Genomic DNA, 101,460 nt, shown 5'->3' with positions numbered 1-101,460 from the left:
CAGAAGAATTAGTGCAGAGGCATGTATTGCAATGTGATCTTCCTCGGTTTCTGGTCATCTGTCTCCGTTCTCCACCTGCAGGCTCCTTGCCTGCTTTCCTCCTCTGAGTCACTTGCCACGTGCCCCAGCCTGCAGGGTCTCAAGTCCTAATTTTCCTCCTCTCACCATTCTTAGAGCCAAAGCTGCTTGACAGGGCTGTTACCTCTTTCATATTCCTCGCATCTCTAACTTTTTGTGCCAGTCTTCCCTCTTATTTTCCCTCTGACTTGAGCTATTCTGTTTCCTTCTCCAGTAACGCCACCACCTATCCCCAGTAACCCCACCATCTTTTCTTTCTTTTCATATTTCTCAGGTCCGTGTCCTTGACTATCTAGTCCCAGTTTCCAGTGATCGCTCTTAACATAGTGTCATTTTGTCTCATGTTTCTCTCCTGCTGCAAACTCCTTGACCCATTCCCACTTGCATTCTTCCCACCAACGCATGTCTTGCTCTGGTCCAAATCAGGCAATCTGATTGAGGTTGACATTTTCTGAACTTCCGAGGAGGAAAAGACAAGGCTCCCCTGCTTCCATTTGCAGTGCTGAGACCAGACAGGATACAGCCCAGACTGACAGCTGCAGGTCAAATCTAAAGAAGACAAAACTTTGAAGAATTTAAAGCACTAGCAAATCCTAACAGAGCACAGACAATGACTGGGTTGGTTTTTTTTCCCTCACAGAGGCTAGCAGAACCAGGTTGCATTTTGGGCTGCTTTTTGTAAGTTCAGCAAAATGCACATTCTTGACATGAAATCATTGTCTTCCCGCAAATAAGAAATCCAGGGTTCCAGAGCTTAGGATGTCATCATCTTTTAAAAAAAGGGTTGCAAAAAATGTGGTGGGGGATATTCTGTATCTTCTGCAGGACTCATTTCCAGACGTGACTCAATTTTTCTAGCTTATATTCTTTCCTTCTGTACTCTTTCCTTCTCTTACCCAAAATGAACCCGAGACAGAAAATGTCTATGAAAACACTCAAGGGCTGGCAAATTTATAAACAACAAAAAGTAAGGTCTCACATAGAAAAGGCTAGGCAACCCTAGAGAAGTTTCCAGTCCTCTTTATATTTGTCACTTGTCATAATAAACGAATACAAACTGCACACACTATAAAGAAAAACTTATACACACAGTAAGCCCTATGCCACATCCACATGCCGCTCCCGTGATGCACATCTGAAGGACACAGCCTGCTCTGTAGTACATACCTGTACAAGATACACGCTGCAAGCAGTTAACATAAAACCTACTCACAACTTGCTCATTCAGCCTGAAGTACAGCCACTGTTTTTCATTTAATAGCAATTGCTGCGTGTGTCCCGTGCTTTTCAAGGGAGTGGCTAGTGCATATTATTTGGAACAGAAGGCCTCTGTGCCTCCATTTTGCTGCTCTTAAAGCCTCCACAAACACAATGCAACAAATGCTGAAGTACAATTGTCCTGTGTTTTTCCATATCTCTTGATACGCTGAAGAAGAAAGTTCCTTTGGCCTTCCTCTAGCTTGGAGGGCAATTGTTGGAATACAGATGTTGTCCTTTCTTCCTGCTTTTCCTCCCTTCCCCAGCAATAGGGCTTAATGCTATACTTTGACCTTGTAAGTGTATAATGCATATATACTGGCATCTATTCCTTTTGGGGCTGACTCAAGAAGATCTATTTCATGGGTTCCACAGCATTGTCAGGTGAGGCTGGGCCTCAGTTTAGACAGTTGTGCAATGACATTAATTGTTGTGTCTCTGTAGTGCCTACGCCAGCTGTATCTTTCCCTTCCTGCTATGATATACTGTCCAAAGAAGAAGCCAGGAAGTGTTCTGGCATTTACAGCCGTTCTTTCTAAAAACTGCCCAGGCACGTCTGACATTCTCACTGGAGCAAGTTCTTGCCCCAAGAAGGAAAGCACACCTAACACATTTGTTAATGGCTGCCCTTAGGTTTTATACAGCTGCTACTCCTGCACCTAGTAGACCACATAGTCAAAGCAAGGAAGAGGCTCCAGGAAAGCTCACATTGCAGAGCACAGTTGGTACCAGACTGCTTGTACACCTGAGCGAGAAAACTACAGCATGGATAGCAATCGTAGAATCACTTAGGTTGGAAAAGACCCTTAAGATCATTAAGTCCAACCATTAAGCTATCACTGCCAACTCCACCACTAAACCATGTCCCTCAGCACTACATCTACACATCTTTTAAATACCTCCAGGGATAGTGACTCAGCCACTTCCCTGGGCAGCCTGTTCCAGTGCTTGACAACCCTTTCAGTGAAGAAATTTTTCCTAATATCCAATCTAAAACTCCCCTGGCACAACTTGAGGACGTTTCCTCTCATCCTGTTGCTTGTTATTTGGGAGAAGAGACTGACCCCCACTTCTTTACAACCTCCTTTCAGGTAGTTGTGGAGAGCGATAAGGTCTTCGAGACCGATAATGCTGAGGCCCTTTGTAGGAAGGCAGGGAGAGTGCAAATGCAGAGCTCTGCCTTCCTCTGCAGCTGCTGGCAGAGGAAGAGTATTTGTTACAAGGGAACACATGCTGTTTCTCCAACCAAGTGAAGAAAGCCATTCTGTGCGGGATTGCTACCTTCTTCCTAATATTCTGAAAGGTTCAACAAAGGCAAGTGCTCCTAGCAATCTTTCTGCTTACCCCAGAGAAACATCTGAGACCTCCCTTTATACTCTAAACTGTAAAACTGGAAGTCTCTTTCATGGATTAGGAAGTAGAACCTGCATACACAACCAGAAGTAAGCAAGGGGGTGGTGACTCAGCAGTATCAAGACCCAACACTTTTCAAATATATAGGAGAACCTATATTGTCTGTACACTAAAGAAGTTGCCACAAACAAAACAAAGACCAGAAAACAATTCTCCTTCCCTTCCAGAAAGCAGCTTATCTAAATGTGAGCATTCAGTTTTTAAGCAGTGTTTTTTTACAGACTTTGCCCTATTTATTCTTTAAGAAATCAGGCCCCATCCTCAGAAAAAAGAGTGTGCATCCCAGAAAAAAAGTGAAGCTAGAGTTCAACTCCATAGTCATCATGCATTCTATCCTCAAGCCTGTTCTGTTTGAAAAAAATTAACTACCAGGTACCCCTTCAAATCTGGGGTTCACTAGACCTATTGAATGAGCAAATAACCATTCAATGTGTGACAAAGAGCTTCACTAGGAAAAAAAGGAAAAGGCAGGCCAGGTTAGATCACATGTAGGCTATAGAGAAGCTGTCCTAGGATTCCTACTACAGCTGCTGCTGAGTACTACTGGAATGATACCTTCTCAAGCTCCTGACCTTGTCACTGGATGGTGCATGGAGCTTTCTGGTTTATTTTTTAAAGTAACCTGACCTGTCAAACCGGTTCTCCTTGGTCAGAGCAGCATATTTCTAAAAATCATTAATTTTGAGTAGAAGATTATCATAATTTGATCAAGAGAGAGGATAGTCAGAAAGACTACACTTTATTAACAACTGGCAATGCTTCCACAAATGTTCCTTGTTCCTCCTATGCTCTCTCCTATAACTCCCCTAAATCCTTCTCACATCTCCCCCAGTTGTCTGCTCAGCCTGTCAGTGCGCCAAAAAGCAATACACCCTGTGGCAGACCTGAGGCAATAACACACATGGCAGTTGGCCAGCCAGCAATCCAGGAAGATACACATCTTTACCTACTTTCTTTGCTTCTGGGCAGACAGGACAAACATCTTTAGAGGCCATTTGTTGCACAGACCATTGCGTTCCTAGGTCTGTATTGTTACCCTTTGGAATTCCAGCTTGCTCTGCATGAAGAAATTGTGAGATTACAGTGAATAACAAGCTTAACATGGGTCAACAATGTCACAATATTGCAATAAAGGCAATCGACTTTTGGACTGCATAAACAACAATATAGTCTGCAAGACATATGAAGCAATCCTTCAGCATACTCAGCACTGGTAGGGTTCTCTGGTGGAGTACTGCCACGTTTTTGGAACAATATTTCATGAAAGAGAGGCCACAAGAAGGATCCAAGGCTTAGGACACACAACCTCGGAGGAAATGGTTTATTTAGCTTAATGAAAGCTCAATTCTAGTAACAGTCTACAAATATATATAACAGTTCTGTGAAGGAGCAGAAGGGAATAAACTGATGTCCATATTGAAGGGCTTACCTCCATTATGCAAAGGATTATGAAGAGCACAGGAAGAGATTGCTTTGGAAGATTGATGTGCTTTTATCTTCCGTTTGTTTGTTTTTCATAACTAGTGGAAGATATATTTTTATAAATATTGATAGCTATATTTAAGTTTGTCTTGGAACAGGAGACAGACTGCATTAACTACCAAGGTCTCCTGAAGTCCAGATTTTCTATATGAGCACAACAGAAAAGATATGGGGCTGCCAAGAATACAACACACTCAGCTTGATACAAGATGCATAGAGAGAGGATCTTAAATCAGATTTTGTGCATTGTATATGGATTTTCTAAATCATTATAGGCATTGACAGAAAATAAAAGGTCAAGATTATGTGTGACCTGTGTGCAGGTCTGGAGCCCTCAATATAGAAAGGACATGGACCTGATGGAGCGGGTCCAGAGGAGGGCCACTGAAATGATCAGGGGGCTGGAGCACCTCTCCTATGAGGACAGGCTGAGGGAGCTGGGGTTGTTCAGCTTGGAGAAAAGGAGGCTCCGGGGAGACCTCATAGTGGCCTTCCAGTACCTGAGGGGGGCCTACAGGAAGGCTGGGGAGGGTCTGTTTACAAAGGCCTGCAGTGACAGGACGAGGGGCGATGGTTTTAAGTTGGAGAAGGGGAGATTTAGATTGGATATTAGGAAAAAGTTCTTTACCATGAGGGTGGTGGAACACTGGAACAGGTTGCCCAGGGAGGTGGTTGAGGCCCCTTCCCTTGAGATATTCAAGGTGAAGCTTGACGAGGCCCTGAGCAACCTGGTCTAGTTGGGGGTGTCCCTGCTGACTGCGGGGAGGTCGGACTAGATGACCTTTGGAGGTCCCTTCCGGCCTGGACCAATCTATGAATCTATGAATCTTTGTAAAAGTTGTATCAATAACCTTTCCTTTTCCCAACAACTCTTCAAGACAGCAGATTTGGACCAGCAGAGAGTAATAATTGTCCACTCCCCAATCAGAAGACCATCTGTTTTTAAGATACTGATTTTTGCTGGTCAGTTGAATGTTTGCTAAGACAGATTGTAAAGTACCGATTTATGATTGTAATAGTAATAATAAAATATGAGCAGCATTTGATGTAGGAGGGGGGCGTTATTCTTGTTTCAGACCAAATTTTCACTTGGCCTGTATTAAAATGATTATCTTTGTCAGGTATTGTCAATAATGGCAGAGAAGGAGCCATTTTCTCAGCAAAAGAAAGCAGATTATTGAAACTTGCCATCAAAGCTGTTCTGCATGGGGGAATTAGAAAGGCCATTCTAAACCCATTGACAGGCAGGTGGGGCTGCTGTCTCTAGTACAAAAAGAGCACCCACCAGTGCTGTTTCTCCAAAACCTAGCATGAAATAGAACTGCAAACTAGCAAGGTTGACATGCTGTCAGCTTTGGTGAAAAAACAGCCTGCAGAAAAATTGTTGGACTTCAATCCATATTGACTCCACTAGCGATTATAGCGCAGAGAACAGTACGCATAATGCCCTGACTTCTTTAAAGAGAATGGAAACAGTCCTCATAATAAATGTGGTACCTGTAATTCTGTACTTCACATCCAATCATGCAACCTGCTGGGTGCGCCCTTCTCTTACGGCCTCTGAAACCTGCAGAACAAGGGCCTTTACAATCTTTCCCACCCTCCAGAGTAGCCTGGCGTGGTAGCCATTTAGAAAAAAATATGTAATTTAATATATTAAGAGATTACATGATCAGAAGAGTAACGCTGGGCTATCTTTTCTCTTATACCTCTGACTCAAACCTGTTTTCTGTCAGTAACTTGCCAAAGCTCCATATATTCTAAGCATTTTTCCAAAATGGGTTCTCAGGGTGGAGTTCATGCAACAAGTCAGCCTCCGTTGAGGCTGTCAGGCCTCAATGTCAGGCCCGGTCTTGCAATCTTCACGTCAATTGTTTTATTGAAGTAAATGGAACTGCTCCTATAAAAAACACGCAAAGGGCCAGGTGTCAAGCTGAGAGACAGGCCAGCGATAACAAAGTTCTTTTTGAAATGCTGTATCACTGTCACAAGTTATCACAGTTGAACAGCGCTGTATGGCATGGCATTCTTGATCCTCATCTTCTTCAGAAACCTAAAAATACTCCTCTTTTTAAAACAATGCAAGACCCCTCTGCTGTGAAATTCTAAGCAGAAACACCCGTTATATGAGTACAATTCCCAGTAACTGGACACCAATAGTTTAGTTGGTGCTGGTGTCTGTACATTTTGGTTCCTGAGTCCATTTAAACGAAATGGTTGAAGTTAATGAAAAGGAAGCAGAAGGCCTCCTTTGGTTGGCTAAGGCAGCTACAGTGCAGTTTTGTCCGGAACGCTCATGCTTACGCCCTCAGGATCCAGTCCTATGGCACTTAATATCTCCTACCTAGTACTGGGGAAAAGTAACTCATTATTATCAGGAGCTTAATCCCAGTTACCCCTTTTTGTCCTTGAATAACCATTCACTAGCATTAAAGAGGTAGCAGATTAAGTGCACGTACCTCTTCACCAACCAAGGTATTTCTAGCAGCAGACGAAACCCCTGCTCTGGCAAGCAAAGAGGTAGGAGATGCAAGCAGTTACGGTGTAATACAGAACAGTGTGGCATGTGGCCATGATAACTGCTTTAGAGAAATGCATACAGGTGTTTTCAGTTTGCTTTTGCTTAATTTTTAAGGTACTTGGGGGGAAAGAGGGAAGAAACTGGTGCTATTTCATTGCTTTTAATATTTTGATTTTGCAGGCACATCTGCACCTAGTTTTTAATATTTAACCATGAGAATTGTTTGATACAGATTCTGGATCCGAAATGCCACACTACGTGTATTTGTTTTTCAAGACACGGTAACAGCTGGAAAAGAACAAGGCCTTTCCTGGCAGCGGGAATAAACCTCTCAGTCATGAACTGCATCTCTCAGCAGTTTGTCCTGCGCGTGTCTTGCATCACATGCTGTCGTCTTGCAGTCATGAGTCACTTGCTTCAGCTCCCACTGCTCGGGGATATCGGCTTGGCAAAGCTACGTCGCTACACAGCTTATTCCCTGAGGAAATGTGCACACAAAGCAGTGGGAAGTCAGGCCACCGCTGTGCTCAAAGCAGAACAGATTTGCATTTGAGTTCAAGCTGCAGGGAGTACATGCTAAGTTGAATAATACCATGTCTATTTCTAGTCCTGTTACCTGGGTAGTGGTAATTTCATTTTGTTCTTTTCCTTCAGTGGTTACAAAAAGATTTTTTACTTTAAATTAACCTTTAAAAATCTGAATGGAATTCAGTAAATTTAGAAATAAACTATGTAATTTTTCCATTTAGTGTCATTTCACTAAATAGCAAGATAGTAGTAACAGAGGACAGATTTTAGGAGTCTGAGATATGTTAGTTCTGTTCCAGGCTGGAAATTCCTTTTTACTTTGCTCCTAATTTTGCCTGTGCTGTTAGGGGACAATTCTGCGCACTACTGTACCTTTGACCATTGTGAATAGCAGCAGCTGCTAACCTAGGTAGTTCTGAAAGTCTCCTGGTTTTTCTTCTTAGTACAAAAATACAATGGTAGGACAAAATTAGCAGAGATTAGTAGGGCCAGGATTTCATACCACGCTTTCATCAGGAGTATCAGAATGAACCTAGGTTTGCTAGATTCAGCACTTACTAGTGAAGTACATTGTTGGTTAGCACCCACAGGTATCTAAAAAAGGAAAAAAAAAAAAGAAAAAAGAGAAGCCTATGCCCTTCATACACTTCTCCAGAACTGCAATTCACACACATAGCCAAAGTTACAAAAACGAAGAGAATATTAATCATTAGCTTCCATTCTTGGAACATGAATAAAGAACAATTCTTTTCTGGAACCCAGCTTAAGATCCTCTCAGCGAACAACAGCAATTCTAAGGCTGTCCCCCAAAACTCTATCAAAAGTAAAAGGGATAAAATGAGAGTTTGAGACTACAGAACATTAGCATGACATGAGCAGCACAATTGTGTGCAGGCCAGAGAATCTGGGCTTGGGCTTCTGGAAAGGGAAGGCCAGAAAACAACATTGGTTTGGGCTCATTTCAGCCTCTCACCTACGTGAAAGCAAGATGCCTCACACAAGTTTATTTCTTATAAGGACCTTACTTCTTCTCAGATTTGGTATCCTGGGACTGAAGAAGAGAAAACTTCTTACATAAATTATCAAAACAACATAGTGAAAACCATCCAGCAAGATAGCGGTAGGTTTGATAGCAAAATTTTTCTCCAGGGCAACTAACAATTTCTATATCTAAATAAGCTAAACCGATACAGAAAAGATATGAAGATTGCATGAGATAAATGAGCAAAAACTAAAAGTTGCCATCTGGTCCTGGCAGATACACAAACCGCCTATCATTATCAGCAGCAACGGTAGGCTCCTTGGCCAGTTAACATCACTGGCCACTGCTGGTTAGAAATAATCAGCAAAAACATCTGTATCATGTGCAAGCCCTAAATGTGCCAGTGGTCAACTGCAGATTCCTGTGCCTGGCTTTACAATCCAATACGATACTTCCTATTCTTGGCAAACAAATATGTTGCGGGAGTTCAGGCCCTCAGTGGCCAATTCTGCAGCCTGTGTACATCAAAAGGCAATTTCTTCCCTTCTCGCTGTAAAGGGCTCCCGAGTGAATTTCTAAGGAAGAAACAGTAGGCACTCTCTCCTTTCTGTCAGTCTGTTTGAAGGCAGTGCAGATCTCATGAATGATTCCCGTTCTTCCTTTCAAAGGGATTAATGATGGGGAAAGACTCGAGGGCTTTCTTTTCAGAAACAAAATTACTCCGTGGCAATACTCAGCAGAAACAAGTACACATTATTGGATTATACAAGTATTTAAAGTTTCAGCCTTCATTTTATGGCAGATGTCTCCCAGATGTTTACCATAGTGGCAAAGCCTGTGAAAATGTGTCTCGAGACTGGAATGAGATCTGCTTCCTAAAAAATCAGGAGTGTGGAATTCACTTCCCTGGAGAGCCTAACTTGGCACTTCCACTTTTTTTACAAACCTGTGTCAAAGACGTATGATTTAGTCAGGGATGCTCTCCACATACCCACTAGTTCCAAAAGAGCAAGAATTTCCTCACTGAGCACTATTTTAGTATTGTATCCTCTGAGCAGTATCACAGAGAATGGTCCAGGCTGGAGCCCGACCAAGCCTTGATTAAACTAAAGCTTTCAATGGCAGAAAAATTGTAAGAAATTGTGCACTCGGAAATCTTAATGGACTTCAGGGAGAAGTCGGGCTTTTCTGTTACTCAGGTCTTGAACTCCAGTTTCATTCTTTTTCCCTTCTGTTTTAATTCTTTGTCTTTCTGACCTTGTATGCATATTTTTGTGCTGAGTATTACATTCACCATCATGTTAGCCCTGTTAGTCTTCAGGGAAGGTGGACCATAGAAACAGCAACAGCAGCTTTTCAGCAACAATCATTGCAGGAATGCAAACGGGAGATAGTTTCCAAGACTGCAGAACTTGTACCCACACTCAAAACCACACAGCGAGCAGAATTCAAACCTCCCAGGGCTTTACTTTGATTATGCAAGACAAACATCTGAAAGAGAAATGTAAATAAGGAACGGTTTAGCCTAGGAACTGTGTAATTGCACTGGGTTACATGTTCTGTGTGGAGCATTGTAAAATTGTTGTGCTGAAGCCATTGGAGATTTTTTTTTAAAAAAAAAAAAACAAACCAAAAAAACCCCTCTGAAATTGGCTAGTATCTGCTGGTGTTGAATCCAGAATGTCGTGATATTTCAAAAAGAATGCCATACAAATCCTGAAGGAATGATGTTACTAATAAGTGCTCTTCTCTATTTAACTCCCCCAGAGGAGTCAACTCACAGCTGATTACAGGAAGGATTTTAAGCCTATACCTTAAAGCTCTTCTCCAAGAAGAAATGTTCCAAAGACTTCTTACGTAGGAAAGAATCTCACAAATGCCTCCTTTAACATTTGTGTATTTTTTTCTGGTGTGGGGCCAATACGAGAAAGACAGTGTGGAGGCGCTAAAACCTGGAGCCTACCTCTCAGAAATAAGGAACATCAGCAGCTCTACAGAACACAGTTAACCCTATCTTTTTGGAAAGTCAATTTCTGTAAAATAATTCATCTTCCAAGATGAAATTAATGCAAACAGGCTTCTAAAAACAGGTTTTGGAGCTTTCTTAAACCGCCTTTTAGAAGGCTTCCTAAAGAACCAAAGATTTTTCCGTGTCTAATAAGAAGACATGCCAATAAAGTGGCTATCTTAAGAAAACCATTGTGCAAATTTGTGTTAAGAGTATTTTGTCTGTCTTCTGGATTTTATTTACAGTAATTAACTGTATTATTTGCAACATGTTGTAACGCTTTTTGCAGATTAAATATTTGTTTTTCCTCCTCAAACTGGTTTGTGTTCTTACACATAAAAAATTGCTTGTTTGGGCCCTACAACAGAGAATACTCTCTCCACCCCTGTCATGGATAAGAGGAAAAAAAATTCTTGCAACTCCTTGAGTTAGAATTGGTATAATCTGGGATGCTGCCATTACAGATGCCTGACTGCAGCAGACTGGTCAAATACACTGAAGTTATTTTAAAGATAACAGAATTATCATGTTTATAATTCTATCTGTCCAAAATATCATATAACAACTGTTGCAGTGTTGTGTTGAAGTAACAAAATCCATACGCCTTTTCTTTTTTTTAAAGAAGTTTTTCCCCAGGAAGGGCTGTTTGTATGGGTCAACTTCTAGTTCTGCAACAGACTGTATTAATCTTGAAGGAGGCACTATGTTTCTCCTTGATTTACATGGTGGGAGTAAAACCTGCCGGGATGAGTCACTGAAATGCCAGTCCAGGTCCAACCTGCTCGCATGGATCCCGTGAGGAACCACGAGGGGCACCGAATCTTACAACAACCCCTTGGAGTGTGTTCAGGGCAGGCATCACAAATTTTGCTGTACAGCACTCCACCAGAGTCACTAAGATCCTCCATGGTGTGAAGGTGGCATGAGGTACTGCAGTTAAGTCATATCTTGGCCCCACAGCTAAACTACAAATGGGGATTTCCACCTGACATGTATAATAAAAACACAGGCAGCACTTAATTTACTTTAATTTAATATGCTACCACTATGGTCTTCAACACTGTCAATGCATACTACCATCTAGAAACTTAGATGTGTGAATTATTTTGAACATGTAAGAAGAATGCCACTTTTACAGAACGTTGTTCTGAAGGAAATCTGTTTTCATTTTACCTGAGGATTTATATTTTAATTTTACTAGTGCCACTGCTGCGGATAGGTCACTTCCCTTTGTCAGAATAAAGTGTTTTGCATTTCTGAAAATTCTGTGCCTGTCAAGAGAGCATGATTAATTTTTTTTAGTTGACCCTGCGCAGTTACAGGGCCTGTCAGTACCTGAGGCGCAGCACTCCGTGTGGGATTCCTGTGTGTACGGAACTCCATATGGCGTGCTGCTGCTAACAGATAAGGGAACAGCTTTCACAGTGTCCACCTCATACCTACTTTGGCATCTGCACAACGATACAACCTTTGAAATACACATCTCGCCATGTTATCACTTCAATTAACAATTTTAATTGTCAAGGAATGACAGCCTGTGATCTACTTGTTTCTCCTGAGCAATCTTTCAGCTGCTGGTATCTACTCTGTGGCCCAATTAGAAAGGTCAGAAGCTCAAGCTGTATGAATGGGTGTATCCTATCACAACCCTACTCATTTCTGACAGGTGTCTCAGTCTTCATCAGGTTTGGCTATTTATACAATAAAAATAAAATACATTAAAAGGAGAGAGAGCACATGCACACATGCAAGCAGTTTGTACTTTCAAGTGTTCCCCCAGGTGCTACCCTCCCATCTCCCACTCCCCAAATTTACAGATTTTCCCAAAATACAATGTCCACAAAAAAAAGATGGTTTATTGGACCAGACTAAATGATGTAATGCTTAGACACTGTACTTGTATTAACAATGCTGTTGCAGAGGTACATAAAATGACAGATGGGTTGTTTTTTTTCTGCCTGTAATTAAGTCTAAGCACAGGAAATAAATGACAAAAAGGGTATTTGATGCTTTCCAAGTCACATAGCTTTGATAGACTATAAAAGATCTTGTATACCAAATAATGTAAATATAATTTCAACTTTTTGCCTTGCTGAATTCATTTTGTGCTTTTGAATTCTCCTGAAGCTATAAAGAATTATAAACTATTAGAGCTTGAGAAGTACAAAGTTGATCAGATTTATAACAAAAATGTAGAGACAATGATTACAAAATACTGTCCTTTAAAAGGTATGCCACATTAACTTTGACTCACAGCATGACTGGCAGCTGCAGAGCTGGAATAACACTATGAAAAAACCTATGAAGCGATATCAAGCAAGTCAGATCAGTTTTTCTTTTCTCTTTTCCTATCAATACATCTCTCCTTACAGTACCATTGTGTCTGTGCAGTGGATATCCCAGATGTCACATTTATTTCTCCTTTTTCTATCTTCAACATTTATCGGAATTGTCACTATCCAAATATCATCCAAGACGATCAGAGGGATGGAGCACCTCTCATATGAAGACAGGCTGAGAGAGCTGGGGTTGTTCAGCCTGGAGAAGAGAAGGGTCCAGGGAGACCTCATAGCAGCCTTCCAATATCTGAAGGGAGCCTACAGGAGAGCTGGAGAGGGTCAGGAGATGTAGTGACAGGACAAGGGGTAACGGTTTTAAATTGGAAGAGGGGAGATTTAGATTAGATATTAGGAAGAAATTATTTCCTGTGAGGGTGGTGAGGCACTGGAACAGGTTGCCCAGGGAGGTTGTGGATGCCCCATCCCTGGAAGTGTTCAAGGCCAGGCTGGATGGGGCTTTGAGCAACCTGCTCTAGTGGAGGTGTCCCTGCCCATGGCAAGGGGGTTGGAACTGGATGATCTTTAAGGTCCCTTCCAACTGTAACCATTCTATGATTCTATGATTTTGGGTAATGTATTCAATTTAACCCAACAATGCTGATTAAACTGCATTGACAGCGGTTGGCTTATGTTTGTAAAGTCCTGAATGAAATTCCAGACACCACTGAAGACAATACACATGCCGTATGCATATTTACAAAACATTCCACCGGTTTCATGGCACAGATGGATTATGCGTGAATCCCAACAAGCAATCACATCACTAAATTATTTGATAAAAAAACGACTGCCATTTTTGCCCTCTCCATTTAGCACTGTGGGCAAACAATATATTTGGACAAGCAACAGGTTCAATGGATCCGCAACCAATAGAAAAAGATCCAGACAACCATTTAAATACATTTCCGTAATAGGTTATATGTATTAAAACCAAACAAAACCAAACCTCAATGCATCCTGATCCTGGATTTTTCTGTGCACACCAGATCCACCTACTGATTGTTTGCATCTATATCCCTGGAGGAATATGGCATCTTCAACCTAATGCATTAACAACCATGCACATACAAATGCTTTTATGCATATTCCACAAGAGACTTCTCACCCACAGTACAAGATAAACAGTACAACATATCAAACAGCCTTTCTTAAATCCTACTTACCATCATTTTGTCAAAAAAATGCATTATGCTAATATACAATGAGATTTTTTTTGAAATATAAATGAACAACAGTTGCTCAAACAGCAAGTTAACAGATGTATTCTCCAGAGTTCTTTACTGATCAGCCAAACAAATACAAATTAAAACAAAACCAAATAAAATGCAGTCCTTTATTTTAAATGAGAAAAGATGAGCAAAATGACTTTCTGGCAGTACCACAAGCCATGGACTGTCACAAACTTAGTGCAAGAACTGGCACAGATTAGAATTGAGCAACTGAGACCAACCAGCAATCTACAAGGACACAAGTATTTTGAAGAAATTCTAGATGAGCCATGAAAGAGCAGTTTCACTCCAGTTGCTTATGGGGAGTGATCTGGCAGAGGTCAGCATCAAGACTGGAAAAAAGTAGTATTGAATTATGCAAATATATTATATCACAAAATGTACTTTTGCTGGCTGAATTAGCCAAATGTTTACCAGTTACCATAAGACAAGGTAATGAAGCAGACCCACCCTCTCTTCTATAGGATCACAGAAGTAACTGGTGGGAAGCTTCATGAATAGCTTTGCTTTGGCACCAGGTTGTGCTTTGAAGCTGAGCTCTAATGTAAGCAAAACTTTCAAAGAAAGATTTAAAATCTTCCAACCATATCAAAAACGTTTTTATTTTCATTTGCTCTCCCCTTCCTCACAGTTTCCCCTCAGAATACATTAATGGTCTCTCACAGCAGTACACCGCATTCTTTACCAAAGCAGCAAAGAAAAAACAAGACATGCATAGTAGTAATAAAATATCCAAATAAAAACTTAACACAAGGAAATGCTGCGGAAAGAATTCTTCTGGTTCTACATCAAAACCAAAACCAAGCTGTCTGGGCTGTGCAGTTTTACCGTGTATTGAGAGGCACCAAAGCTTTTAGAGAGATGTGTGTCCTAACCAAAGACACACTACACCGATCAAGCTCTCTTTAGGACAATCCGAGGTTCATTCACTGAATGAGATCCGAGTTCTGGTAAAATGTGGTGACACTGGCTGCTAAAGTAGAAAACGAGGAGTCTTGTCAGACCTTCAGGAAAGACAGCAGTGGGGGCTGGGGAGAAGACCTGCAAACATCAAAGGTTTCTCCTGTGTGAGAGCATTAGTTCGCTTACATTAAATAGAAGGAGCCAGCTTACGATATGACAAGCGTAAGCCAGCTTTGGCACTTGTGTTACTGAAAATAATGTGGCGACTGTTCCCAACTCAGCAGGCAACCAGCTGTGAAGGTTTATTTGTAACAGTGACCACTTGAGCAGCTAGGCATTTCTTATCCCAGGGAAAGCTTGCTTCCTACCTGTAAAGCTACCCAAGTCCAGCTGTTATTAGAGATGTGAGGTAATCGTTATTTCCAGAAGAAGAATTAACAGGATGCCAAGGGTGACACACAAAAAATGATGGGGTAAAATTTTAAAATACATGAACTAGGAGGTTTAAAATCTACATTGTCTTTTTCCATTTTAAGCCCAATGAAAGACAGTTTAATAGCATGAAGTACAAGTATTCTTAAACTGGCTCAAGAAAAAAAAAAACATCACCGGAACAATCAAACCCTGAACATTCCTTAATTAAACCAACAAGTCTCTCGGGAATGACATGGGCAGAGACCATACTTTTTGGAGACCAAACCTGAGCAGAGATTGGATTTTGTTTCTTTTCTGTAAATACAAAAAACAAGTATTTCAAGATACAGCTGAAGCGGTGTCAAAATAGCAATGACCCAGGTCACAATCAGAATTTTGTATATACAATTTGTATTAACTTAAAAAAATACAGAAGTTCAAAATACCTCCAGAGAACATTCTAGGGTAGCAAAATGTCCTGTACAAAAGTAGGCCACATCTGTTGGTTTAAAAGAAGCCCATAGCAGTTGGTCTTTTCTTTGCCGCTATAGTAAATGGTTTCTTTGTTTGAGGCTGTCCTGCTGGGGTACCTGTGGGTGACTTCAGCACCCCGTGGCGGGGTTTCTGTTCAGGATTGAAAGCCACACGGGAGGGTCCTTCTGGGCTCACTAATATACTTTTGTCGGTCTTCTTAAACTCTGTTGAAAAACAAGCAAACAAGTTAAAAGAAATACAACTCCTGGAATAACAGGGTCTATCAATCAACTGTGGAATTGCCCAGCCCTGGAAGTCTGCCTTAGATCTTTAAGTCTATCACTAAGGACCTAAGAAGCCTAAGACTGCAGAAAAAATGGAGATATGGTGGTGGAACTCTTAGCAGAGTCCCTTTGAGAATGGGGTCTGTTGCACAGGGAGGCTGTGAAACCCCCATGGTTTCACAGGTCACTGGAGACTCTGGGCCTACTCCTCAGAAACAAGTGTTCCAGCTATCCTGAAGAACACCAGACTTCAGTTTAAAAGATGACAAGGGGCAAGAAGTGGGTCTACTCTGACTGTTAAACAGCACTGCTCTAGAGACTTATCGTTATCCCTTCTGCTGACAGGTAGGCATTTATTTCTCTTTGTGCAGCCATGTTATATTAACACAGAGATATATATATATATATCTAAACCCACTATTCTCCATTTGAACTTGGCCTATAGCACATCTCAGAGAGTTAAAAAAAAATGCAAAATTAATACATGGAATAAGCTTTTATGCTATGGAGCAAGACATTTATTTAACAGGGAAAACACTCTCTGCTTACAAATGGGATCCAGAAGGGAACTGACATTTATCTACTCATTACCATTAATAAACCACAGGCAGCCAAGGTGAAACTGAAACTCTGCTATTAAACAGCCCGAGCTCATCAGCATATCAGCACCTTTGTCCTAGGAAACAGAAGTGAGTAATGAAGACTCTGAAATGCATATGTTTCCCTTAGAGGTGCCCTACAGAATAGGCAGTTCCGAAGGGAGAGCCCATCACTCTGCTGCACTATTTTCTATCCATAAGGTTCCTTCTGCAAGCCAGTAATGCAGCACCCTGGAATCAGGCAAGTCTAGCTGTTGGGATGAACGTCCTAAACTTTATCATCTCCTCTGGACAGGAACTTGAGGATGGTTTATAAACTATATGCAAATATTGAGACAAGAAAGGGATCAGAATTATCCTGTTTCAGAGAGTTGAAGAGTTTAGGTGTTTATCAGTGTGTACAGCTTCCCCTTTTCTCAGCTACAAGAGAGATTGTAGAAACACACAGATGCATTAGACTCACCAGCAGTCATGTTTTTATTCAAGCCAAATGTGACTTTTTTGGAGCTGGACGACTGCAGCTTGTTCAGCTATAAAGTAAAATAAAGACATGAAATAAACTAAGATTTCTGAGGCAATGCTGTAAGTTCTTTTACCTACATTCCATCAAAACAAAGGCAAAGCAGCCTGCGTCCTTCATTTGATTTAGAACTTCCCCAATCCTCTATCAGTGACCCCTGCTAAGACAGCACTGTTTTTCTAGCCAAAAGCAAACAATATTCCATTTATAGAGAAATCACATATTCTCGTTAACCTCATTACATAATTCAATAAACAGGAAGATATTTGTGTATTATATACACTGGCCACACTGCACTCAGGCCTCAAAGTGCAAAAAGGGCTTGAAAAGATATTATATGTTAAAAAGGTTTAGAAAAGAGGGCAGTCTTTTGAAGCCCTGTACTGTTGCCTGCCTCCACAAGCTGCAAGAAACAGAGGCTCAACATCCCTTAGCAAGACTGAAAGGCAGTTTATGCTTTTGCTTTCTTGCAAAACGAGCAGGTTCAGAATGGTGTCCTTTCAACAAAAAGGTATTTTTGAAAGCAGGGGGGACAAAGAGATTTTAAAGATGCCTACAACTCATTTTCTGAAACTCTGGAGCCACGTGTGACTCTGTCTACAAGGAAATGCAACAGCATTTTCAGTTTTATCTGCCCATGTTAGGAGAGTAAAGCAGACTGGAAAAGACAGCATGAGACAGGTCATGTCCTTTGCTAGGGCAGTTAGATTGGGATGAGACCTGCGCCCAGACTTGCCATCTGTGAGATCACATTACCTGCATGGATGACCTGGTGGAAGAGATGGTGCTTCTGGCTTTCCTGAAGAATACTCCCTTTGGTACAGTTGGTTTTTCAAATTTTACAAAATCACTTCCTGGTTTTCCCTTCTTTTTCTTTAATGGTGATAGAGCAGCGCTGCTTTCCTATAAAGAAGGGAAAGGAAAAAGCTCTCAGTACATAAAGTCTGTAGTTAACTATACCTAGTACAGTGATCAGTGCTCAGAGCTTACCACACACAGCTTCTGTAAATATTGGCACACCTGAGACAGTTTGTTCGTACTCACATAAGCTAATCATCATGGTTAACTCTCAGGAGTTAGTTTTGCAGTTAGCATGACTGAAAAAAGAAGTTTAAGTAGGCTCTGCACTGAACTAGGAAGGCCATTGCAAAGCAAAGAAAGAAGAACATGTAATACATTTGCCCAGCCTGTCAGAGTGCAAAGAAAGATGTTTTCTTCATGTGCATGAGGCTGCCTTACAATTGACCCACCTCTCCTGCACGTGTTTATTTTTTTTTTTCCGTTGCCCTTAAGCAAAATCTCCTCTGTGGTATCTCTAGATGCATAAGATACGCAACTAATGAACAAATCCAGCTTTAGGCTAAGACGGAGACTTTGGAGAAAAGAAAGTGGAGTGTGAAGTCTGTCTATATTCTCAGAAATCCAGCTACTGTGTATTGCTACTAGTTTGCTGCTTCAGATTCATACTGAGGATTGCCATTTAAATCAATCCTTCTCTCCAGCACAAGGCAATTCTTAGGATGTGTACTGGCAGTGCTACTAATGAGGTGCACCGCTCCAGAGCTTTCCAACTTGTTGTCTATGGGCCCCAGATATCTGTGAGGGGAAGCTCAGCTGCGCTTCACAGCAACCTACAAATGTGAAATTCCAAAAGCAGTTCGCAGCCATGCTGTGGAAAATGTCCAGGGGATATGGGGGATATGGCCTCTTTCAATTTGATAATCACTTCTGCTTTACATAAAGTAAAAAAGCCCAAGTCTTTTAGCTTTCTGAATTCTGGAGAAAAGTGTGAAATAATGCTGAATTTGTCTGACTTTTCCCCTTCTCCCCCTCCTCCTCCCTCTTGATATTTGAAGCTAATTCTTTGGAGGTGTGTGTTGTCTTTGGAATCAAGAATCAAAACACACCCCTCCTGATTTCTGGGCACAAGACCAGTATTACATAACTAAAACCAGGAAATAAAACAACATGTTATTTCTCAAGCAATGAAAACAAAATTAGCAAAGCCTAATCTCCTCCACATTTGTGCATTTTAGCTTTACCCTGCCCTCTTCTTTCTTATACCTATACTCTTATTCTCCTCCTGACTCAACTTCCAAATTTCTCTCCTTGTATCTGCCCCCCTGGTCTCACTCAACACACACATACACACACGGCTACCTGCACTGGGCAAGAAACAGCAAATGCTATAGTTTCTTTGGAATTACGCATGGGAAGAGTGGCCCGCTAGCCCGTGCGCTGACTGGCCAGCCAGCCAACAGACAGATGCTGGCGTCATGCTGCTGCCTTTCCCTCAGTGGTTATGCTATTTTCTGCCAACAACTAATTGCCATTAAGCTTGCAGGAACATCATCTTGAATCTGCCATGCATCTTTGAACCTGTTGGTCAGATGCAGCAAAGTTTTACAAACAGAGATGGGGGTGGCATAATCATATTTTCTGAGAAACTAAACTTTCACAGAGAAAGAAGGAAGAGGTATGCAACACAGTATTTAGGCAACAGAAGAAAAAGCAAGAAATGAGCAGTTAAAAGGATATCAGTGGCAGGAGAGGGAAGAACCCCTGCACTCTCTCTTCTAGCCATGCCACCAAAAATGTATAGTGCAAAATGCTTCTTGACTCTCAAACTGCTGAGCAAAATTAATCCTATTCTTCTTATTGCCAAAAAGAAAATGGGGGTAAGAGGTAGAGGGAAAAAAAAAAAGCTTGTTCCCAAACTGCAAGACATAAATTTTTGAAGAAGACTACAATCAGACCTTCCTAGTGAAAAAACAGTATTGTCTTTATAAGAAACTGGACCATTCTTAAATGTGATCTTACAGCTATTGATGACATTGGAGGTCACAGCGTCATATTCTCTGTTCACTCTTTCCCCAAATACTTTCCCCACACAGCACTAACAATTTGTTTAAGATTTAAAAGAAGTGAGCTAGCAAAAGAAGCCACTATTGGAATTCCTGTGGGCAAATTCACAAGGAGCTTCTATTTATCTAAGTGTGGCGGCTGCTGCTGCTGCAAAAGGGATGTTCCATCTTCCTGTTCTACTATGCTCATCCTTTTGCCAAAATACGCCCTTTGTGAAGCTCAACCAGAGATCCAATGCAAAATAATAATTAACCCAGAGACCAAATAAAAAGAAAAAAAAAGAAGAAAAAAAGACTACCCCATACCCTAACAACCCAAGTTTCAGCTAGATTAGTTCTTTCAGCTGAGTAACTGGCACAGGCTTTAATGTCGTTGCACAGGAGGGTGTAACACCATGGTGATGGGTGTGGATTTCTGGGGAAGTGAGTTCTTTTTGGTGACAGTGCATGATGACATCAGCACACAGCCTGCCCATAAAACCTCACACTCAGAAAGGTAAATATAAATTTGAAAATGAGCCCGTCAGTTCTTCTGAAGAAGGCAGAAAAAAGAATGAGATACACGTACCACCTTCCTGCTTTTTTTGCATGCAGTCTCCAGAACTCCATTGGCTTCGACAGAGTTTAGCACCTCTTTTACTTTTCTCTTCTTTTTCAAGGTTGCTGCTTTCTGGCTGGAGACTTTCATCCCTTCCAAACCAACTAGCTTTGTCTTTGTCTTCAATGTGACCTTTCTGGAGGGTGCAGATTCAGAGCCTGCATCTTCTGACAGGGTCCCCTTGTTGGATTTCATATCAGTTTGCTGCAAAGGGGTATCCCCATTCACTAAGACAGCCCCTGCTTTCTGTTTCTTTCTCATGCCCTTAGGAGTTAACGCTGTGACAGATGGGCTGACATCCTCTGCCTCACTGGCATTAGCTGGTCCATTCCGACACGTTGGTTTTACAGGAACATTTTGCACTTTTGGATTCATTTTCTTCAACTGACTCTTTTTACCCTGTTCTGCGTCTGTTTGACTGTTCTGCGCAGAGATACCGTGGTTTTCTCTGGTGTCAGTTACTATGTTTGTGGTCTCATTTGCCTCATTTACTAGCAATCTCTTTTTCTTCCTTTCCTTGTTATTTTCTGGCACCTTTCCCTGGCTAGAAACATTAGATCCAGATGTTTCAGCTATTCCCTCCTCACAATTTCCATCAGCGGTTCCAGAATCAGCACTTGGGCTGCCCCTCTTCCTTTTTTTCCTCTTCTTCTGGGAAACTGATGCCTCTTTCGCACTTGACATCTCTTGTTCATCCTCTAAATCCACCCCAAAAAGAATGCCATAGAAACACAGATGTGAAACACAAAGGTACTTACAACAACTGAATTATATTCTACTTTTTTTCTTTCCTTTTTTCTTTTTTTTTTTCTTTAAATAGGTGTACTGTTTCCCTGCTATCAGCAAGCACAACAGTTTTACTATTACAGCTGGTCAGGACATTGCATTCCTCTGATGCCTGGTCTAATTAATATTTTGCTGATCTTGCCTTGTCACAGCTAACATCTAAGCCATTCCCTGTGGTAACCCTGTTTTGTATAGCAATATTGCTAGAAAAAGTTGTTATTACACAATAATGACAACTCAAGGGTTCAGTAGTTAGGTGAGATATTTCTGGGTATGATTGGGTTTGTGCCACGTCAATATAAGCCACGATGCTAGAGATACTTGCACCTGGTTCTCAGTAACTCTCTACACCTTTCCAGAAACACCCCTAAATTCCTGTATTTTAACAGTCATGCTATTTTAAGAAGACTGACATGTTACTGTTTTCCTACAGTAGATGGAACTGCTCAGTGGAGCAATGCAAACAACTGCTTTCAGTTTTGCTTTTGATTGAAATTTTTTAGGTGATGCTTGCCTCAAAATTGGTAACAAAATTCCCACCACTATCAGAGAGACCTTAATTTCACATTTAACCTTCATCGCAACATGATACAAATCAGCACATCCTGAACAACAGGTTTGCCGCCTTCAGAACAGTATCTGATACTTTGCCAAGTTACACAAGTGACTGCAGATTGTCGTCTTCCAAAGGTTGATCTTGCCTTACCTTTTACTTTTTCCAACTTGTTTTTCTCCCAAGGCTTGACAGCTTTTTTCTTTCGCCTTCCCCTGCTGAATTCATCATCATCTTCATCTGTAGAAACATCTTCGGGAAAATCCTGGGGGAAGATTCCTGTTGAGGAGGAAGGATAAGGTATCTGAAAACTAATAGTTCTATTAACAGTTATGCTGTTCATATACAGCATAACTCCCACAGAAAGAAAATCAACTCCTTGTTCCCCGCTCAACCCAAAAGAAAATAATATGAGAGATTCCTAGTTAAGTAAAAATAATCCTCTGTCATTTAAGGACAAAGTACAGGGTTGCTCAAATTGTGAAGGGGATTTGGCCATTTCACCAAAAACATGTAATGTGTCTTAATGAGATTTAAAAAAATGCCACAAAACGGTATGCTTGAAATAAACATTAAAAAAAAAAAAATTTCCAGTACACATTGTATGGGAATATTATATATCCTTTAATGGAAAGAAACTACTGTGTCTGTATGCTGCTCAGTCCTTACCTTCTGCTAAATCCTGGAACCTGGAGGTGGGGAGGAAGGGAGAGAAGGAAAAACAAAACAGTATTACTGGTTTAGTACCGATAATAACACTAGCAGCACAGTACTTGGTTCTGTCAAAACAAGAGCAACATAATTTGCACAGGAAGTTACAAACAGCTCATTCCGGAAGAGATCTGCCTCAGAAATTCAAAAAATCAAACCAAATCACTGAAAGTACTGAGAAGAGAGCAATTTAACGCTTCTCCGTTTTCTGTAACTTGCATCACACAAAATCTGATGTCACATCCTGCAGTACAAATCCACCCAGTGCAGATACACCTCAGCTAGCTGCAGTTGTCTAGTACCAACGAGTAACAGTAGCACAGGCTTCAAAAGCACCTCATGCACATTATCCAGGACTGTGAGACATGCCTCCTCTTGTGACATTGTCACCAGGACAAGTGAAGGTGGTGAGAAAGCAAAGTAAAAGCTGTTTAGGACAAGGAGGCACATGCAAGGTGTATTTCAACAGAACTCACTTTTTGACCAGCTTGTACAGACGCTTTCTGTTACGGGAAGGAGTATTTTTCTTGCTCGCCAATTCAAAGAGTTTGTCAGCAACAGCCTTATAATCAAACTGTTGGAGGAAAGTATGATACAGCTTTTCTTAGTTAGCTTATTCATGCAAGATAACCCAATGCGACTCCTGTTATCAACACTTCAAGTAGCACACATATCCTTTAAACAGTCACTTCCTTTAAACCCAAAGTATTTTTTCTCTGTTGAAATATACACCCCCTTCACACATGTATACTGACTTTTACAGATCATAGAATGGTTTACATTGGAAAGGACCTTAAAGATCATCTAGTTCCAACCTCCCTGCCATGGGCAGGGACACCTCCCACTAGACCAGGTTGCTCAAAGCCCCATCCAGCCTGGTCTTGAACACCTCCAGGGATGGGGCACCCACAGCTTCTTTGGACAACCTGTTCCAGTGCCTCACCACCCTCAGAGCGAAAAATTTATTCCTGGTATCTAATCTAAATCTACCCTCTTTCAGTTTAAAACCATTACCCCTTGCCCTATCACTCCACTCCCTCATAGAGTCCCCCACATCTCTCCTGTAGGCCCCCTTTAGGTATTGGAAGGCCACTGTAAGGTGTCCCCAGAGCCTCCTCTTCTACAGGCTGAACAACCCCAACAGCCTCAGCCTGTTTTGATAGAAGAGGTGCTCCAGCCCTCTGATCATCTTTGTGGCCCTCCTCTGGACTCGCTCTAACTGGTCCATGTCCTTCTTATGTTGGGGGGCCCAGAGCTGGACGCAGTACTCCCGATGGGGTCTCATAAGAGAGGAGTAGAGGGGCAGAATCACTTCCCTGGACCTGCTGGTCATGCTTCTTTTGATGCAGCCCAGGATGCAGTTGACTTTCTGGGCTGCCAGTGCACATTGCCGGCTCATATTGAGCTTCTCATCCACCAATACCCCCAAGTCCTTCTCCTCAGGGCTGCTCTCAATCCATTCTCTCTCAGCCTACGTTTGTGCTTGAGATTGCCTCAACCCATGTGCAGGACCTTGTACTTGGCCTAGTTGAACTTCATGAGGTTCACATGGGCCCACCTCTCAAGCCTGTCCAGGTCCCTCTGGATGGCATTCCCCACCTCCAGCACATCAATTAACAGAACTGCTGAACTCCGTATCACTTTCTCAAACATTCTTAATTCTTACTCAAGAGAGAAGCCAACCAACTTCAAAACACATGCAAATATTTAGCTAAGTATCAGATTTAAAGTGTATCATGTCCAAATTCTTGCTTAAAAGCCACAGATGCGTGAAGCGTATCTACGTGCATGTGTGTTTGATGGGTGGATCTGTCGAAGGCACCACACTGCACTGGAAGTGGGTCTAAAAACAACCTAAATTGCAACATTTCCCTCTCACCTATGTATCCCATCATCCATTACTTTTGCTCTTATTGTCAATGAAACTTATGCTGACTGCTTTACCACCCACAGTGACCTGGCTTTTACCATACATTTTTGAACTCTTAAAACAGAAAGGGAGGAGCAGAAAAAAGAAGGCATGGGAAAGAGGAAAGAAGAATTCAGACAGGGATTTATTTTTTTATAAACTACTCACAGAGTACACACTACATAAATACCACCTTGTATTAGAGGAGAAGGAGATTAAAATTTCCTAACATGTTTATCTCATTAACACCCTTTACTTCTGTACCTCTTGAAAGGGTTGGGAAAAAAGAAAACAGAGGGTGAGTATCAGTAAGAGCAAGTAAGCTACAAACCTGCAGAACCGTCCCGATACCGTCATCAGCATTTTCGTCATCATCCTCTGTTTTTTCAGAGCTCTTTGCTGATTTTCTTGACAAACACCTGTCTGCTATTATAAAAAAAAAAGACTGAATATTAATGTTTAATTTGTGCAAACTGAGATAGCACACACTACTCCGATAGACAGAAGATCAGATGCATTTTTCTTCATACTATCTTGTGAGCCTGCTCTGATTTAACTACTTTATGTCACTGTTATGCAATACACAACTGCAGCATTATCAGCACCTTTTAAAAAATTGCCTCTGTATCAGAATATATCTGGATTGAAAACCTTCCTGTTCAGCTTTTTTTTAATATTTTTTTTTTTAACTTAAAACTCCCACAGAATGCCAAAACCTCATCTTCCTCAAAAATGCTATGGACTTCCAAGAGCCAAAGCCAGACTGGGTTATCATCTAGCACTGTTGCAGAAAGCTGATACTGCCTGGTTTTATAGAGACCACTGATTTTTGTGACACGCTCTTTTGGAGTCACTTTGTTTAAGCACATCTGAAGGGAAGAGAGGAAAACACAATTATCCTTGGAATACCTTGAACATGTGTTTGACTGGTTCAGAGCAGAAATGTATTTTTAAAAAAAACAGATTTTTAAATCCTAGCAACTGTTACCAGGGCCATTTAGAACTTCCACCTCACCTGTGGTATTAAGCACCTCTTCATTTTCCTGTTTGTCTTCTTCAGACGCATCCTCATCGCTGTTGCTACCCAGTTCTTTCATTAGGTCCTCGATGGCGTAGGGGGACTGATCCACAATGAGCTCAAAAATACCAGTGGCTACAGCATGCAGCGTACCTCGACTGTGTTACAAGAGAGCACAGATGAGAGCTGAAAGGCAGAAGCATACACACCCTCCCCATCTCATTATAAAAACAGAAATTTGAGGGGAACAGGGAGAAATGGGTAAGAAAGAAGAAAACGGATGAGTATCTAGCTCTCCAGATGAGGAAAGTGAACCTGCTACTTCGTAAACACAAATCCTTTAATTCAGTGTCCTGCCAATGTTACCCTCTTAAATTTCACTATGTTTATATGCTGCTCTATATTACACTGCAACAACAAAGAATCTAACCAGCTCAGCTGTTCTATGCATGTTTGGAAAAAAAAAAAAAGACAAACCCAACCAACAGAGGTTGATATAATTATTACAAATCTATGAAGACTCTCTATAGCTTTGATAAACACAAGTTATCTTCAAATGACTGTGCATATTGTTAGTAAAATATCCTTCTTTCTCTACATTCTGAAGTTATACTATGACTCTTTTTCAATCCATTTATTACCATGTGGAGTGGTATATGCAGAATTTCTTAATTCTTAAAAACTATTTATCCTTTCATAAAACTTACTCCTTTGATGTGGCAGCAATTTTGCAGAAAGGCTCAATGAACTTGAGATTCTGGTCTGCTGTGAGCTGTATGATTAGAAAGAAAAAAATGAGTACAGTAAATATTGTATGTGTACACTCAAATTTCTTGGTTATTTTGTGTAGGGGGATCTTCTTTAAGAACTTAAGGCAAAGTCTTTCACTATACTATCTAATTCCAAATGACAGGAGTATCCAGCAACTTTTTGTTACCACTAAATTCCAGATATTCCCTAGAATCATTATAAGAATGTTGACTGTTTTGCAGGCTTTAATCTACTGAGTATAGATACACAACAAAGCTTCTTATTTTACATATAGAAATGCAAGGCAGAAAAAACTTAAATAATTTTGTGCACTTTCACAAAGAAGGTCCGTAGCAGACATGAATAAGATCTGGGTTTCTCTTAACTGGACTGCCAGCTACAGTACTACTCACACTCCACAATCCAGAACCACAAAAGCTGCAGGCAGGATTGCTTTCAATACTGACTGCAAAGAATACAAATGGAAGACTGTTAACAGCTTCCTCCATTGCAAGGAGATGTATTACATGCCAGAAGCAAGAGGAGGTAAATTAGCAGGAGCCTGGAAGGAAGTGTGGGGCAGCAGGCAGCTCGCCCTACTGGAGTAGCAGGAGAAATACTCTGGAAGAAGTTCAGCAGCACCAGCTGCAGTAACAGACTTTCAGATGCTGCAAAACTCTGCATCACTGTACCGCCCACCAAAATGAAGGGCAACTGAAACAGCAATATACAGCAGAGAAACACAGATGTCACCAACAAAATGAACTGGTTGTAGAGAGTAAATTGCTCAACGTAAGAGCAACAACGTTTGAAGCCAACAATAGGCAAATAATCGACAACTTTGAAAGCTCACGTTCTTCCTCTATTTAGGTGTATTACATAATCAGCAAAGAGCAGGCTTTATGACAGTTTTTGCAAAAGCAAAGACTGTCAAACACGTTTACACAAGGGAAAAGATGTTAAGTCCCTTCTGTTGAAACAAATGAAAACAGTATAACTTTTCTATCATTATTTCCAACCTCAATTTGGAGCAGTATTCCAGTACTCAGGAACTTGACAGAAACTACTATATGAAGTAAAAGCAAAACTTGCAATAACTCACTTCCTCCATGCTTATTCAATGTTGCTATGTTACATTTAAAGTTGTTTAAACATACATAGTCTAAAAATTATTTGTTCTAAAATGCTGCATGCCACAGTTAACATTAACCAGGAAGAAAATGACAACATATTTTCTAACCTCCTTTGCACCAACTTTAGCCAATTCATCCAGATAGATATCAATGAAATGTAACTTTATCCCAGTGGGAGCATTGCTTTCTGGGTCCATAACTTCCTTCATTAGTAGTGGCAGCAGTAGTTCAATTAGACTGAAAAAAAAAAAAAAAAAAGAGAAAAAAAAGAGCACAAGATATTCATATTTAATTCCTCATGTTCTATTTGCTTTGAAAACAAACTAGTCATTCACAGTTTTACCAGTTCTTTAAGATGGCTGTTCAACACTTGTAAGAAATGATCAATTTTCACATCTTTAAACAAATTTTAAAAAATCCATCCATAATCAGAACTCCTTACAGTCTAGGTGATTTTGTAGCATCAGACAATCCACTCAACGCAATTTGCTACGGTGAAAATCACTGTTTTAAACTTCAGTCCAAATTAAGGTGTGAATTTTATTATGCCATATCACTGATGTGTAGGAGGAGGGATTCTGCCACCTGAGCAGGGCATTCCAAAGATACAGCTGTCGCATTCATCCACCCCTGGAGGGAAACACTTCATACCCTTCCATTTTATGAGATGATTTTCATGTTGGTGCACACCCAAGGATTAAACTTAATACTGCTCCTTCTCAAACTCCTTTCAACTGTGCAGACTTTGCTTTTGTTAAAGCATGTTATTCACTTGGAGCAAAACAATTACACTGAAGAACAGATCCAGGGCTAAGCTAGGCATAAAAAAATCACCATCCCAATAGCTCAAGCCAGAAGTGAATGAGCTGTGTACAAGTAGGACTGTGGCTCTGTTCAGTTAGTGACTTCTGGAGGACTAACAAATACTGCTGGAGTGACATGGCTCAAAAAGACATGCTGTCACTGCTTCATCTAAGCAGCACATGGGACTTTCTTTTCTTTTTTTTTTTTTCTGAGGCCTATCCTTGCTATCTTTCAGGAAAGTGAAGCTTTGTATATTCCGTGCTTTCTCCCCATGCGTTCTGTGGGACGTCCTGAATTTTTGCCCAGAACAAACGTTTCCAGTTCCAAAGAGAATTTAAAGCATTCCAAAACAATAAAGATTATTTTGGTTTACTTTAAAACTCCTTTCTTCAAAAGCATTTTAAAAGAAAAGAGAAATGGGAGACATGCTAGGCAGCTTCTAGGCTCCACCTGGGAGGGAAAGGCTCCCTCACTCCGAGCTCCCTCACTCTGCAAAGAAAGGAATTATGATCTTTTCCCACACTGCCACCTCTAGTGGTGAAGCACCTCTAGGCCATCCTTCCACTGAAGCTGGAAAAAGGCAGGCCAAAGTTGTAAGAAACCTTGTCAGAGATCAGTTTGGGTGACCATGTCTCTGCCATGGGAATGTGTGTGGGGAAGAAGGGCTTCGGCTTTATCAAACCTCCTCCCATGCTTTCTGTTCTGTCAAGGAGCATTTTCATCTCTTCAACCTGTGGTTATTTACCCAATGCAAAATTAAGGTAGAACAGAGGGAATGGGGTATACTTTAGCTTTGCATTCCTTTCTATTTCCACAAAAACATGCCTATATGCATTCTACATTTCAGAAGGCAAGAGAGAGAAAGGATAACCTTAACACTAGGTCATCAAGCGCTTTTAATTAAGAGACCTAAAGCTCTTCATCAGTTTAAACACAGAGCAAGCTTAGAAGTGGCACAAGAGCTCTAGCCAGAGCAAGATGACTGCAATTACTTGCAGTTTTATAGAATATGGAAGAAATATAAACACAACTGCCAAAAAAATTCCTTTTCTGTATTTTTTGGGATGCAAGTTGCCTGTCTAATCTCTCCACAGGTGATATTCCATTGATAGGTCTCCTGGCTAAATCAGTCAGATCTAGCAAACTCCCATTAAAAATTTGGAGCCCTTAGATTTCACGACTGCTTGGAATAACACGACAGGCTGCTACATTCAGATTTTGCATAAGCATACATGGATTACTTTCTCAAATGCCTTTCTGTGGAACAGGCACTAAATGCCCTCAGTGAATGTGAGAGTAATCGACTGCAGTAGGTATTTTACTTAAGGCGTAACACCCAACTTTGCTTCTGAACTACATATTGTAAGTGATCTGGAGAACAAATAAGCCTTAGTGTTAAGATAACAGCGCCATCTATGGAGAAAAAGGATCTATTAAATGAAAATGCGTTTGATACAGGTAAATTGGGCAACTTCTTTATGATGCAACTACATTCAGAAATCTGCTTACCTTTCATCCCATTCATTTCTTTTCAGCACTTCAAAGGACTGCCTCAAAATCCTACGCATGAGCTGCAAAGTACAAAATTTGTTATACATGTTGTTCATGAAAACTGATAAAGGAGTTACGGTGACTGTAATATGAATAGATTTCTTAGTCAACCTCTTCATAGCACAACAAAGTGGAAAGCTTCCTCACATGAACATTTTGACAGACTTGTCTATCATGCCAAGCAACAGAAGGATGCTGTGAAGCTCAAAAGACAATAAACTATTTTCACACCCTAAGCCCAGAGAAATCCATGACCACATTTACTACACAGCTTTCTCTTGCTCCATCACCCTGATATCTTCATTAAGTGCTGCCAAGTCTGAAAAACCCCACAGCTTAAACTGGAGACAACAATATGGGGCATATGATAACAATAATTTAATTTACTTGAAACTTGCACCAAGAGACAGCCATATGTAAAATGGCTACATTAAACTGGCTCAAAACACTTCACTTACTGAAATACCTGGTTTCTGCTAACACTGAGAAACAAAAAGCAGCAGGGAATGTGACTGCAATTAACTGCTTTCAAAGAAGAAGATTAGCATGATCTTGTTCTTTACAAAAGGTAAAAAAGGCAGGTCTTTTAAGATTCTACTTTCTCTGATTTTACTATTTGTTCTAATGTAGTGTTTCCTGTAGAATGAATTCTGATAGCTGAATGCACTACAGTGGATACTTTAGTGGTGGAAAGTTGGGGGCCTAGTGACAATTACTTTATACAGAGTCATAAAAAAGTCTTTAAACAGTCTGATCTAAATAACTGATGTTGATGCAGTGTCCTCTGAGACAGTATTTATATTCCGCAGAGAAATCAATGAGAAACATCACTACATTATAAAAGAAGGCAAACAAGAAACCACTTGCAACCTGACATAAGCTGGTGATGGCTTTTAGATTTGCAGTGAAAGCCTTTAAAACAAGTATCTCTTGCAATGCGTCAAGAAGATCGTCACTTGCCTTTTCTTACAATATACATAAATGCATGTGCAGACAAAGCTGCCTTCCAGCACACCATCACCACATCTTTTCTTGCGGAAAAGACTTACAAGAGAGTTAGTATTACCATATAGTACTTATCAAGACGCAGATTGTCTATCCCAATCCATTCACGGTTCATAGTTTGCCAAAATGTCTGAATGAACAGGTGTCCTGTAAGAGATAAGAAAAAATATCTGCATGTCTGGCACAAAGGTTTATTTTGCTATATCTCAAGAAATCACTTCAATGTGAGAAATCAATGTGAGAAAGGGATGCATTTCCCTAGGGATTCGCCTAGTGATAGGGAAAGAGCTATGGGAAGACACATTTAAGAAAGAGTTAGAAGGCCAACTCAATTAAACTTCAGAACACCACAAGAAAAGGCACATGGTTACTTTTAAAGACAAGTGTAATTACAGGGACAGCTTAGATATCTATTTCGTGTTATATACACAAAAGTTAGAGCAAAATATCCATTCTCCACTCATTTCTACCCATGCAAGTTTTGGCATTGACTGAGCACTCTATTTCAAGTGCTAGGTGCTTAACAGCTCATGAAACAAGGTTGGGTTTGAGGAGGAAATACACAGAACAACTAACTCTGTGCAGAATGGCAAAGCGAGGGGACAGGTTTACTTTGCTACCCACCCTGCAAAGTCTCACCTTTTTCACATTGGAGATACAACTCTTCCCCTGCAACAACCAAAACCAAACTGCATTTCATGCTTCCCTTAATGCAATCACACACACCACTTGGACAAAAATCAAAGAAGAAAAACAAAGCAGCAGCTCTATCTGGCTTCCTCTATTCTGGCACTATGATAGTGGCCTCAAAAATCACCAAAGATGAAAGTACCTTACAAAGAATTAGATAATGAAATATTACTTACGAGCCTCTGTATTCTGAATGACATGGATAAGCTGTGAGATATTGTCTGCAAGTTCCTCCTAGAAGTAAATAAATAGTTAGTGTAGCATGTTTCAGAGCTTGGTATTCTCACTAAACATGCAACCAGAAAACAGCAAGTAGTATAAATATCATGTAACATCCCTCAAAATGAAAAATATTTTCTTAATAGCTGCTTTAGTACTGCACTTATCCCTCCACTGGGATTAGGTCAGTTGAAGAAGATTCAAGGGTATCAAGTCCTGTTCACTTCATCAGATCTCTACACAAATCATTTTTTTGACAGCAGACAAAATTAAACTAGGAGGAGAAAAATCCCATTTATTTAAATTAACCAATGATGTAAAACTTTAGGGGTACTGTTTTCATATAGCTTAACTGTAGGCGGAGCTCACTGTGCTATGTGTGAGATAGGGCTTGTTCATGCAATCAGACAAGCAGGGAGTAGGGTAAGATTTGGAAGTAGGGAGACAAACTGGTAGTAGTCGACAGAAGTCAGCAGTAGAGACGAAGTTGGTAGTGGAAGTGCCACTGAACTAGAAAGAAAAGGAAGTGTGAAACTTTGAAGCAAGGCTAACTAATGGTTGCAGGTATGTTGAGTTGTAGTTAAGGGCAGACAGCTGTTAGTGCTCTAGTTCCACCAGATCAATACACTTCATAATAGTATATATTTCAGTTCCATTTTTGGAAGGTAAACAGCTATCCCTGCCACTCGGAGAGTGATTCCAAACATGATACCGTTTAAGTTTCTGCTCATGTGTTTCTGCTCAGAGTTAGTCACCTCTCCTGCACCTGCCACATATGCGCAGCAAGGGAAGGAAAAAAAAAGGCGTGAGCAAAACTCACTAAGGTCATCTTCACTATTCCAAATTAATATGTCCCTGTAGTGTATTTTAGAAGAGACTCACTCAAGCAAATATAAAAAACAGTTACTCTACCTGTAGCAGAGGTTTATCCTGCATCCACATACAATAGAACAGGCCCTTCCATACTTTTAGCAGTTCATCCTGGCTGAAGCCACCTACGGTACATAAGAAGTCTGAATGAAAAAATCCCACATTTCTACCAAAATGTTTTCATGCAGTTCCCTCTGTTCCCTGCTTTTTTCTTTGTTTTTGTTATATTCTCTTGAGCACATCTTGGTTCCTACCGTAAGCATGCTAATTGGAAGGCAACTTAGCATAGGTCAGTAATTCCATGACAGTAAGCTTCTGTCTTGTATCACAGTAACTGAGCTTTCAAAGAAATCACAGATGAGATGAATTCTGATAAATCCCTCTGGCATATTTCTAGCACCAAGTCTGAGAGGTATTTTAAAAGAGGGCATCATGTCTAATTTTGCAACAGAGGTGATGTGCAAATCCGCAAACATAACTGACAAGGATTTTGGGGTGGTTTTTGTTTTGTTTTGTTTTTTAAATAAAGCCTCGGTTTACCAATAGGTTTTTTCCTCACTAGGGGCTTATTTTGATAGAATAAGCATCTAGCAGTCAACATATTTATTTTGATATTAAAATTCATAATCAAAAAGTCTGAGCAACTGTAATGAAAATACTTTCCTTATAGTTAGTCTAGAGGCGCAGTATCATCTGAATTTTAACAGCAAAGAGTATTTTCTCTATTAACACTACAAAAATTCACATTCTAGTCAAAATCACACATTACAGAAGGGAATACTACACGGAAAAGAAAATTTTACTATAAATAATAGTTGTTCAAGAATGTTTTAAAAACTGGATTACTCATGACATCAAACACATTTCGGGGAAGTAGAATTATAATGGCATACCGTTACAAGGTAGCTACAGTAACCTACCTACAGCTATTTTCAAACTATGGCCTATTAAGTACTCTCAAGTAATTTAAAAAAAAATCACATTAAAAGAGTAATCATCTTCAGTAAGTTCAAATTTTCTCCAAAAAGATCACTGTCACTTTTGAAAAATTTTCAGGGGTCTGCCCATCAAAAAGCCTGGGACCTAGTGCTAGGTCTAAATTAAGCACCTCCTCCAGGGGTCAAATAATTTGAAAGCAATTATCACTACTGCACCGTTCTCCACGCAGACAAAAAACTGTAAACATGTTAATTAAATCACCTGCTTGGTTAAAAAGAAAGGAAGTAGAGCTGAGCAAAGGAAATATGCAAAAATGATACGTAGGAAGCAATATGTCTAGTAATATTCAGCATTAATTATGAATTTAACTTAGACTTGCCAGTAATATTAAATATGAAAGTTTGATTCACTGATTTAATATTCATTGAGATATTAAAATTAATAACATTTATTAACAGAATTATATGCTATATATGTAGTGGTCAGAAGCAGGCTTAACCTCACACGCAGCGCTACCTCTACGGAGAGATCAGACGTTAGGCTACGTCCAGGGCATGTCATCTCCTACCTATAAAGTTGGCTCAGGAGTTCTTCCCTCTCTAGGGAACACAGACTTCCGTGGGGTTGCTTTTCATACATAGAGAGCTTTTTCCGGTGTCCTAGGCCTCGTCCATTTGACAAAGGACCCTGATCAAAACGTTCTAGAGCTAGTTTCTTATGCTAGTCACTCAAAGAGAACTTTCAAGGTTGGGTTTTCCACTGTATGTGCCCTGCTGTCACCATCCACACCTGGCAAACAATAATAATTCAAGCAAGGTATTCTAAAACCTGAATCTATTGTATTAGCAACCACACTGTGCAAAACTGAAGGCCTTTACCTTAAAGCTACCTGGAGAAATATTTTGGTTTTACAGCTTGGATTGTAACTCTGTCCCTATGTACAGCACGGCAGCTTGGATTAGTAATGTTACAACCACTCACTGAAGACATGCTACTTTAACGCAATCCTTGTTGGCATTTCTGTTTGGGAGTTATGCTGTTTTGACATTGCTCTCACTAAAACTGTTGCAATTTTTCCTGTTCTAGGTAATCTCCAAGAACCAGATCCACACGGGCTCATTTCGCTGAAAATGACATAAACCCATTATACATCTGGGCCCAAGTAAGTGCAGCTCTGTCAGATAGGAAACCATTCTGCAATCTTTCCTCTTTTACTAAAAGTTGCTTTTATTTACTATTATTTCACCACTTCATTTACTGATTGTCACCATAAATATATCCTCCTATTATAAGTCTAGCACAGCATGTTCTTCTTCTCTTTCAAGGTAAGGATTTCAAAAAGATTGAGTTAGTAAGAAAAAGAAGGTCCCTTTCCAAGGAATTATGTGCTCATCCAAGTTCATCTGCACCAATGACGACTTCAGAGCTTCAGTAGTTCTGTGCCTTCTGTAGAGTTTAACTTCTTGTTGAAAATTAAAAGCTCTAGTTTTTCCAAGAAGTTTCCCCAGCATGACTTTGAATTCAGCCTTAGCATAGACCACACTGAGCCATCCTGTCCTACCTATGAAACATGTGACCGAGGTGAGTGTCAGGTGAAGTCCACCACCTCTTTCAAAAGTTAGCATGTTCTCAATTGTTCAAGTTAAGAGTATCTAGCTGGGTTCTCTAACGAATGAGCCTCATCTCTCTCAGAACACTGGATGGATATAAAATGGCTAATTAATAAATAACTTTAAAAAATCTCTCTCCTGAACATAATGCTTTCTCTCCAAGTACAAAGAAGTTAATCTTTGTTTAAATATTTCTAGGTTGACTAGCACATAACAGTAAGTCAATCTAAGAGCTCTGGAAATTAGTCACCCTTGTTTCCTACTCATTTGCATTTCATGGTGGGCTGACTTTAACATGCAGAAGGTTCACATACCAACTGACAATTTCCCTGTGGTGGTTTCCTAGTATCCTAAGGCATTAGCTCAACTTGCAGCCTTTTCCCTCAGTTAGAGTGCTCCTGTCCATCTGGCAGACTACTTCCACAAACTTAAATGAATCTTTGCACTTTGCAATGAGACGCACAGAGCACTACTGAATGCAGAGAAACCACGTCCAGCTTAGGAAGTCTCCAGAGCTGAAAATAGCTGAAGGCTCAGAAAGTACTTGAGCAGAATATAATGTACACTTGCTTGCTCTTACTAGTCCCGAGGCAACCCCTAGATCTACGGTAACTGTCAGAAATTGGATAATGGGCTATCTGGCTCTCTGGCCTGACCCTGTAAGGCTGTTCTTGTGCGCTCTTCCCCATGTCAAATGTGGCTAAAGGATCAAATACTATTTGGAACGGGAAGAGGGTAAAGGGAAGAAACAACATATATCTCTCAGTGTCTTTTCAAGTTCTCAGGTTCAACCAGCATTCCAGTTTCAGGTTAGCTCTTGGGGTGCCAGGTGTAGGCTGGCTTCCTGAAAGCCAAAGGAGTGTGTATGCATAAACCTCTGTACAGGTTTCCCAAATGCTGCGGGAAGGTTTACTAGGTCAGACACAGTGCTCTGCAAATGCTCATGACCACCTTCCCTCCCATGTTGTGTCCAACTTGTAACACAGCGTGCCGGAAAAAGCAGTCCAGAAACATCACAGAATCTCTTGGACACTCTGTGCTTCTTATCACTCCAACGGGAAAGTTGACTGAACTGGATTCGTGCATTCACACAATGCTATGACTGACCTCCCATAACCTGCATCCGTGGGGAGAGGGTGTGCAGGAGGCACCTTCAGGTGCAGACAGCTTCAGACTGGCATTACTAGACACAAGTTGCCTCCAGGGTCATCACTTAAGTACCCATTCACTGGACTCTTAGTTCTAAGGTGGCAGTATATAGCTCCAAGTAGGATAATAAACCTTGTTGGAAAAAAGCTTTTGATACCATGAATGTGGAGGTAACAGGTAACCCAGATAACCTGAATGAGTAACAGAGAATCGACTGCAATTGCACAAGTGGTGAAACACTCCTGAGCTTTCCTCAATTCCCTCCAATGCTCCTGAATATCAGTCATGGAAACAGGCAGCCACCACCTCACCAGACAGCATAGCAGAAAATACAATTATATGTTTGTCCTGTTTTCAGCTGGGATAGAGTTAATTTTCTTTCTAGAAACTGCTGTGTTTTGGATTTAGTATGAGAACAATGTTGGTTTAGCTGTTGCTAAGTGACGTCCACAAGACTTTTTCAGCTTCCCATAGATGGAGCATAGACAGGACATGCTGGCCAAAGGAATATTCCATACCATAGATATCATGCTCAGTATATACATGGGGGTTGGCCAGGGGAGAAGGGATTGCTGGGTAACTGGTCATCAGGTGGTGAGAGTGACTTGTGTTGTATCACTTTATTTTGTATATTCTTTTACCCATATTATTATTCCTTTTCAGTTGCTGTTCTATTAAACTGCCTTTACCTTAACCCACGAGGCTTTTTTCCTTTCCCCTTCTTTTCTCCCTGCCCTACTGGGGGGAAGAGTGAGCGAGCGGCTGCATGGACCTACTTGCTGGCTGGGGTTAAACCGTGACAACGCTCCATATACTGGCATGGGTTCAGTCTGGGTCGGCTCAGCGCCTTTACGTCCTGTTCCTGGGAATGAGCACATGGGCTACACCGCTCCCATCCCGGCAACCTCAACGCTGCCAGCAAGACCCTCTCCCCCCCCCGGCCCCAGGACCATGCAGATCCTCCCTCCAGCCCCCCGAGCCGGTGCCCTGCCCAGCCGGTGCCCTGGCCTGGCCTGCCCGCGGGGAAACTTCACAGGCGAGGATCCGAAAGGCCCTCCGCTGCGCTAAGGGCTGCTGGCGCCCTGTGGTGAAATAGATGCCTAAAAGTAAAAAATTAAAAGCAACCAAAAAGAGAAAAGAAAAAAAAAAAACAAACAAACAAAACCCAAACCAACCCCAAACCATAAAACAACCCCAAAGCTCCCGCAGGTGGCGGCCCCGCGGTAACGGCCGGGGCCGGGGCACAGGACCCGGGTCGCGGCTCCCCGCCACACGTGCCTCCCCACACACACCCTGCCGCGGCCGCCGCTTCCCCCGCAACGCTAACGGCCCCGGCCCCGGCCCCAGCCGCCGGTCCGATCTCGGTCCCCGCCGCTATAGCCCCGCCAACCCCACCGCCCCCTGGCGGCGCCGGGCCGGGCCATGCCATGCCATGCCATGCCATGCTAGGCCGGGCCGGGCCGGGCCGCCCCGCTGTGCCGGGCCCTACCGGCGGGGCGCTGGGTCCGGACGCTGATGTAGCCCCGCAGCTTTTTGAGGGCGCGGTCGCGGATGCGCTTCTCGTTAGCGGCCAGACGCTGCGCGAACTGGATCTCGGGCGGCTGCACGGCGGCGGGAGCCATGGCCCGTCCCCGGCCCCGGCCCGGCCGCGCCGCGCAAAGCAGAACCGGGCGCCCTCCGCTGGCGTCACCAACGCCCCCGTCGCCCGCCTATGCCGTCATCAGAGGGCGGGCACCGCGGCGGCGGCGCGGAGGTGGCTCCGCGCCCCACACGCGGGAGCAGGAGGGGGCTATCGCGAGGGGCGGGGTCAGTGACGCGACGTGACGTGACGCCGGCGGCGCGCACTTCCCGCCCTTTCTCCTTCCCGCCAGGCCGTTAGCGCCATGTGGCGCCGCCCTGGCCTCGCCGGCGACGCGCAGGTAGCGCGCGCGGCCTGCCCGGGCCTCGGGCCGCCCCTGCCCGCCCTGGGGTCGAGTCGTGCGGGGACCCCGCTGCGGAGATCGGCTCCCCGGGGGAGGAAGAGGAGGGGAAGGAGAAGGAGGAAGGGAAGGAAAAGAAAAGGAGAGGGAGGAATAGGAAGCGGCAAAGGAGGAGGCAGTGGTCGGCGCTGCTCGCTGGGCCTCTGAGGGCCTTGAGGGGGTGATGGCGGGGCCTTGTGCTGCGGGGTGACAGGCAGTGCCGGGCAGGGCTAGTGGTGGGATAGTGGGTTGTGTGGGGCTGGTGGGACCTCGACCCCTCTGTGTGGGGCTGTGGTGGCGGCTCAGGTGGGCTCCTTCCCACAGCGTTGCTCGGTAGTTTGCGGGCAAGGGTGAGGGACCCTCCGGCTTGTTCTCCGTTGCCTGTACTTGCTCTAGCATTCTGTTTTAGTGGGGGGAGATACTGAGTAGCAGCTTAAGCAGAGAAAATAAAACTTGTCTGTTGGAACTGCAGAGATGTGTGTCTGCCGTGGGGACTGCGACTTGAGAATTTTCTCCTTACCGTATATTTCATATCTCGATCCCAGTACTTCAGTAGTGTATTTTACTTGAATTCAGCTTCTGCCAAGTGAACAGAGCTATCTTTATGCCTGTACCAAATTGTGCTCCACAGATTGGGCAATACTGAATTGTCTCTCTGTCCTTCCTGTTTGCTGATACGCAGATGGTATTCTTCTATAGAGTCCTTTTGCCATATGTTTATTCCATACTTTCCCAAGACCTAAATGAGCTGTATTTTTCTTGAATCGTGTAACGTGGTGGCACTTGGCCATACTAACTTCGCACGAGCACTTCCTAAATGTAGCTTAGGGCATACAGTTCAAGTTAAAATATTTCTTCTATACCACTTATTGCGGCTCTGGTGCTTGTGAACCGTGAAGGCTGGAACTGGCGTGTTCTGTCCTTACAACTGTCTGGGTTTGAAAGACAGCAAATAAGAGTAGGAAGCAAAACTGAAAGGAAATGTTTAAGCTGAGGAAGTAGGGAAGCATAAAGAGAATTTCACTGAATCTCACTGAATTTTTTTTAGAGATGGAAGGGACCATAGAGATCATCTAGTCCAACTCCCCTGCTGAAGCAGGATTGTAGGAATTGTAGGAAACAGTTGGAAAGGATAGAAATTCCAGGGTAGCGTTGTCTGGATCAGTGATAATGACCTCCATTTGTCTTGTGCAGCTGGACTCCAGGGACTGTGGGGATGGCAGGTTTTGTACCTGTAGGAAATAGTTTCTTGTGTTCTGTAATACCCTCTTCCTTCTGAAATAGGATGTGGTACCTAAAGGATCTCATCTCATTTTTTCTACACCTTTCTCAATGCAGTGCAAAACAGTACTAAGATATGTTAGAATTTTGCTTTGTGAAAGCATATTAGTGGATTAATGTTTTATGCAAAGGACGTTAAACCTTTTTTATGTCTGTGTGTATACAGTAGCCTTTTTAAGATGCAGCAGTGCGCACATGTACATACAGCAGAAATTGGAGTTTAGGAGTTTTTTGGTACAGAAATTTGTCTATAATTTTAAAATTAATGCACATTCTCTTGGACTGTGGAATTATTTTATAACATTAGCTTAATGGCAGAAGAGGAAACTAGTAAAAATTTTGTCTTAATTTGGGATTAAATTGCTTTTATGTGGGATTGGGTGGCAAATAGTTGCAAATATTTTTTTGCTCCTCACAAAAGATGAATTCTTTTGGAAAAATACGTATGTCTCTAAAAGAGCTGTTGTAATTTAGCAAGATGACTGAGGATCTTGCAAATACTTGCGTTAAGTAAAAAAGTGAGTTATTGTATCTTTTACGACAGTCTTGAAACAATAGCTTGTTGTATGCATACCTGCTCTCATTATTAAAATGTGAGTGTTAATTTTTACAGCGTTCTGAGGTACATTGCACACATCTCAGGTGAAGAAACAGATGCAGAGAGGTCATATGATTTCCTTTAGGCCAGATTGGCAAAAATTAGATTACAGTCAAAGAGTCCATCTTGGAGACTTCTGGGTTTAGTTATTACTGGATAGTTCTCTTTTAAAAGGTTATGAATTTCTGAAACAATGTAATACTGTGGAATATTTTTGTCTGAGAGAGGAATTCATACAGAAAAACACTGGAAGGCTGTAGCAGTGTCTTTGGTTGGTTGTTCGTTTGTTTTTTGTTTGTTTGTTTTTATTTCAGAAGGCTGAGACCAAAGAAGAATTTGTTAAAGTGAGAAGGAAGGATTTGGAAAGGCTGACAACGGAGGTTATGCAGTTGCGGGATTTCTTACCCAAAATAATACATGGGGATATCCTGGGGACATTCCAGAAACTGGATGCTATTGAATCAAGTGAGTAGTACCACGTTACAAGCTCTTACAGTTTCTGCCAAACTACTTAGAACAAACAGTCATGCCCCTACGAATAGTTGTAGAGTTTATGGAGGTATTCCAGATTAAACGTTGACATTCAATGAATGCTTCAATAAATTAATGTGTTTGTAATGAAGAAAATTACAAACTGCATTAGAAATAATTAGACGTCAAATGAATCTTTAAAAATATTTTACTGTGGATAAAAACATACTTAGTTCAGGCAGTAAGGGAAGCTGTATCAGGAAAAAAGTGATTCCTCTGAGAAAAACCAAAAGTGTTTTGTTTTTCAAAATGTCACTTTAGATGCACAGCAAAAACCATGGCAAATAGGTGTGGATAAAAAGTTAAATTTGAAGGAAGAGATAATATCATTGTATTTAGCCTCTCTTGTTTTTTTAGCTTGTATGCTTTTATTGCCATAATTATTCATAATAATAATAATAATGATACGAGAAAAAAGTTGAAGACTCTCTGTTGTAAGGGTCTTTTTACTGCTGTCTCCAAAGTCCAGTTTTTCAGTGTTAGGATTCTCTGTGCGTTATTTTTTTACCAATTGCACCACTCCCAAAATGCCATCAGGACCAAATCTGAGTCGGCTCCATCCCCAGCCTGTAGTTTATGTGCAACAGTAACACTCACCTGTTCTGCTAGGAATTGGCTTTGTCTGAAAAGACAAAAAAAACAAGCACTGAGACAGATTACAGAGAGTGTATCTCTTCTAGATATGTCTAGATTAATCAAGTGATTAATTGAAAATTAATTTGCAACAGCTAGCTAAGAGTAAGATAGAGCCTCAAGGCCTGTCTCCAATACCAAGTAATATATCGGGGCAGAGCTTCCAGCTGCCTCAACGATCCACTCTTTGGAAAGATTCTTCTATGCCATCAAATCCTAACAGAGATGAGAAGACTGTACCACCTCTACTGCTGCCAGTTGAGGTGTCATCCGTGTCACAAGAAGTGATGTGTGGGAGCTGGAAATGCTCTCTTTATGCTATCAAGGACTGTTTCCAGTTGCATTCAATGTTCAAGATCCTCAACTAGTCAGATTCTTGTACTTTTATCAATCCTTAGTCTCCAGATTTCTTGTACTGATCCTCCTTAAGCTCCTTGTGCCAGGCATCAAGGAGACACTGTCAGGGCCTTCCAGCAGCAGATTTGTGACATCAATGTGGGGATTTTAAGACTTCCCTTCAAATGTTCTGCTGGCTGGCCAGTATTCTCTGGGTCCTTTGGAGGAGTACCTGAAGCTGTGTAAGCCTTTGAGCTCTCTTGAGTATATCCCTGCAATGGAGACTTCTCTTGCCTTTAATGAGGTCATTTGAACGCTTACTCAGACTCTTGCCACTACAGCTGGACAAGTCAAGTGGTGATTTTTGCTACTCCAATCTGCTCCTACCTCCGCGGCATGCAATAAGGCAGACTGAAAGGAGGCTTTGGAGCATATGGTTCACAAAACATTGGACATCACAGGGGCACAAGCAGCCTTCAGTCTCAGAATGGTGAGCTTCCTGGTGCTGTTCACTAAATGCGGTCTCTTGGTGTTGGCATATGAAGCTTACAGGAGTCCTGGCAGTTACTAGGGATGTTTTTTTTTCATGTTGTTCTTACAGAAGCCTAATGAGTGACTAGTTCATCTCTCTATACTTTCATCAGCTATTGCAGTTTTCTAAGAATTGTAAACATGAAGTGGTTAGCAGGTTCTCCTGCTCCTCAAGAAGTGCAGATGGTGGTCAGAGACTTTTAATGCTTCTGGCCCATTCTGTTGTGAGACTGATGGAATCTTGAATAGTTTTGGGAAACCTTGAGTGAGATCTTTGCGTGTTTCACTTGTATATCTGGGTCAATAGGATACCCATTTGCAATAGGAGCATCCCATAGGTGGTATCTGAGTTCTGAGCTGGCAATGGTCAGTGCAGCCAACATCTACTTTTTGGGCTGGCATCAGGGTCTTCACTAAGGCTTTTGCCAGGGTAGTGGTTCATTTCAAAAAGAAAGGTCCATTTTATTCTCACTATCCTCCTCAGGAAGAGTGTTTGGCTCCAGGAATCTTAGAAAAATAGCTCCAACAAATTTTCTCTACTGTTATGCATACGTTTAGTGGAACTCGCTCCATGGTGGAAATGTTAAAAATTGCATTTAACATTGATCTAGCATTTGGATCAGTAGAATTGGAATTCCATCACTTGTTGGCATTCATCATAATTGTACTAATTTCTCCACCTCCCAGAGCTTTGAGATTAGGTCTCCATTTCAGAAAATCTCCTGGTGTGACCTACGGCACAGATGAGAATGAGCCCGCCTGAAATGCAGGCCTCCTCTTCTTCCATTGTGCTCATTGCCTTGTTCTGCTTTTGAGTCACTGTCTCTCCTGGGGGCAAATAGCACCTCTTCCCAGAGTCTGGTTCACCACTCCAGGGGTAAAGTTATATATTTCCTGTTTATGTAAGGATGCCATTTCATATTTCTTGCTCATGCAAGTTGATAGCAAAAGCTGCTTCTTCACTTGGTGGAGGCAGACAGTCTGAGTCTCAAGATTTTAATGTCAAGAGGTGAGAAACTTTATTACTGGGGGTTGGAACTTGAGCCAGTGGGAGAACCTGTTGGGCTTCGCTATGTTCTGGTGTGTGGGATCATGGTGTGCGGGAGTCAGGGGCACAGCTGCTGTCTTCAGTGTCAGCAAAATGTCTGCCACTGTCTCAGGAGGCTGTCCAGTGTCAGGACTGGTGCATGCAGCCTTGAATTTGCTTTCAGAGCAAGGGTGTGCACAGCTGGGAGAGCTGACTGGGGATAATAGAGAGCGTTTCCAGAAATGAGATCCAGCTAGATCATCTCTCTTCATCAGCTTCCACTATTACCTGTTTGTTTCCGTTGGCATAAAATGTGATACCTTACAGGAGGCTGGCACATCTGTCTTTTATCTGGACAACTTCAAAAGATACAGGTAGCATCGTATTAACACTCAGTAAATACTATTCCCCCTTCTCCTGGCTTAGTTTTGCTTCCAAGAGCTTTGAAGTCTGCCAGGGAAGGATTTGGCATCTTTGTGTGTCTGCTGGCTGTGCTGATACTGGATTTGGAGTGGCTCCATCCTCTCAAGGGCTGGAAGTGATTCTTCTCATTCAGGAGAGCTTGTTTCCTTGCAGCAAGAGAGATTTTCACTGGGAGTTGCGTTCCACTGGATGTACTTACCTGGCAAAGATAAACAGGTTCTTGGTCTCCCACTGATAAGCAGAGCATGCGCTAGACTCACTAAAGACATCTTTCTGTCAAGGACTTAAGTCTAACACCTACGTAGTAATAGGTCCATGGGACAGAATTTTCTTTACTTGATGGAAGGAAAGAAAGTTTCCTACCACTGACCAGAGTTATTCTCAAAAACCTCAATGAATCCATTCTGCACTTTCATTTCATCCATTCTTTTCCTTTGGATTGCAGGTTAAAAAGAATTGAGTGCTCAGAGAGAATGCCCTGGCATGTATTTGTTTCCTAGGAGTGGACCCTTGACTGGCCTCTTTGGTTTCTGTTAAAAAGTCTTGGTGTTGATGGCTTAGAATCACGCAAGGGCTGAGTGGAAATATTTTCCACCTCTTTAGAAAAGCTGTTAGTAGCCACATCATCTTCTTTCATACCTGCTACTCAAAGCAATGTATATATATTTGAAATGATAACATTTTTGTCAATTAGGACCAAAACAGAAAGGAAATTACTTCCAAACAATATAGAATTACTAAATAAAATGCCGGAATCCAAGCTCTTTAGATAATAAGGACTGTTTCTTTCAATGATGTTATCTTTTTTTGATTGAATTTGATATGCTTTTTGGTAAATACGTTCAAAATTATTGACCACGTGTAAGGGGAAGTATCTGAAGCGTGTTAAGCTGTAGACCATACTCTTATGATCAAGGGTATGGTGCTCAAAGTGGGGTGCAACTTCTTTTTCAAGCTAACCAAAATTGCAGTAGATGTTGTTTGGACATTACTCTTTGGAATTACTTAAATGTGTTTCTTGGTTTTTTTGGGTTTTTTTTCAGTATAAATACTAAGCATCCAGAACTGTGGTTTTTAAAGTAAAATACAATACACAACAATTGTTAAAAATTTCCTTCAAAGTGAATTTTTAAAAACAGACATCATGATTGTGCAATACAATACTTCTAATTTCATTTCCATTCACTAAAATAAAGCATCTAAATAGAAATGTGTTTCTGATAACATCAGGGTTTAATTTTTTGAAGAGTTCCTAAAATTTGCTTGTCACTGATATAATGTTAACTCTTAAAATACTTTATAAGCATTATTTTAAAGTGTTTGGAGTAGTTGCATTTCATTCTTAGTATTCATATAATTTGTCCATTCTATATTGAAACACTCACTTTTGACTGATCTTGGTATTCTTTTTCTTAGATTTTCACTATACTCACTGACTTTCAAAGATAGCAGGCATGAAAACCATCATGAAAACAAACAAACAAAAAATGTAGGAAATTGAGTAAACTTTTAAAAATCCCTGAGGAGCTCAGTTTCAAAATAATATCTTATCGACACACAGTATTTAACAGCTAGATGTAATTCTTTTGGTCTTTTACTGTTTTAAATCAGAAACATCATGTTCCTTTAGTTACTTAGAAGAGCTGTTGAAATGTGGCGATATTCTGGCGACATACCAGTTTAGCCACTAGGAGGTGATCTAATACAAGCAAATAGTTAAAGTACCTCATTATATTTGCCCTTGGTGGATTCTTTTTTCTTGAATGCAGGCCCATTGGTCATAACTTAATACTTCATTTATCTGATTTATTCTGTCACAGGCATGGAGAAAAAGGAGGAGGAAATAGAGCAGCTGAAAATGGATTGTGAACACTTCAGAGCCCGTCTGGATACAGCCCAGGCAGATTGCATGAGAGAGAAGAAGGTAGATTTTCTGTCAGAGTATTCATATCTGTATGCTTGAGTTTTAATAACAAAGGCAGTAATGATCAGTTTTTCATGTTCATGTCACAAAATGCATCCTCAGCCTGAAAAGCAGTCTGACATTTCTGTTCATATAGTCAGGTGATGGGTAAATTACTTACCTATAAGTTCATAATGGATGTGGTTTTCCCCTTGATATTTCCAGAGCAAAAGGGTCGATATTACAACTAGAAAAAATATAATAAGATGCAGTACAAAAAAAGTATTCAAGGTGTACAAATGGAGGTACCAACTGATAGTCAGTCTCCCACTTACGTACCTAAGTCTTGTGTAACTGCATATAGCTCTCTTAACTTCCATACTGTGTGAGAAGCAGTTGTATGGGGTTGCGTTACAGGCTTCTTGGCAGGGTTCATTTTGGTGTATGTAAAGTTAAAAACAAACCATTAGTATTTTGGTTATATTAATGTGCTGAAGTAAAACATTGGGTATTCAGGAAGATTGTGATGTGGCTGGCGTCAAAAAGTCCTTTGTGGAATCAGTTCCTTTGAATTTAATGTAACTATAACGTATTTTCAAAGACGACAACAGAAGATAATGTAAGCAACGCAATGTACAAAATTAAACTGGCCTCTCTTTTGGCTTGCTGAAAGCTGTGTACCTTTGTTTAGTTTTAATAGTCTTCCTCAGTGCACCTATTGATCCAATTCCCATGTACAGCTGTGCGTCAAAGAACAATTACAGGGCTCCTTTTGCTCTGTCAATATTGCATTTAGTGATTATGAGAGGAGAGATTCTTAACAATCTGAGGTGTTCTTAGCAAAGACCTTAAACTTCTCAGACTGTGGGTCTTCTGTGAAGCCATTGGAGTTCAAATAGGCTCATAAAGACTAGTGGCTTAATTTCTCAGAGGTGTGAGAATTGGTTGTGATTATTTACTGCAAAAGTTAATTTCCTTGGAGCTGATAGCTATCTTCAGTAGTGAGCAGAAGCTCACTTTGTTGGGGTTCTAGAGTTAGCATCTGCCAGCCTTGGGATTGCACAGAGACAGGCGAATCCCCAGAAACTATTTTGTTTTTGAAAAGGAATAAATGAAGAGTTCAGAGCTACAGTTTTAGGACATATCTGCGTTTACGAGTCATTCTGGAATGGGGTTTGATAGGAATGTAAAGTATTATGGAGTAGCTGTTTATTTGGATATTCCTTACTTCAAAATAAGTATATTCTGGGATAGCTATTGCAGTTTGGCAATAGGTACTCATTAATTTTGCTGTGCACCCAGGTCTTTAATTGTGCAAACATCTAGGATGAAATTTCTGTAAGATTTAATGGTGCTGCGTTAGATATTAACGAAATCGGCCCCACTCTTTATTCTTATTAATATTACAAAATAAATGGCAGGTGGTTTAGGTTTGTGGTTTCTTTTGGATGAAAGTTTTACTTAAAGCATGGATAGTTTACTAAGAGTAGTTGTTGGTGTTCCTGCTCAAAGCTCTTTTTTTCGTATCTTTGCTGTTGTGCAGTATACACTGGTTTTCTAAATGGCTTCTGTTACACGCCACAAAGGTGTATTTGTCTGAGTGGATTGTGGTTATGTACATTGTGAAATCCTTTAGCTCTTTGGGATAAAAGAAGATGGGGTATGTGTATGTGTGATTTTTTTTTTTTTCCTGTTAATCACTTTGTGTGGTGTTTTTCATTTGATTGCTGTTCTGCTATAGGCATCCTTGCATGTAGTTTCTAAATTATTTTCTACTTACTTATTTTCTGAAGGAAAAGGAAATGATTCACTGAAATACACACACAATAAATGTGTTTTCTGGTTGAGCAGTGCCCTTTTAGGGGATCATAAGTCAATGTTTTGCATTTCAAAATTTCTGCGCAGTGCTGTTTCACTGATTAGGGAATTGCCATGCTTTCTGAACCTGAGCAAAACTTAAAGTGCACATTATTCTTAGCTAATGCCTTCTTTGTCTGTCTTTTCATAGTTATGTACTTAAGCACTGCTGTGTTCTCATGCCTTGACCCTTTCCTGAAGATGGTGGTGTTGCACAGCGTAGTGATTGCTTTGTGATGTGAACTCTCAGGAGTGTTGCTTCCAGCTAGGTTATTTGCTTTTGCAGGCTCCGTTTATTTTCCTGGCTCTTGAATGTACTATTTTGTTTTCCTTGCTTCGTACCTTTGTTCTGATGTTGCTTTTGATCTGTTAAAAATTCCGGCATTTCTTGTGCTGGCTTTGCATCCTTGCTGGGGAATCTAGCTTTGGTATTAGAGTTTTATGTCTTACTATTATGTATTAGCATCCAAATGCAAAATGCAAATAAAATGTATTAAAAGACACATTTCCTAAGACAAGGACAGTGCAGAAAAGAAAAGCAGGGACAATACAGGTGTTAGACAAGGAAGATGCCTGATACGCATGGTGGCAGAAAAGCTGATAGGTCTGGCAGTGAGTTATTTAAAAGATAAAATTTGGCTAACGTGCTTTAAAATGATCAAAGTATTAAGTAGTAAGAGACTTCTATGCCTAGGGAATCAGTAGCAAGTGTCAGTGTTTTGCATATATTAAACGATAGGGTGAAAGAGACTTCAGAGACTAAATATGCACAGAAATCTGCTTGATAAATTTAATTTGAATTTTACAAATCCTAGCCTGTGTGTTCCATCAGCAGCATGATAAAGCAATGCAAATCAGGCTGTCAGGTGTGATACAGAAGGCTAGGTAGGTTATTGATGACAAACAAGTAGCTTCATAGTGCATAATAATACTACCATGTTACATAAATTTTCAGATGAGTTTATGTTTCTGTTCCTTCCAAATCCTCAACACAAAACATTGAGGTGAGCCCCTAAAATGACAAGATACTTATTTTAAAATCTTGATGGGAGTACATGGTCGAAAGTTCTATTCTGTTTACTTGCTTTCAAAATTGACGTAGAAGATTCCTTCTCATTTCCCTGGACTTCATCCTGATAGCTGAAGACGCAGGGGAGGTTGGGCTGAGGAGGGTGCTTTCTGCGGTGAATTTGAAAATCCCATGCCCACAAAATGGGCAGAGCAAGATCCTTCTCTTCTTTTGACACTGTGTGATCTGTGATTCTCTTTCTCTTCTAATACTTGAGTTAGCATCATTTTTCTTGTGTCTTTCCCTGCAGCGCTGTCTAATACCACCCCACACTTAGCAGGGAGCCCTCATCAACCCTGAGAGACCACAGACTGTGGTATCCCTGCCGTCATCTCACTGTCCGCACTAGCTCTATAGCTGAGAAGTGCAGCAGCTTCACTATCTCTGTGGCAGTTGGTAGCAAGCCAGTGAGACCTAGTATCATACCTAATCTCATGGTATTCTTCTGGCCAGCTTTCCATGCGAGTTGAAAAAAATACTGCCAAATTGAACTTGGGTCCTGGTTGTGTTGGACTGCTCTGTTCTCTCTTTATGCCTTGTGGCAAGGAGCACTGAGCAGCTTGCTTAGGTGATGGATGTGTGGTGGTGCATGGGCTTTCTTGGTACGAACTTCAAACTTCAAACCTTAGATGTGTTTTTCCAGGGACTCCATCTTACTTTGCCACTGCTGGTCAAAAATATGCCAATGGAAAAAAGTTAGAAGAGACAACAGTATTTATCTTAGATATCCAGCAACACTACCACATTGGCTAAGGCAGAAGTCTGTTTTGGAAAACAAAACAACCCTCCCTTCCTAAAAGATGTTTCCAGTATCTTTTGTAAGGTGTCTGGAAAGGCTGACTTCTGATGCTGAAATCCCTTCTCTCTCGAAGAGATGTGTAGCTATTTGCTTAGGAGGAGTAGCGTCTCTTATCAGACTTCTCTAGGTGCCGCTCAGTCTCAGTGGGTCACTTGGTCTGACCTTGTGGACAGGCTTCTGGTTACTGTCAGCCTCCACGATGTACTTACTACTTAGATATAGCTCAGGAGGGAAGGTATGTGTCTGCAACTGCTGTGAGTTTGCCACCCCACCCCCTCTATTCCCTTCTCCCCATTTCATATATGGCCATGATGTTGTTTCTTGTTGTGTCCCTTAGCCTAGAAACGTGATTTGGCTGACATGAGGTGCAACCAAAATTTCCTTATGCTATTTCAGGAGAAACTAGACCTCCGCCAGCAGCTGAATGAGGCCAAACAGCAGCTCCTGCAGCAAGCAGAGTATTGCACAGAAATGGGTGCAGCGGTGTGCACGTTGTTGTGGGGTGTATCTAGCAATGAGGAAGCTGTTAAAACCCTTCTAGGAGGAGTAAGTATGGCAGGTGAATACTTATTGGTGGTAACGCTGTTAGGCCCTTAAAATGAGGACCTTGATCAGTAAAACACTTTAATGTAAGGATTTATTTCAGAAAACTAATTGGACTGTGAAAATGTTTTCTGAATTGTATATTCTTTGGGAACCATCCATTCTCATTTAAGAAGTGTTAGAACTATAAAGTGTTATGAACCAGTCTGGGAATAAATGCAGTGATTAATTGATAACCAACAAGGATTGTCTGTTTTCCACCACACACAGTTAAACTGGAAGCAAGGCTACAGCTAGAAGAATTTAAGTATCTTTGCAAGGTAACAGAAGAAGAAAATAATTCTTTGGCACATGGAGCAGTTCCCATGCCTGTAGAGAGCTTGGAGGAGCTGTTTCCATGGAAGGAAGACATCCATCAGTTCTCAACTTCTTTAAATCTTTGTGCTGCCTTAATTCTTGCATGAGTCTTGGAAATTTAGAGAGCCTAGCTGCTTTGAGTCTAGTGAATCTTACTAAATCTTCAGCGTTAAACGTGGGCAGGTAGCTTATTTGAAAAAGCCATCACAGGAACAGTTAAAGACAATAGTAATATTACAACTAACACAGTTTCACTGCCGAGTGCAGCTGATGGAATTAGGAGGGATCAGAGGAGCAGGCCTGATGAAAATATGATTTTCAGTCTTGTCACAGCCAACATGAGGAAAAAATTGTTGTATTCAATCTGAGTGAACTGATGCCACAGTTTCATCTGACTTGATTTTTCAGCAGCGTGATGAACAGCTGAGTTAATGGGATTAGTTTATTATAATAAGTGGAAACTAGTGTGTTTGTAAGAGGTTTTTCAGTTTGGGTGCACCAAAATACAATTGTAATTTTATATTGGATATTAGAAAGCTGTACAGTGATACATTTTGGTGATAATTTCTGATGATTCAAGATCCAAGCAGCAACAACTACTAAGAAAAAAAGTCCGCAAAAACACTGTATAAAGCAGTTTAAAAAAAAAAAAAGGCAGGTGGATACTACAGAGCCCCCATATAGCAACAAAACTAGTATAAAATTACATTCCCTATTTTCAGAACATTTTATAGCTGTAAGACTCGACAATATTTAGTGAGTAGCCGTTGTTATTTGACTTGTGAAATGGTATTGAAATGGTATGTTTCCCACAAAGAAAACACTAGCAGTGATGGAAATGACCTTATTTCTATAAGATGAGAGTAAAATTAATAGAAGCCTTGTTGAAAGCAGTCTTAAGTATAAAAATTAAGTAGAATTAGGTAAATCCAAAACTGTTACCTGATGATTTCTATAAGGGTAAATAGCCCAATTGTGAAGATGCAATACTTCTCTTCCTAGGTTTGTTTGAAATGCAAAATAGAATTGTAGAATAGTTAGAGTTCGAAGGGACCTTAAAAATCATCTAGTTCTAACCTTTCAATCCCCCTGCGCTGGGCAGGGACACCTCCCACTAGACCAGGTTGCTCAAAGCCCCATCCAACCTGTCCTTGAACACCTCCAGGGATGGGGCATCCACAACTTTTCTGGGCAGCCTGTTCCAGTGTCTCACCATCTTCACAGTAAAGAACTTCTTCCTAATACCTAATCTAAATCTACCCTCTTTCAGTTTAAAACCATCATCCCTTGTCCTATCACTCCACTCCCTGATAAAGAGTCCCTCCCCAGGAGCCTGTAGGCTCCTTTTAGGTACTAGAAGGCCAGAATACTTCTTCTGTAGTCATTCCCAGCAATCATTAGAGCCCATTGAACTGTTATACTTCTGGTGAAGGTCATAGCAACATTTTTGATCATTGTTTTCTTGTGATGGTGTACATAACATGGTAAGAAAGATGCCTGGGTTTGCAACAAGACTACTAGGAAAAACATGAACGGATTGTGTGGCATTGCGTCAACCACAGATTACAACTGGCAATGAGTCAGGTTATTAAAAGATGAAGGAGATTTGTCATATGCAGTTTTTTGGTTTGGGTTATTTTTGGACAAGTCACACAACATCTTCCTCCCTCCCCTGAGAAGGTGTTATGGACTTTGAAACTTGCTCATATTTAAGCATATGGGGAGGGTGGCATCAATTCAAAATCATTTCATGCCTTAGAGAGCAGCACTCAAGCTTTTTTCAGTCTTTGCACAGGTATGGAAATAGGTGTTTCATACAGTCCTATAATGCAGATCGACTGAAATGATGTTTGGGACCAATATAATTTGTGTCCGTATGGGCTGGGAAAGTCAAAATTCAAGCAGCAAATTTGAAATGTAACACAAGTAGTTTTCAAGGCAATGGGGGAGAGATGTCTACTGTTTCTGCCCGTGCATAGTGTTTCTAGAGAGCACTTGAAGAGACATCCAGAGAAGCAGCATGAGGGAGAGTTTGCAAGGATGCCTACCTGCATGTGCCAAAAAAAGAAGTAAATTAATTCCCATCAGATTGTTTTAGATGCCTTTCAAACAACTTCAGCCAGATATCCACATGACAGGGCTCTCGCGTGGAAATGCAAACTGAAGGTTTGATTTCTGAACAGCATCCAGGCTTGCTTCAACTTGAGACATTTTGGATCCTACAAGGTGGTCTGCTGCTTCAGTTATCTGCTATGGTGACAAGCAGCTTTATATTTTATAGCAACAATTTTGCACATTAACTGATGTTTTCACATAGGAGTTACTTGGACAGCAAAGGGTTCATTGCACCATCTGAGCTCAAGCACCTTAATGGCTGCTCTCAGAGCTGTCCTTATCTCAGTGTCAGTGGGTAAGACATTCTTCAGTCCCATGAAAATACTGTCAAGCTAAGAGACTGCACTGAGTACGTAATGTTTGCTATTTATAAACCCAATTGGTCTCTGCTGCAGCTCCTCAGACCTCACCGCTATTAATTAATGGCTATTTGGAAAGAAGGTTCAGCAGAGGGGACACCAGCAGCACGCCAAGAGACTGGCAAATAGAAGATTTTGCATGTTTTCTGTGCAACATACCAACTACTTGGTTCGATTAGTACTCTATTATGTTCCCTTGTGAATGCCTATTTTCGTAATAGCTTATACTAGTCTGCTGTAGTAGGCTCTCTTAATTTCCTCTCACGCCCTCTGCTTCTTGAAGTATAGTCACTGCTTAAGTTAAAATTGCCATCTTGGAGGTGTGACGTCTGTGTAAGTATAAAAAGTACATCCAGCATGTGCAGAAGTGCACGTTTTTCCATTCTCTTTCCCCACGATCCCTTCATTCCTGTTATTCTGGGACCACGGTATCATTTGTGAAGATACTCCGGTTGCTGGAGTCACCTGACAGGAACTGTACATCTTTGATGTGGTGAGTGTGCAGCAGTGGAGGAATACACAAATATTAGCAGTAGCTTTGCACATATTGTGAAAGCAGTAGTTTAAACAAAATACTAAAATTTTCAGTCACTTTGCAAAAAAAGTTCTAGCATTTTTTGGGCTGTCCCATTGGGTCGCTGCCAGGAATGACTAAAAGTTTCAGCTGCTTCATAAAACAACTGGCAAAATTATTAAAGGCACTGGGAAACCTGGGATTATGGGCTTTCTGCTAGGCTATTTCTGTTATGAAAACCAGCATCCTGTGTTGGAATGCTATTTCACGCAATGTTTTACAGGTCAGAATTACTAATAAACAGAAATGTTTCTCTCCATTCTTCTTTGTGAGCTCTCTCTACACCTCTGACCAGGCTCTTTGACCTGCCCTGAGCTGTGTACTTTTGAGGTGGCTGCTTGCTCAACCAAGATACCCTAAAATGGAGGAGTATTCCAGCTGAGGGGAGAAGACTGCATAACATAATTACAGGCTGTACTCCTGTTTATATGCTCTGGCGTGATGATTGCCTTTCTCATGTGACATTGCTGATGTAAATTCAACCCGTGACCCAGGGGAGACCTCCATTTCCTTTTCTAAAGAGCTTCTACCTAGCCCATTGTTCTTCATCCTGTACTGAGCAATTAATGAATCCTGTTAGGATCCAATTGAATTTTGCTTTTTTTCTGGGTATTTCATTGATTTTCTTAGGAAATCCATGGCAAGTCACTACATCAGGCTGCTCTCCAGTCTTCAGCTGGGTAGGGTTTTCACAAAAGCTGCTGTAGTAGCCCAGGTAAACGGGAAACACCTGGTGCAGCTATTGCGAAGCAAAGAGATGATATCCTCACTTTTGAAAATAAGCTTTAATTCTACTGTTTGATATATATTATTGTGGGTTTAGGAGATAAATATGTAATGGTTTATTTTTATAAATGAATGTAGCATTGAGTAGTTTCCCATTTTATTCTGAGGTAATGGTTTCAAATATTAGGGGATCAAATGTGTCATTTAGCGCATACCTGCTATTTTCTGTTGTTTTTTGAAGTAACTGGATGTTTTAGTGGTTTTGAAGATGGTCCAGTTTTGCTGTAGCATCTAATAATCATAGTTTGTATGTAGTGTGTATAATCTTTTTTTCTCCTCCGTGCTTGCAGAGTAAAGCAGTGAAGTTTTTCACAATCACTGCACAGACCATGGAGAGCTTTGTGAAGTCATTAAGTGAAGACATGAAACAGCAGGATTTGGATTCTGATGAAAACCAGTTTGTATTAGCTTTGGCAGGGATTGTAACAAGTAAGTTAATGTTATCTCTCAGAATAGCATTCCACATGTACTGGGAATTTCTATATTGCCTTATACGTGCCGCGTAAATACAGGTTTTCAAAGTCAGGTATTTAGTCAATGTTGACTAAATATTGACTTCCTAGTCAATATTTAGGGTGACTTCCTAGTCTTCTGAAGTTATAGCAGATTTTGTGATGTCTGTGACCCAGTTAAGGATTAGACAGGTGAGAGCCATTGAGTTCTGAAATTCCCTAACGTGTTCAATCTGAAGTAAAACAAGGACCATTCTACTAGTCTTGTATGCTCACCTTAGTTTGTAAATGTCAAGCAATTTACTTTCTGAATTTCCAATAAAGCTAACATCTTCAAGATGTATGAATTAGGGATGATGTGAGTAGATCAGCCCCATCTTAAGGTGTGTGTGTGTGTGTGTGTGTTCAGAATTTTTAAACTGCTTAGGAATGTTGTTGCTGCCAGATGGACCCCACCTGCACTGTCCATAGTTCTAAGGGAAAGAAAAGGCAATAAACCTGTCTTCCATACTAAATGTTTCTTATTAGGGTCAAAAAATAAGTAGAAAGCCACAGCTCTAGCTTAGTATGACTGCCTCTGGCTTGGAAGGCTGTGAGAAATGGGGTTGATATGTCATTTGCATGTTTGTGAAACTGTACAACTGTCAAAATGGTGCTAATGACATGGTGCAAAATGGATGAAACCTACAAATAAGAGAATTTGGCATTAACAGCCTTTTTGAATGTGTGATTTTTAGGTGTTGTGGTACCATTAAACACGGTAATACAAAACAGTATGTGATGCATTATGCCACTGTACTAAGGCGGAATCCAGTTCTCCAGTTGCTTCATTTAAAAAAAAAAACAAACAACGAAAAAAGCATAGCAAAAGGAAAGTTTGGACAAAGAGAATGTTTAAAGGTGGAGGGTGAAGGGTGTTGGGGTTCTGCCTGTGGAGGAATCAGGATGATGGAACAAAATCTTGCTTCACTGAAACTGATACAAATTTTTCGAGTGGAGTCACTATTACCGAGATTTCTCTCTTTGTCTCTGTAATTTGGGAGGTTGCTGAAACTCATGTGATAAAGGTTAGAGTCAGATGGTTGATGTAGAAGGTACCAGTGTAATCCTCCTAGTTATGCTGTAAAGTAGTATTCCACTAGAAAGCGTTATTAAAAGAACACTGTGGAGGTGGTCATGAAGTGCCAAGTATTCAGAAGTTAGAAAAGACCAGAACAGTAGTTCTCAGTGCAGTCTTAACCCATTCCAGTGTGTACAAACACTGCAATAACAGTCTTTAATTATAAGCTGTGTCCAGGCTAGTACTTCTCCTTATTCTGAGGTTAAAAAAGGCATCATGGTGTACGTGCATAGGAGAGAGAACCTGAGGCTGCATGGAAGTGGAAGAACTGTATTGTGCAGCAGATTCCCAAACTTGCCCTGAACGGGAGGCCAGGGAACCAGGTTCTCTCACTAGCTACATACACCGCACTTCACGCATTTGGAGGAGGCTTGGCCAGACGCAGCGTATGAAGAAGCTCGGTTTGATGGAAGATACCCCTTGCACATGAGGATAAATAAGGGAAAATACTGAAGGAAAGTCTGCTTTCGAGCAGCAGTCTTTAGAAATCTTTGCCTTTTGGTTTGTGCATGAGTAATGCAGTGCTTGCAGAAAGGTAGGAAAAGAGCCTTTGAGCAGATGTCCGCAAGAGTTTTGGTTGTGTAATGTGCCAGGTATATTGGATTGAGTAATTGTAAAACAATCTGCAATCTCTTTTCTTTGAAGTGGGACCTATAATAGTCAGCTTTGCTTCAGTCCCACGTTATTTGTGGATGAATCCAACCTTTTGTTTCGTAATTCACTGTGTTAATATTAGGACACTGGCCACTGAATAAACATTTTAATTACCAAAGTAGAATTATGAAGGAGTTTGACCAGTATAATTTGCTGCTTCAGTATTTGCTCTGTAGATGAATATATTTTGAAGTTTATATAGATGCCATAATTCATTCTTCACAGCTGACATATCTTTTTAGTGGTCCTGATAATTAGCATAAACTTTTGTTTCAAACATGATTTTTATTTTGATGTTTTGTGTTCTCTCACAGATGTGGCTGCTCTGGCATGTGGCCGTGAGTTCTTGATTAGTTCAAGTCGTGAACTACTGGACACAATGATGCACCTCCTGGGAGACATGAAGCCAGGACTCTGTACCAAATTTAAAGTGTATGATGACTTTTTTTTTTTTTTTTTCCTTTTAAATGAAATGCACTGTCTTGTAATGTAGGTCACAGTGATGACAGTAGTTTTCACACTCTCCCATTATTTCCTGTTCTGGAGAGGAAACATAATTTTTGGAAATGTATTTCACAGTAGCATTCCTTGCAGATATATTGAGCTTGGCTACAAGGCTGGCTTTATCCAGGTTCTGTGTCTTTGGAAGTCTCTCAAGCACCATAATACTTGTAGAGATGAGCAGGGATGCACTCTTCTACTTTAGGAGGGGCTTGTGAGTTGAGGGTCAGATAAGGAAGGTGTGAGGTCAAGTTTTAAAACAGAGGATGTGGGAAATGTGGACTCCTATTTATTCCCTTCCAGTATGAAGACTGTAAAATACTAGGTCTGCTTAGTGAAGAAAGTGAGCTAAGAGCAAAAATTAAATTAGTTTATGCTACTTAGTAGCCAGAAGCACCATGTGCTTGTATTTGTAAAAGGTAATGCCTATAAAGGGACCTTGTGATACGGCATTGTAAAGAAAAGGCCATGTTACATAGTTCAGATGCTGGAAGAGTTGTGCTTTCTAGCTGATCAAGAGATTAAATAAACTATTGTCTTTGCCTTTTTCTCAGAGCTGTTACAAGCTGAGGATATATGGCCTTGACCAAGGAAATTACTGTGGCTTAATGAGTACTTGCTCATCTGCTAAGCTGTGGGCACTTGCCCCCATACATCTGGTTAGTTTGTTCATGAAAATGGCTTAAACCAGTGCGGTGGGTTTTTGTTTTGTTTTTTTCATAAATGGGACACACACACACACAAAAAGAATTCATACCCAAGCTGGCTGTCACAGCTCAGCTGACAAACAGCAACCCTGTCAGCTACCATAACTTAACTGTGTCCATGCACACTTTTAGGCAGGTTGTACGTGATAGGCATGAAATCAGGCTCCGTCTTAACTCTGGATAGGTTTTATCTCGCCTAACCTCAGCTATCAGAAAGCAAGATGTCAAGTATCTGCTAACTGTCTGGGCTCCTTCCCACAGCCCGTGGAAGGAGATGATGCTGTCTGATGATTGCGCTCTCAGCCTGTGTCAGGGGGAGCAAGTTGCCCTCTGAAGATGCTTGCCTTTCCCCGTTGGGTGGCGAGGGGCAAGCTGAGTAGCCTGTGCTGCTGGTAGTTGTTCGATGCTTTTGATGTCAATCATTTACTGCGTTTCCCAAGTGTTGGTGTTGAAGGTCAGCACTGAAAAACAGGGTAGTTAACTCTTGCAAACAGTGGGGTGTTTTTTTGTAAAGCCCCAACTAAAAGATTTTTATGAGAATCTTAGCTTAAGAATGAAAGGATAATTTTTGCCTTCATGTATATAACAAAAAAAAAACCACAACCCCAAACAGGAAAAGAGGACCTATACTGTTTAAAAATCTGTACAGAAAAAAAGAAAAAGAACAAGAGAGCACTTTATTTTGAGAGAAGGAGGGAGAGGAAAGTGTTCCTGAACACACACTCTGAACTTCAAGCGAATGTGTGTCTATGGGTCCAGATAGATTATTTTTTTGATCATGTCAGATTGCATTAATGTAATTAGACTGTGTAATTGGATTTGAGACCTTTCTTTTGAATTGATGTTTTGGGTGGTTTTTTTTACTTATATTTGAAAATCTGACTGCTTTGCAGAAGAATTACACATGGTGATATAAACTTGGCTGCCATACAGCAATACTGATAAAATATACATAAAACAATCCCATGAAGTGGCTAGGGATTCAGGGACCAGCCTCTTAGGCTAACAAATTGAGTGAAGCCTAAAAAAAAGAGGTTGCACAAGGTATTTGATAAGTGAGAAATGTTAAGTATATGTTACAATAGCTTGAATTCAGTGCAGTGATAATGTTTTCTGATGTTGCACAGAACCAACATTTTTTTTTTCTTATTTTGAACTTTCCACTTGATAAAGCAATTGCTGTATTATGACAGTAGAGCAAATGCCAGAACAGAGATTTCTTCATGGCCTTGTCATGGAACGAGGGATCCTAATTTGCTCAAATGTTGTAGTGCAAAATGTTTCCCCTGTGTTTGTCTTTCATGTCCGTGGTCGGGTTTCCTTTTTATCTATGAGCTCCCTACGTGTCTTGTCACTATTCAGTTCTTAAAACCTGTTACTAACACTGGATCTCTTTCCTGTCCTTTTTGGGGATTTCCCACTCTCCCAGCCCAGCAAAGGAGGAGTTTAGGGGTGGGTTGGTTTGTTTGTTTTTCAAAAAATTATCCTTTGCGTGTAAGGTTTTTTAGCTGCTTGTTAATCTTAAATAATCAATGTTTTCATAAGCAGATGTATCAGAAGAACTCCCTTTTCTCCCTACTGTAAGGAACATAAGGCAGTACAAAATGAAAGACAATTGTGAGATAAGGATATGATAGTTAACAGAAATTGTAGTGAAATTTCAAAGTTATGTATAGACGGACTCTGGAGTCATTGTAAATAACGTTTACACGCACACTTACATACATGCATACAGACACATTTTTAAAACTGTACCTCATGGATGAAAATGTACCTTATTTTGGAAATCAAATGTGTTTTTTCTCAAAACATCACAATGGTATTACATGGAAGGACATCATCAACTTAAAATTTAAGCAGCTAAATAAAAAATTTGGCTTACTATTTTTGAGGATATGTTTGTCCTTTGCTCAGTTTTGAGGTTTTACAATTCTTTTGTAGCTTTTATTTTCAAAAATATTTTTCTTTACTGTGTGACAGATCAGGGAAAACTATGGGTCTAATTCTACACACAGTGGTATCAAACAAAGTAAGCTGATAAAGTGAGGAGTTCTTTTTCATCTTCTAGTTCCAGCAATCCTGTGTTTTACTTGTACTGGTATATAAATACAAATTTTACAGGGAAAAGCTGTCATTTATTCCAGCACTGCTACAATATCCATTGTAGTCCCTGAGTATGTAATAAGTATATCCAAGGCATTCTAAGTGAGTGCTGGTACTGAAATCTCATGGGTGTCTGCCTTTCTGAAATAGCAGTGGTGTGAAAGACTTGAGGGTTTGTTCTTGTTGGTATAGGGTTTGTTCAACATTTGTAATTGTTAGGCAGTCAATAAACATTTACACAATTGTTCATAGCTATAATTAAATTGTTAGGAATCTTCAACTTTGCTTATGTTGCAGTTGAAAGTAGCCAGTAAAAATACATACTTTAGTAGATATTAGCACATTTTATGTACTAATCTCATGTATTAAGCAGACAAGAAGGGGCTTTAGCTGTGCTTTTAGTTCTAGATTTTAAAGAAAGCCTTGACAGATACAGTAGTATAAGATGTTAATTAAATTTGACTTGCCTAAATAGGAAGACTATGAAGTGCTTAATTAAAAAGCCCTCCACATTAAAAAAACCCAGAAAGTGTTGTTTGTTAAGTAATTGTGTGTGTCAGGTTTGCTTCAATAAGCATTTCCGCAATAATTATTGCAAAAAAAATTACTAGAATGTGCAAGTACTAGAGGTTAAGGTGATATAAAGGGCTTGGAAATGCTTTGATGTTGTACTCAGCTGAGAGTGTTTAATTAGTAATAACATTCTACTACATTGGCTTGTGGGGTGTGTTATATCTTCTTCTGACACTCCAAAACCACAGCACTTTCCTGGATTACCATCACCAGGCCCTTTTTTCTGCACAAAGCAAACAGGTGAAATAAAAATACAAACATAGCAGTATCTTTTTACATTACTTTATTTCTAACTGCAAATGTCAAACAGATTAAGGATGGAAGACGTTGTCAAGAAATGTTAACACTTTCCATTAGAAGATACTGTTTTATTGATAGTTTTCATGCTGGGGCTTTGGGCTTGGGTTCTGGAAGCCAAGTAAGAGTTGCAGAGGCTGCACGAAAAGAAGCGTGTGGGCTTTACAAGCTGCACTTTCAGTTCTGCAACTTAAGCCATGACAACTCGTTTGAGAATAGGATGTGAGGTGTGAAGTCCATTTGGAATAACATTATTTCCCTTTGGTTTGGAAATGGTGGCAGTGCAGTGCCATGCAGGTTTATCGCAGTCATGCAAGGTAGCAGTTGCCAAGCTGGCCCCAGAATGGAGGAGAACATTCCAGCCTGCTCCTGTTTCTATGTAGTTGTTTCGTATGAAACCCAGCACCCTACTGTGAGTCGGTATGATGACGTGTTCCATAAATGTTACAGGAGCCCTGCTCATTCATCTTCCCATTTCGTTGTCCAGAGAATTGACTTGCATGTTACCATCTTTGGAAAGAAATAAAATAAAAAGTAATAGCATCCATCACAGCACATCATAAAGTGCACTGATGCCCTCTCCCTGCAGCTGCTCCACAGCTGTAAAGATGATCTGCATAAAAGCCAGGATAGGAGAAGATTACTAGAAGGGTGAAAGAATTTGTTTGTAAGACAACTTTTGACTCTGGAGTATGGTATGGGTCTTTTTCCAGGCACATCAGGGATCTCTTGGGTTGAAGTTCATAGTACAGCAGTGATCTGATTTTCTAAGAGGCAGAGCATTTGTTTGTCTTGCTAATGTCCGTGGGGCTTTTTTTTCTGGATGTTTTCTGCTTTTGAGCATCAGGTCCCATTCCTACTGCAAGTTAGATGGAAATTGAAATAATTTGCGCTAAGCCCACTGAGACTCTGCTGAGCTGAAAAAGAGTTTTATCCACTAAACTCATAAAAACTTGTATCAGCAACGTGGAAGATGGTGTAACATCAAATGCTTGAAAGCAGAACTTGGTTCAGCAGAGACTGCAGAAGATTTAATCCCAACAAAATGCTCTGGATAGCTTTGGAAGGGAGACTCGTTTTGAGCCCCAAGTTACCATACTTGTCTGACAGTCAAAAGCAGCTAAAAGTAAATTTTGACCCAGGCACTAGGCAAAAGCTGCCGTTTCCCGTACCTTACAACATGACCTCAGCTCTGTCATGGCTAAGGCTGAGGAGTTACCTCTAGTTAAACCCACTTGCCCTGGTGGGGAATCAGATTTTGCAAGGTACTGATTATAGTGAAGCTTTTCATGTTCGCAGTGACTTCAGTGTGAGCCACCATGGGAGAAGCTGCTGGGATGGGCAGGCTAGAATAGTCCCTTTTCAAATGTATAGCCTTCTTCAACCTACCTGGTTTTCTCTCTAGGAAAGTTGAGACATTGGTTTAATTTATAACCTGTGATGTATGCAGCCCCAAAATGACTAATGAACTTTATTTTAGGAGGTCGATAAATGAGGAAATCCTGGGTTTGGAAGCTTCTGAAAATGTGGCTGAGATGAACGTATACTTAGTATGTGTATTTTATTTTGTTGTTTACACGCTGACATGCAAGGGAGAGTCTTGGTTTTGGTTTGTCAGAGATGTCACCTTAGTTTTTTTTCAATGTCAATTAAGGAAGTGTTTTCTAGCTGCCAGGTCATAAACCCTCTCTGTTACCTGGAAGACAGGATATAGGTTCTGTCCTCCTTCAACATCGACGACCATAATAAAAGACCTAAAGAAATCAACTTCCGGAAAAATAAAATAAAATATGGCTTTGAGTGGGCACAAATTTTGTTTTGAACAGTTTTGAAGAGGTGTGGGTGAGACTGTCATTTGGTCTATGTGATGCTGGTGTTGACCTATGCTAAGACAAGAGCACAGATTGCAGCCAAATTGAATTCCAGTATTACTGACTTAAAAAAAAAAATAATTCCACATGTACATTGAACATAATCAATCTGGGTTCCTGAAGGCGGAGTAAATAGGAAAGTCCATGACGTTATTTTAGGAGACAAGCAGTCATTTTTTCCCACAGCAGGGTCTCACTCGATAGCCCAGGTGGCATGGCCCTGCCTGACTGCGGGGGGCTGGAGAGCAGGCAGAGCAGGCTGGTTCTCTGCCTTGCACCCACGGCAGAAGGGACAAGTCTAGCTTAAGAGGGAGTGTGTAAGCTGAGCTGGGACTACTAATACTTTCCTTTTCCCTTCTTCAGGCCTGTCCCCTTCTTCCAAATGCTTCTGTAATAAGTTCCCCTGCCAGCGGAGAGAGACTGTATTAGTGTTTACTGTACGCTGGCTGTATGTTGCGTGTGTTCCCGTTTGCAGGCGGAACAGGAGGATACACGAAAGAAGATGGCACAGGCAATGTGTCTGTGTTTCAGCTGACTGGAGGGTCAGCTGTACAGAAAGTCTGGTGTTGCACAACCGATGGAGCAGAGACTTCCTTTGGCATGTCTAGTACTCGGAATACAAGTCTTGCTTTCTGTGTTTCCAAGCAGCCCTATTATTTGTCAGGGCAAACAGCTTAGTTGAGATGATCGTCTGCCCAGTGGGGGATTGTCACCATGAAAGCTCGATTTTATGGGTTGTGTGGTCACGTAAAGCCAAGTCCTGGTTTTGCACATCTCATGTAATGAATCTCATGGAGTTTGATGAGACTTTCTTACTCTCACATGGGATATTTTTCAGGTATATTTCACATATTTGAAATACGTGATTTAGCAGTAGAAACAAGGTTTTGCACAACATTGCTTATATATAATTTGAGACTTGTCTCTTTTATCCAAATATGAATTATTAGAATAGGCTTCTGTATCAGTACATGCTTGGCATAAATAGCAAAAGGTGCTAAAACATGCAAAGAAATCAAAGGAGATCATATCCTCTATGATATCATCTACCGTATTAGCGGCCTTCCCATACCTAATGGGGGCCTACAGGAGAGATGGGGAGGGACTCCTTGTCAGGGAATGGAGTGACAGGACAAGGGGTAATGGTTTTAAACTGAAAGAGGGGAGATTTAGATTAGATATTAGGAAGAAATTATTTCCTGTGAGGGTGGTGAGGCACTGGAACAGATTGCCCAGAGAAGCTGTGGATGCCCCATCCCTGGAAATGTTCAAGGCCAGGCTGGACGGGGCTTTGAGCAACCTGCTCTAGTGGGAGGTGTCCCTGCCCATGGCAGGGGGGGTTGGAACAAGGTGATCTTTAAGGGGCCTTCCAACCTAAACCATTCTGTGATCTTTTTTTATTTCAATTCTAGGCTAATGCTAATGTCACTTTACAACGTGAGTATCAACTTGAAAGGCTTGAAGTACATCAGTGAAAATCCAGGGTTTTTTCCTTTACTTTGGTGGCTATTGAATGGTAAGTTGCTCTAAGAACCTTGTAAATTGTGACTTTGGGGATTGTAGATTGGCAATAGGTGTTGCAAATTATGCAAATATATATCTGTAACCTGAGTATGTACAGCTTTTGTCAGATTGAAAGTAAACAAAAAGGACAAATAGCTAGAGGGAGGAGATGTGCATTTCCCACAACATTTTTGGCACTGTATGTAATATTCCATTAGTATAAAATTTATGGATGGTAGAATTAAAAATAGGGAATGGAGAACTTTCATGAAGTGGATTAAAAGGAGCCACCTGTATTTTCACGTGCCAACTTTAAAATAAACCCTGAGGGGAAACTACTGTTTAACAAAAGAAGATGGAACACTGTTCTGACGCATTTTGGGGAAAGAAGCCAACCTCTGTAACTACACTGACCCATGACCAAAGTGACCCCTTCTACAGCTGAAGAGAAGCCTTGTGCCCTAATAGGATTTGGGCTTGCAGGGCTTGAGTACTATTCCCAGCTTTGCCTTTGGGCCAGTGCAGGACTTCAAGGACATCAAGGACTTTTGTTGCCACTGTTAGGTACACGAGTGACATCAAGGCACTGCTCTTTTGGAGGCTTCAAATCCCTGCGTAGGAGCCAGCAGAGATTGACGTTGCCAGTGTGTGTTGGACTTGGCTGGCAGCTGTGTGCACAGCTTGTAGGGAACAGTGAGGGCAGCAGTAAGGACAGAGCCGTGAAACTGTCCTGCCTGTGAACTGCTCCTAGGGTTGCTCTGTCTTGGCTTTCTCAAGTTTTTGTGGCTTGTCATTGAGAAGATTTTGGCATGCAGTTCATAGGACTGGAGAGGTTAGTCATCCCGGCACTCTGTGCTGCTATGCGAAACCCTGCTAAAACACAATTAGTAAATGCTAACAGCAGCTGAAGTGAGGGAGGTTGCATCTGCTTTTTTCAAGGAATTAATTCTATAGTGAAGTTTTAGAAAAGCTTTGATTTGGGCTGGGAAACTGGAAGCTACTTGTATGGCTCATAGTTCCCTCAGCTATTTTACAGAAAATGTAGGTACTCATGCTTTTTACCAAATAATTTCCTGCTTTGCAATGCCTTAGGCTCTCTCTTCTGAGATCCCAGAAAATTAAGTAATCCTAGTAAGACTGTTGGAAAACACCAGTTTTGTAGTTCTTTTGATATAGTTTGAGAAAAATTGTATTCTCAGACAACTCTGAATACATGGTCCTTTGTTCTGCCATGCTTCGAAATTTAACATATGTTAGTCCAGACTTTCCTTTTACTTTATATTTGACTCATATATACATGAGCTGTTGTTCTAGCCAAAAAAAAAAAATTAAAAAATACCAAAACATGCTCAAAGCCCTAACTATGAGTTCCCGAATGTGCCCTTCTAAATGTTGTGTTAAAACAAAGAGGCTAATTGTTTGATGCAGTCTGTTGTTTGAAGAAGGCTCCTCAGTCATATAAGAGGATGAAATGGGGCACAGTTATAATTGATTTGCAGGTGCTAATGGAAATAAGAAATGGAAATTTCTCATTTTGCATTTTGAAAGTGTTAATTGTGTATGGCTGGGTTGTAGAAGGAAGGACAGGCATGGCTAATTCCTTCACTTTTTGTTAAGTCCTCCAGTTACAGCAGAGGAGGAAGATTCTGAGATAAACCATATCTGCTGGTTCAGTTTTCTGACTTCAGAGGAATTCTTACTGTCAAGGGAGAGGGCTGACTAGTTTGTATATCAGATGAGAGATCAGATCCAAGACCTGTTCTTGTTCCCAACATTTTGTATGAGATCTCTGTAGTTTTCTCTACATTTAGTCTGTTTCTAAATGTTTCAACTTGCAAAACTCAGTAGCTTCCTTCCACTCTTGCTCTCCTGTTTCTGTGGCTAGCATCTTCAGCTTCTGCTAGCCATGATTCAGCTTATAAACACCTGGAGCTGCTACAGCATAAGGTCTTAACAGTTTTTTCCATGCAACAGAATAGAGCACTACACTCTGCTGGCAGGGTATCCTGTATATGCTGCCTTCCTGCAGGAAGCTTCTTCAAAGAGTGTTTTGATTAAGGCTTATGAGATGATTCAGCTTTCCACAGTTCTGTAAGCTTTTATCAGCATTCCCTCTAAGAGAGGCCCCAGAAATCATCCTGACTTTTTTAATTTATTTTCAGAAAATCATCCTGTTTGCTTTTCCATCACCAATCTACAAGTGTCTGTGACCTCAGTCTGTCATCAAGGCCATTTTTCTCACACTGGCTTGTATGCAGCTGATGAATCCCTCAAATTCCTTCTCTGAATGTTCAGTCACTGCCCAGTCTTGTCCCCTGAAGAAGAGTGTCTTTCCCTTTAAGTGAAGAGAGCAAATAGTTAACCTGATTTTCTCTGTTCCGCTTTGTTGTATATGAAGCAAAGAGGGATTTGATTCAGGTGGCCTAGCAGGCTTTTTGAAGAGAGAGAGATATGCCTTGACATTGAATACACGGATTGGAAGAGAAAGGAGGGAAAATTTAATAAACATTTCTAATGGAGTAAGAACGTTAACAGCAAACTGGGTTCATAATGTCTTTTGAAAATTTGGAACTTCACACTCTCTTAACAAGAATTCTTAATAGCTCATTCTGCTGGAGGCTATGCTGACAATAGGAGGAAAACAAACGTTTGGCACACTTTTTGAAGGTAATACAGATCTCTGTAGTTTCAGAACTTTATGACCTGAGCTCTTCTTTTCTTTTCTTTTTTTTTTTTTTTCCCTGCCTTTTCAAACACTGTCCAAAAGGTAGGCACCCTTTAATAAGCAACACTGATGACTGAAGAAGATACCCTGATAGCTGACCTAGCTGTTGTATTTTGTTGTATCAGCTATGCCTACCTCTACCTTCCCAGCTTGGTGCCAGCATAAAACACATGGATGATGACTCAGGTTTCTGGCTGTGGAGCAGCTTGTGGGATCAGTAGAGTTCTCATCTTGTGGAGCACCATTTGTTTGCGGAGCAGCTGTTCCCATCTTGGAGAAAATAGGCAGCTTTATTTTTTCCTCCATCAGCTGCTGACCCTGTGTTGATGTCTTGGCTAAAGGTTTCACGTAACTTTCAGATTTAAAGAAGCCTCATCCTCAGCAATAGAAAAAGAAGTTATGTAATTTTGGGTAGAAATCTGCCTGAGCTTTGTCAATATTTTTTCTGGTGCGTTACATCTATAGATGCAATAAGACTTTCACTCTCTAATTCCCAAAGAGATAGACTGGGCTTTTCTCTGCCAAGGATCTTTTGAAGAACAGGAAGATGCAGTCAGCTTAGGTATTCATAATAAAGACTAGATTTATGTTTTTAATTTTTGATCATATAAAACATCTACCAGCAAGTGGCTGCTCAGGAAAATAGGCTCTTCTATTCTGGGTCTAGGCTCTTCTCTAGGTTTTTGGTTGTGTTTTTTTTTTTCCTATGCTGTATCTTTATTTTGGTTTCCCCCACTTTTCTTTGAATGCAATTTAAAAGGTTGCTCTCCTTGGATACATGAGAAAGTGTAGAATTCAGAGAGACTATGTTACTAACATTTCTTATCTATAGCTGGGAAATTGTTCCAGGTACTTCATTAAACAAAAGACAACACGAGAAGTATGACTAATTTTAGATGTTGCCATTCAGTTTCCTCCACCACAGTTCCACACGGAAATCTAACCTTGTTTATCCAAATTCTTTGCAAATGACGGTCTCTATTATAAATGCCTGTATGAAGCACATTCTCATTTCGCTAATGCCGCCTGCAACCTTCAATATTTGCTTTTCATGACTAAGGTTTCTAATGCCTTACTTTTCTGTTTGAATTGGTTGTGGCTGTGAGAGTGTTTGAAAATTCAGGCTATTTGCATGGCAGCATGTTATTTAAAAGACATCTGGACAAACAGAACCCCCCTATTTATAAACTGAGGCCTGTATTAAAACAATTTTTGGTTCATAAATCAAAACCTCAGTTAGCACTCTTTCAAGTGCTCAGCAGTTGTGTTCTCTTCAGACTGTGAAACTAATCTTCAAAGGAGTATTGCCCTTGCCCTTTAAGACCGTATCCATCTTCTTAAATGCAAAGATGTCAGCTCTGATGCAGAAAGTCCCTGAACCACAGTTAGCTGAGAGGCTAGAAGAGTGGCCAGGGGAAGTCCACTGAACACTTGCCCTTTTCCATACTCTTGCCTAAGCAGCTGCTGAAAATGACACTTGCCCAGATGGAGCGCCGGCTGGGCACGGCGCGGCTGTCCTTGCCATCTGAGCAGGGGTTTTTTGACTAGGTCCTGGCCCTGCCCAACAGCAGGCTCAGGCAAACTGATCTTCTCCTGAGGAGCACAGTGTTTCTCCTTTTGTAAATACATGTAAGGAACCTTACTTCTGGTAAATGCATCTGTCACTGTGAAGCGTTGGTTTGTTCTTAGATTGTTACTCTCCTTCACGTAGCTATCGTGGGAATCCTCAGAAACGCAACCTAGGATTGATGGGAGCTGGAGAATGTATCTAACAGCTCATCCACAAATCTGCCAGCTGCAGAGCGATGGTCTGGGCAAGCTCCTTTTCACTTGCAGCCCCTAAGTAGCAGTCAAGCAAATTGAGACCAAATTGCTGCTTCGATTTGGACCCCGGGAGTCTCTCTCAAGGATTTCCCTGATGAAAGCGTGACAAGCGTGTGCCTGTAGGAGAGTGGGGAATTCTGGTTAGCTGAACTACATGTCTGACAGTGAGAGCTATCGCCTGGCCAGGGAAGAGACTGAAGCAAAGTGAGCTGTTATACAGGAGCTGGGGCAAATATGTTGCCGAGAGAAAGTGCACTTGCATTCGTAGGAATTGCAGCAGCAAATCTCAGTCTTTTTTTCTGCCGTGGTGTTCTCCCTGCTCCTTCCCCATATGGTGTCTTCATTGCAACACTTCTTGTCTCCTCAGACCTATCAGCGTTATGAAAATGTCTGGAAAACTCTTTGCTGCTGCAGATACTGGTTCAGCTCTGCCAGCCCTGGCAATGCAAAGAGATCTTAGATGGGGCAAGCTGTGGCCCTGCCTCTCTCTGCTAGACATGCTGTGAACGTAGGTAGTCTGACAGGTTCATAAAAAGGAAAAGGGGGAGTGGCAGGTCGCCCCTTTGTGCTAGAATCGGACAGTAATTGGATTGAATGACATTTACAACAGCGGTGGGGAGCTTTTGAAATACTGCTTTTGTACATAGACATAGCCGTAAACAGCTTGCTGGTAATAAATCTTGAGTTCAGGTGCCCAGGGAATGGTATGGGCACGTGTAAATTGAGTTGACACAACTCGGAGCCAATTGTAGATAAGCTGTTTAGCATTGATGTAATGCAATTACTTGAACCCTGCTGTAGGGAACAGTTCATCTGAGAGCATGGTGCTAATGACAGATGTGACTAAAATCTGTCCACATTATCGGTTGCTTTTGTCAGTGACTGAAAGCCAGTGACATCAAACGGTAGTGCTGGCAGCTAGCAGAACGTCAGCAAACGCCAGCAGTTTCAATATCTTGTTAAAATTGCATCAGCGTTTTATGATGGTGATAGGCTTACGCTATGCTTGTGGTCCCTGACTGAGGCAAGCAGTTTGATAGTTCCCCGTTCCCCAGAAATAATGATGGCAGTTTTGAAGTTTTAGTTGAAGAGATGTGTGTGCTAGTTGTTGGGAGGATACGATGCAGTGGTTCGATTACAGCTAAAGGATTTTTTTGATCTTGTACAAACAAAATGTTACTCAGCTAGCGTAGAAATTACTGAATCTGGAAGTTATTGAAATAAATATAATGCTGAATAATGAGGGTTCCTTATGTTTTTTCTGAGTATTCTTTAGATGGGGTTTTTAGAAAAAAATCCCTAATGATATTGGAGAGACAAGAGAAAGACTCCTAGGGTATTTTCTTTTAAAATCCTCTTAGAAAACATGATTGTCTGTAATAAGTTGTATTCTCAAAACCACATGTAATCCTAAGGGAGTATATTTTAAGGCATATGTATTTATTTAATTCGAAGAGTCTCAAAATACATGCAAAACAATGGCAATCAGAGGTTAAATGCGTATTAAGTTGTCTTCTGGTGTAGGATCATTTCCTTCCTTTGCTGTACGCCTGAGTACCTAATCTGTTCTTCATTTGAGTGACTCAAGCTGTTGAGCTTCCCTGGCTGCTGTTGGAGATTCTTCCAAGAATCTCTTCGCTCTTACTGGAAAACGTTCTTGCTCGTCAAGCTGGAAGTCATTTCCTGATCTACAGATCCTAATTTTGTTAGCTCCCCTGCTAACGTTTCTTCCCTGATCAATTCTTTACTTTCTACAGCCTTTAAACTTGCAGATAATAGTAATGTAGATGCCTGTAACAGTATTAATAACAAAGCACTTTTCATCCAGGGATTTAAAACATCTTATATATATATGAAGCTTCCCAGCAGTACTGCAAGCCATTAAAAGCATTAATGGCTTTATTTCATGGAGAAATATCTTCCTATTCACGGAGGAAGATTGTAATGAATTACATAGATTTCACTCCCAAAAACTTTCTTGGTACGTATTTGTGCTATGGCTTGTAGTCGCTATTTCTGCTGAATAAACGTAGAATAATTCTAAGTACAGAGAAAGGAGTCAGGTGATATGTGCAGAGTTTGAACATTATATCTGGGAAAAAAATAAGGAATTAAAAAAAATCTCTGGCAGGCATGAAGACAAAAATTGAAGGAATGGGAGGACAAATTCAAGGCTTTTAGTCATATTTTGATTAGGTCAGAATAAATCTGAAAACCAAAATTTGCACCCAAGTTTTTTTCAGAAGGATTCAGTGAAGTGTTGCTGCCCAAGAAATTGGACATAAAGTCTTGCTGTCTGTGAGGCTGAGTTGCAGCATTTCTCCATGCTCATCACTCAGAAAATTGCACCTGCAGGTACTGCTGGAGGTGATGATGGAAAGGGACTCCTGAGAGCCTCCAGCCTAGGTGGCAGCAATATAAGTGGCTGTGCTCTAGGTATGGCCACTTCTGTGGGGTGTACAGCACTAATCACTGGGTTTTTTTAAATGCTGATTTGAATGTCTAAAGTTGTCCAGTATACCCAATAGCTAAGATTCTCATTGCACAGAAAATCAGAAAATGTGTGTTATTGTTTGGTTTTGGACAATTCCTGTGTCTTCAGATTATACCCCACTCTGCTAGTTTCCCAGGAAAAAGTATAATACCTTTCTTAAGAGGTTTACACTTTAAATAGGGAAGAAGGCACGGTAGAAAAGACCTACATATCTCATTTACGATGGAAAATTGAGGAACAGGGAGATAGTGCATGGCTTGTTGGGTGTAGGTCAGATGTCACAGTGTTTAATATTGTACTTCAGCCATGTGCTAGTGGGAATTATTTAAAAATTCCCATCTTGACAGTCAGTTTCATGCTTAAAGCCATAGTCTTCTTCACTGTTGATCACATTCTGTTTTCTTCCCTAGATGCTTTCAACATTTCCCCTTATGCTTTAATGAATAATTTTCGTAGTCCTTTTTCAGCTCACCAGTGTTAGGTATTAAGTAAGCCAGGAAAGGAAAGAACTTAGTTCAACCCACCAAATGCTTTCTTCAAACTCAGTACAGTGTGGTTTATTACTGCACTGCATTTATGCTCCTTCAGTGAGATTTTGGTCTCTGGTGATTTTGTGTGCAAAGTGATCTGAATTAATTTTTCTCAACATTTCTGCACAACGCTTTACCAAAAGCTTGCTGAAGACTAGGTATGCTAATGACAAACACATAAAAAATGCATGGCACGTGGAACAAGTAACTACTTCAGCCATAGAAATATATTATACATTTTCATTTGGAATATGCAGAATAGAGAAGTGCAAAACCGGGACCTTCTACCAGATGCGTTTGATAAAGCTAGAAACAACTAAATGCAAATGGACCGTTGTGAATGATTAAAATGTAATGCTCCTAATGTTTCATTAATTAAAAATACATCCTGTGTTCTTAACAGTAGAGTTGTTATATGTCTTCCTAGCTCAAGTCAGTCAAAGGTCTTTGCTACATTTCTCTGACGCATTCCTAAGCAGCAGTGCTTAGCTTCAGTACCCATTTCAATTTTGTGTAAACTGAATTAAACACTTGGAAGGTTGATACATGGTTACCAGAAACTTTTATAAAGATTAATATTTCATTGAGCTTTGAAGAAATCTGAAGGCTTGCATAAAAAGAACTTAAAGAAAAGCCTAGTGATTTACTGCAGATTTGATTAGTTGGTCTGTTTGTTTTTTAAGACTGAATAGTCATGGGATATAGCTTGTTCTGCTCTTAAATTGGTTCCCATCCAACAGACATCTTGGCTACTGACTGGATAAATTCAAGCTGATAAATTCCCTCATTTACAGCACTTTCAACATTTCAACAAGAGAAGGGTTCCTGGTTGTCTCTCCCTCCCAAACACTGCTGAGCACACGCTGCTGAGGAGGGCAAAGGTGGTGTTTTCAGGTTCCTTTTAGAGCCAGCCAGCCAGCACCAAACGGCAGCTGTGAATTATGAAAGTTGAGTTATTCCCTGAATACCTCTTGGCTCATGAGGAACGGCACTGTAGAGCTTTAATGCTACTTTTTTGGACTCACTTCTAATAAGCACTGGGTTTTTTTCCTCCCCCACTTTTAGACCCGGATACAGAAGTTTGTCTTCATGCTCTGCGGCTCCTCCAGTCTGTGATTCTGGAGCCAGAAGTATTAGCCAAGTCAGCCTCTGAGATGCGTGATACTTTGCCATTTCAGCATATCATTGCACTGTCAAAGAGCCGCAATGCAGATCTGCAAGCACTTGCAAAAGAACTACTTGAAGATCTTAAAATACTTGAGTATGAAGCGTAGAAGAGCTCTATGACACCAACTGCTTATGTCTTTCCTGTATTTTTATGCTGCAAGAGTTGTTGGAGATGGGCTTGTCTGAAAAAACCTCTGCTTAAGTTCCTCTGACAAAATCCTTTCCAGAAATTAGGTAACCCAACTCAAATAATTCTTGGGAAAACATGTTGGGTTTTAGCTGCCCAAATATAATCTTAGGTGAACTGGTAGAGATGAGGCAGACTTAATTTCTTTGAATAGGATTTTGTTGATAATGGCTTTCCACAATGATCCAGGTTATGTTATCTGTTTACCATATATAGGGAGTAAAGTTGTCATCTCATTATTCATTGATAATATATAGTTTATTGCAGTGGTAAATAATCTTGTTGGTCTATCCTTAAGAATTATTGTACTGTGAGGAAAGCTTTGTTGCTTTTCGTAACTCTTCTGTGTCAGAATGCATCCCAAGTTCCAGTTTTATTGCTGTTGCTTCTCACCTCTCTTTTTCTATTCTAATAAAAGAAAACTTGAATTCTGCAGCATGTAATGGATTCTGCTTTCAAAATTCGCATTCAGATTCACTTGAACTGCAAGTTGGCCTGGTCTGTGGCTGCCAGGCGTACTAGAAACTGAGCCATTGTTCTTTGAAAAGCCCTGAAAAAAGGAAATTAATTATTGTTGTCCATGCCTAGTTGTGTGCTGAAGAGGGTAAAATGAACTGCTTCTCTGTTGTGAGCATCACTGCGCTCCCTCACAACTCTGGTGTTTGTTAGAGCTTCTGTGTACAGCTTGCTTACCTCAGTGGTAAATACAAACCTGTGTGTGCTTTGTATTGGTATAATTTACACATTTTTTAGAAAAAAATAGCATCCATTTCTGTTATTACAGAAAAACAGCCAATTAGGTGACGCTATTCAAGGCAATAGAAATGAGAAATGCAATGCTCTAGTAGCAACTTTTTCCATACGAAAGTTCTGGTACCTCAGCCGTGAACCCAACATATTAACAAAATACAATGTGGACTTCTAATCCAAATATACAGAAAAGAAGTAGTAAATTTCATAGGATTTAAATACTGTGATTGGCAGACAGTTTTAGAGGAAGACCATTGTAAAACGTGTAAGTCAGGTATAGGTCATCTCCCATTAGGGTGTTTGCAGAATGATGAATGTTCAGAGTTAAAAATGTAATAAATCAGCTTAAAATTACTTTAAATAATTGCCTCATGCTACAAAGGGTAGCAGTCTGATCTGGGACTGTCTAAAATGAAGATTAAGATACAGATCTCACATACATGAAAGGGTTGCATGGGGTTCTGCTGCGTCAGATTCAACACTACATTGAACTTACCAAGTGTAGATTTTTGGAAGGCTTTAAATCTTCTTTAAAACATGCTTTCTTTGGATTTGTTTTCTTATCTTGCTATCCTGGTTAAACCCCCTAGAGTTTAATCCTAAAGGGATCAAAATGGTAATCGGTAATTTCCTGGAATTTCAACTCATGAAGGTGTTCAATTTTAAGAAACACTAAAGGGCATCCACTTTCCATTTAATGGGTAGCTGCTCATGAAGGTCTTTCAGCAAACTTTTGGAAGCCAGTAAATAACAGAAAAAGAAAAAAGTAGTTCTGTGAGTGGAAGAGCTGGTTAAGCCTCATGTCCTGTGGATTTGAGGTAGTTCTTGAAAACATCCATGTCCTTCCCAGCCCTTCCCCTTGAAACCAGTCTACCCATGGAGCAACGTGGAGTGCACGAGCTGAGGGTGACATGGGTGCTCCTGACCAGGTTAGAAAGCTGTGGCGATGGGCTGGTTAGCTGCCGCCAAGCAGGGCGTATGCCACTCTGCCAGCTTTGCCCTCCTGAAGGTTTTAATTCAGGTCCTTTCTGCTATTACCTTAGGTGGTCACAGAGCTTGAGGGAATGTGATTATCTTTGAGAAGTCTTCTCCCTCTGTCAAGTTTGCCGGGAGCTGACTGACAGATTCAGTGTTACGAGAGGGACTGGCAATGCAATTGCACCTTGTTTCCATATGAAATCAGGAAACAAAACACTCAGGACTGTTCATTTTAATTGTGTGTCCACTGGCATAGTCAGCACTTAAAAGCCATGCTAAAATAGATGATTCGAGACCTTACAGATTTTGCCCAGCAAGCTGCTCAGATCTGATGATAAGTCTTTGAATGCCTCCCAGATGACTTTATTTTCGTAGCTCGCCAAGACTGTCTCTTCAAAATCAAGCCATCACTGATGCACCGACCTTGAGAAAGTATTTTTTCTGTACTAAGTGTTTCATTGTGCAAGACTGATAAATAAGAAAAAGTCACCCCCTTATGAAACACAGTGCATCTTCAAAAATACCAGAGAGCAAAAATATCAGAAGCATCGGAGAGAACCTGTGACAAACTAGGAAAATCTTTATGTTTTCCCTAAATTTACTTTGTCTAGGTGTTTGGAATTAATGCTACAGTTTTAATTTTTCATTTGGATTTATGGAAAAGAAAAAGAAAATATTTGAGGGGAAGTTGTTATCACAGGGAAGCAAATACATAATACTTTTTGCTTTGGAAAAAAAAAAAAGCTCACTGGAGTCCAATTGTGCTGAAGTAAGGCAAGTGGATAGAAGCCAGGGATAAGCCTGATCCCTTAATATTTCAGAGTGTTTGAAATATCATTAGGGTTTCTCGTACTTAAGTATTTTACTACAATAAGTTGGACATTACTAGTTGCAGATTGTGTTACGAGCTGTTACATCTTTTTGCTGTTTTTCAGATTACTTTATTCCCCGGTCCTCCATTTGATGGAGCCAGGGACCAGCCCCCTCTTCCTGCTCCTCTGCCGGCCTACAGCTGCGTTGCAATTAGTGGAACCTTTTTGCTGTGGGAGTGAAGCCGGCAGTTTTCCATACAGGTGTCTGCTATACCGTGTGCATACTGTTGGACATGTCATGGTGGGATTCTCCCAGACCTTGGCATCTATCATAAACTAATGATCTGGACTCTCCAATCAGCAGCATCAATGTCTTTTTTACTGTTCCTTTCTCCATGCTAAAATTGGTGGGAGTCTCATGCCATTGGCTCTAGAGAAAGGTCCAGTGACTTGCTGAGACAAGATGCCGGCTGTTTAGTTTAGATGGTTAAAATTAGGTGAGATGGATCCTACTCTTTGCTGTCTGTTTTGCAATAATAGAGGCAGAGCAAGTTGTCAGGTTACCCTACTGTTCACAGACAGCATTTTAGAACCTAATTTGTTGGTAAGCTGGAGAAATCCCTGTTTGGAGGAGAAGAGCATTTAAAGTCTTAATTTGTCTTCATGTGGCTAGTGCCAGAAATCAGGATGGTGAGTAACTGTGGATCTCCTTTGAGTTTCCCTCTCCCCTGAAACACATATTTTTTGAGAGTTTATGAATAAAAGAAAGTCTCTAAATAACGGGTGACGCTCAAAAATCTTAGAGTGTGTCAAAACTTTATTTACAAAGTGGGACAATGTGTTATACAAAGAACACAATATGACGCTATAAGGTGCTGCTGCAGTTAAAAGGCTGGTTAATGTACACATTATAAATCTCTGGTTTTACTTTGCTGTGAAGTTTTGCTTCAGTCTGAAATTGTGGGCTATTAGAAAGTTTTACTGGTTTAAAACCAGGAGTTCAGCATATGCTTTGGAAAACACCTGTTGCTTTTTCTGGATCATATTGTAAAGTTCGGGATTCTTCCGTGAAGTAATTGATTGATTGCATTACTAGCTTGCAGAAGAAAAGGTAGTTCACACAGTCAAAGCACTAGTTCTACTAGCCGTGTTCAAAGTCTGGAGTTACTCTGATGTTGACATTGTTGCACAATCTCAGAGTTTCAGTGAAGAAGAAAATGTGAGTTTGGTGTTGCTTTGAGATTATCGGAGTTACTCCAGATTTATACCCATATAACTGAAAGCAAAATTTGATTCTCATGCTAAGCCATCTCAAAAGATGAAAAATATGTTTTAAAAATCCTTAGAAGAAAGCACTTGTTTACTTCACAGTATCAACTGCACAATTAAAATTGAACTTTACTCCTTTCGGTTTTATATACTGCGTACAGAGCCACTGAAATGACGTTGGTTTGCTGATACTCCTGGGAAATACTGGCTTTTCATATTTGATGCTGATAATCAATTAGATGCAAAGGAAAAATAAATGAAGATCCCCTGAGGGTATTTCCTGTAACTTAAGACGTTTAGCTATGTAATGTACTGCCCCACTAGTATCTTAGGTTGATGTTTGGCCTGGGCTATGAGCTGGCTGAAAAGAAACCGGAAAACCTCAGCAGAAGAAAGTGAGGCTCAGTCTGAGGGCAGACCTTCCCCAGTGGCTCTGTGCCCCGTGGTGAGTGGCAGGCATGGCAGCATGAGTGGCCCGGCATCTCTGAAGGTGACTGTGAGATCTTGGATGAGAACAGCAACCAGCTGCCCAGCTCCTGAGGGAAGCTGGTGTTTGGTTGTGTGCTGACGCTGGCCTGCTCCCAGGAGCTTATGAGAAAGGTGCTGAACTACAGTTCAAGACACATCATCTCGTTATGGTGGTTTAAGAGAGGGAAGTAAGTTGGAGGAAGAAGGGGAAAGTGTGGAGATTTGGTCATATGGCCACGAGTGAACTTTGAGATGATTCAATTTCAGCTGGTTGCACCAGTCATTTAGCTATTCCTTTGGGTTAACGTTTGCACTTGTGATATGGGCTGATTAGTACAAATTGGTCTTCAGAATTGATAAGATTTTACAAGTCTTGCAAATGTTGTATGATTCATCTCCTCTATTGCTTCCAGTCCTGCATGGATGCTGGAGGTGACGAGAAAAGAGTTTTACTGGGGAATAAAGAACCTCTGTTATCCCTGCCCACTGCATGCACTACAAGTTAAGGGATATGCAGAGCATGGCTGCCCCTTCCCTCCATAGCATCTAATTTGCAGCTGCATCTGGCCATGTCTGTTTTGTTCTGTAGGTAATTTTCCTGATTTGTATGCAGGAACTTTGGCAACTGCTAGTTGCTTCTCGTATATGTGCGTTACAAGTTACAGCTGATAAAAAGTAATCAGAAAACTCGCGAGGTCATACAGATTTTAACTTCTCCAGTGCTTTATGATGACCTTTACAACCTATAACTTGCTCGGTCGGAAACCTTAAAAGGACTTTGACCAAATTATAGTTCCGCGTGTAATTTATAGGACTATAATTTTTACTGTGGGCGCGACTGCAGTTAGAGCACTTCTGATGCCAGGTGCTCAGTCTTTTTGAATGTGTATGTTTTTCATTTTCTGTGCTGTTGGGCTGCAGTCATGAGAGGCAGCAATCACTGAGGGCAAGGCTGGCGTGGGGCTGGGAAAGGGCAAGATGGTGTGCGACCTGGGTGGTTCTGCCAGCTGGATGGGGAAGGTCAGGTCCGACTGAGCTGCATAAGTGGCTTTCGTGCCACCTGGGCCTGAGGAATGTATTGAGTGGTAGGAAGTCAAGTGAGCTGTTCGAAGCTCTCTGCAGAGAGATAAATGCCTCCTTTCTTCTGTAGCTGTATCACCACCAGTGTCAAATAAAGTGCAGGAGTCACCCTGTATTAGTACAAAACAGAAAATGGAGGATGTAGGACAAAAAAACCCCGGTTCTTGTGTCTGCACCCCTTCCTCCTGAGTAGGATCCGCGGTGTCCAGAATCAATTTCAAGGGCACTTTGGCTTAGTCATGGCATGTGCGAGAGCTGATCAGTGCAACCAGCCCCTTGCTGCTTGCCAGCATACTGCAGCGTCTCTGGAGGACTTCCTACTACAGTTCCTGGTGTTTCTACAGCTCTCATGGGGCTTGTTGGGGCTTTTGGTGCAGCACATGGATAGGTCTTCAGGAGGGCTTCTGCCATTTGCTCAGCCTGTGGGTTTCTGGGACCTGCTGGCACGAGGAAGAGAGTGATGGGCGTTCAAAGGCCAAGGAGAGTCAGGGCCTCCTGCTAGGGGCTAAACAAGTCCTCCAAGTCACTGTGATGGGAGTCTGGATCGGTGTAAGTACTCCTAGACACGTGCCAGAACATTGAATTAGAGGTGGAAAAACTAAGAGGTAATGCCATGGAGATGATTAGGAAAGAGCAACGTGGGGACGGGTCTTCAGGCTGGTGTAAGGGGGGAGAGCAGAGCACCGAGGTGCTGAGGGCAGGGCAGGCCAGGGCCTCGCCAGGTGGTGCCGTTCCTGCCAACAGGGCCGCCAAGCTCCCAGTGGGGCTTTGCTGGCCTGGCACGGGGGAGCAGTAGATGGGGAAGGGACTGATTTTGGGTGGGTGGAAGTCAGCTTCTGCTGAAAGGGAGGTTTCCACAGAGCCAGCCTGCTGGTGGGGGGCAGAGCTGAACTGCTGCCTCAGCCTCGCAGCAGGCTGGGAGGGAGCTGTAACATGGCGACCAGGAGGTAGCACACCTGGCTCTGGGGACCCACTGGGCCTCTCTCCATCTCCATCTGCCTCCTTAGCTGCTTTTAAACACGGCCAATGGCACCCCGGGACCAGGCTGAGCGGGTGTCAGCTGGCTTTGGTGCACCAAGGGCAGCTCCTCCATGCTTCTCCACGCTGCTGTTGATGGCACTGAGAGGAAACATCAGGGAGGTTTTCTGGTGAAAGGACCACTTTGTGCACGGGCGAGCTGTCTGAAGCTTTTCAAGCCAAGCATCTCTTGCCTCCACAGCGTGAATGGCTGTGAAAGAGGGTTAAGACGAGCCTTAAAGCCTCTGGGAAGCCTGCAGTCAGCAGCCTGGCACCCCTGCCACCATGCCTGCCAGTGGCTGGACCCCACTGCTTAAAAGCAGGCTGGGCTTCAGTGATAAGAGGGAGCGAAGTCTCTGAGGAGGCAACCAGTGGGGCAGGGCAGAGCAGCCGAGCCGGGTGGGGGTGGGTATGCCAGGGATTTGAGCAATGCTCCAGGCTCTTCTCTGAGTAGCAAGTTTCTGTCCAGACAGGGAGCACTGGCACATGCGATCCTGAATGAGTTTTGAGTTTCCTGAGCTGCCTTACTTTGAGGGGGTGGCTGAAAGCACCAGGGCTTTGCCTGTGCCAGAAAGCGGCGCTAGCATTATGTGGGATGTCTTTTCCCAGTCAGGAACCTGGGGTGAAGGACAAGGTGGCCAACCTGAAGGGCAGACAGACACTGTAAAACCCAAGCACTGGTGAGCAATGACTCTCCTGCTGGCCTCCCTGCAGTTCCCCCACCCGCCCTGGCAGACCTTGCTGGCACTGGGGGTGTGAGGGCAGAGCTGCTCACAGGGAAATCAGGGGACTTGTGGGGGGAATCTGTAATGCATAATGGGCCCATAGTCACACCGCTGGTGAGGCAAATGGGCAGGTGGTTACCTCTGCTTTGCATGTGTAGGCTTGCCATAGTGTTTGCAAGATCCCCAGCATGCACATACAGAAATACGCCTGCTCTTGTGACTGTTTTTTTGCATTTCACAGCTTGGCTGGGTGCAGCTGCATTTTGGAAAATGCAGTGGATGCTTCCTCCTGTGCCTGACACAAAGAAGTGCAGAGCTCTCCATACACTTGGAAATTGTTCAGCAGCAAGAAGCTACTGACAGTGATTGCTGTTCTTCCCAGACGTATCCTTTCTCTTCTTTTTATTCCAGTAAGTGTTTATTCCTTCGGAGTGATTTTCATGAACATCATTACTACCCTGTTGCAGCAGAAGCTTAATCTCCCTGAAACAAGAGCAGCTGAGTAGGAGTGAGTCACCCTCATTCCAGTAAGGAAGCCCCTTCAGGAAGCCTCTCTAGCAATGATGTCCTGTGCAGCCCTGATCCGTTGCCGAGCTATTCAGTTTTAACAATGCTGACAGTGTGTAATACTGCCCCGGAAACCTTCAGAGATTGCTTGTCAGGCATAGCCAGTGTCTCCAGTGCCCAGGCAGCTAATCTAGCAGCAGACAGATCTCGGGTAAGGAAGCCAAGGGAAAGGAGGTACCCTCTTGGCTGTAAATGGCAAGGGACCAGAAGGTGCAGGAGTCATTTCATGAGCACCGGTAGTAACCTGGAACACAGTCAGAAAAAAAGAGACTGCCTCTGGGGATCTTAAAGTCAGCTGAAAAGCTGAGCTGCTAAAAACAATAGTGCTGCTTTAAGTAGCCGAGGGAAGAGGGGAGGCTTCAAGGGCAGATTACAACCATGAGAGCACAGTGAAACTGATGTGGAAGCTGTCACAGAGGAGGCAGCTTTTGAGCGATGTACCAAGCCTGTAATGGAAAGGGCTTGGTATCCCACAAGCCTTTGGCCCTGGAATGATACACGTTTTTCAGGATGGAGAAAGGGAGAAAGTGCATTTGCCATTAATTTTTAATTATAATGGAGTGCTCTGTAGTGATAGGTAGTTTCTACTGTATAGGCTGTCTACAGCAGGGGGTGGCCCACTGGCAACCTCACTGATAAGAGTGTCACAAGAGGAGCATAGAGGAAAGGACTGGAAAATATTTCTAAGGCACTGCTATAATGCCACAAAATCCCCCCAAACATTATTACACATACTGAGCATTTCCATTGAAGTGCTCTGCTGCTACTAAATTATAGTTTCTTAGACCTGCATTTTAGTTTCTTTGGGCACAAGAAGTTTCTTTGGAGCACAGCTTGTGCTCTGCTGGTGGCCAGGAGATACTGTCTCTGTCGTTCCTGCTGGGGCCTGAGACGCAGCCCTCCAGGATGAGGTAGGGCGTAGCTTCTGGGGTGCTCATCTGGGACTCAGGGAATGGGGACTCGGTGCCCTGTGCAGTCACAGGCCTCCTGTGTGCCCAGCTAAGCCACATGGACCCAACTTGTTGAGGGGCTGAGCTTCTTTTGGAAAGACACTCCTGAGCATTCCTGATACCCCTGAGGGAGTATGCTGGAGGGTTCAGTCCTCCAAATTAGATTTCTGCTTTGGTTCTCTTTTCATGTAACTCCCTTCCTTTCTGCCTTAGTCTGACCACTTTTATTTGGGTTGCACAAGTCTTTGGGACAAGTATTTAAAGTGTCTGGCAGGTACAAAGGGGCTGTCATCTCACTTGTCTAGTGCTGCAGTCCAAATAATAGGTGGCCGGGGGAAGGAGAAGAGGGAACCTGGGGTCTTGAGGATACCCAGACTACTGCTTCTTGCCTCCATCTGGCTCCTGGCTCAGTTGGGTGTGTAGCTGTGACATGGCCTCTCTGCCGACCTGATAGTCCACCCATGGCTAATGAGCGAGACCCATGCAAACCGCTAAAAGGACCCATCTTTGCAAAGTTCTACCAGCCCTTTCCAGTCCAGGAGGTGTTTCTTCTGCCAGCTTACAGAGAACTCAGTGGAAAACAAGGCCCTTGGCACACTGCTTCTGGTTATCTGCAGCCCAGCTTGCACACAGCAGCCTAGATTTGGGCAGCATGAGCTCTCTTGGGCTGTGAAATCAGGATGCAGGTACCAAGAGAAGCAGCTCCTATATTGCAAGGAAGGCAAAAACTGGTGCTCCTGCTGTCACTACCATAGGTTATGGGAGGGAGAAGTACTCCAGCCCAGTGCTCCTCTGCCCCTCCAGATGGGAGACTGCTAAGATCCTAAATGAGGATCCTAAGATCCTAAATGAGATACTAAGATCCTAAATGATAATGAAGCAATGCTTTTTGGATACTTCGAGGGAAGACAAAAGGACAAAGGGTACCAAGGGGAAGAGAAAAAAGAAACTTGCTTCCAAGGATTCAAGCCTTAAGCACAGTGGCTAGAAAGAAGGAGATTCTGTTTAGGGAGGAAGTGAGAAAGGAAATTAAAAAGTGGGGAAGGAAGAAGCAGCTTGCCAGTGAAAGCTTCTGCTTTGGGGCAGGGCAGAGAGGTAGGTCTGTTCCCTGAGGGTTTCATCTGCCAGAAGCAGAAACCACCGTCCGTGGCTGCATTGCCCGCGGCACTGCTGCACTGCTGTTCGTGAGCCAGGCTTGGAGGAGGCCTGTGTGTGCACTTGTTCATGCCACAGCACAGCCAGGCCTGGCTCCCTTCCCTCCCCTGGGGGGTCAGGGCAGGATGTTTTCTGAGTACTGAATCTGTTCACTCTTGAAGAGCTCAGCTTCCTTGGAAAGTCAAAGATACAGTTGGGGAGTGGGCAACCTAAGACTTGGGAGTGTGTCTTGGAAACTGGAAAATGTCCCGTGTGTTTGGTTCCTGCTGGTAGCAGGAGCCTGGAGAAGCTGGTTGGATCTATGGCATCATCCTGGCCGTGGTTGAGCACATCTCCCAGACCTTCGGCCAAGCACAGCGTGTGTTAGTGCTGCCCCTGCAACCCTCATCTCCCTGTCAGGTCTCAAAAAATTCCTTCCTTCATTTCACAAGGTCTTAGAGCAACCTCCCCATACTGCTAAGCCTGCTGGTAGCTTTGGACGGTGTACCTGATAAGCTGACAGCAGGGTAGCTGCAGTGATGCTATCCCCGAGGGGCTGCAAATCCTGTCTTAACCAAGCAGGCTGATACTTCGGCTTCTCTGCATCAGCAATGAGCCTGGGATTGCTGCAGGGGATAGAGCAGAATTGAGAAGGGAAAACAGCAGCAGCAGTGACCAGAGTGCTGCGAAAAGTTACCTGGCCTGTCTTAAGGAACTGAGCCAAGGCACCAGGAGCTGCTCATCTTCGGCAGGGTGCCGCCTTCTGTCTGCTCCATGGCCACAACCTGTAGAGAGAGGGAGGCAGACGGGTAGGTGCCGTGACTTTCTATTTATTCTGACCCTCTCCCAAGGGCTCGCTGTGGTTCCCTTCCTTCCTCTGCCCTGCAAGGGATGCTTTGTTTTTTTATTTTGAAAATCTCACTGTCCTTGAATGCAGAATAGCAGCCAAGGCCAAGGATGCAACAACAAGGACAGGACAGAAGGTCTCCTAGGTGTCTGTGACTGACGATGGGAATCTTTTTCCATTTCTTGCCCTTTTCACTCCTTTCCACAAAGATAGGCACCTTCTTCTGTTCTGCCCTCTTTCCTCTCCTGGGCATTAAGCACTAGAAAATGCATATGGGCCTTTGTATTGGAAAAGGCTGAAAGTTGCTGTAGGGGCTGGAATATAGCTGTCTCTTGTCAGCAGTACTAGACCTGATGCTTGTCTGATTTGGACTTGAGTGAATGGGCATGCAGAAGGCACCTTCAGTATCATGCAGATAATGCTATCAACTGCTGGGCTTCAGGTTCCAGTGCTGTGGTGGGAGGGGACAAGGACAACATCAGCCACAATAAAGTGTTGCAGAAGTAGTACCTATTGTTTAACAGTTTTTCTGCACGAGGCCAGAACTAATTTGCAGTTGAGCCAGCAGAGGAGCTGTCTGCAGGCAGCTGGCTGGGTTCAGGGGTGACTCAGCTTGCTAAGCATGTGTTCCCTCAGATCTAGTCATTTCCCGCCTCCTGCTTGACTTTCCTATCTTACAAAAATATTTGAAGAACTAACCAAAAGTATGTGCTCAACAGTATGATACAGGGTATGGGCTTCCCTGAACATCCCGGGTTTTCTCTTGAGAAAAGCAATATGGAAAGTTTAAAAAAAGTTGGATTAGTTTTGATTCTCTCTCTCTTTGTTTTCTTTTGTGGGGTAAGACTTACGATACAGAGCAAAAGCAACAGTACAAAAGGGTAGAAATAGGAGTTTGCCAATAGAGAACGGAAGCAAAATGTAACCTCAGCATTGATGATGTCATTTTTCAGATAAGAAGCACTAAAGGCATTCCTAAACCACTACAAATGCACAGCTGCTTACCTGACATGTATGCAGAGTCAACCCCATGTGTGAACACTGCTAAGCAAATCTCCGCCTGCGTTCCTGCAGTACCAATGTTTCTGCATTTGCCTGTGCAGGCCTGGAGTGTATCTTGTGGCTCTTTGGGCGGAGATGCTCTAGCGCTCTTTCCCAGGCAGTTAAAAGGAAACTTTTCTGTCCTTCCAGGAAAAGATCAGGGAAAGTGAGGAGAAAATCTCAGTGGGAGATTTTGAACACTGATTGATTTCTTTTCACACCTTCTCTGTGCAGACAGGCAGTTCAGGACATAATCTTTGCCCTTGGCCACACCAGCTAGCAAAAGTTCTCCAGGCCAGGGAACTTGCCCTGTGTAGAAAGGTAGTGGAGTAAGAATGAAAATTGTGTGACTGCAGAGAAGAGAGTTACTGATCACAAAACCACCCAGATGGCTGGTGTGATTTTTCACAAGAACTGGCTCCTTAAGAGTTTTTCATAGTAGGTAAAAATATGTCCCTGTCCGATGAGCGCAAATGCCTTGAGCCTGTAAGATGCTTTCTTCCTGCAGGTTAGCAAGAATTTGAAGGCTTCCGTAGGACATACCAACATCTCAGTGGGGATGTTCCACTGATCTTTGCTCCAGCAGAATTAATATTTACTTCATCTATTTTGAGATTAATAGGAAATTCCAGTAGCTGCCATCTCAGAGGAGTACTGCAGAAGGGTATGGTTAAAATCCAGCATTATGATGAACTCCTGGGATTGCCGGGCAAGGCACCTCTCTACTAATGATGACATTTTTAAAAACACTCTGAAGGTTTGATCTTGGTCCCATTGGGCATTTTGCCATAGATCTTAATGGCTCTGTGGCTGATCTCTTAATCTCTAATGCACCTGTGCAAACTTGACAGTTTATTGCAATTTCATGCTTTTTGGAAATCATCTCACACTAATGCCATCAGAGAGAGCAATTTTTAAGGTCATTAGCTCAGGACATAACAAATAAATAGTGAGAGAAAACAATCTGTAAATGTCATATTTGTTTAACACACAAAGTAGCTCCTGAAGAGCAGTTATCCTTATGTCTAGAGACAGCATGAAAATTACATTCTGTGGCTTGAAAATGTGGATCTGTTGGAAGTGAGAAGAGTATTAACATGGTTGTTTATCTTCTCTACTCTGTTCTGTGGTTTTTTTTTTTTGTTTGTTTGTTTGTTTTTTTAATGTGGTTGGACTTGATGATCTCAAAGGTCCCTTCCAACCACTAAGATTCTGAAAAAAAAAATTTTTAGCAGCTACTCCCAATAAAAGAAATTGGAGTGAGTGGAAAATGTTATCCCTTCTTCACATCAGTAGAAAAGACACAGGCCCACTAATGTAACCTGATATAAATGCTCTCTGAACAAAAAAAGGCAGAAACAGGTGAAACCTTTATCTGTTCCATCAATAACTACACTTAAAACTGACTTCCAAGTTTGCCAGCGTTTTGCTTGTGGAGGCAAACCTGAACACATGGCCACAAATGGGCATTAGGATGGGAAAATCAGTAAAAAGACACATAAATAGCCACTTTTCTAGGGATTAGATTGGGGGAACAAGAGGAATGTGGACGAGGAGACCGTAAGCCCCCTGCCCTCCTGAGTCCCCACAGCAACTCTGCCTCACGGTGTGTGTTTGCCATGTGGTATGATGGGGAGAGGCCACCCAGCCCAACCGCTGCTGGAACATCAGCATCTGCCTGGCTGCTGAGGCCAAGTATTTTGTGGTCACTGACACATTTTAATTTGGTCTAGAAAAAGACTTCCCTTTAGGTGGTCTTCCAGCTGTCCTGAAGAGAATCTCTGAAGGTCAGAATAGTGGTGTCACCACAGTTGCAGTGCTCAGCATGATTTTGCTGGTAAAACCTTGTCCTGTGGCCCATATTGGTCCATTCCAACAAGCCAGGGTGTCCCCACCATAACAGAATGCTGGGGGCACTGGCACACTCTTAATGGTCCATGAAGGTGGTCTTAAGACCTTTTCTGCTTTTCCCTGAGTGCATGAAAGCAGGGCACGGTATTGTGTTATGATTCCCCAAGTAAGAGGCTTTGTCCTCTCTGTCACCATCTACGTTTCCTCTCCCGTGTTCTCAGCACAGGATATACTCTCCTGCAGTAGTAGAGCATCTGCTTGTGGGGCAGCACAGAGTCACAGATTTAAAAGGAACCTTGACTTCTTTCTGGATAGTTTTTGAAAGATTTGTGGAAAGTCACTTACAGTGGCTTTCCCGTTGGTGAAAGTGGGAGACCAAAACCTCAGCTCCTGAGATGGATATTTAGTAAATACTCACCCTGTCCTACTTTAGGCATCTGAGCTGATAGATTTGTCAGCTCTTCAAAGACTGACTGTAGTGAGTCATTCAAAGCACCCAAGTGTTTCTTTGTTTATGGCGAGTATACAGGCAGTTGGGCCTCCTAAGGCGATGGGTGGATTAAATACACTTGCTGTCCAAGATAAATGGAGTGAAATGCACATTTCTTTATGTGCTACAGGAACACCAGGCTATCAGCATGCCCAGATAAGCTTCAGTAATGGATAATTATTACAAGGCATTGTGTCACACTTAGGTTAAGCATGACAAGAATTTCCCCAGCGTAAAAAGATGTCAGCGTTTGCTGAAAGTATGTGCATTTTTTTTTGCTTGCTTAAAGTATTTGTTTGTTCATTCAGGAGAAAGTTAACACTGTAAATTTACATTTTACAATGTAAACGTTAGTCTGCTAGCTAGTTTTTGGCCAGGTTTCTTTAAATATTAGCAACATATTTAATGGTTGCTTCATTCACTACAGTTTTATACATTCCTTTAATTAATCTTGTAACTCAGCAGGGCGGTAGACGCTTGAAGTGGGGCTTCAATCCCGTTATGATGACGTCTGTTTGCTTTTATCAAGCCCAGTGACTCAGTTTCAATTGATTTGTACATCCAGAGTTTCAGCCATCCAGAGTTTCTGCTAGGGTGCAGATGCAATTTCAAATAAAGAGAAACAAACTAAAGTGAATATAGAAATGCTGCCAGTTCTGTCATGCTAGAGGATTTGGTGCCTTTGAAAATTCGGCTTCCGTAAAGGGCTTAAAGTTTTGTCCGGTGGAAATGTGAAATGCCAGGATTTGCTGTCTAAGTGACAGGTGCAAGATGTTGAAACCTTCTGGGTGCTTAACGACCTGACGCTCTGCCATAACCCACATCAGCTGTAATCCAGACATTCCCACCCAAAATGTGCGGTCAATCAGCACTAAAGAAACAGCAAGAACTTCGTCTTCAACAGACAGGTTGTTTCCACTGTGGTGGGGACTGTGTGAAGGCAGTGCCAGCTGTATCGGGCAAAATAACAACCTATAAGCCAGAATCCTGTCTCCAGAGGGGAACACCACCAGATGCTCTCAAGGAAAATGCTGAAACTCTGGGGAATAGACACATTTCTTAGGAGGAGGAGGATGGGAGACTTGTTTGCTCTGATCTGTACTCTGAAGCATGAGCTGGCCCCTTGGCCTTCACCATGCGTTCCTTGGCACTACCTTGTGCTCTGGCAGGAGAAAGCACTGCGGTACCTCTCCTGCCACGTAACAGCCCCTGCCATCTTGCCTGATGCAAGGGGTCAGCCTGACCCACGTTCTGTGCCGCATTGCCCTCAGCAGGGCCTTGTTGATTCCTGCCAGGAGGCACATGGTCCGTTCCTGGGCCCTCCTTCATCTCACTGTGGGGTCATCCCATCCCATCCCATCCCATGACCTGGTGGTGGAGCAGCATTCTCCCTTACGGGGGTACTGTAGATCCTAAGGAAGCTAGTGTGGATCCAGGAGGAGGTTAGACAGGTTTGTGGAGGAAAATCCACTGAGCATCACCACAAGGGTTACAGGCACGGCAGCTGGCTCAGGAAATCCCTGAAACACAGGCAGTTGTAGGCTGGAAGGGAATTCAGGAGAGGCATCATATACAGTTGACCTGTTCATGGAGGGCCAGGGGAGCTCAGCCAGGTTGTGCTTTTGCACTGCCGTGTCTTTGGCAGCACTGCTGGCTTCAGCAGTGGATGCCCTCAGCTCTTCACCTTTGCGTCACACTGGGGCTTGCCTGCCCTCTGTTGTGCTGCCCACTTGCTTTTGGCCAGTGCTGTCAAGCAGGTGGCACACCTGAGCTGGGTCAAAACCCACGGATTCTTTGTTGTGTTTTTTTTTTAATTAGTTTTCTGCTGGATCCGTTCCCTAAACCAGTTCAAAACTTGGCTTCACAGAGAACTAGGTAGTCTGAAGGAATGACACAGGGGACAAGAAGGGAGGGAAATGTTAATTGCCTGAGCAAGCGTTGCTACTGATAGCTTTGTATTATGGAACCGTAGCCTGTTAGTCCTGGAGTTACTATGTCCACAGGAACCTTTTCAGCTAAAGCCTCAGCTGATGGCAACAGCTCTCTTTTAAAGTTAGGAGAAGTGTGCTAATTTGCAGCAGCAACAGGCAATTTTAGAGAATATCCTGTGGTTCCAAATACTGCACATCAATCCTACCCAGCCTGTGAGCATGTTGCTGTCCTGTGGCAATGAGTCCTGCAGGCTGCCGGAGCTGCACTATAATCTTTGTAGTCATACAGGTACAGATCTGAAAAAATATTTTCTCTTTCTCACAGTTCACCTTAATAGAGCTAACAAAACTCTCTCCAACATATTCACTACTGGCATTTTTCCAGGTTTGAATCCAAGCTTTTTTTAAATCCCTGTGGTGGTTTTTTGTATTTCTACATTAGGAAAAAAAGAAATTTTATACCTATATATGTATGTGCTTATGTATGCATGTACATATATATAATTGCGGAGAAGAGTAAGTCCTGCTATCGTAACAATTTTAAACAAGAAAAGATTCTATGAAAAGCAAAGAACACATCAGGCAAAGAAACACTGGTATAAAATAATTGCGTCAGATTCCTCTGTGTGCTGTGGTTGCTGTGCAGCTTTCCGGGAATTCAATATAGCCATAAACTCAGCTTATGGATGGCATCTTATGGCTCAGAGCAGTGGCTCCGAGTGTGTAGTTGGATCAGTAAATTTGTCCCTATATAAAGCAGAGAGATTTTTCAAATGCAGAGTGCAGCCCCCTGCTGCTTGTGAAGCCTTCCTGTGTGTCCTGTGAAGGCTGCAGCAGTCAATACATGACACATGACAGCAATCATATATTGATTGTGTATCTTGTCTGTCGTATATTGCATATATTGTCGATCGTATATCTTCCCTTCTGCAGCCTGACATCAAACGATTCATTGACCTTTTGGGGCACAATTTCCCCGTGGAAGTGGAGCAGCCTTCTGTGTCTCCAAAATCACCAGTCGCTCTGGAAACCTGAGAAATAGCTCACTGAAGAAAATACAAATGTAGGTCTGACATATTTTTTTACACCTGAAAACCCCAAACCAAGCAGCCGCTTGCTGGCTTGCTGTAACAGCGATGGGCCCAGTGTAGGGGGACAGGGTGGGACTTACTTCCTGGCGGTACGTTCCTTGCTGAATTATGGGCCTAAGGCAGAGACCTCATTTTCTCCAGATGACTCTCAGGAAATACCCTCCCCATCAGCTATTATTGCCTAAATAATAGGGAGGGAAGTGCAACAGACTTGAGCAATATCTGAGGTACTCCGTAGGGCACATCCCAAATCTGGTGTAGGGCAAGGCTGCCAAGGCAACTGATTATAATGTAACTCGGTGGGCGTATACGGTTCTCTTTTTGCCCCAGAGTTATGAGGTCATGTGGAAAAATACAGATACTTGTTTAGAAATAGGTAACTTGCCGAAAAGAACATTACAAAATCTCTTCCTATGCACAGGCCCATCCTGTCAACGTTCGTGCATAGATTTAACTTCAATAATGGGGCCTCTAGGTAGGAAAACATTTGTACAAATGTTTGCAGGATTAAATCTTAAATGTTAAGTTTCCAGAAAGTCCAGTCCAGGAAGGGAAAAGCCTGTCGAGGGAGAGGTCTGCTGGGATTTGATTTATGAACAGGACATCCTGCTTAGTTCTGAGATCTTGCAGATACGATTCTAGTGAGACTGTTGGGTTATTGTGATGGCAAAGAAAAGGAGCTCACCCTCTCCCTTGTCTGCCAAAGGCACTCAAACCTGTCTGGGCATCGTATCAGTGCTAAACATTTGGCATTCTTTATCACGTTTCATCACCACTGTTTACTAAGCAATGTTAAAAATGCACGGCATGTGTGCAGCTCCATGCAAGCAGGCTGACATGTCTGTCGTTAATTAGCGAGTTGCATGCTGTCATTTGTGCAATTAAGCTCAGGGTTGATTCTGTGACCTAGCCACAGAAGAAGACTATCCAGAAAGTTGGGGCAAAAGGCAGAGGAGAGGTAGAGCTCTTAGGCGGATATGAGGAGAGGTAGACCTCTTAAAATCACATTTCCCAGTTCCTCTTCTGGATCACTGCAGCTGCATCTACCTTTTCTACAATCTGTGGCGTGGGCCTAGCTCAGCTTGTGCATTCGAGTTTCCTTTGTGTGGGAACTGGGGTGCAGTGGGGATGAGGGAAAGGATATTTCACTCCCACATCATTCTCTAGTAGGAGATGAGAGGCATCCAAGACGTGCTCTGGGGCAGTGATGTTGACACATCTTCTGTTACTCGAGTGAGTCAATCACAACAAAGAGGCTTTAGAAAGCTGCTTTGTTCTTGTTGCTTCAGATGCTGGTGCTCAGCTCAAACCAGTGAAGGGTGGCTGCCTGAAACTATTCCCTGGTTTTAGCTGGAGCTACAGTACTCCAGCACCTCAAGCTACGTCTCTGCTACTTAATTAAATGGTCCCAGGGCACATTTCCAGACATTAAGACTGAGACATCTATACTGTTAAATTGTTAGGATGTCGAAAGTATGCACGTCTGTGGTCCTTCAGATGTTTCCCAGGCATGACTTGGAAGCCAGCAGGGCCTGGAGACCATTCTCAGTAGACATTTGAGATGAAACTGCCTTGTTTTTGCAGATAAGAAAGTTCAATAGTCTGGCAGTGGAGTATCTCGTGCTGTCTGGCCTTAGTGCCAGAGGACAGACCTAGGCATGTCTGATACACTGTTATGGACATAGCCTAGGTATCTCCAGCTGCCTGTCCTTAGGATGGAAAGCTCTTTTATTTACAGGGGGGTTACAAAGGATTGTACGGTGCTTTAAAGGTCAGTGCTGGAGCTGGCTGTTCAACTAAATATAATACAGTGTAGCTTGGTGGGATCTGGTAAGGAAGGAGGTGGGTAAACTCAGTTGCCTGGCTGCTTCCTCATACATTGAAGGAAGGAAGTGTCTGAATTAGAAATGGGTAAGCTCTGTTTACCTGTGTTTCCTTCTGGCAACACCACCAACAAAGCTCACTTTTTACCTTGTTTTATTCCTGGTATGTCTCGTATTCACCTCATTCCTTTATCTGGCCCCACGTCCCCACAAACTAGTGCTGAATCTTGTACTTTGTTGGACATTGCTGAAAATGTCAAGCCCACCCTATTGTCAGTGGACAATGTGTGTATGTTATTAGGAGGAGTATTTCATCCAGCTGCGGATTAACAGAAGAGTCCTCCAGGCAGACTTTCCTCCCTACCTCATTCATTACTTTGTCACTGTCTGAATCCCTGCAGTTCATCTTTGTGCTTTGTCATTTTACTGGGAGTCATGGCGCTTCACTTTTACCTCCAAAGGAAAAACAAATCAGAAATCCCAGGCAGATGACTCACAGCCACCTTGTGGAGCTGCCTGTGTCTTCCAGTTGCTGATGTCCAGTTAGCTGCGTCATCTACAGAATGAAGAAGCTCTGGGTGGGTCTGCCTACCCACAGCTTGCACTTGGAAACCCCCCTTTTCTAACCTTGTAAGTAGCCCCGAAGGTATGTGGGGCTGCTAAAATTAAAGCAGTCTGACCCCAGGAATGGGACGGATGATATGACAGCTGCGTGGCCTTTGAATCAGTTGTTAATCTAACGAAGGGTGACTTAGCTCTGCCAGTCACACATATACATTGCAGCTGCAGCAGTGCCTATTGGAGATGTGATCAGAGAGCCACCCTGCTGCACGGGGATCCCAGCTCCCCGTTCCCCAGGGCTGTCTCCAGGATGGCCCCAGCCCCAGCTGCGGGGCCATGCGTCCAGGAGGTGGCAAATCTGTGTTTAGAGCGTTTTGTCCTGGGCGAAAGAACACCGCAGCCGTGTGACACAAAGTGCTTAAGAGGAATAACATTTCCTGGCTAAATCAGAGAGGTGTGAAAAATTCAAGCTGGTGTGTTACGCTGCTCTGTGCTTACATGGCTCTTGACCCTCCCCCAGGATTATGCTCAGTTGTCCTGTCTCCTTTCCCTTCTCAGTGCTCCAGAGCCATGGCCCCAAGTGTGGCTCCCCTCTTTTAAGCAAGTTTGTACTCATACACACCTTCTTTCGCTCAGATGCTCCCCTGACTCGGACGATTCCTTGCTGCCAGCTGCCTTGTGCCAGCCTCCTCTGCAGCCAGCAACTTGGTTTGTTGGCACTGAGCAGAGTCCCAGCACCCAGCCTGCTCTCCTGCCACTTGGCCTCATTTTACCCAAACTCTGGAAAAGTGTCTGCTCTGAGAAAGCGAATGCAGGCCCAGGTGTGCAACCCACCTTTGCTTTTTAAGCTCTGAACAGTTTCATGTAGTGAAGTGGGTGGGATGGGGCAGGTCCTACCAGAAAGGGGGCACAAAAAACCCAGTCTGTCCCCAAAAGCTGATGCACAGGACAGAGGGTGGATGAGAGGACAAGCCGTGCCAGAGGCAGGCAACTGAGACACAGGCTCAACCGTCTTCCCTAATCTCATGCAGGGAGTCCATAGCAAATTGAAACACCAACTCAGACTTCCTGTGTCTGGGCCCCAGCCACATAAGAGCAGCTTTTGGTATGATAAATGAGGAGAAACCCCAGCACGCGTGCCTTATCAGCAAGCTCTATCTGGGACAGGGTGGTGAGGCTGGATCCGATCCCACGCGGGGCATCCTGGAGGAGTGTGGGTGAGAGCTGATGTGGGCTGGGTAGGAGGCACCTGGCACTGGGAGGGACGCATGTGACTGGTGACAAGCAGAGGAGCTGCCCTTTTTTTGCTCACAAGCGATTTCAAGGTGACTTTGAAGCAGTCTGCAAAATTTTGAGCAGTTTTGGCCGGCTTCTGAGGGGGAACTTAATGTCTGCCAGTGGAGACTCCAGAAGTGAAATAACATGCCTGATAGCAAACCTCCTGAGACGGATCCTCGGTGGGTGTAAATCAGCACCGTTCCCTTGATCCCATTTAGAGCTATGCTGGCTTACAGCCCGTGCTCCCAGCCGTCCTCCCAGGCGGTAAGAAGCACTGGAACAAATTCAGGTGTAATTGCTTCTCGCCGAAAAAAAAAAAAAAACCCTGTAAGGAAAGGCAGCTCTCTTAGTGAGGATAAATCTAGGTCTCATTGTTTTCTTTTCCTTGAAGGAAAGCAGAGTTATGATGCAAAGGCAGAAAGACAGGAATGCCATAAAACAAGCAAACAAGGGTGGAAAGGTTTGCCATCTCATGGCCTTTTTTTCCTACATCCTCCTGCCACAGAGCAGCTAGCAAAATGGACTTGAAGAAAACCTGAGAGAATGGCTGCATGAACAGCCTTTTAAAGAGCCTGGGCTAGTTCTCCTCCTCCATTGGTTTTTTTCGCCAGAGCCACTCCATTGATTTTCACTGCAGTGACACAGCTGTAAAACAGGTTTAATGTAGTGGAGAATCAGACCCTGTGTATCTAAATTTGTTTTTCAGAACTGGGCTTTTCTTACAGGGAAAAAGAAGTGCCTCGAGTTTAAAGGTAAGCTCCAAATCTTCACTGCACCATGAAGATTTGCAGATATAAATCCCATTTAGATAACTTTATAAAACACTGATGTATTTCACAGCATCAGGATTTAACCTTGGGATGTTCACTTGCTGTAATGTGATTAATGAGCCTTTCCCCATGCATAGCAGATATCTAAGCAATTTTTTGTGTATGGAAGTAGAGCAATTGTCCGGCTTTACGCAAATGAGGAGCTACTTCAGTGTTTGCCCTGTGAAGAGACTTCAGTTTCAATGGGCTTCAAGATTGCACTTTTGTGTTAAGTGGAACTGTGATCTTTTTCCAATGAGTGTTGCTATGCAGGGCCAATTTGTGACGTCCATTATTCTAAAATAAGTAACTTCTGCACAGCAGAAATATGCTCCACTTGCACTGCTAATCTGTCTCTCACACAAAGGCGTGTTTGGAAGAAAAGTTATTTATTGCAAGTAATAAATGCAGGTTCTCAAAAGCATTTATAACTTAGTTTCCAGAGTCAGAGCACTCTAGTTTGAAATAATTTCCTTTCAATTTTCTGTATTTTCAATCTCTTTCCTGGCTGTTTTAGACCATATATTGCTTATTTAATTATTCTCTGAAGGAGAATCTCAGCCACTGAAAATGGAATATACTTAGCAAAATTCTTCATGCAAGAATCTGTTCTTCAGGTATCAGCTATTGTCTGTTTTAAGAGAGGAAACTTGGTGCTCTTTTAAGTAAGCATGTTATGTTGAAGTCTCCTGCATCACCGGTGCAAATGGTTATAGATCTTGTCTGTGTAGTTTATGAGCTCTTCTCAGTCATTGGTATAATAGTCCTTTGAATGTCCTCTGGTGGAAAATGGAAACTGTAGTTAATGCTTATCCAGTTTGTCTGAAATCTCAGAGGAGAGCTGGGGTGCAGTGGGATTTGAAACCAGCTCATCTGTGTTTTTATATGGTGTCTTTTCCTCAAGATAAGCTGCATCACTGTAAGAACAGAGCAGTTTAAATTCTTCCCAAAAGGACACAGAAACCTTAATTTCATTAGAAACCGCATGTGTTACTAGCTATTGAGGACTCCACTTACTTGACGAGTTTGTGTGGTTTTTGAGACTGTTCTCGAGAAGGTAAAATGAAAATCTGTCAATATTTGGAAGGACTCATAGGGTTAGTTTGGCATTTCTTAATGGCTTTGGCCATTACGTACCGTGGGACTGGGAAGTGCAACTGAATAACTCCATGGCAGCAGAAAAATGAGTGGTTTGCACTCCTGTTTTATTCCTGGGTGAGGCTGGCTAAGAGATCCCAACCCTTTTCCCTCCCCTGGCAGCAGCTGTCTTTGGCTGCTGGGACAAGGGCTGACTCCATCCTTGTTGTGCAGAATTTGCGTACAGGATGAAGTACAGCTGCATCCCTCTCTCGTTTAATAATCGTGAACAAATTTATAGCTGTCTGAGTAGGTATGTGAATAATGAGGAAAGTGGAAAAGAATGTTTGTAGCAAATAATTAATTTGCTTAAAATCCCTACCTGTTTGGTGTGTTACACTTACTGATGCCCTCATAGAGTGGGAGGAACTGCAGGTGTTCCTGTCATCTCTCTGCCTTTGGAGGAAGGGAGAAGTTACAGTTCAGTGGGGAGTTAAACCACTGTCCGAGGGTCACACAAAATTTCTGTGGCAGTACTGGAAATATCCACATTTCCTTCTCATTTTCAAAATCCTTCCAGGATTTCATCCTTTCTGGCAGACTGTGTTAGTCAATCGAGGTTCCTCCTGTTTTCTCAAAGACCTTCTGCTTGACAGCTCTGTCCTCTGAGGAAACATTTCTTCATAACAAATTTGCCTTGAATCAGCTTGACTCCATTTTAATTTTTTCTTATAGCCCACAGCAAAACTTGTACCCCAGTGTAACTAGGTACGTAACCAGGGATGTAACAAAGATCCCTACAAAATACAGGGCAAGCTGTGTTGGCTGCTTCCCACAGGACTGGAAAATAAAAGACACAGTTGCGTCAGCCAGTCCCTTAGCAAAGTGTAAAGTCTGTGTGGGACCCTCATTCACTGACTGAGTTCACTGAGGGTAAGGAACCCCCACACAGATCAGGCATCGGGCTCATATGCAAGGAGCTATACATATAGCAGATCGTAGAATGTGAATTTGTATGTGCAGCCATTTCTGAGGCATTGGTGCATTGCTGCTTTTAACTGTGTGACATGTTGCATGGCTGGCATTTGTTATTGCCAAGTTATACTTAACATTGCTTATGGAGGCTGTTAAGTGCCTCTGGAAGACAGAGCTTTCTGGGGATCTTTCTTTCCTCAGCAGTCAGGCTGCTCTAATCGCTGTTTAAAGGGAGACAGCAAAAAGCTGTGAGCTCGTCTGTAAAGTGAAGGCTTGCTTCTCTTTCACTTCCCTCCTCAGGACATGTATCCAATATGAAGCTGATATTTATGTATATGTAATGTCTGAGCCCTGGGGGAGGCACTCCTAAGTGAGTCGGGAATCTGTTGTGTGCCCAATTAGCACACTGTGGTAGTGCCTGCTCGGTCCTGGCACCCTCAATTTCCATCTATGTCACTGGGAAGACAGAAAAAAGCTTTTCCCCTGGTGCTGTCACAATTAATAGGCTGGCCAGACTGGTTGCGTCCAGGAAGACAGGGGGTGCCACCCCTCCCCAAGGCTTGTGCCATCTCCTGGGGTGCCGATTAGAACCTGAGCTGACGTGGACACCCGGGAATGACACAGAAGACAAACCCCACTGGGATAACTGAAAAAAAATTACCCACTTTAGGCATCATACTGTAGTCACTGATTGTCCCAGGAGTGGTTTGAACCCAGCAAGGGGAGGCTCCACACTCCCCCGTGAATATCTGCAGAGCTGTTGAATTCTCTCATGCTTACGAAGTTTGTAGATAACTCACCAGAACATATTTGGGGCTTGTTCTGGAGGCTGGCAGTCCAGATGCGCTTCCAGAAAGCTTGAGCTCTTACTTTGGGATTGAGCTAGCAAGTATAAATGAGGGTTCAAGTTAGTTTACTGATCCATAAAAGAGGTGCTTTATTTTTTACAACTATAAACGCGCGCCTGTGTGTGTGTGTGTGCACACGCACGAGCACTTATCTATAAAGAAGAAATATGGGCTGTTCCCTTGGCCTCATCCCACTTTCCATGAAAAGAAGTGTTCCCCTGGAAGCCGTAGCCATTCATGTCTCACAATCTGCCACCTGTCAAAGCAATTTGAGATTTACTAGTGACAACTGAGTGCTAATGTCTGCCATCCTTGCCCTGCAAATAGCCGATGCATTCCAAGTCCCATGGCTCTTACGTCAGCTCTCCTCCCCAAGATTAGTTCAAACTCAGCCAGTCACCCAGTGGCCATTTGGAGTGATTCACTCTTAGAAGTACATATCTTTGACACTCACTAAAACTTCAGGGGGAAAATGAGTCATTTCACATTATAGAAAGTCATATCTTGCCCTTGGTATTTCTATGTATACATGAGTGATAATCATTTATTTTTAGATAAGTTTCTCCATTATAAATGCTGCTTCCTTTGCTAAAGGTTGTCTTGAGAGCTACATGCTAATATTCTGCTTATTGCACAAAGGCTATGGGAGATTATTTATTTATTCGTGTATTTGCAGCAGTGCAGTCGAATGACAGGGAGCTGTAGCAGGAGCTGATTGTTGGGAGTCAGCCTGCAGACAGGGTCCCTGTTGCTAGGCTTATCTGTCAAATGTGCGTTCAGTAATGCAGGGAAATCATCCCTTTCTGGCATTTGCTCACTGCTTGAATCACTTGGGCCTGCCTCCTAGACCATCCAGCGATGACTGTTTTCAGGAGGCAGATAATCCTGGCTTTGCAGGGGAAGCCATTAGACAAGGAATTTGTCACAGTGTCCTGGAGGGGTTCTCAGCACTGGCAAACCAAGACCAAGCAAATGGATAAAGCAAACCCTCAGGCCTTAAGTCTCTTCAGCATCCCAACAAACCTAACCATTCAACTTGTGGGTGGATGTGGTTTTGGTCCAAGTGTATCGTTGTGCCTGTGCCACCCGCAGCAGATCTGTGTTGGGACCTGTGGCGGTTTTGAGACGTGCCAACCCTGATACTGCACTCAAGTACCTCAGCTGCAGAGCCCTCTGGATAACAGCCTCACTTTTATGGTACAAAACACTGCAGCACTCCTGCCTTGGGGTCAACCTGGCCTCACCTCACCCAGTTTCACCCATGACAGGTCCATCCCCTGCTGAGCCTGCATGAGATGGGCAGCACAAGTCCTCAAACTTCCCGAGGGGCTCTGGCTCTTGAGCAAGCACAAAACCTCTCCTGCCTTCTCAAGACATCTGCAGAGAAAGGCAGGGAATATCATCTGGCATTTCAGGGCCCTGCCTGAAGGGAAGCAGGACGACTTGCTACTTCACTTAAATGTCTTTTTAAAAAGTCTCCTGAGATTTGTATACGTGTGTGTAAATGTATGTTTGTATTCTAGATAATGTGCAAATTGATATTTAAAAATCCAAATGAGTAGCTATGTGTGCCAGAGGGGAAATTTGCAAATTGTTGAGATTTTTTTCACTGTCCCCTTGCCCTGAAGATGATATGGGTATAATTCCTTACTGGAGCTTCAGCCCAGTCATTAGCGAATCCAAAATAACAGCAACCTTTACATCAGGGGCTGTGTGTGGCTCTGTAGCCGGACGCTGATCACCTGGGGGTGTTCAGTGTTCCCCATGCCCAGCTGGCCTCTCAGCAGCCTCTCTGGAAGCAGGGGTCAGTCCGGCCAGCTGCAGTGGCAGGACCTCATTTCACAGCCTGCAGCAGGGGACATGTTCCCACATTTTCAAAGCTTAGCTCCCAGGTTTTGGGCTGTATCTCTTGCTGAGGAGATGTGTGGTGTCCTTGGGCATGGAGGGAGGGAGCAGGAAAGGAAGCTGAGTGGTGGAGGCCTGTGGAGCCATTCCCATCTCTTCCCAGGGCAGGGCAGTTTGTCAGGCTGCCTCATGTGCCAAGATTGGCCCAAGCCTTTCTCCTTTGAGCCTCCTGCCCTGTAGCATACATTTTGGGGGAAATCCCAAGTGCCTTTGCCCTTCTGTATGGACATATTTTTCCCTCCCTGCTCCTCTCCTGCCTCTCCTCTGGCCTCCAAGACCAGAGTTTGTCCCCGCTCTCTGGATCTTTTTCCCCAGGACGGGCATCCAAGAGGCAGTTCCCAATGCACCAAATAAAACCTGGTCTGAACTGTAACTCTCCCTCCTTCCCATCCTCCAACAGTTAAATGTAATCTTGGATATAAACTATCCAGATTAAAGAGATATCTGAGATATTTTACTATCATACTGGCTCCTAAGTTAAATAAACACTATAAATTGTGGAGCCAGCTTCAGTTCTGACTGAACTTTAACATCAGGCTTTATTTTGATGTTGAAATAAGGTGACATACCGATTTCAAGAGTACTGACTTATCCCCTATTGGTGTTTATGTAAAGAGAGTTCAACTCATGGACTTCTCCCTGCATCGTGGAGATACTGCCAAATGTTACTCAAAGTGGTGCTTTCCTGCTCTGTCTTTCACCAAATATTCATAGGGAAAATGGGTCTCAGACAGAATCTGTGTAGAAACTGTTTGAGCACAGATGTTATATCACTTTGGCTGAGGGTGACAGAACATAATTATCAGAAAACATTTCTCAGTAACAGGCTCATTGTCTGCTCTATTTAAAATCATTTCTGGCAAATGGTCATATCACAGGCAAAAGACCAGCCATCCTCTTGTAGCAGAGTGGGTCTGTGTAATGAATATGCATGGTGACGATATAAGACCTGAGTAAAAGTCAAGTCTGCAACACGTCTGTCTACTTACAGTGAAGCTTTCTTGCTACCCTACAGAAAACAGAAGGAAACCCAAGGGAAAAGACAGACTGTATATGATGGAAGATGTATTCCCCAAATGTGACGTTCAGCGGATTGACCATTTTTACTGCAACAGCAAAACATTCTCAGCTGGCTTAGCAGGCGAAGTAAGGCAAGTACTTTGCATGCCTCCATTAGGACATATTTATGTTTTATGTGACTGGATGACATGAAACAGTGGTTCTCATCTCTTTCTGTAGCTGTGAAAGCTGGCCGTGTTCATGCTTCATTAGGCCTGCTGGAGACAACACATCAGTGAGGATCTCTGTTGTTTGGCAACCATGGCCATAGAAATTACCCAAACAGACAGAACAATGTAGTGCTTCTTGGTATTTTCCCTGCCTGCAGTCCAGCTGCAGAGCACACTCTCCCATTCTGCTTCTTCTACATTTTGACAGAGACAAAAGCTTTTCAAATCTTTTAAATTGATATCTTCAATGTTTTAAAATCCTTTGTGATCACCTTGCTTGACTTTTGTATGATGGAGGACTTTGAATTTTATCCTCCAGTCCTTAAAATCAAGCACGACAGCTTTTGGTTGAACAGTGTCTGTTATGAAAGTTTTGCCAGTCTAGATGTAAAGGCATCAAATCATGGGGATTGCACGGTGTCCCTTGGTGATGACTGTCTTGATTGATTACTCGCAGTATTAGACATCTGCTAGCATAATTCTTTCCTGAATTCAGTTTCCAGCTGCTCGTCTTGCCAATCCATTGCCTGCTTTGTTAAAGAACCATCTCCTCTATATACTGCTTCCTTGGCAAGGCACCTGGACACTTCTCTTTGGTGACCTGAATTGAGATCCTGACTGAGCTTTTAATCCATGACAGCCTTCAACAAGGACGTATTCCCATTGCACCTTGACAGATCAGGGGGTGCATCTGCAAACTGGAATTATGCATAAGGCCCCACGGCCATGCATACGCTTGTGCTCTTATGGCTGGCCCCTGTGAGGTGTTTACCATGTCTGTGTGATGCTGAACAATTACTTCCCATCAAAATGGAGGACATGCAGCATATCTCAGGCAATCTGGGCACCCTGGATGATCAACTTGTGTAGATGGAGTTTACTGACACCTGGATATTCCTGTCCCTGCCAAGCAAAGGGCTCTTGCATTGGAACAGCCACACTAGGGGTTGCCTCTTGGCCTGCCAGAAGCCTGTTTGAGGGAATCCTGGGCGTATTGCACGTGATTTGTTGGGGCTGTTGTAATGGAGTTATATGAGGGAAATGGAAGGAGGGAAAGAGGACAGTACGTACTTAGAAATTATTTGTGTTATTTATTTATTTCGGTTTGTTTGTTGGTTTGTTGTTTTGATGTGTTGTGGGTTTGTTTTTTTTTTTCTTAAAGCAACCTCTGACAGGCTTTTATTTGCAAAGAAACATGATGTACTTATCAACAGTAGGAACACAGAACTGTTTGTTGAGCTGTGGCATTTTTAGCCTCTGCTCCCTTGAGCTGCTGATGAGACATTGAGAAATACTTGTTTAGCGGCCTTAGAGTTGTGTAAATCATTTTAGTCAACAAACTTGGCTGTTCTTCCAAGTTAATGTGCCCTTAAAAT

At 42.3% G+C, this 101,460-nt stretch overlaps 2 protein-coding genes across 4 annotated transcripts; one reads left to right on the top strand and one right to left on the bottom strand.

Annotated features, from left to right (window-relative positions):
- Window positions 1-12,106: 12,106 nt before the first annotated feature.
- On the bottom strand, window positions 12,107-37,891 carry RRP1B (ribosomal RNA processing 1B). 3 transcript variants are annotated; one of them, XM_074159234.1, is made up of 17 exons: window positions 37,680-37,862; window positions 32,535-32,617; window positions 31,580-31,637; window positions 31,353-31,382; window positions 30,775-30,860; window positions 29,667-29,728; window positions 27,461-27,590; window positions 26,178-26,242; window positions 25,468-25,628; window positions 24,784-24,878; window positions 23,020-23,117; window positions 22,502-22,521; window positions 21,986-22,111; window positions 20,464-21,191; window positions 17,788-17,934; window positions 16,975-17,041; window positions 12,107-15,852 (listed from the first exon to the last, which is right to left on the bottom strand). In XM_074159234.1, the coding sequence occupies exons 1-17, from the start codon at window positions 37,810-37,812 to the stop codon at window positions 15,662-15,664; spliced, it is 2,280 nt and encodes a 759-aa protein (XP_074015335.1). In that variant the 5' UTR covers window positions 37,813-37,862; the 3' UTR covers window positions 12,107-15,661. The 3 variants fall into 3 exon arrangements, with proteins under 3 accessions (XP_074015335.1, XP_074015354.1, XP_074015344.1); XM_074159253.1 differs by lacking the exon at window positions 31,353-31,382 and having other exon boundaries at window positions 37,680-37,891; XM_074159243.1 differs by lacking the exon at window positions 31,353-31,382 and having other exon boundaries at window positions 20,464-21,189; window positions 21,981-22,111; window positions 37,680-37,812.
- A 182-nt stretch (window positions 37,892-38,073) lies between these two features.
- Window positions 38,074-72,498, top strand: HSF2BP (heat shock transcription factor 2 binding protein). Its single transcript, XM_074156887.1, has 8 exons — window positions 38,074-38,109; window positions 40,342-40,492; window positions 45,329-45,432; window positions 49,533-49,682; window positions 54,161-54,299; window positions 56,411-56,528; window positions 63,561-63,664; window positions 72,290-72,498. Exons 1-8 carry the CDS (start codon window positions 38,074-38,076, stop codon window positions 72,496-72,498), a joined length of 1,011 nt encoding a protein of 336 aa, XP_074012988.1.
- Window positions 72,499-101,460: the final 28,962 nt, after the last annotated feature.

The sequence above is a fragment of the Numenius arquata genome, chromosome 1 (assembly GCF_964106895.1).
Source record: "Numenius arquata chromosome 1, bNumArq3.hap1.1, whole genome shotgun sequence".
Taxonomy (NCBI): Eukaryota; Metazoa; Chordata; class Aves; order Charadriiformes; family Scolopacidae; genus Numenius; species Numenius arquata.
This window is presented reverse-complemented; position numbering and strand designations above follow the sequence as displayed.

What these genes read in the sequence shown, in the direction of transcription:
- RRP1B (XM_074159234.1), bottom strand. Translation starts at nt 37,812, where the DNA reads ATGGCTCCCGCCGCCGTGCAGCCGCCCGAGATCCAGTTCGCGCAGCGT. An exon ending in CCGGACCCAGCGCCCCGCCG is followed by an intron (nt 32,618 to 37,679) that starts GTAGGGCCCGGC and finishes TATGTACCGTAG; the next exon opens with GTGGCTTCAGCCAGGATGAA. An exon ending in GTCTTGATAAGTACTATATG is followed by an intron (nt 29,729 to 30,774) that starts GTAATACTAACT and finishes TGTACTTTGCAG; the next exon opens with CTCATGCGTAGGATTTTGAG.
- HSF2BP (XM_074156887.1), top strand. Translation starts at nt 38,074, where the DNA reads ATGTGGCGCCGCCCTGGCCTCGCCGGCGACGCGCAG. An exon ending in ACTGGATGCTATTGAATCAA is followed by an intron (nt 40,493 to 45,328) that starts GTGAGTAGTACC and finishes ATTCTGTCACAG; the next exon opens with GCATGGAGAAAAAGGAGGAG. An exon ending in TTTGGCAGGGATTGTAACAA is followed by an intron (nt 54,300 to 56,410) that starts GTAAGTTAATGT and finishes GTTCTCTCACAG; the next exon opens with ATGTGGCTGCTCTGGCATGT.